Source organism: Coturnix japonica, chromosome Z, assembly GCF_001577835.2.
Source record: "Coturnix japonica isolate 7356 chromosome Z, Coturnix japonica 2.1, whole genome shotgun sequence".
Classification (NCBI taxonomy): Eukaryota; Metazoa; Chordata; class Aves; order Galliformes; family Phasianidae; genus Coturnix; species Coturnix japonica.
The window spans coordinates 50,738,914-50,858,089 of record NC_029547.1 but is presented as its reverse complement, the minus strand read 5'-3'; the positions used below and the strand labels follow the sequence as shown (position 1 = coordinate 50,858,089).

The 119,176-nt window shown below is 40.9% G+C and overlaps 2 protein-coding genes across 12 annotated transcripts; one reads left to right on the top strand and one right to left on the bottom strand.

Moving 5' to 3' along the window:
• The first annotated feature begins 42,215 nt into the window (after positions 1–42,215).
• On the top strand, positions 42,216–102,367 carry CAST (calpastatin). 11 transcript variants are annotated; one of them, XM_015849667.2, is made up of 30 exons: positions 42,216–42,440; positions 48,991–49,053; positions 57,946–58,014; positions 70,339–70,398; positions 74,905–74,955; positions 76,202–76,258; positions 76,353–76,463; positions 77,362–77,439; positions 77,902–78,003; positions 78,737–78,817; positions 78,914–78,967; positions 79,549–79,638; positions 79,802–79,897; positions 80,423–80,518; positions 81,964–82,047; positions 82,788–82,835; positions 85,277–85,381; positions 85,688–85,789; positions 92,213–92,314; positions 93,186–93,269; positions 94,032–94,079; positions 94,210–94,299; positions 94,839–94,937; positions 95,994–96,095; positions 96,500–96,592; positions 97,411–97,464; positions 97,881–97,970; positions 99,846–99,920; positions 100,317–100,383; positions 101,081–102,367. In XM_015849667.2, the coding sequence occupies exons 1-29, from the start codon at positions 42,231–42,233 to the stop codon at positions 100,365–100,367; spliced, it is 2,445 nt and encodes an 814-aa protein (XP_015705153.1). In that variant the 5' UTR covers positions 42,216–42,230; the 3' UTR covers positions 100,368–100,383; positions 101,081–102,367. The 11 variants fall into 11 exon arrangements, with proteins under 11 accessions (XP_015705153.1, XP_015705152.1, XP_015705154.1 ...); XM_015849666.2 differs by having other exon boundaries at positions 99,841–99,920; XM_015849670.2 differs by having other exon boundaries at positions 42,306–42,435; positions 99,841–99,920.
• Positions 102,368–103,245: 878 nt separating this feature from the next.
• Positions 103,246–116,005, bottom strand: ERAP1 (endoplasmic reticulum aminopeptidase 1). Its single transcript, XM_015849665.2, has 19 exons — positions 115,917–116,005; positions 115,313–115,830; positions 114,493–114,631; positions 113,521–113,655; positions 113,015–113,135; positions 112,509–112,663; positions 111,899–112,012; positions 110,954–111,085; positions 110,310–110,441; positions 110,070–110,153; positions 109,564–109,724; positions 108,992–109,071; positions 108,538–108,721; positions 107,441–107,597; positions 107,167–107,351; positions 106,276–106,437; positions 105,855–105,995; positions 105,654–105,735; positions 103,246–104,655 (listed from the first exon to the last, which is right to left on the bottom strand). The coding sequence occupies exons 2-19, from the start codon at positions 115,801–115,803 to the stop codon at positions 104,509–104,511; spliced, it is 2,802 nt and encodes a 933-aa protein (XP_015705151.1). The 5' UTR covers positions 115,804–115,830; positions 115,917–116,005; the 3' UTR covers positions 103,246–104,508.
• Between the last annotated feature and the right edge of the window lie 3,171 nt (positions 116,006–119,176).

Below are 119,176 nucleotides of genomic sequence, written 5' to 3'. Positions count from 1 at the left end.
GAGTCAGTGGAGTTGGGAATATATGGGAGTGTATTTCTCCATTGTAATACTGAATGCTCACTGGCTCTCAGATTTTTAACATATTTCTCTTCATCTATAAAGCACGAATGTGCTTTCCCCCAATTTACAGACATACAGAAGTAACCTGGGCAGACTCAAGCCCTCTCAGCTGATCCATAAGTGCAACATGCATGCCCGCCTCAGTCACACTCACAAATGGCACTCTGCACTGCATTCTACATTGTAGGACTGTCTGAAATGACCTGTCAAACTTCACAGTAGAACTGGCAGCTGCATGATGCAACAAGGCCAACAGACAGCCAGAATAGTCAACTGCATCCCATTCAAGTCGATGCCACATGGTGCACCAGTTGCCCTCATCAGCAATAAGCAGACTTCATGGACTTGTGCTCCTATTTGGTGTACACATCCAGACTCTGAACTGTAGGACATTCATGCTGCTATGCCCGTGTACCTCAGTGTTATATGAAGCTCTGGAAATGCAAAAAAACAGAAGCAATCTCACTCTCCCACTCTATGGGACAGCACTTCTGCTAAATCTTCCCTGCACTGCAGTCTGCCAATCTGAAACAAACTCAACAGCTTTAATTATTAAAGCTGGAAATTCCTCTTGACAGAAAAAGAAAATACAAAAATATTCCATTTTATTCAGCACCCTGAATACCCAGGATAGAAATAACTATCTGGTGATTGAACAGATATAGCACAGCTGTTGCTGGATTAAAAGGATGATTAATTCATACACTTTATACTTAAAAGTTATTTTGGAGAACATGTGAACAATATATGCCTGGAAATTCCCAATTAGATTCAAGAGCATGTTGGAGTGAGTAAGCACACACCCACTGAAGCAGATGTTTGTTTGCACTATCGCAGTGCATGTATCACCTACTCAGCTGACTTCAGAGACATGAGGGGGTGGTTTGAAGATGCTGCTGAATTCAAAGTGTCCCCGTCATTCATTTTATCATTACACTTCTCAGAATTCAGAGTTTTTGGAGAAAATTTAATAACAAAAGTCAAGTAAGAGAGAGTAGACAGCCCTGAAACTATTTCCCTTAGCAGGGATCCCTTCCCTTCCCTTCCCTTCCCTTCCCTTCCCTTCCCTTCCCTTCCCTTCCCTTCCCTTCGCCCTTCCACTTCCCTTCCTCCCTTCCCTTCCTTCCCTTCCCTTCCTTCCCTTCCCATTCCCTTCCCTTCCCTTCCCTTCCCTTCCATCTATTCTTCTATTTCTTCCCTTTTTAAAAGATTTTGGAGCAGAATCTTGATATTTTATCAAATTGATTCCATCAGTAATAATTCGTCCTTTTCTCTGAGCAATAAATATTCACTGACATTATCTTATTTATATGTGTGATGCTTCTCAGACACTTACATGTCAGTGCCATGTTTGGTATCAAGCCCCATTCTCTGTCTGTCTGCCTTTCTGAACATTATCATGACTGCAATTCCAGGGCAAGTGATTTTCTGTGGGAAGTCAGCAATGAGCGAGATTATCAATCTTTTTCTGACAGGAGACTTGCACCTCGCCTTCTGACTTGGGCAAACAGTGAAACAGCGCTATAAACAGTACAAGAGAAAGCAGACCTAGGGATATGGGAATAAGAAGTCTTTCAGTGCTATGTCAGTTAAAAGAGAAAAAAAAGCAAAGAAAAAAAGCCCCAAACCTATTCAGAGCTGCAGTTCTAATGTAATTTCTGAAACCAGTTTGACAGCCTCAACATTTCAAGTGAAAAAAAAAGCCAAAAATCATGGATGAAAATAATCTTATGAAAATACAAATTCTGATTTTTCAAATGCAAAGAAAATCATGAGAATAAATTCCAATTATTTCACGTGTTGCTATACTCTCACATAATTTCCTTAGAGAGAAGTTAAAAGATCTATCATTAATACAGCATGATTCATCAGTTTGCTCTTTGCAATGGAAATCAGAATCATTATTCTTTCTTATGAAGAAGGAAACTGGAGGGATAGGGAAGTATGATGACATGCCAAAGATCATGCAGCAGGATGTATAAAATGTGGACATCCCAAAATTCAGGCCTCTGTTCTATCCAGATAGTGAGTTAATGTAAAAATTAAGTGGTCTGCATTTCTCTTATTCATTGTAAGCCTGCTTTCAAGCTTATTTGCTTAATGTTTTGTCTTAGAGCAAGTTATCTTTGCCCTGCGCAAGTTATCTTTGCCCTGCGATGGAAGGACAAGATGGGCAAGACAACAGGTAAAAGCCAGTCACTCTTGTTTAGACCTTTTAAATCCCATTCTCTGCAGTGCAATTTGCCAGTACTGAACTGAAGTGAACATATGTCTGTGAAACAGCAGCAGTAAATTCCATTTGGGGTGAAAAAACAAAACAAAACAAAACAAACAAAAAACAAACAAAAACAGAAAAACAAACAACAAAAAAGCCAGCACTAGTACCTATTGCATGTGTCAAGGGATAATTTGGTTTGCAGAAAGGCACAGAATTCAGTCCGTTGCACAGCAAAAACATGTACAATGTTGTCGTGGGCTTTGCATGCCTTTGGCATTACTTCCACCAGTGCATGGCATTTATCCTGATGTTCTCTTGTGCTGCGGCTTTAGGCATTGTGGCACTGCTCCCATCTGCCCCAGCCTCCCCAGAGGCGATCATAGAGCTGGTGCTAAGGAAGGTGTATTCTTGCCTCCAGTAAGTGTGTCTGAACTAAACACTGGATTCTGTATTGATGTAAACAAAGAGAACTTGTAAGTTTCTCCTACTGATTAAGCAGTCAATGTCACCAAGAAGAGCCATGATAACATGTTGTACAGCTATTAATATATCTTACTGCTGCAGCTCCCTGCAAAGGGAGGGCAAGTCAAAGATGAGTCAGCTCCAGCTCCTGAGACAGCCATGATAAGCCAGATCACTGAAGAGCCTTCCTTACTGTGTGACATTACAGAGATGTACTCCTGAACACAAAGACTAGATGGCTCTTCACATACATGGGCTATTAATACGAAGATTGTTTTGCCAAACACAAATTCCATTTTGATCCTTCGTTAAGAACCCACCCATCCTAGTTTCTACAATTCCTTAAAAAATATTTGTGAAGCTTTAATAAAGGAAAGAGATAAAATATTTTACATACATTGAGTCTCATCTCTGCCTTTGATCATTTCAGCATAATTTAATGGAAAAGTCGAAAATGGCTTCATTTTGCTCCTCCAAGACTTTATGTGCATGAAACACAGGAAAACAGTAATCTACAAACAGGGAAGATCACAAATGTGTCACTTTGATACCACTCATGCTCTTTTTTCTCTCAGGAAGCTTCAAAACCCTTCCATGTGGCTTCTCCTCCCCAGAGGAGAGGACAGAGCCTTCAGAACCAGGGATGCGGACGACTCCAGGCTGTAGAAGGAGGTTGGCAGTTTTTGGGAGTGCATGTGACCCATCACCTCACTGTTGTTTGCTGATTTCTCCACTGTGGGCTGTGTCTCAGGGCTGCCATGTAATTATTCAATGCGGACCAGTGTTAGTGTTGTGGAGCCAGGACTGTCCTGGGTTTCCTCCTGTCTTTTCTAGAGGCAGCCATGTAGTTGCCAGACTATTTTCTATTTGTTGCAGTTCTATAACAAAAAGAGGTTCTTGATCCCTGTGTTTTGTTTTGTTTTGTTTTTTGGTGTTGGTTTTTTTTTTAAACACTTCAATATGCTCTCTATGCAGTTCTTCCATTTTTTCTTTTTCTTTTGATCAAAAAAGGATGAGAATCAAGCTTGCACTCTGGTTCTGTGAGAGGACTCAGCACTGTTATATTCGTGAGAGCTTGAAAACAATGAAGAAGTAGGAAAGAAGAAAGAAAACGCGCAGGAAGAAGCAGAACCCCTCAAGGCAAGTGCTTCATGTCAAAACACTTGTTGGTGGCTTGCTTTGAGGCTTTCAATTTAAACAAGAGATGAAATGCAGTGGCCTGAATCCTTCTAGCTGAAACTCTGGGGGGATTAAAGAAAGATGCTGCACTATGCTCGACTTCAAATTTATTTTTAGAGTTGGAAACCTCTGCTTTTCTGTGGCACTTGATATTGTTACTTCAAGAAGAGTGTCAGAAAGAATTTAGCTTATGTGCTTTCCCTCACAACCTTTTTTTTTTCTTTTTTCTTTTTGTTTTCTGACCTTTACAGCTCTGAGATTTGTTTGGCATTTCCAGCAAAACCTTCTTCCCCAGATTGCCTTCATTTTTGTAAAGCATTGACTCCACGCATAAAATCTCAGAGAAATATGATAATTAGTTCTGCTTGTAAGTAACTTTTAGGGAAATGTCAGCAGCTCTGCACTCAACATATGCTGAAGCAGTATTCTTCAGATGCTTAAAAATTCATCTCCCATTTCCTGGAGATGAACAGGTCACTTCCAAGCTGTATTATGAATGAACAGCATTAGAAAATTATAGGTATGAGCAACCTCCTGTGTTAACTATGGAAAAACTTAATCACCTTCCTTATTCCCTTCAGTGGTAAAGTGAGGTTTTTGATAAAAATTTTGTGATGATGAAGGATACCTCCTATCAGCGCCCTGAGGAAGATGACAGAGCTGGAGCAATTCACCCATGAAGAAAGGCTGAAAAAATTGATCTTTTTCAGCCTGGAGAAGAGAAGGCTATGAGGAGACCTCACTGTGGCATTCCAGTACTTGAGGAGAGCTTATTAGCAGGAGGCTGACCAACTTTTAACACAGTCTGATAATGACAGAACAAAGGGAAATGGTTTCAAAATGAAAGAAGGAAGATTTAGGTTAGATATCAGGAGAAAATATTTTACTCAGAGGGTGGTGAGGTGCTCAACATCAGGTTGGATGGGGCCCTGGGTAGCCTGAGCTGGTGGATGGCAACTAGCAGTTCCTAAAGGTCCCTTTCAACCCAAGCCATTCTATGATTCTGTAACTATATGAATCAATAGTGTCTGAAGAATTTATTTTCCATAAGTTTTGGTAACAGAAGCCCTCATTTCATTATCATTCATCATGACAGAATACAATCTAGAAATCTATGAATCATAGAATCATACAATCAGGTCAGGTTGGAAAAGACCTCCAAGATCATCTAATCTACCTGTTGCCAATTATTGCCCACTAAACCATGACACTAAGAACTACACTTACCCTTTCCTTAAACATCTCCAGGGACAGTGACTCTACTAACTCCTTGGGCAACTTGTTCCAGTGCCTCACCAATATTTCTAAGAAATTATTCCTAATATCCAATCCGAACCTCCCCTGCTGCAACCTGAGCCCATTCCTTCTCATCTTATTGCAGTTATTGGCAGCAGAGGCTGACCCTCACCTCACCACAACATTCTTTCAGGTTGTTGTAGAGAGCAATGAGGTTCCGCCTGAGTCTTCTGTTCTCCAGACTGAACAACCCCAGTTCCCTCAGCCACTCCCCATAAGACTTGTGACCCAGACCCCTCACAGCTCCATTGTCCTTATCTGAACACACTCCAGGGCTTCAATATTATTCTTGTAGTAAGGGGCCCAAAACTGAAAGCAGCACTTGAGGTACAGCCTGTGCTCACAGCTGAGCACAGGGGGACAATCACCTCCCTGCTCTTGTAGGCTGCACTATTTCTGATGCAAGCTGGGATGCTATTTGCCTTCTTGGCCATCCAGGCAAATACTTAACACTTGTCCTCCTCCCCATTCCTTGATGTGAACACATATGTGAATGACCTGTGTCTTTTCAGTTCCCAGTGAGGGCGCTGCACTTAGAAGAGAAAGGTGCAGATGAAAACTAGCAAGCATGCTAGTAACATAAACCTTGTGTCATATGGAGTAACGAGTTTCTCTTTAGCCCTATGAATGGTCCACTTGGGCTTGCTGACCTGGGAGAAGAGTTGGTTGAAAGACCACTGAATTTTCACTGCGTGGATTTTTAAATATTATCTTCTCTTTCTCAAATATCACAGCATACTGCGTTCCTCCAGGAAATCTCAGAGATGATAAGAGCAGTCATATATGCTGTTTGCAACACAAAGGTAAGAGAAAAACAACAATATATTGCTATCCAAGATGCCATAATAACAGTATTCCTTTATTTTTTTCAATGAAACCCTGATTCTTTTGAAATCAGTTAAAAGCTGGGAGGAGATGATTTGTTCTCTGTATGCTGAGTTTTCTGTCCAATTTACATTGCTAGTCTCTTTCAAGCAGGCTACCTTCCCCCTGTCTCCCCACCCCACATATTCCCTTTGAGAGAAGCTTGCTCTTATGAAGAAGTATTTCTCTTGATCTCTGTAGTGCCTCTCATCCTAATTGCAGCTATCTCGTTTCAAACGTCTCATTGTCTTCCTAATTAGAAACCAGCCCCAGGGTTTGATTCCTATCCTCCTTGTTCCCTGTCAGGAGCTGGGAGGTTTGCAATCATGGCTGGAATTTTTACTTGCCTTCTCCAGAGCCCGCAGGCTGCTTCAGAGGGCCTGATTAGCACTGTAGATATTCTTTGTGCGAGGCTCCTATCAGCAAACCGAAGGCACAACCCTCAGACACCAGCCTGCCAGCACTACAGCTGACAGGCTGTGGCACAATAGCTTCTCGCTGTTACAGCTCTCTCCGGCTCTCCAATTAAAACTAAAAAAAAAAAAAAAAAAAAAAAAAAGAGGAAGGGAAGGGAAGAAGGGAAGCTTTCTGCATACTAAACACTCTCTCAACGTGGGTACAAAGATATTACTCTCTGTTTCCCAAGAATGGTGAGGTAGAATTGCAGCTGGACAGCAGGAACCGAGGCTCTGAAGACAGTGGGTGAGCCTTTGGTTTGCCCCTGTGTGCCGCCAACAGTGAACAAGGGGCTACCCTGAGATGGACCCGTGGGTGAGGCTGAGGCAAGGGCAACAAAACAAGTCCAAGAGGATTGATCCCAGAACAAAGCTAGAAAGGGAGTAAAGTAAAAGAAAGGGGGAGGCTCTGCTAAAAAAATAAAAATAAAAAATAAAAATGAAATAAAAATTGTAATATTACTTTCACTCTTTTTTCCTATTGTTCTTTGGCTTGGCTTGTGATTTACAGCAGTGCAGGATAAAGGAGCCGTGAGCGCTCTTCATGTCATGCAGAGTGCCAGCTGACAGGGGCTTAGAGAGCGCAGTGCCAGTGGTGGTGGTTTGGCACCGTCCTCCAGGTGATTAAAGCCTCCTGGGCTGGTCAGACAGGACATATGAAGCACGCTTCTCTAGGCTTTCTGGGAGGCACTTGCACCACCATTTCCATCCAGTGCTGCTTTTTCTCCCCGTCCTGCATTTCGCCTTGTGTTTGAGTCTCCAGGCCAGATGTCTCGCTGCAAGTCTTGCTCTTTTCTTAAAATAAATAAATATATTTTTAAAAAGCCATTTATTTGGAATGTACACGCAAGTGCAAGATTTGCATATAACCCGAACTGCCAAGAAAAAAAAAAGACACATTCAATATCAGTCAATTCCACTGATGAGAGCGTGATGCTTAGCATTCCTGAATACGCTGAATAAATTATATGTGCCATACTATTCGTGCTTTGCCTGACTATAAGATTTACTCATGCAAACAGACATAGAAACAACGTAATAAGAAATCTTTTTCAGAAGGCAGATATCTTGGCTGAGAAGCAAGCCTGACAACAGGGTTTGTAACCCAGGAGAGCGAGAACCCACTGCTTGTTTGGATGCCCTATTGGACCCCAAGACAGCTATTGAACATCACAGACACCCCAGAGCTCACTGTATTTCAAAAATACTCTTTTTTCCCACACTTTGTTACCTGCCTTAATGTGGGGATAACTTCAGACCATCTATTTGGTGCCCATGCAAGCACCCCATTGTTGCTCTTCAGCCTCACAGTCACACAACTAAAAGCGATCCACACAGTTGTTACTAAACAGGTATGGAAGCATTTTCAAGAAGCTTTAACCAAAAATAGTCACTGAAACCACACCTGGAGTATTTGGTTGTATTTAAAGTTGGAATTGTTAGCTGTTTTGCAAGCTCATAGGCTTGCTAAAGAGCTATGCTGTGCCCAAGGATTTGATGTCTATGGTAAATGTCATAGGATAGAATCATAGAATCATTTGAGTTGGAAGGAATCTCTAGAAGTCATGTAGGCTGAGGGTCCCTTTTGATTATTTCCCATACAAGTGACACAAAACTGAGAGGTAGGTTTGCTTTGAAGTGGCAAGACACTTTAAACCAAAATCCAACTAAACGAGGGGGCTGAAACTCCTTCCACTCTGGTTTATCATGATGATGAACTGGACCAGCATCTATGCACACACTGCCAAGCCAAAGGTGAAGAAAGAAAGACATGGATCTACCAGAGGTTCAAAAAGGATGGTTTTTGGTGGTTTTGGTTTTTTTTTGTTTTTTTGGTTTTTTGGTTTTTTTTTTTAGTACTATTTCAACCCCGTGTGGCTTTGGAGAAGGCTCAGACTCAAAATGACCCAAATTGAGGCAGACTGGCCAGCCGGGTCTTTGGATGCTTCTGCTGCTTGGGCACATTGCCTTCTTCTGCCCTTGTGAGGAAGAAGAAACACCCAGGCAAAGACAGCTGATCAGAGTCATAGGGGCAAGAAGGATCACGTCTTCGTTGTAAAATGGATAGCATGGGAGGGAATTCAAAATGGAAGGACTAGATTGGGAGCCTGTTTTGTGATGGGGAAGATGGATGGTAAGGTGGTGAAGACAGCATGGAAGTGGGGATAAACAATGGAAAAAAAGAAAAAATAATATTTCTCTCTCTATATATATTCTACATATACTGTCTATTACACTTTTTGCATCTATTGAAGCATGATTTTAGTGACTTTGCTACCCTGCAGGGAAGTAAATACTAAAAGCTCAGATCATTAATCCTTAATACTGAATAGATGCAGCTTGTTAGTTTGTACTTCAGCATGTAATTACAGCTAATGTGAAATGTTCTTAGAAACACTGGGCTGCTATTCTGCATATCCAAGTTGGATGTCAGCAAGAAGATGTCCTGGTGTGGACAGTCACATCCAGATGGGTGAAGGTTTCATCAGTTCTGATGACTGACAGCAGATTTTGGCAATTAATTCAAATTTAAAGCTGACATTTTTGAATAGTTGGCAAGTAACTTAAGATTCTATACCCAATCTTCCCCAGTGAAACCCCAGTTAATCCCTTTGGGATTCCCAACCACAATGCCCTTTTGCTGATGCTGAGACTTCTGTATCTGAATTTGACTCATCATCTTTTCCTGCAAAATCATTTACTCCTGGATTCTTCATGTCCACCCTGGAAACACTCACTGAGCATGTGACAGTTAATATGAGATGCAGCTCCCCTTTCCCTTCCCCTTCACTTCATTTTCTTAATTGCTGTAGTTAAAGCAATAATTTAGGTTAAAGTTAACCAATTGCTTTGTGCGATATTTATAAATATCTGGATTTCAAAAGGCAGTGACTTTCTCATCCAAGATAACAAAATCCACTACTGCAAGAGACACATCCTAGGCAACTTGTGCTGTCTGCTCATGAAAGCATTAAGATGTGTTTACGGTCATTTGAAAGTCACAGTCACCTGGCTGAGCAGATTACACAGTCCTGGTGCCATTAATTTGTCATCAGAAAAGCTTAGCTTTAACAGCAACTGTATCTTCTTCAGAAAATCAAAGTGATCTGCAGGAGATCAGCAGAGGCTTTCGGAAAAATTAGTTATTCCTCTATTCATAGCCAGAAATCACAGAGCAGAGACTTGTGCTGACGTACACAGCACAGGCAAATGGACTAAAGGATGTTTGCTGCAATTATCATTGGTGGACATAAGAGTTACAAAGTGGCTGAACAGAATTCTCCCGTTTAACAAAGGAAGAAATGATTTCATTATGAGAAAATACATATGACAGAACTGCAGAGGATTTCAGAGGGAAGGAAGTAAGGGCTGATGTGACCATTAATTCATTCTCTGGACTGGTCAGATCATGAATAACCTAACCCCACCTTGTGGCTGTTCTGGACTCATTTGTTTGCTTTGCTGATTAGGCTGCAAACTGTTGCTGAAAAACGGGCAACTATTGATAAGGGCTCCCTGACAAAAGGAAAGGCAGAAAGAACAAAGCTGAGGAGTTTCATTCAGACAAAAGAAAGCACTGAAGGAGTCCACATGGCTGGAAAAAGAAAGATAATGTCAAGTTTCAAGCAACCTGAAAGCTGGGTTTACTGAGTCGAGTGGTGAGAACACTCTCATTTTAAGTCAACCATTGCAAAATTGTTATAGCAACAGCCCAGTCACACCTGGGGAAAAATTAATGTCACATTATTTATTCAGAGCATTCCCATTTTTTCAAAAGTTATATTATTAGAAACACATGTTCCAAAAATGCAGGCTTTCTGGTAACTGTGATTTACAGTTATCACCATGCATGTTTCCAGTTAACAGTAGATTCTCTTGCTAAAAAGCACACATACAGCACTGCACATATTTAATAAGAAATGGAATAAAAAATGGATGAAAATGTTCTCTTTTTAAGGCACATGTCTTTTTTTCCCCTGCTTTTATGAAATCAAAGCATCAAAGAAAGAAATCTTCTTTTCAGTGACTCACTGGCAACCTATTAGCATATTTGCCTATCCCTGCCAGCCACTCTTACATCAGCACTTTCACAAAAGCCACCTACTGCAGACTGATGTCTGCTCTGGATAGCTTGCTGGTCACCATCGTGATATAATCTCCTTCCAAAGCAATTTAATTAGCACAGGGAAAGAACTGACCTTTCTCAAGATTTTATTTTTTTCCACTAGGCTAAATATATCTCAGTGAATATGTCAATAGTATCCTTGATGTACACAGCACTCCAATATCCGGTTGTAAGGAAAAAAGAATTTCAAAGCACTGATTTTATAGACAATGAGGAAAATAAGCTTTTTAATGTCCTCTGAAATAGGCAGAGCTATTTGGAATGCAGAATTGTTGAGAAAATCCTTAGGTGAATGGATTATAAATAATAACACACCATGCTTCTTGTACTTAATAGTAATAGATATTGCAAATAATGGCTATTACAAGGCATTTTACAAAAGCACTCTGTTTTATTTTCCATCATTCAGAGATCAGGAGCTACAGAAAACTGAACAAAATCCAAATACTTCTGCTGAAGTCCATCTCACAAGCTGCCCATTTTGCAGATCTTGCCTTCAAGGACATACCTGAAATTTCTTTCTTTATAATGTATTAATTCCACCCTTGCCTGGACTGCAAAAGCATCAGCTGATGTTGTACAGTGTGCTGAGCATCTCTGCAAAGGAGCTATAAAGACACAGCTATTCCCAATGCAGTACTTGCCCAGTTCTTTGCCAGAATGCAACCAGCGCTGCACATTTTTCCTGCTCACCTGCTCCCATAGAAAAATAAAAACCAAGGGTCTTCAGACCCTTCTGCTGCCACTGACATGGACTAAGAAATATCCACCCCATCAAGTGCAAATAACAATCCTACCTATGTCTGTGTTTACAGTCTCTGTCTAACAATAGAAAGAGCACAGAGGTTCAGGCTAATAAGAAGACAGAAATTGATTGGTAAGTAAAGGGGAAGTATTTCTTACAATGAGAATGCTTCTTCCTCAGATGTTTAAAAAGGAAAGCAAGCAATTACTTTAAAGCAATAGAGAGTCCAGACATGTGCTACGTAAATGTGATCTCTTGCAATCATATGCTGCCTCATAATCAGCAGTACTTTCTTGTTGGATTGCTTAGTCTGCAAGGCTGACAAGGAAAATGACATATAATGTGTGCACTAAAACATAGTTATCCTCTTCAGCTGCCTTATATTTAATATCTTATTGTGAAATAAAGCAGTAGCTACTTGCTCTGTCTAGTCAGGATTAGTTTTAGCTTTCTAAGCAGGTAGTAAGAAGATAAATCTGAACTCAGAAAGGTTGAATCTTTGTGTTTTTTCTCTATCACCAGTGGGTGAAGAAAGGACAAAACCTGGTGTGTGCTCAGACGCAGTCCTGCACAGTTTGCTTGCTCTTTTCATCCTTCCCATTATGCTTTCAGCTGGCTTTGCTCTGTCATTGTAAAATTATTCAAGATATCAGCCATCTGGATAGGAAATTCAGCTTAACTAGAAGGACATTATTTCATCTAAAAGCTGGCAGTCTGTGTTTGTTCCCAGCTGCCTACCTCTGAGCCATCTCCTTATCCACTGGTTGGCTGCGTAAGAAGTTCAAAAGCTACACAAGGAGCCCACCCCTCTCAGGCATGGGTACTTGGCCTTATTAGTGTGTTAATGAGAATCTGGAGTCCTACCTATAAAGGATGGATACTAGACTTAGCTAACAACAGAATGAGTGTTTCTTCTCACCTCTTCCTTTTCTAGGAAACACTATATAGGTCAGGTCTCTGCAGTCGCTTGGCCAAGAGGAGGTGAGCAGAATGTCCTCTCACTGTGATTGTGGTGGATAATGCTTCTGTTTGACTTCTCCTAAATAGTGCACGCACTATTACACACTTGGAGTGCTTATATTCTCTGACAGCTCTAAAAGGAGTCCGAATTGTAGCTCCCCATGCAGCCTATCAGTCTTTTTGTGTGAAGACTTGTTTGCTGAATGTTGCCCACCAAACACATGCAGGTGATTGCACTGTATACCATCTTATAATGTGTGTGTGTAACTCTACGTGCAAGCACATGCCCTGATATGCATATACATACACAGAAACAAAGCAAAAATAATCTAGGAATTATCTTTTCTCATAGGAGCTTGCATTAATTATTTTTCCTTATTTGTGTTTCAGTTTGTTTGACCTGGTCATTACAACACATTTAGGCAGTGTTATTTTTAAGACACAGCATCCTGCTTAGAAAAGTTAGCCAGCAATAAGGACCGGGTGGGATCCACTTTGTGGATCACTGTCAATGTCAGTGTCAATGTGGCTTTTCTCCTCCATCCTTTTCAGATCTCTTAAATATCATTTCTTTTCAAACAGGATTAGAAAGTAAGATGAGCTGAAACAGAGGCCTGCTGCTAGAACTACAACACAGTATACATCTCCTCCAGCTCCTTGTTGTGCCATAGTGTGTGTGACTGCGACCTAATGCAAAGGCTCCCTGAGTCTCTAATTGCCAAGCATAATACAAGGTACAGATTGAATAAAATCTATAAATCTTGGGAGCACTCAGCTACTGCAGCACTAAGGGCCAGGAAGGTACACAGATGGAATATGTACACTGTGAAAATGGCAAAATGCCAAACATAAAGGGGCTAAATGGCAGGAAAAGAAAGTGGATCCAAGCTTTCAAGGGATAATTATAACTTTTGGTAAGAGAAGAAGGAAATATTAAACGTCAGAAGTCTGTGTCATGCCCATGTAAGTTATAGGAGTGACTCATACTAACTTCACCTCAGCATCGTAAAACTAGCACTGAGCACAACCGCCTTCTGTTCTGCCTGCAGTTATTTTATAATGTCCTTTTCTTTTTACTTTTTAGTGAGACGTGGGGAATAAAACAGCACTGTTAAGGTTGGAAAAGGCTTCTAAGAACATCTAGTCCAGCTGTCCACCTAGCTTGACTTAATATTGCAATTCTTCACTTTGGCTCTTGAACAGCTTTGAAAACCTAAGCACAGATGAGGCAGAGAAGCCTGGAGACAATAATAGCCACTTCAGTGCCTTGGACAGAGGCAAGGCCTGAGAGGACAAGGAAAGTGACATCCTGCCTTCTTCATGGGAAAAGCCTCTGCAGAATTCAGAACACCCGGAAGCAGTCACTGGTTCAAGCCCCATCTCCTGCTGGGTCCTGCAGCATCCTTAGCATCACCAGCAGGCACTTACAGGTGGGATTCAGAGCTCCTGCCCACCTGGTCCTGCTGTCAGCAAGTGTCTCTTGTGGCAGCATTGCCCTCAGCACAGGTTATATGGTAATCTGCCTCCTAAAGCTGCCACAGTTTGGGCTGGTAAAATAGGTCTATTTTACAAGAGCAAATGCTAGATTCTGCGCTAGAGAAAGGGCAGTTCTGGCTGTACATACAGACTGGGGGGGATGAGGTGCTGGAGAGCAGCTCTGCAAAAAGGAAGAGAAGAAAAAGGGAAGGGAAGGAAGGGAAAGTATAAAAGAAAGGAAGCAAAGGTAAGTATAAAGGAAGGGAAAGGAAGGGAAGGAAGGGAGAGGAAGGAAGGGAAGGGAAGGGAAGGGAAGGAAAGGGAAGGAAGGAAGGGGGAAGGGAAGGGGAAAGGGGAAGGGGAAAGGGGGAAGGGGAAGGGGAAGGGAAGGGAGAGGGGAGGGGAGGGGAGGGGGGAGAAAGGGGAGGGGGGGAAAGGGGAGGGAGTCGGAGGGAGGGGCAGGGAGGGAGGGGAGGGGAGGGGAGGGGAGGGGAGGGGAGGGGAGGGGAGGGGAGGGGAGAAAGAAGAGAGAGAAGGAGAAGAGAAGAGAAGAGAAGAGAAGAGAAGAGAAGAGAAGAGAAGAGAAGAGAAGAGAAGAGAAGAGAAGAGAAGAGAAGAGAAGAGAAGAGAAGAATTAATTCATCTTGAAGGATTCATGGTTCTCTTTATTTACCATGTTTCCATAGCCTGAAGACATGCTAGCCATGAGCATTAATGGCAGGGTCATCATGTATTTGTTTCACACATAAGCCATAGCATCACATTTTTAGACATGTTTAGTTGTCCAGTAGGGCTCCAAAAAACCCACAAAACAAATGAACAAAAAAGGCTGACTGGTGAGTTTACCTCAACAGTAACACTGTAAGCCAAAAATAAGAAGCTTCCTCTTGAAAACTCTGGAGGACTTCCAAGTAGAAGGCACTGTGGAAGTGCTGGACTACAGCACTACATAAAGTGCCCAGTGAAGCTGCTGTGGCCAACAGAGAGCAATCAGCCCCCTGTGTCTTGCTCCCTCCTTCATGCTGGTTGCTGTTGATGCAGCAAGGCCATCTGATTTTACCAGAGGCAGTCATGCAGGGATGACAGAACTGGTTTGTCTCAGAGCAGCCTCTTGTTGAAAGCCAGCACACAGGGAGACCTGTGGTGGCTAGAAGCCATGGAGGCAGAAATACCTGCTCTATCTGTGCATGTGCCTTGCTGAACATTTGCATTGTGCCTAGTGGCATGCAACAGATCTTGCAGGGGACATATCAATTACTTAACAATGAGTGTGGCTGTTTCTTGATTCAGATGTGGGATGAATGATGGTAGGAATTAATAAAAGATAAGCAGAAACAGAAGGGTTTTTAATATGAAATTGTGGAGGCTTGTTTTGCGCGTGGTTTAGCGTGGTGAAGATACATTTAATTTAAAATTTTAATGGAAAGATATTTTGAATTTGAACTTCAGCACTTTCCCTGATGATTGATTGGATCCTGCAGTCCCCAAAGACCTGAGAAAGCAATTCATAACAATAACAGTCACTGAGCAGCCACAATACCCAGAATAGTGTTGCACTGCAGAATGTAGTTTATCCCAAAATAGAAGTATGTGGTTGATTTAGTATGGTACTATGATCATAGCAGCATTTATATCCAGGGCTGCTGCTTGAACTTTTTCTTGAAGACAAAGCATGAGAAAAGATAGAACACAGAGAAAATCTATATATCCAGAAACGTGTCACGTGGCAACGATAAGTGCAGCAGAAACATTCATGAACTATGAAAATTATGATGGCCATCAGCCTCTTAAAGCTTTCTTTTAATGAAAGATTCAGGAAACAAGGCCTGAACAGGAATGGCTGGCAATCCCTGCAGCAATGGCTGATGTCCTGCAGCACTTCTGACCATCCACAATTTGCAGACCCAGACTGTAAGACACAAAACAAATTGGACTTCACACATAAAAAGGAATTAATGCGGCCAGTGCTGGTGGAGGAGCTGATACATTCTCAGTACAAGTTAATGCCAGCTGCAGCTCACGTAACACTTTGTTCCCAGTAGGACACAAACCAAACTCATGTTGAACCAAAGGAAGAACAAGATAAAATCGGCTATTTACACTCATGTTCGCAGCTGGTCTGTATGAGCTGGTTTCTCCTGGGGAGGGGAGTAGTGAAGACTCCAATTGCAAAGGAGCAGTAGCTGAAAATGTCATCTTATCAAATCAGAAAATTTTTTTCTTGCAAGATCTCCATAGTTTCATAGTTTCGTGCGGGTTGGAAGGGACCTTAGAGATCATCGAGTCCAGCCCCCAGGATTCGAGCCTCTGTGTAGCAGAGCGGCACTTCTACCACTTGCGCCACAGGGGGGACTCGAACACCGGGCCCCAGTGATGCAAGGCGGCGTCTTTAACCACTGCGCCACCGGGGCACACAATTGTTGGTGTATTCACTCTTATTTAACTAGGTAAGGTCAAAAGGTAAGCCAAATGCTTCATATTATTTTAAAACCTTCCTGCAATTAGCCACATACGGTAAGTTTACTGTAGGCCACCGAATCAGTGAAAACAAATTACAGAAAAATGTGAGCATAAACAGAGTTCAATTAGATAGCACTAAAATAATACAGGAACAGCGGTACCTCAAACAGTGTTTAATGACGAATAAATTATTTTAATGTGCCATCACTTTTTCTTTCTTGCTTCCATCTGTAATATTGTGGTAAAAGTTCTTCAAAGCTGAAATAAATTAAGCCTGCTGATTTTTTTTCCATTATTTTACTGCTACAGGTTTCTAGTAGTCTGAAGCGTACAGTTTTCTTTACAGCAGTTGTCCTTGTTTTCCAAAAGATTCCATCTGATTGCATAAGAAATTCTTAATTCTTAATTCTTTTTTTTTTCTGAAATAAATGTGCTTCAGTTTCCTGCATGGGTGTGAGCTCTCTGTCCAGTATGAATGAGGAGTCTAATTTAAATCAATGGATTGCACTTGGTTTCCCAGTTTAGTTTGTCTGATGCTTGAGCTTCTAATACAAAGTGTTTAGCAGAGTCATAAGTTAATTATAAATGCATGTTAAATCTATGCTGGTATAAACTATGTGCATTTATCTAACAGAAATAAAACACACAAAGAAGTAGCCACATGTCTTCCTGCTGTTCTTTTGTGTCAGCACTGAGGGGTTTTGCTGTGGAGAAAAAAATATATATCTATAAATCAGAAAGCACTGTGTGCAAAGGCTGTTCTGCATTTTGCCTCAGAACTGCAGCAGAGGGGCAGCAGGATGTCAGTGCATGTTTCCTCAGGATGGGGTGCCACCTGCTCAATGGCTTGGGCCACAAGCACACATGGATGTCATTCTCAGATGATTTCATCGACACCAATAACCCTCTCCCACTGCAACATCAGAGCTGCCTAGTCACTGATATCTGATTAAGAAACTGTGAGTCACTTTCTGACTCTTCTCTGATGCTTTTGTCTGCAGAATAATTTTGGTTAAATATTTATGAAGAGCTCTGCATAGTCACAAAGTTAGAAAGATCAAACATATTAGAAAAAATGTACAACTCAGGACACTTTGGAGTTGTGGTTATGTAATGTCAGAAAAAAGACTTTTCTGAAGAACAAATTTATATCAATCCCTGTTCCAAGAAGGTGACCAGACATTCATTTAGATGGCCATATAATTCCTTGTCTACCCAAAAATTCAAAGATTCAACACATCTGTTTTCACATGTGGTGTGCAATAAAAGCGGTGATTTCTCTTGTAAGCCAAAATTGCTTTCAGTCTAACTCCCTAGACACCCCACCTGTGAATTCTGCTTTCACAGAAGTGTTGCTGATGTAGAACTCATATCTGGAACTGCACATGCTCTTAGCCTGGGGACAGGTTGCCAAAAGAGTCTGCTAAGAAATGCTTGCAAACTTCTAAGTTCAACAGTGGATTTTGGCATTGTTTTCTTTGTGACCCTTTTCTCCTATGGAATGATATGCTTTATTTGCCCAGATATTTCCAAGTGCAAAGGTTTTTTGCATTTGTTAAAGGCTATTCATTTCACTTTACTGCTGGTCTTTCAGATGATCTGTTATGTTGTGTGTTTCCAGGATCCTTGGGGAATGTTCCATCTTTCTAATGTGCAACATCAGCTTTCTCTGGCACCATGGCTACCAGATACACTACTCTTCATTTCCATTTAGAGTTATAGGAGATGATGACTTTTTTTTTCCTAGTAACTTCTTTGCGTTATTTTAATATGGACTACTGAGACTTCTGCTACTCATGAGGTTTAAATGAGAATATTCATGACTTTCTGAGAACAGTTACGATTTTTTCTTCCAACTATTTGAACCATTTTTTGACAATAAGAAATAAAAAACAGAAAAGCCCTGAGGTCAAGCTGTTTCTTCTACTGTGCACTCTGGGGAGAAAAAGGAGAAGAGTAAAAGGCAATCCGTGCTTTAACAAGGAGTGCTTTTGCTATAATTGCATTTGAAATTAATACTAGGTTTTACAGTAGTACTCATTCTTTTCTGCAGTTTCATTTCACCTTGATACGATGTTTTGTTAGAGCAAATCTAAATCTTTTCTTTTTCCCAGTGGAGACAAATTCAGTAATACTCAACAAGTGCAAAGTTCCCGGCTAAGCAGAAAATCAAATGAGTGAATTGATCTCATTATGTACACCCAATAAATGATGCAGAATCTACTGTTGTGCAGTATCATTTTTAACAAAGTATACAACAGAAATAGGCATTTTCCCAGAGCTGAATGCTGTGAACTCAAACCACATATTTGCAAGACATAGGAGCTGAATGTAGAGAATTAACATTGCTTTAACTGCCCTCACGTTACGAATCTATGGCCACACAAAAGCAATCAGAATAATGAAAAGCCACAATCCACATTAGAATCCTATTTTCTTCTTTCTTTTTATTTCTTCAGGAGCCTTACTCGACCACAGTGAAGGCTTGCTGCCCTCACTGTTAAGATCAGTACTGGATTTGGAGACATGGCATCTACACCGTAACAATTTTTACATGAAGTTTTTATTATATTGAAGGCTGGGTTTGCCCTTCATAAGGCCAGATTTGTTTCTCTTCTCCCAGGACCTGAAGATAAGTCAGAAATAGGATGGAAGATGTAGAGCTGTGGCTCCTCATCCAGCTACTGAGTTTTATTTCTAGTGATGTGTTTTTATAACTGACTCAAAGGCAAATGCTATTCTTCAGTACAAGGCCTTTATTGACCAGATTATTCATGGTAGTCTTGATTATTCTTCAGTGAGATGAATTGCCTTGCCTCGGGCTTGGAGGGTCATCAGAGCCTTGTCTTACTGTTAGTCCTGAGTACTGAGCTGGTATGTGTGAAATGAAGGCATGAGGAAGTGGGAGCAAAGAAGTCTGGCTGGCAGTTCTGATAGAAAAAGATGTAACAAAAACCTTTTAAATCCCTGAATTAACTTATGTTTTCATTTCCATTAATATTAATATAAGTGGAGGTAGGAACACAGTTACCTGCACTAATACTAACAGCAATGGAGAAATAGGTGGTTATCCTAGCTCTCCTTTAAATAATAATTAGAACAGCTTTTTTATTTCCCTGACAACCTCAGGTAAAATGCAGGCAAGAAGACACTAACACTGCTCTCAAACAGACATAAAGGACAGTAACAGTTCAGCTTGCTAAGCACGTCCATTGTTTTCTCAGTAATACATCAATAAAATTCCCATTTGCCTCATGTAAAACATTCATTTCCTCATGGGTTGTTACCAGTTATCAGAAAGAACTGATCAATAAAGTAAAATTATGGGATTCATGAATGTTAAAAAGTCATGCATAATTTACAGAGCATGTTTAATTCCAACATGCTGGAAATGAGCCTGGTATAAAACAGCATAGCTACCATGCACTGCAGATGTCAAGAAAAGCACGTCAAATTACTGCATTTGGTTAAGATATAGAAAGCATTGTCCTAATATTTTTGAAGCAATCAGGAGACATGGACATGGACAAAGATTTATGACTGTGATTATCTTTCTGCTTGCTGACGTAAATTAGCCTTCTGGGAAACCTAAGTTATTTCTCAATATGCTTTTAATGGTCTGAGTCAGAACTGCAGATGATCTCTCTCCTACAAGGGATTTATAGTAAAAATAAAGGTGAGCTCTTCCAAAGGACAATAGAAGTGGGAACAAAATATTAAATGGGTGTGAGCTCATCCTTCTATGTGTCACAGGTGCTACTGCTAAGCAAACATGACTGTAACATGAAAATAAAATGTTTACATTTCTAGATGGATCAGGCAGATGATTATTCCAATCATTGACATTATCTCTGCAAACAAGGAATTATGCCTCAAACTGGCAGTGCACTGTTTAAAAGGTAATGGAAGTTTCCTTTGTCTGAGATCATCCATATGTTATGCTTAAGTCAACTGTGTTGGACAACTGATGTATTTCTGCATCTCTTTTTTTTTTTCTTGTTAATATTATTATCCTTTCAACTTTGCCTCTGAGTATCAGACCAGAGTTCCACCTTATGCAATGCGGCATTGCAGAAGATGCTTCTTAGTACAAGGCAATCCGTTTTGGCAGTCATTATAGTGATAGGAAGAGAAGGGAACCACCAAGCCTAAGTAGCCTTTGTTCTGGAAAAACCATTTCTTCTGTCCAGATGGCAGACCAAGAGGTTTCCCCACTTTTTCTCTTCCTTCCTGCCGTAAGTGTTCTCTGTATAAGCATGGTAAGTATGGCTGCAGCTGTGACTTCATGAATGGGTTTATAAGGCTACCCCTAAATACACAAATAAAGAAAAATGCATTTAGATACAGTTATCTTTTGACCAGTGGACATCTGCACTTATAACAAACTTCCTGGATAATTTGCATAGTGTATAGCCTTGACACAAACAATGGCAAATGTCATAATCAGATGCTAAAGGAGGATGATAAAAAGGCGTGGGTCAGCTGTGAGTAATTGATATCTGATTCTAAACATCACTTGTATTTACTTGCTTAGGGGCAACATTATTTTAAGAAATGACGCCAGGATACTTTTGCAAATTGAATCTGTTTCACTGAAATATCACAGATGAGCTAGAAAATTATCATGTTTTGGCTTAAAGCCAAGCAATTGGAGAGCCTATACTCCCACTAATTTCTGCGAGTGGATTGTCTTGGGCTTTGATGTAGTCCATTCCAGCACTTTTTCTTTTCCTCATAACTGGCTCCCACTAATCCTCATGATGTTGCATGCCAACTTACTCAGTAACTTGGGCACAGCTGCTGCATAAATAGCTTTTATACTGAACGTGTTGTACACACCCTAGAAAAGGTGCTCTTGGTATTGGTTATCAAGGCGTACCAAGTATTCATTTGTGCGACATAAAGAAGCGCCCTTTGACAGTCAGACTTCTGCCCTGTGTTCCCCCCTTTGTGCCCTGCCTTGCAGAGATTCCATATGCTAAGACAAGGAAGTAGCCTTCACCACCTGGGAGACATGGGGGCTCCCATCTTGCTTACAGAGGCTGAAACTGCAGTGATACCCAGTCATTCTCAGAGTGATTTAACTAGTTCTCATCTGTTCACTAAGTTAAAGAAGGCAGCATGTCAATCAGCGTGCTCACTGATGTTTTCATGTGAAGAAACTCCTGCCTCGTTTTTCTCTTATAAATTATGCCTCCTCCTAATCCCTATAAAGCATGTGACAAAGCATTCACAGGCTTTGATGGACATTGAAATGGAGCAATTTTAAGCTTAGGACCACTAATTAACCCATTATTCAAGTGAGGCAGAAGTCCTTGCACAGCAGTCAGGTGCAGAGTGATTTCTGGGTGCTGCTGGGGAGCAGGATTTAGTGCCTCCTTCCCAAAAGCTGAGACAGAATGTTCTGGGGCAGTGGTGAGCAGAGTCCCTTCTGTGAAAGAGCTGGGGGAAGAAAGATGATTCTGAACATAGAAAAACGGGTGGTTGTAAAAGAATTCAGTGACTTTTACCTAGGTTTTCCAAAACACTGCAGCTCTATATTCACAAGTGGAGTGTGCAGAAAATAAATCATCTCATATGGAAGAGGAATTTTATGAAACCAGTTTTCAAGAGACATTAATACAGAACACTAAAAATTATCTTTCAGTATGACACCTTAAATGTCTTTTTAAAAAACTCACTAGAAAAGCAGCAGTGATTGCTGTGGTGTCCTCCTGGGCCTTCTAAATGCTATGGGATATACATTAGGAGGAGTTTCACCTACAGTTTGCAGTAAGCATTGCGTATCCTTTTCATGGCACAAGTGCAATTTTACTGTACTCTGTAAGACCACATAGCCCTGACTGAACTCTGCCTGGAAAGGGTAGAAAAGGACACAGATGTTTTTTAGATGTTTTCAGCTTGACAGAGCAAAGAATAAGGTTGGATAAGCAGGCAGACATCTGACTGCTGCTTTGCAGAAAACTGTGGGAGATTCAAGACAGTAAGAATCAAACAAGCATGGAAGGAATTAGGAAACAGGATTATTGAGCAGAAATATTTTCTGCACAAAGATAAATAATGACAAAATGAAACTGGGGCAGAAGGTGTATTAACAGAATGGAAGCAGAAGTGATCATGCTGGAAGGAACATTTTGGTGACCTGAAAGACCATTTTAATCTTTTGCTAACTTTGGTCATGTCAGGACTTCCTTTTCGAACTACTTATCTTGAAGCAAACCAGGCCTGCTATGTCATCTTCAGCATGGAGAAACAAAATTTCAGCACATTTTAAAAAGGCTGGTTGCAACTGTAACCAGCAGGACTGCCTGATATTTGTATGCACTCACTAACAAAAGATGGCTGGATCAAAAACTCTGTTAATAGAACACTGGTCTGCTCCAGCACAGTGCCTGCTGATACCTGGGTGAGCCTGGCCCTTAGCGTTTGGCCATAACTGGGGCTGTATGGATGGTATAAACCACTGTGCTGTGTGCTGACATTCCTCTGATCTGCCTGGTTATTTTCAAATGTTTGATAATGGGAAGGAACCAAATAAAACTGTCCATTTTTAACAAGACAAGCTGTTTGCACACCATCCTGTCTGAATTCAAGTCTGTCACAATGACTGTGAAACAACCATGTTCTTTCTCATGCAGAAATCGGGGATGTTTACCACATACCCTCCAGGACAGCTGGCCAATCTAATTAGAAACTCTCCTATGGTGTTTTACAGGAAAGGGCTAGGAAAGAAACTGCTGTGTCAGGTTGACAGCTTGCAGAGAGACAGCCAGTGTTCTGCTAACAAGCCATGAATGTACCCTCTGATTAAAAAAAGACTGTTGAGCAGAACAGATTATTCTTGCTCCTACTTAGCAAAATGATCGTCTTTCCAAAGATATGACAGCAGGGAGGTAATAGCTCCAATCTTCCAAGATAACATCTTTTATTTAAAAAACAAAAAACAACCATAAACAGTTAAAGATGTATTCCCACCAATAATTTCCACCAGCAAAAGTGTGTGTCTGGATGGTTTGCAGAGACCAAAGGCAAGATTAAAAATAGTAATAACTTGGCATCCAGCACTCAAAATAGCAATACATAATGGGAAATTTTAAAATTGGAGGAGAAACTGGAAATGAAATGTAGTGTAAGTTCAGCTAGGATTGTTCAGTAAAATATTTAGTGCTGAAAAATATACAGGAACCATTAACAGTTTGTCCTGGATTACTGTCCCAGTAGCTGGAAAGTGCAGATCACTTGCAGATGTAGTGGTGAAATTCCTTCATTCTTTAGTTGTGTTGCTTCTATATTATGCAAATGATGAGCACATTTGCATTGCAATGAACTCACAATCAGCAAAGTTCAATTATCGTGGGTTTGTAATGAACCAGAGCAAGATGACATCCAAATCAAAAACCCCTGTATTTCTCCTAGATATGACAGCATGTCACCCTTGATCCATATTACTTTTCTTAGTAGCATTTTTATGAATCTAGAAAGGTGTGTAAAGCAGCTGCGCAGCAGAATAGTTTTCATTTTGGAATTTGAACTTCCTTATCAGTGACTACCTTGCTTTTGTTTGTTGCTTCTCTCCAGGAGAACATGCAAACACTGAAATAGTGCTCAAAAGTCCTTGTATATGTATACCAAAACTTCCTTGTCCTCAAAGCATACAGATAGCTGCAATAAAAGTCTGAAGCATGTATCAAAGATTACATAGTGTTATAGATTGTAAGAAAGGTACATACACTGAAAATGTCAGCATATAAACGTGACTCAGTATGGCTGACCTCCATCTACTAGGTTCCAGGCATTTACATACAGTGATACTTCAGCTTCTAGTGTAGTCACAAAATAACCAGAATGAAAGAAACAGATTCTTCATTACACGCAAATCCTTCCATGCAAATTGGATGCAGCATTAGTTTCAATGCATTTACAAATGGAATGAGCTGCCACAAAAGCCAGAGTTACAGTTATTCTGTGGAAACAACCTATTTGGTAATACCATGTGCTAGTTTCATCTAGTACTGACAATATATGTGTTTGTCCCTGAACACAGCTGTTTTCTTAAATGCCTGCACAATCCTATTTGAATAATGTTGGACTACTCACAAAACTGTCATCTTGTGTTTTACTTTAGGAGATGTCAGTTTGTACATAAGGAGCAAGGTTGATCAGCATTGTGTTTGCAGCTACTGAGTCCAAACTCCTTTTGGGGGAAATAATAGTTTTCTTTTGAGTTTTGAAAATTGATGTTTGAAACTGAATCAGTAAATCTGCACTGGGTTTGTAGTGATGGTTTCCTCTCATTTGCTATTGCACAGCAGTGAGGAAATAATACGTCTGTTAATGGTCACTAAGTGCCACAGAAAGTCTAGTAAAGAAGATTGTCAATATAATATGACAAAGGCTGAGCTCATTAATGGATCTAAGGACCAAGTTGTTCTGCAGTACGTTAAGGCTAGACTTTACTTCCTGGTCTGATATCATTACAAAATATTTTTACTGTGTGGCTCTGATGACAACAGTCCTGCATTTCATTTGTCCATCTTCGTGAGGGACAGAGACATTCCAGAAGGCATGATCTTTTGCTTTGCATGATAGCACTAGCAATCTGCCCACAGACCTCTCTTTGGAATAATATGAAGTTATCCTATACATCATTCTCTGTTTTACAAGTGCCATCTCCTGTTCAGACAGTCCAGCCTCCTTTTCCCATCTCTAATGCAGTGACAGATGTGTAAATCTTGAGACTTGCCCTTTTTCAGGGTTATCACTGAAAGGGAGTGCATTTATTCACATAGGGTGGGCATTTATGCACATAGAAATATCAGTATTATGGATTATGAGCAAGGCAGATCCAAGATAGTTCTGCAGCCTTTTTGTCAGCTTTTGAAAACTGCTCTGCAGATGCAGCATGGCTTCTTTCAACAAAGCCAAAATATATCCTTGGGGAGCCATGCAGATACTTCTGGAGCCACAGGTCCTAAACAGAGAGGTATCAAGTATAAAAAGAAGGTGCACACTTGAGATGGAGCTAGCCATGCCATCTCCCATTAATGGGAGATTTATTAATACATAACACATACTTACTAGCTGTGTGTGACAGCAGCAAAACCAAGTATTGATAATGGGGCTTGTGAGGAAAATAGCACTTTTTCTGTGCTCAGAGGGAAGTGGGCATCTCCTCCAGCCACTCTGCCCACCCCACAACCCATGTGCCACATCAGGAAGCAGCCTGTGACACTGCAGTACACAGCAGATGGCAGCTGTGGGGCAGCAACAGCAACAGGGCCTGCCTGCGCCTGGCAGTAAGTTGCCATGGCTACAAGGTGAGCTGTTTTGGGGAGAAAATGGGAAGATGAACTCTGGCAGGGCTGCCAGTCAGCAGTCAGCCCTTGCTGCAACTCAAAGCCACAGCGTGACCTCATGCAGGCCACCCTGGCCCCTGCAGAAGCTGCTGAATGCCCTAGGGCATCCAGCTTCAGCCTGGCTGATTTCAATTTCTGCGTGCAGATGAACTTCAGGGAAAAATGATTATGTACCTCATTAGTTGATTTTCTCTTTCTTTCACATGCACCCCTTAGCCTTTGCAACTTCATTAAAATAGAGGAAGAAAGGTTACAGTGGCAGGGAGAGCCCATGAAGTCTTTCTCACTGTAAACAGAGAACTCATGCTACAAATAGGGAAAAACAGACCCTGAGTGTCTCTCAGTGGGCAGAAAAAAAAAAGACATCGAGTTTCTGAGCCCTGTTTGCTGCTGAATCTTCAGCAATGGGTATGTTATGAATGATTATGTGAAAAACACCATTTTTCCTATTTGTAGTGGAGAATATTCACTCTGGGTAAAAGGAGTAAAATCAGACTGGGTTATCTGGATTGAAAATCATATAGTATCTTACTATTGGACCCATCTTCTTCCTACCTTGTTTCCTGGCCCATATGCTCCTGTTTCTAACATCAAGTCCTTTTCAGCTATGAGGCTAAAATGGGAGAGTCCCAAGCCCACATGAAGCCACACATACTGACACAGTGCTCCTGGCAGGAATTTCAACCCCTGACTAAGTTCAGCAACAGCAGAGCACTGCCACTGTGCTGCAGGCAAGTGGTAGAAACTGGAAAAGTATAGTGGCCTCATGATTACACATATTTTATGCCAGTGTGTCAATGGCAGTAGCAGGGATTCAAAAGAGAAGGATTTCAAAATTAACATTTGTCCATCAGCAATAAAAAGAAGGGAAACATTCAAAAAAATCATTTCATTTGAAAATGGAAAATTCAGTGTGAAAAAATCTATGATCCCATAGCAACTTTTTTGATCTATTTTCCCCTTTTCTTTCTTTCTTTCCTTTTCTTTTCTTTCCTTTTCTTTCCTTTTCTTTTCTTTTCTTTTCTTTTCTTTTCTTTTCTTTTCTTTTCTTTTCTTTTCTTTTCTTTTCTTTTCTTTTCTTTACCTGTACTTTCCTTCCTTTCCTTGTCCTTTCCTTCCTCTTTCCTTTCCCTGGTTCTTTCCTTTCCTTTCCTTCCTTTCCTTTCCCTTCCTTTTCTTTTTCCTTTCCCCTTTTCTTTTCCTTTTCCTTTTCTTTTTTTTTTTTTTTTTCCTTTTCTTTTTTCCTTTTTTTTTCCTTTTCCTTTTCATTCCTCTCCTTTTCTTCCTTTCCCTTCTCTTCCCTTTCCTTTCCCTTCCCTTCCCTTCCCTTCCCTTCCCTTCCCTTTCTTTCTAACCAGAGGTTAATTTGACCCTGGTTCTCCTAGAACATCCACCTCCATTTAGACTGTCAGCAAAGATACCTTTTAAGTGCACAACTGCTTATTTTTTTTTTTTATTTTTTTTTTGGATATATTTCTGGTCTTTTATGAGTGAAGGAACAGGATGCCCTAGGCTCGCCAGCAGATATGACACCTTTACATTTTATTCTTGTAAACCTGAAGACTCCTCCCTGAAAAATCCTCCTGATATCTTTCTTTGCTGGAGCCAGTGTCTCCCAGTGTATTTCACAGGGACTGCGATGGATTACTTAACATCAACCAGCAATAAACCTCAGCTTTATCACTGTCTTATTCATACTTGATAGCATGAATTGATAATATGCTTAAATTTGCATACTAGATTAATCAGATGCTGTCTTCCTTGTCTTGCCTGAAAAACTTTACAGTGTGTCAAATTAAAGTCTACATAAATTTGTTTAATGCTCAGAATTTATAATAATGTGTGTAGAATTTTTATTCTAATGTAAATTAATTAACAGCTAATACAGACAGGGCAAGTGATGGACACACTGACATATTTGAAAGAAGAATGGAAAGCAGTGCAAAACTCACATTTTTCATTCAAACACAGTTTCTGCAGGCTGAAAGGCACACACTGGCTGGTTCAATGCCAGTCTGTAAGTGAAATCTGTGGGAAGGTTGTATGGTTAAAATTACAGAGATCCCCAGCAATACATAGCACTGCCTGGGTTGGCTGCCACTGCTGGAGGTGTTGGACCTGATGAACTTCTGTCCCTTGAATTGTGCTTTCCTTCACTTCACCCAGATGCTGACTCCAACACTTGTATGGTAGTGCAGTCATTGACCCAGGGTAGATGTTTCCCAGCATACTAACAAATAGAAAGAGCCCTAAAAATGCAGAAGTCGTGGTAACCATGGGGGTTTTACAGTATGCTAAGGCAAGAAGACTCCCTTCCTCCTCCCTCCCACCCTTCCTGCCCTGAATCAAATAGGCATTTTTCTACATTATTCCTTTTTCTTTTCTTTTCTTTTTTTTTTTTTTTTTTTTTTTTTTTTTTTTTTTTTTTTTTTTTTCTGGAACCCTACAGAAAATTAGGACCTTCACCACATACACAGTCCCTGCTACATCTCCCATAACAGTCATTACGGACTTACCAGGTTCAGCCCACAGCAGTCGGTCACTATTGACAAAGTTTCTCAGCAAAATGCTAAGTCTCTGTGCGTCATCCTATTTCAGGATTGCAGTAGCTGACTGTCAATGTAGCCATATGCCGTCGTGTTCTGAAAAATCTCTGTCTGTGCCTTCACTACAGAACAGCTTATGGCTACTGAGTATCCTGGAACATCTTTCCTGTAAAGGAAGATCCTGGCCATTTTTTCCTCAGCCTATTGTGATAGAGAACCACAATGAATCTGTGATTATTGCATTGCAAAGAGCTCTGGGGAACATGACCTCCAGAGTCGTTAGGGCACAGAGACAGGAAGGACAACATGTTCAGAAGATGATTTCCAGAGCTGCTAGTCACTTTGGGTAAATGCTTAAAATGGGCTACAAATTACATCTGAAAGAACAGTGCAGAAAAATTCTTTATTGTTATACTGACAAGGAATTCACGCTTCCGAACAACTGTAATCTTCATATGCTTTTACATGGATTGAAAGTAAGCTTTCTTTTTTTTTTTTAAAGGCCAGCGTAAAACAGTTAACTTAGTTCTTTCAGAAAAAGAATTGGTCTGACTTTACATGGGGCTTTTTTTTTTTTTTTTTTTTTTTTTTTTTTCTCAGGCTTTTAATAATCTTTTTACTTTTACGTATAATGCAGCCACCATCTCTAGAAAATACCACTGCTGCAATGCTCAGCCTGGCACAGAATGCCAAATAATACTCACATATAATCTATGGCTTCTCTTCACTGTTTGCATAGAGCAGATGATAGCAGACCTCGGTGACCAACCACAGCTTAAAGTGGTGATTAGTTGAGAAAGAGATCAAGAAAGAATCAAAAGCATACACCATATCTTTAAAATGATAAGTGAGGATAAGTTGGTATGAAAAATTATATCCACTGATTCCTGATCTCAGTTTATATGAATCATGAGTCCTGGACTTCCTACTCCCACAACAGAGAACCTTTTGAGATCACAAATTCATAGAACAGCCTGGGTTGGAAGGGTACCTCAAAGATCATCAGGTTCAATGGGAGAAGGGGGCCTGAATGAAATTATCTGTCAACCTTCCTGATCATATCTCAGAAATCTCCAGTGATGGCTATTTACACCTCCAGTCATGATTTTCCAGTGATTGATTGTAAAAAATCTTTCACGGGAAGATAACACCTATCCTGGGGCAACTTGTATCTGCTGCCACTTGTCTTCACTATGTGGTTCCTTGAGAAGAGACAGCTTCTGTCCTCTTTGCAGCAGCCCTCTAAGTACTAAAATATAGTTTACAAGGTCCCACGCTTCTCCAAGGTGAAAAGACCTAACTCCTTCAGTCATTCATTATTGTGCAGGTTCTTCCTTTGATCATCACCATGGCCCTCCTTTAGACCCCCTCCTGTCTGTCCAGTTTTTTGTTTTTTGTTTTTGAAATTGTGTGGACCAAAACTAGAACAGTACTCCAGGAGCAGCCTGGCAAGCACCAAATACAGTGGAATGATTGCATCTCTATCTCTGTTAGTAGTAACCTGGCAGGTGCAGTCCGGGGTCTGATTCGCCCTTGCTGCTGCAGTGGTGCACTGCTGACTCACATTCAGCTTGTCTATCCAGATGTCCAGGTATGTTTCAGCAAGGCTGCTTCCCAACCTCACAGACCCTACCTTGTAATGGACTCTTTGGTTTATTGTTCTTAATGCAGGATCTTACACTTGTCTGTTAAACTTCACGTTTTTGCTTCTCCACTCTTCCAACCTGTCCAGTGCTCTCTGCAATAAACCGGTCCTCTGTTTTGATGTGTCCACCTCATCACTCACTTTGGAGTCATCAGAAAATGATGCATTGTCTGAGAAACCACCATAAAGGAAAAACAGGCTTTAATGGAAGCCCTCCTGGTATAATATATAAAGGGAGGTAGGAAAAAAAAAAATTGTACTGTCTTCAGAGGGCTGTTATCTCACAGTCACTAAAATATTCCGTTACCTACACATTAGCTGGCCATGAAAAAGAGGAGCCTGTCTTCACCAATTTGATAAATATTCTGAGCACCACAAAAGCAGAAGCACAGCAAGGGTTTCCTTTAGCCCACTCAGATATGCTAAAGCTGTGCCTCACTCCCCAAAATCTCTTGGTGGGCTCAGTTATTTCCTTTACTCCAAAGTGCACCTCTGCCTAAATGTTTTTCTTTACTACTGTTCAGGAAGGATGAGAGAGAGATCACAGAATCACAGCATGTTTGAGGTTGGAGGCACCTCTGGTGGTCATCTGGTCCAACCCCATGCTCCAGCAGGGGCACTTTCATGTATACTGAAAGAACTGTTCTTTACTGTATTAGATGTTTTGTTTTGTTTTTCTGCAGATAAATATGCATGCACATATATCCTCACCAAGCAGTTTTCAATCTTGAGAACTGTTCCTCTTCTTGTGTTCATCTTCAGTTTGTTCACCTTCAAGGCATCCTGCAAACGTGGCCAGCTTATTTGAATGTTTCCTAGGGAAGCAAGGTAGGCTGTGCCCTGTTTTCCAGCTGAAAAGTTCTAATTCTAGAAGGCAGTTTTAATTCCTACAAATGCACAAGAAACTAACTTGAAATAGTTCTTTCTAAAAGCACACACACTGAAGAACAATGTGGAAGTTCACATTTCAGTTTCCCTTCTGATAACATCTCTGGTGAGAACCATCGCTGCTATATTGCTATGTTTTTTATCTATTAAAAGTGAACTGAAGTCTGTAAAAATTGAGGATGCACCTGAGCCAACAGCAATTTGTTGTTTCTTGGTTCCAAGGACTGCAGACCTGCTGTGTAAGTAAGGAATGAAAACACATCTCTCTCCAAACAACATGGGACTGGCCCAAACACTGACTTTTTATTCTGCCTTCAGTCTCTGTACCCTTTCACAGTATTGCTTGGCTGTGCCTTGGGCCTAAAATGAGAGCGGTCCTCTGGTTCTCAGCTTCAGCATCCATGAGTTAATCTGTGCTTCACGCAAGAGAAACATGCGTCTCCCCGCCGGACCCAGCAGGTGGCAGCGCTGTCCTGGAGACTCGTTGCCTACACGTGCCTACCAGCACCGCTCATTAGTACCAGCGCTCCAGGAGTCTGAAACTTAAGAATACTTTTTGAGCTACTACCGCTCCTGCCTCTTTGCGGGTACGCACGGCATAAATATTAAATGGCGCCGCAGGAATATAAGAGTTTTTGTTGTTATTTTTTGTTTTTCCCGTTGAACCAACCCTACGCACCAGCCCATTTAAAACGCTTCCCTTAAAGGAGGGATGTGTGCTGGGGAAAAAAGGAAAAAAAAAAGAAAAAAGAAAGATTTTCAACAGTGCGATAATGTCACGCTTGTCTTTTAAACGTGCTTTGCTGCTGCAGAGCAGAACAGCAAAACCAAATATTCAGGGCAGCAGAAGAAAGGAGGAGACAAGCAGCACAAGGAAATGAGTCACAGCCCCAGAGGAAGGCAAAGGGAGTTCCCCGGAGAAGAGGCCACAAAAATCAGAGCCTGCCCACAAGCTGGGGCAGCCTGAGACTGACAGGAGCAGAGACCAGCTGTACCACGGGACAAGGAGAACCCAGTGTCATCATGCAGTTGAGGTGTGCAGCCATTTTAAGCAGTGGAAAAGGATGTGTATTTCTTCCAGCTTTAATTCCCCAAGTGTCATCTTTCTGCTACATCACTGTCAGTACATGCGGTGCTTGAGACACCCAGATATTATTGTGATATAAAAAATCAAAAAACAAAATACCCCCAGAACATAGTGTATTGTTATTTAACCAAGATGTTCATGAGGCATGGCTCACTCCGTTATGATTCCCATTGTTTCAGCAGGGAGTGGCTGATGTGTCATTTCCAGAGCATTTAGGGGATGAGGAAAAGCAAGCCCTTACAAGGCAAGCATCAGCAAACGTATATATTACCCTGGAACAACACTATACTTATTGTAGGATGTTTTGCAGCACTCCACAGTCCAAAAACAAACAAACAAATAACAACAACAACAGTAAATCCACAGAGAAATTTATTTGGAAAAATCTACAAGTGCCATAGCAGAATGCTGCAAATATAACAGCTGAGGATGATGGAAGCTGAGGGTGATACAAGCAGGTGCCTTGGTTGTGGATTTGCTGTGTGAGGCTTGGTGTAGCTAGTGACTTTTCGGATGTCTTGGTGCCTGAGGTGGAGAGAGGAGTGGAAGCCAGAATAGCCCCAAACTCTCCCCATGCAGGCTGTGATGCTGTGTTTGCCAATTCAGAGCTGTCCATCAGTGTCTGTGTTCAGCCTTTCCAAGCAAAACATATAGGAAGACAAGAAGTATGAGGGGTGCCATCCTGTCCTGCTCCAGGCTTTGCAGCCCTGGATTTGATTTCCAAATCTTCCAGTGCTTTGGAATATTTCCACGCTGACCTGCTGTTTCAGGCTTCCCCACCAGTTCCCCAGTCAGGGTGGACTGCCCCTCTCTTATGTGCAAAGTGTGTCCCCTGCCCTTCACAGAATCACAGAATCACAGAATTGTAGGGGTTGGAAGAGACCTCCAGAGATCATGGAGTCCAACCCCCCTGCAAAGCAGGTTCCCTATACCAGGTTGTACAGGTAGGCGTCCAGGCGGGTCTTGAATATCTCCAGAGAAGGCGACTCCACAACCCCCTGAGCAGACTGTTCCATTGCTCCATTACCCTCACTGTAAAGAAGTTCTTGTGCACATTCATGCAGATCTTCCTATGCTCCAGTTTCTGTCTGTTTCCCCTTGTTCTGTCTCCACACACTGCTGAAAAGAGCCTGGCCTCACCACTTTGCACCCCACACCTCAGATATTTATAGTCCTGGATCAGGTCCCCTCTCGGTCTTCTTTTCTCAAGGCTAAACATACCCAGTTCACTCAGCCTTTCTTCATCGGGGAGATGCTCCAAGTTCTTCACCATCTCAGTGGCCCTTCGCTGGACTCTTTCCAAGAGATCTCTGTCTTTTTTGTACTGGGGAGCCCAGAACTGGACACAGTATTTCAGATGAGGCCTCACCAGGGCAGAGTAGAGGGGGAGGATCACCTCCTTCGATCTGCTGGACACGCTCTTTTTAATACACCCCAGTATGCCATTGGCTTTTTTGGCTACTAAGGCACACTGCTGGCTCATGGTCAATCTGTCGTCCACCAGGACACCCAGGTCTCGCTCTCTAGAGCTCCTCTCCAGCAAGTCATCCCCCAACCTGTACTGGTGCATGCAATTATTCCTCCCTAGGTGCAGGACTCTACACTCATTCTTGTTAAACCTCATCTGGTTTCTTACTGCACAGCTCTCCAGCCTGTCCAGGTCTCACTGAATGGCAGCACAGCCTTCAGGTGTGCCAGCCAATCCTCCCAACTTCATAACATCAGCAAATGTGCTGAGGGTGGCATTAATGGCCTTCATGCCTTCCATCTACTTTGGCTGCAGAGGCAAAGGATATAGAGGAGTTATCTACTCTGGCACCATACTGTGGCACAGATATGGGCGTACTGGAACTTTACTCTCTGTTCACTACAAGTATCAGCACACCTGTCAGTAACCTGCTGACAGCCACTTTGGATGTAAATACTGTATTGAGAAGGATTTGGCATCAATAAGCAGTAAGCACAGCTGGGAGAACTTTCTGCAGTTTCTGCAGTCCAGGGGAATGGACCTTGGTATCCAGATTTAGGATAATAGAACCATCAAAGGTTGGAAAAGGCCACTAAGATAATCTAGTCCAACCCTAATCCTTCCCCACCATACCCAGTAAACAAGTCCTGCAGTAGCACATCCACACATTTATTGAACACCTTCAGGGGTGGTGACTCCATCGCCTCCCTAGGCAGCCTGTGCTGCTGCATCACCTCTCTTTCTGAGAAGAAATTTTTCCCAATATCTAACCTTCCTCCCCCCCCTTCCCCACCTCCCCTCAGCACAACTTGAAGCCATTCTCACTCATCATATTGCAGTTACATGGGAGAAGAGGCCTTCCCCACCTCTCACCACAGCCTCTTTTCAAGGCAATTGGAGAAAGCAGGAATGTCTCCACTGAGTCTTCTCATTTGAACTAAGCACACCTTCCTTCTGATTTTTTTGCCTCCAAGAGAGAGAAGGGACTTTTGCTGATATCTGGAACTGGATCATGCAAAAGACTGTTGCTGCAAAAATAGTGCTATTTTTTTTTTTTTTTTTACTTAATCTAAAACTCAGCAGGGGCAATGAGAAATCATTATTTCCAACAAGATTCGAGGTGGGTCACTGGCCAGCAAAAATGACCACATTCCATCTGGTTATGCCAAACTAAGTGCCGGGGGGAAAATTTTCATGTCTCCCAGAGCCTGGAGTTGGAGTTGTGCATTTCTATTCATACACTACTTGTTTTTATTTAAGTGAAAAACTTTAATTATCTTCAAGATCTTATGGAAGGGACCATCTATTTTCTCATTTGAGGCTGTTGTTTCCGCCACATCTAATAATCTCGGGTTTGTTCATTGGTTGTTACTCCACCTCTGAACTGCTCTGCCGTTTGCCTGCAGCCTGAGAACAGAGCAGAGCACGTTTGTCATCTGGTGCCTTCAGATGCTGAATCACACCGAAGGCATAGAGCCAACAGCAGGCATCTTCCCCTGCCATTGTGCAGACAGAGGGCTGAAGGACAATTTACTTTTTAACACAATCATGTAATGCTGCCCAGCTGGATCCTGCAAAGAGATTTATCTGCTGCTTGTTCTGGAAATTGGAATGTAACCTGTGCTGACTGGGCTGTAGGAAAGGTGCAGGCATGGTCTGCTTGTGAGGGAGATAGCTGGGTCAGCCAAGTGGCATTCAGAAGAACAAGCCTAGGCACAGTGCAGCTGTCCTAGGTGTTATCTCATGTGGAACCACACCAAACAAATGCATTTCCTCAAGCTGAGTACTTTGGCTCAGATTTTGCTGTGTTCTTACCCTGCAGCTACTTGAAGTGGCTGTGTTTTGCAATATTTGGGGATACCTGTGTTAGCAATGATATAAGTTCCTTTATAACTCACATCAGAAATCCAGCGCATGTGCTACTCACCACATCTGCTGCATTCACTGTGTACATGCAAGCAAAACTTATAATGCACACGGCTAGGGGTCAAGGGCATCTGCACCCACAGTGCCCACCCAGACAACTGCACACATCTTTCTGAATGTGGACATTGCCTGAAGGGAGCAGCAGGATTGCCTTGGTTGCCAGGGCTGCCAGGGCTTGGAGGTGTGGTGCATTCTTCTGGGTAGAAAATGTGGGTTTGGGATTTTCTGAGGTGCTCAAGACTCTGTTACTTTTGCAATGGTTTGCACATCACCTGGAGTGAACTTGCACTGGATCACACTACTGTGTAGTTTCACGACAAACAAAGTCCTCTGCCTTCATGTACTGATGCCTAGTCCTGAGCATGCACAGAAACTGGTCTCACTGCAACACAGCCACTCCACAGCCCATGGATGGGCAAACATTAAACTAGCACACAGCTTAGACAGGATAACTGCTTCCAAGCAGAAGCAGTGCAGGCTGAGGAAATTATTCCTGCACCAGTACCACTAGTGCTGTATTTGTCTTCAGAAAAGCATTAGCTGGGAGGGAGCTGCTACGGGAAGCTTACCTCACAACAGTGTGTACAGTGCTTTATGTCTTGACACTGATCCTTGGACACTTGAATGAATCAATGGTTGATATTATTGGGCTATTTCACAGCAAGAAAATAGCTACAAGCAGTTACCCAGGCGGGAGTGATGTGTTTAGTGAGTGAAGCACAGCAGAACGAGCATTAGGGTTGCAACAAAAGGTGAGGGCTTATTTTCCATGCTCTGAGCTCAGTGACAAGCCAAGCTGCACAGAGTGCTATGGTCCTGTTTCCAGCTATTCACTCTTAGCCATTAGTTCAGTTTACTGTCTGCTTTTAAAAAAATTGATTTTTTCTTCTTTTATAGTTCTGACAAAACAGTATATAATTGTGAAATATTTTTCATGTTACGCATATTCCCCTTCTGACTAAGCTCAGTTATTTTTTTTCCATATTTCTGAAACAGGAAGCAATGTCCTGCAAAACAGTGTTGCAGCTCTCCACAAAATTTGTCCTTAATAGCCTGTACTTACTTTGACTTCCTGTCTGTTGTTTTCACTGGAAGCTGTCTTTTGTCATGGAGTCACAGAATGTCTTGGGTTGGAAGAAACCTTAAAGATATAAAGTATAGTAATAACCCAAAATAAAAATATAACCTAAAGTCACTGATCGGAGGGATTCAGTCCTGCTCGGGGTATGCAGTCTCTGATGATGAAGAGAGCAAACATCAGAGCACGGCAGTAATGGGAAAGTGGCAGATGGATATAATAGGTTCAGGAATGTCATGCTGCAAGGAAACCTCAGTTTGGAGACACGGCTATTAATGTTAATGTGGTCTGTAATGAGTTAATCTCACTTCCAGTGGCGGCTGTAGTTAACTAGTTGAGTTTGCCCAAGACAAGCCAGACAGCAACAAGACTGCTAAATGCGTGACAGCATCCAGCAGCCCCTGTCCAGCCTGTAGGAGATGACTCAGCAGCGTGGTGCTACATTCTGGGCAGTTCTGTCTGCTTACATTCCTGTTTTCAGGCACACAGAGAGGCTGTGATCAGCAGTGTAGTTGACAATGCTATTTTTCTTGCTCTAAAGCGTGACAGATATTTATGTGCGTGTGTATATATATATGGATGTGTGAATGTGTGGCTGCATGCAAATAAAGTTTATACAGATAATTACGCTATTATGAAAGAGTGTGCATTTAAATGAAAAACACCTTTAGACTTCACATAGTTGGCATACTAAAGAGGATAATGTATGTAATCTTTCTTCATCACTGATATAGCCCTGTTTTTAAGCTTGGTAATCAGAACATAAATGTGGTCTGATGGAAAGTGCTGTGCATAAACAAAACTCAGGGTCAACATCTTTGTCCTCTACCAGCACACTAGGTGACCTCTCTCAACACTCCTCCATGTCCAGTTAGCAACACTAAAGGCAGAAGCATCCTCCTTTCCCAACAATGCAACAGATGAAAGCTGTTGGGATGCACACCCAGCCACCCAGGTGCAGCATAGCATCCATGTAGGAAGGGCAGGTGTGCTGCATCTCATGAGAATAAGCAGGGCACCGTACTGTAATTTCCTTGTTTTTATATAAGCTGCCACAAGTGCAGAGGAAAATACCACAGAAATACTTGTATAATTTCTGACATCTCATTTCACAGGCAGCTGTGGAAAATAAATGTGAAGGAGCATCGTCTCCCAGCCAACACAGCAAAGAGTTTACAAAACACTTGTAGGAAGCAGAACAAAGAAACATGAAAAGATATTTAGCAGGGTTGGCACTTTTGTAATTTAAAACCAGCATCATACTGCTCCTGCAAGGCCCTTGGGGTCAGTCACAAAAATGACCACTTTTTGTGGTGCTGTGGTCCTCTTCCCAGCCCACTTTGTGCTGCTGAAGGCTCATACTGTGGATGTCCCTTATGAAGGCAGAGCAGAGGCACATGGAGGAGCTATTCTCCCTTTTCTGATTGCCACCTGGCTCTAGAGATTCTCCAAGATTTCTATTGAAATTCTGTCTCTGGGTTAATATTTTACTGCATATGTTCGGCTTAATTAACTATATATTTCAGTGTTGTTTTGCTGTAAGTGAATATTGTTTAATGTTTAGTCATTAGTCTTTTATTTTACCTGGGAATCACAAGAATATTGATTAATGATATAGTGCATTGTATCATGGAACTGTACAAAAACACTGAGAGGTAGATACATGGATATATACATATATGGTATATATAATATTTTATATATATATATATATAATATTATATATATATCTAGGTATACATGCAGGTACATATACATATTATGTATAAATACACTATGAACACAATATATAATACTTTCTAGTGTAGGTTTTTGTTTGTTTTTCTTTCAGTTTAGTCATAACCTGTACTTTTATCTGTATTGGTCTTCTTGAGCTCTGATTTTGTATGGATCTGTGCACAAGTAGATGAGAAAAAGAAAACATAAAACAAAATAGGAAAAAAGAATCACGGTACATTGTGATGTGGTGGCACTTAAAACCTCATCTTCATTAACTGTGGATGGCCCATGGGAAATCACTCACATGTATGATTTACTGCACCTTTTCAAACCAATGCAAACAACATTAGAGCTTGTTTTACAGGATGTGCAGAAACCTGCAGCTATTTTTCATAACCCATTCTCTCTTAAGTCTCTGCAAATGTTAATAATCTCAGGACAAATTTCATTTGGAGGTATTTTTTATTACAAAACTGGCAGTAATCTGCCCCCAGTAGAATAAAACGTCTGCCCTTTCCCCCAAAAACTGGAAGTATTGAAACCAAACTGATGAAAGCTTAACTAAGGGGCCCATTGCCTAACCTCAGTTTTTGGAGGCTGGTGTGGAGTGATGCTGGGGAGAATTCCTGTACTCTCAAGGGAAAAACATTGTTTCAGTGTCAAATGGAAATTGATCATCATTGAGCAGATAGCCAGGAAGTATATGGAAGTTTACATCTCCCACATGGGTTTTACATTTGCAGCATAAGGATTTGATAGAACAGAAAAAGGTTTTTTAATTCTATCTGCTGAAAATGTACACTGTGCTTAAATGGTGTGTATTTTACTCTACTAGCATGGTTTTATACTGATTTTGAGACCACCTAGTGGATAAAGACTTTAAAATTTCTGAATGCACAGATTTTCTTCATCCCAGCTCACGCAGTGCTATCTAAAGTCTTATTTAGCTCGTTAGAAACCAATCAGTCTATGATTTGAGAATCTGAGATAAAGGCTATTGTCATTTCCTTATGTACCAATATTGCACATAGCAGAGTTCCTCCAGGTTTATAGAAAATCAGAAATGTCAAAGACATAAACTTTGCTCTAATTTTGTTTTATACTTTATATACTGACAGACACTTTATATTTGAGAGAATATACTTCATCCCAGGAAGCTCTTTTTAGATAAAACCAGCAGACAGAAACAAGCTGCAGGTTAGCCGCTCCTACATAGTTGCAATGTTTGACATTCATTAGGGTAACGCCCATCTCAACACATTTTACTTCCTTTTGGATCTCACCTCGTGGATATCAAACAACCTTGTACCGTTCTTATCTATCTCCAATCCAGAGAAATGCTAAAAGCTGTATTTATACTGAAACAAATAAATGACTTGAAGCACACATTCCTAAACTGTTCTCCATCCGACAGTCACAACTATTTTGGGAATACTGCAATCTTATCTCAGCTGCCTTAAATCTCTGCCAGGTCCCAAAACTGACAGCACTGTTGGGCCTCTCCAGTGGAAACTGGCTGTGGAGAAAAGAAACCTTCACTAAATCTGTATTCATCTGTATATATAGATTAAATTCAGCTTCAAGAATTATTTGATTTCAGATTTAATCTTTTGAATTAATTTCCAGATCAATATTTTGTGATTTATAAAATTATAGAAATCAAGGACAACTATAGAATCAATGCCTGTTTTCTCTTGGTTGGTGTCTTCTGTCTGTGCAGAGCAAATTTCCATTTAGTAGTGGCATGCAGTCCAGCAGGAAGTCTTCAATCCACACTAAGCAAAGAGAGGATATATAGTTTATGTGATGAAAGAGAGCACATTTACAATGCTTAGAATAATACAGGTATCAATGTATACAGAAATAAATGTTTCTTTTTTTAATAATAAATGTTTGAAACCCAGCTTTGTACTGCAAGAATACCAACAAATAGGATTTCTGTAACTGAAAAACTTCCTAATTTCCATTTACCAAATGCTTTGTGAACAGAAGCAGAAGATGAAATATATGTTGTGTGCCTTCATTAATGCTGTGTTTTAAAGCAGGGTGGGACTGTAGGCGCCCAATGAAAAAATGTAAATCCCACAATGTCCGTAAGAAGGCAATGTCTGGAGTTCAGAGGGAGAGAACAGAAAGAAAACTGACATGAGTCTCTTGGTAAACCAGAGGAAGAGGGAGGAGGCAAAGCAAACAACTTGTTTGTCTTGTTTTATACTTCTGTACTTTTTTTTTTTTTTTTAAACTGTTTCAGCTGAAAGTCCAGTTATACATGAAATTTTAAATTTCATTAATTTACTGAATGACCCATGAAGTACTACTCTTATGGGAGTTATGTTAATAATAAATACATATGTGGTAAAAATAAATAAATAAATAAATAAATAAATAAATTAGTTGGATCTCAGTAGAACTTTCAGCGCCTTTTTATCCATAGGCATATCACAGTAACTGGAGATCTCTGGAGTTTGAGTGTGGTAGAGAAACACGAACCTGTGACTCTGCATTCCAATCTGTCTGCCAGTACCTTGGGATGAAGTATAAATATACCCATGGAGTGTGTATCTAAATGACTGTTCAAAACATAAAGACAACTATTTTAAATACTCGCTTCCATTGCATATTATCAACAATAAAAAGCCTGTGCTCCTGCAGCTGCCACTGTTGCTCCAGCAGATACACACTGAACATGCGATTTTTGGACTGCCCATCATCATCTGTGTCTGTTCATGATCAGCCCTTGGCAGGCCTCCCAGAGCAGTGTAAAATCTCAGCATGTATCTGTGGGTTTGCTCACTTGCAAGAGAAATGCAGATGCTTTGAAGGAACTGTGAGAAAATGCAACAGAAAACAAACAAACAAACAACATGACTTAGAAACCTGATCAGTCTCCAGAACACCGCAGGTGCATGCGGATGCTTCAAGATCTGGATTAAGGCTCTGTGCTCCTCCCTGCAGCTATCCCATGCTGGAGGGCATCCACCACGCCTTCTAGGCCAGGCAGGGCTACCATGTTATGCACGGAGTGATGCAGGATGAGTTCTTCTGGAATATGTCCTTCTGTGTAGGTACACATGGTACACCTGAACAGGATTTCTGAGGGTCATTTCAAACCTCGTGCCTCATGCCTAACTTCCCACCAGAGAACTTAAAATTGACCTTGTGGTGGATCAGCAGAACCCTCAGCACTCTGCAGGATGCTGATCAGCATGAAGCTTTTCCTGTATTACTGCCTCATTTCTGTGTAACTCCAGGATTTCAGTCACTGACGGCTTCAGTTGCTGTCACAAGGCATGTGGCAATAGAAGGGGTGAAGCACACAAAGTTGCCTACGTGGAGTGCTGCGTCAGACAGGCCTTCTGCCTGCAGCTGAACGACTCTGTGCTGTTCTTCCCACCACAGTGAACTCGTGCTTAAAATTTTAGGCAGAGTGGAAAGCAAAACCCGTACGTGCTATTGAATCACTTCAAAGGCCAGTGATGAGTGCACCAAGTGCAGGAAGAGCAGGGAATGCCTCAGGCAGGGGATGTGCCTGACCTACCCAGCTTCTCTCCTGGAGGCTGAAGCCATTCTGAGGCCTCGCATACACCCACCCATCCAACAGCATCAACTGGGGCTGCTTCCCAGCGGCTGGCTTTGATCTGTGGCTGGGAAGGACTTTGTCCTCCTGCCTCAGGGAGTGTGGCTGGTAAGGGAAGGAGCATTCCCTGAAAACTTCTTGTTCCTCCTGTTGGTGTATGTGACCTCAGTACACACGTACGTGTCCAGAAACCAGTGCTGCTCTTATTAGCCTTATTACAGAGAATATCTGTTTTGATCGTGGTTACTCAGTCATGATTCAACTTCCAGCAGCTCTGTGTGACCACGACAACCTCTGCAGTATTTTGGAAGAGCTGTCATTACTGTTGTCAGTCAGGAGCTCAGTTCTGTGAGGACTCCACAGGTCGGGATATTTGGAAAGCTTTCTGACCACATATCCAGTGAGTGCTACTGACGGGAGCCTTAGCGCTGCGGGTCACGTATCAGTCCCGGGCTGAGGCCACGGGACGAGCAGTTTTGCGCTCAGGTCTGTCGGAATCCACAAGCCTTGCCAAAAGGCTGCGGAAAATAGGCCTTCCACGGGGGGAGACAGCAGTGAAACTGTCAGTAACTCCACTCGAAAGTTGGAAAGTGTCGACACTTCCCCCTCCCGCCCCCAAACCTTGACAACAGCCACACAATGCAAGCCGCTCCTGCATTGGAAGAACGAGCTGGGACGCCCTGCCCCGGTCCCCTCGGCCCCCCCCGGCCCGGCAGGAAGAGGAGGGACTGGCTGCGCGGCTCGGCAGCGTTCCTCGCTCCTCACCGCCGCCGGTCGCCCCCCGCCCGCAGCCGCTCCGTGCGCCATGTCCCAGCCGGGCTCGGGCCCCCCTGGCCCCGCCGCGGTAAGGTGGGCAGGGAGCGACGCGAACGCGGTGTGAGGCGGGCGGGGGGCACGGCAGCTGCACTGATGGACCCCGACCCTCCAGCTGCAATGCAGAGGAGCTGCCGAGCGGCAGCGTGAGCCCCCCCCCCCCCACCCCCTCGGCCAACCCCGACCTCCTGCCCGGACCGCAGCCCCGCCCGATGCGGGTCTCGGGGGCGGCTGGGGCGCGGTTCTGGCCGCTCCCTTGGCGGGTGCCGCCCCCGAAGGGAGGTGGCTGCTGGGGCGCGGCCCGTGCGTCTGTGTGCCCTGTATTGCCGTGCCGTGCAGTGCGGAGCAGCGAGCAGCACCATGGCTTTTGCACGCTGGTGGTATGCCACGGTAAATGTGAAATGCGGGGCTGCGGCTACGGATTGCGGAGGGCTCCGCACAGCGGCTGCGGGCGGGGTCGCCCGGCTGTGACACGAATGAGCGGGGAGGTGGGAGTGATGGGCGGCGGATGGGCGCTCTTCACGTGCTCGTGTTGTTGTGCGTCAGGTCCTGTGAAAGCCTGGCGTTTTCTGGATGTAGCTCCGAAATTCTGCTGTGTTCTTTGTTTAAGCGATGCTGGGACGTGGGCTCGTTTTGTGCTGACGGCTGTTTTCGTGATGCTCTGAATAATGCAAGCTCTAGAAGTGACTAAACTGTGCCATTCGATCAGAACTCAGCAATTGGTGATACGCAGTGTAAGGCAGAGCTTGCGGGGGTTTGTTTCTGCTTTGGGTGAAAATCCTGCGTTGTGCCTGTTTTTGGAAACGTGTGTTTAACTGCAGGTGGGTCGTGGAGCTGCCAGGAATAGTTTTGTCTCGCTGAACAGTCTCTGAGTAAACCTCAGCTCTCATGGCTCTCTGTGGTTCAGCTCAGCTTGGTTAATGCTCATTAGTCTGACAGGACCTGTAATTGCTTAGAAGTCGTCTGAATTATTAGTCATAGCAGGAAGCTGAAAAGTCTTTCAGAGGAGTGGCGAGAGGGAGCCTGCCCTCTGTTAAAGTTTTAGAGAAACTTTGTAAGAGGAGAGGCGTCTTTCAGAGAAATGACTGATTTAACATATTTCCTGAATAATTGCTGAGGTATATGGGATTCCCTCGATTTCTAATTGCACTTTCCATTGCTCAGAATAGCTCAGATGATGGATTAGTGGTGTTTTTGGAAGTAATTTGTTGTATTAAGCCAGTGATACGGCATGGTGACGATAATGCAGAGTCAGAAATAAGAAAGTTTGAGAACTGTTGCACTAAGTGATGATGGCCCTGTAGTCCTGGGCCATTGAATCCAGGGTTGGGAAAGATACTAAGACCACCTCGTTGCCCGCATTCACAGAGGGAAACCACTCCTCTTGAACTCTGTTGGAAAGCAATCTCTGCAGTTACTGGCACCAGCACATCTCTACTGGCCTTTGTGCAAGACCAGTGTCCTCGCCATCCATGTGAACATCTATCATTTACTGGGGCAGTTTCTTCCTGGAGGGCATCACGGTCTAATAGATGAGGGAGTGCAGCAGGAGAGAAGGAAGAAAGGAACAGGCATGAGAGATTCGGTGTTTTTTGTGTTAGGTGATGGTTTTTGTTGTTGCTGTTTCCCTAGGATATGTGCGCAAAGCATAATGCAAGGGCTGTAAGAAGAATCTGGCTTTCACCTATGCTCTCTCTGCACTTCCTTGACGCGTCTTTTATCTGTCAGTTCTTTGAGCAGCATCAAAAATCTCTGTCTTTTTCTCAATTTCGACTGAAATATGATGGTCAGATTCCTGTCAGTATAAAATGTTTGTCTTCATCATCATCAGCAGCAATGCAGTTAGTTGACTTAAGATGAGGCTGTTGCAGGCAGACTTCCCTTCTTACCCAGTTACTGAATGTTGTTGCTGACTGCTGAAATGCAGCATATTTGAACTGAGGGCCTGCTGCTGCTAGTGGAACTCCTGAGATTTAGAAAGAATGTCAAGGAGCAGGAGTTTCAGATGAAGTCTGATTTTTACAAGTGTAAGCTGAGGATGCAGTCGTACATTCTGTTATTAGTATTTTGAATCTGAAGGTAAATGTGCTGAAGCAATAGCGTCGAGATGTTTTTGTGCGTACGGAACAAATTGAAGATGATAAACTTTCTTGTTAATGATACTTTTACTGGGTGTTTTTTTTTTTCCCCCAGATGTTGTGATTGTGAGTGGTTTTGTTTGTTTTGTCTTTAGTGAAAAATATTTGCGGCCAATTTGATTTAAACAGGAAAGAGTTGAAAATAAGTTACGTTTTAAGTTTAACTAACTGAAAGTGTGTGCTGGCTCTTTTTGTGACATAGCTGGAGCTGCTTCAGCCATTGGTATGGGTATGTTGTTACCGTGTGCATACATTTCTTTGTCACTGTAAGAAAAGTGAGCAAGAAAAAGAGTAGAATGCCCAAAACAAAAGCAACCTCTCTCACCCACATGGGGACATAGAAGAGTGAGGCATGCATACCATCCCAGGAAAGCTCAGTTGAGTTTCTTGTTAAGCAAATTGATTAATTTATTTAAATCTGAAGACTCGGCACTTGGAAATGCAAAGCAAAAGGGAGCTGATGAAGGTTGATTTTAAAATAGGGTCCCTTCTCATGTCTTAAACATAAGCTTTTAATGGAACCAGTGTGATCTTCATGGAAGGTGGATAAGCAAGTTGTGCTTTCCCAGTTTACTTCCTCAAGGTGGCAGACTTTCAAGTGAGATTATGCCTTTGTAGACTTTTATTATCCGAGGCCAGAGAGCATCAGTGCTTAATGTTTACACAGACTCTAAGTGACTGAATAAAAATCACTTTGGTGTAGACTTACATGTTTGTTCCAAGTGTTTAAACCTTATTTAAATTTTGAATTGGAGCCTCATTATTGTAGATGCTGTTTGACACAGCTTAGGCTTCAAGTGCCTAACCCTTGCCTGACTTGAGTTTAGGCATGGCAGAGCTGGAGTACTTGGCCTCCCTAGGGTGCTTCAGGGTTGTGCAGTTGATGCTGGGGAATAGTTGAGGGAATACTGCCAACCCCTTTGTCCTGCCTTTAACTCTACCCCCCTCCCCCAAGCTCTGTCTGGGAGCCTGGGATTACTGTACATAACAGCCTAGTCTAGAGGTGGGAGAAGAGCCTTGACACTTAGGTTCAGATGCTCTTCACTTCAGCCAACTGCTGGGACACAGTGTAGTTCTGGGACTGGGAGCTCTCTTGATCCTGTCTGGTGTGGGTTTCCTTGGCAAGTAAAAAGATGTGGACATGGGAAGGAAAGGTGCACACAGTAGAATCTATGTAGGGTTCCTTCTTTCTGTGACTTGCAAAGGAAAAAGAATCATTCTGGACTTTAGTTGGTGTTACTGTTTTAAAGCTGCGCCCAAACCTGAGAGAACAAACCAGTAGGACTGACAACATGCATGCAATATATAGGAAAACGTGCTTGCTTTGTTAACCAACTTCCATTATGGTAGTTAATGTCCACTTGGGAAGCCAGTAAAGCCTTTTACTCTATGCAGTATGCATTTGCAGTTGTCCACAAGCTGTCTGTGTTGATAACAGTAAGAGATGCAGCTAGGTTCAGGGCAGCTCAGCTTTTAAAGTGTTGTGCTGCAACAAAGATGGCAAGAAGGGTGAGGAGCGGCTGAGAGCCCTGAATGTGCTCAGCACCGAGCAGAGGAGCTGAGGGGAGCCCTCATGGCAGCTGCAGCTCCTCACAGGGAGTGGAGGGCAGCGCTGAGCTCTGCTCTGTGTGACAGTGACAGGGCCCAAGGGAACTGCATGGAGCTGTGCCAGGGGAGGGGCAGCTGGTGATGGGGTCTGCACCAAAGGATGGTGGGCATGGAACGGGATGCACAAGTCTGTGGGCACGGCCCCAGTGCCAGAGTTCAAGGAGTGTTTGGACAGTGCTCCCAGGTGCAGGGTTTGGGTTTGGGTGGTCTTGTGTGAAGCCATTAATTGGATTTGATGATTCTATTGGGTCTATTCCACTTTGAGATATTGTATGACTACGAGTCTGTGATCCTATAATGAGGGTGTGCATGTAGGATCAGAGCCTGGTCTACATAAAATGATTTTGCTGAACAGCAGTCGTAGGTCCTGAACTTTATAGCTGTGCTGGCACTGGAATCAGATTTTTGTCAGTGAAAGCAGATCTATTGATGTTGCTTTTACTGGTATGTGTGTGGTGTGTGTTGGCTGTAGTAATAAAAGCTACAGATAACTGGGTTAATTGTGTCTTTACTGGAAGTGCTTTTATGGGGCATTGAATTAATCTACCTAAATCTTACCTGGAAAGACAGCCTATATGGTAAGGTTTTCCACTGAAAAGTCAAAATGGGAATATGAGAATAGTATTTCCAATTCTAAAACTTTTCAAGTGCCTCAGTGATGCCTGTACTAATTTTAAAATCTTTAATTATTAGAAGTTGTTTAAAACAACATGTGATTTTTTTTTTGTCGTGTACTACCTTAATGGAATTGGATAAGAGATGTGACTTATTTATTTTGTACTATTTGTTCATTCAGCTATTGCGTCCCCAGCCTGTCTGTTGCTGTGCTAGAGCACATTCCAGCTAAAGATAGTCTAGTGATACATGGCTCATTGCTTTCTAGTTGTAGTCATGCAAAGAGAATGCCGGAGGAACTCATTACTTAAGTGCTTTAGCAAACTTCTGCTGCTCAGTCTTCAAAACAGAAAGGAATAGATGGCTCTAAACTCATCCCTTCTCTTTACTCAGCACCACCAAACAGTTTTGAATCCTCATTCTCTGATGTCTGAGTTGCCCTGGGAAGTTATACTAGCTGAGATATTAGATAATGGCTTTATTATTATTATTATTATTTTATTAATGGGCAAAATTACTTGCTTTTAGCATTTTTTTTTTCTAAGATTAAACAGTATGCAGTTGAAAAATTTGTGGTTTTTTGTTTTGTTTTGTTTTTTGTGGGACCATACTCTCTGTTATCAGAGATGCAAAATAAAGCCTGTGCTGAATACAGTGTACTTGCTGAATATTCAGTATGTTGCCACACATGAAGAATAAATAGGACTAATGGCACGCTGGGTTAGGTGGAAGGAACTTTAATGTCTTGGATGGGATGACACAGGAAGCTTGAAGAGGAATGTATTTTTTGATGTGCACCTGTGCTTGAACCATGACAGAGTTTATGTCTTGTACTAACAGCAAAATTCTAGAAGTCATAATAGCAGATCTCTTCCATGTAAGAGGGATTGGACATCATGAGCATCTGTATGGTTATGAAGAAAGTTTAGATGTTGGTTGGACATGTAGTGTTTATCTGGTAAAGCTGTTCAGTTTCTACAGGAGTCTGTGGGACTGACAGCATTACTGAAGCATCAGAGAGCGACGTGCTAATCAAGGCTGAGTGATAATATGAATATCCTACAGAACTTCTCACAACAATAGTGTTAAATGTAGTGCTATTGAAATCTTCTTTCTGACTGAAATCTGTCGAAGTCATCCAGCAGGTCAATGGAGGCTGGGCACGAACAGTGTCCGTTATGGGTCAATGTTGGCACTGGTGATTTTCAGCATCTTTTTCAGCACTTTAGTGGGACTGACTATGCCCTCAGCAAGTTTGCTGATGTCACTAAGCCAAGTGGTGCACTTGATAGAAGGAGGGGATGACATCCAGAGGGACTTGGACAGTCTTGAAAAGTAGTTCTGTATGAACCTGGTGAGGTTCAACAAGGCCAAGTGTGAAGTGTTGCACATGGCCTGGGGCAATCTCATACAGACTGGGAGAGGAACTCCTTGAGAGCAGCCCTGCTGAGGACTTGGGTATTCTGATAGAAAGAGAACTGGATATGAGCCAGCATTGTGCATTTGCACCCTGGAAGGCCAGCAGTATAGCGGGCTGCATTAAAAGAGGAGTGGGCAGCAGGGCAGAGGAGGTGATTGTGTCCCTCTGCTCTGCTTTCATGAGGCCACATTTGCAGTGATACATCCAGACTTTTGGGCCTCTGCAGAAAATTTTTGACCTGTTAGAACAGGTTCAGAGAAGAGCATGAAGTTCATCAGAGGGCTGGAGTACAGAAGGCTCTGGGGAGATGTCACTGTGGCATCCTGGTGCTTAAAGGGAGCTTATAAGCAGCAAAAAGACAGACTTTTTCATGTTGTGATAGTGACAGGATAAGGGGAAAAGATTTTGGAGTAGAAGGGAAGATTTATATTAGCTACTAGGAGAAAATCCTTTATGCAGAGAGTGGTGGAGCATTGGCCCCAGGCTGTGCAGAGAAGCTGTGGATGCCCCATCTCTACAGGCATTCAAAACCATGTTGGATGGGGGCCTGGGCATCCTGATCTAGCGGGTGGAAACTCTGCCCACAGCAGAAGTGTTGGAACTGTTTGATCTTTAAGATCCTTTCCAACCCAAGTCATTCTGTGATTTAAAAATCTGTCCATTAGTGAGAAGGGAAATGTATTGTTCTTTTGTATTGTGGAGAGTGAGAGTTGCATCATATATGCATTAAGATATTTGAGACTTGCTCAGCATGGAAGGTATTTCAAGATCTTCATATTTACGTTTCTCTTTTCTTTACTTACAGCAGAGTGACAAGAAGGCAAACGGAACTTCTTCCAAATCAGGAGAGAAAAAAGAAGCAACAGAGGTAAACTCAATAATGCAAAGATATTAACAAGAAAAACTGAGCAATGAATTACATCTGATATAAATTTCTGCCTTTTGATAGCAAAGTAATAATTTTCAGATAAAAGTGATTACTGTAGTCACACAATTTGTTGCAGGTAGGTGCAGTTTTGTCTTAAGCTGCAGAGCCACCTGTTGTTTTCTTTCTTGTCTCCTGCTTTCACAAATTCTTCAGTTTAGCATCAGTTGAAATGATCTCAGTGGATTTGTGTATTCTGCAGTGCAGGTACACTTTATACATATCTGATGGTTCTGACTTTTTGATGGTTGGGAAGCAGGAATAAAGTGGAATGTTCTGTCACATTTCCTATCTTGTTTGTACCTTGGATTTTCTTCCAAATGGGAATATTCATGCATAGTTTTTTCACATCTGGGCCACATCTTGGCACATTTGCATATGTGTTGTCAGTGCTGTATTTTCAATAAATACTACTTTTTGAAGATACGGGTTTTTCAGGAATGAAGCTTTCCCAGTCAGGAGTTCATGCTGGGCTACAATGTTGAATTTACAGCAGGCAGTTTTATAGTCTGATCACAGAGGCTGTTGATGACGATCAGAAACCATATGGGTTGCAGTCAGTGTTCAGAACAGTACTTTGTACTTCTCCCAGGAGGCCTAAACCCTGTTAGTCACCCAGAGATATGTTGTGTGCTATGGTGAGTCACTCTTGTGCAGTAGAAGAAAGTGCTGTCTGAGCCAGGATGCAAGTGCCAGTAGTGATCATTAATTCCTCTCAGCTGATTCAAAAATGGGAGCAGTACTTTTCCAAGGAATGTTAGCAGCAGGTTTAAAAAGAGAAGAGTTAATGGAAGCATCTACTACTTTTCTACTTGCTGACTTCAAATATCAGTTATTTGTGTAAGGGAAGCTGGAAGTAGGTACATTTGCTATTTTAGTCTTAGCAGAATCTATCTGAAAAAAGAACTTTGGCTAAGCTATAGTGCTTTTAACTGCTGTGTCTATCAAGAACAGTAGTCACTCTTGTTACTGTCTTCAGAGGTAGATGAGAAGAGCAGATACCAGTCTTTTCTGACCAAATACCAAAAAATGGGTGTCTACGCTGGGTACACAATCCTCTTATCTCCAGACAGTGTATTTTCTTCAGCAGTGCTGTTCATTTATACGTTCCTAGTTAGATATCAGATTTTTTTGATTGCGTCTTGTTACTTTTAATGTAGAAATGCTTACCATTTTGTGGGACTGGTGGGAGCTGAAGTCTGTAATTTGGATAGTGGAGTTACTGTTCAGATGCTTTTGCTTTTACAACAGTATTAATGTTCTAATTTATGTATCTCCTTCTTCTACAATGCTAACTTTAGTCTCTTTGGTCTGAAAACAAAACTAAGATGTGGCATTAATATGTTATGCCCATTATTTTTTATTTTATTTTTTTAAACCCTGGTTCTTTATAGCAGCCAATGATAGTTACTTGGAAGCACTTAGGGTGCACAGATTCTCAGTGCTGTTTCATCTAGTACAACAGAGAAATATTTTGTGATAGTTTAATAGGGATATGTCTGTGAGATCTGTCCCTACAGGGCCCACATTCCTCTTGGAAGGGTTGATCTCCTTTGCTTCATTACTATTTGTATGGTATTAAGGAAGAGACACCCTCACACTGTGATCCTTTTTGCCTTATTTCAGCGGTGCTACTCAGGCTTCAGGACAGACTGAGTGATCTCCTTGCCCCAGGAATGGTCAGCTTTAGATTGAAAAATGTATCATCTGCCAGTCTAATTATGACCAATGGAGTATGTAGCCATGCAGTATCTTCTACAAATAAGTGCTTTGCTATAAGGGAGACAGCTGGAAAATTCATATGTGTTAGAATATGTAAGTGAAAGGAGATACAGGCAACTCTTTATCCACATGATCCAAAGATAACATGTGCATGTGTTATGTTTGTACTGAGTAGTGCTCATAGACACAGATTCAACTTACTGGACATGTACCTTATCTCTTTGTGTCTTGCATTTCAGAACCTTAAAATTGCTAAATTCACATTTTAAATAAGGTCAGGCACTGCGAATCTTAAGTTGACCTTAAAATGTTTTCATTGCTTGTGGATGTGTGTGTGGTAGACATTAGCATAAAATAAATGATCAGTGTTGGAATTGATGGTTGCCCATGCATTTGAATGTATTTTATACATTTGCAGCTGAGGTGTACCTGCCATGCTACAGAACATGCTGCCATTTAACCATATCCATGCCTCTAGGTCCTCACTCTGTGAAGACTTGAGATGTTATGGTCTTGAGTCCACATGTTTGCAAGACAGCATTGCGAAATGTGAGAAATAGCAAATTTCTTCTCCTTTCCTCCCAGTGAACTAAGACTTTTGACCGCTTTTATGTGAAGTTTTAGTATGTGAGAGACAACTCACATAGTTTTTTTTAACCTTTCATCTTAACATCATCTTCAAGCATATGTGTTCCCTTTCAGCAGTTTCCAGTCACTTTGGAATTTATATACCACAAAGGAATTACAGCTACAGAATATTTTGGATGGTACAGAAATAATTTTAAGGGGGGAGAGTAAAATTACTACATGGAAACCCAGGATAGTACATAAAATATCTTGAAATTAAAGATGCTGGGCCATAGATTTTTTTTTAATTTATGAGTTTGTGAGAAAGAGTATCAGCATACATTTGAGCTATTTTTACATAGCTGTTTTTGCTTTCTATTGTATCTACTGTTTGCTACTGTTGGAGAGAGGGTAATGGTTGCCTGAATCTTTGTCTGGTCTCAGAAAAGTAGATACAGTGTTATAGTGAATTGCCTTGTCACACATCTGTATTCTTCTTTGCTTGGTATTGTCCCTTCAGAGGGATGCTACTGGGGACGAAGGGTTAGCAAAAGAATGCAACTCCTCATTTGGGAATCTCAGCTAAACTGATTCAAGCACAAATCTTAATCCTGCCCTAATCTCCTGTGAAGTATTCCAAAGTGTTGGGCAGTCCAATAACATCTGTTGGGTTCAGATGATCTTTGAGGTCTTCTCCAACTTAAGCAATTCTAGGATTCTATAAAAGGAAGACAGTGTAAAATGTTTAGGAATTTGAAGCCCCGAATTGAAGCAAGGGTGTATTTTAACAAAGATGGTATGAAATAAGATCCAAGTGAATGCTTACTGCAATTTCAGGTCGTGCTTTCAAGCAGGGTAGACAAAATATGTGCCACTTCCTTAACTTATTATTATTTACTAAACAGGAAATATGATCCTTATTTTGAAAGCATGATAACAGTAACTGACTTTGAAACACTATTGTTCTTTTAAAATTGATTCTTTCCTCTAACTATGGGATTTCTCTGTCATTTTTAAATCCTGATGCAGATTTCTTATCCAAAACAAACATTAGAGTTAGTTGGAGTGCAGGAGCATTATTCTGAGTAACAACACTATGACTGGTAAGAAATGTGGTAGGGTGAATGTTATTGATTCAAATTTTGGAGGATCAGGAGTAAATGATGAGAGTGTTTGTGAGATTTCTTTCTGCTTTGATAACAAGTTACTTATTTTAAACTGTATTTTTGTTCTTTTTTTCTTCTTCTTTTTTTTTTTTCTTTTTTTTTCTTTTTTATTTTTTTAAGCCTTCTTGGGATGTCAAATGCAGTGCTTTCAAGTTTGATCTTTGTAGATCATTAAGCCCAACTCCCTTGCAAAAGAAGGTTTCCTACAGTAGACTGCCCAGGAAAACATTCAGGCAGGTTTTGAACCTCTCCAGAGAAGAATCCACAGTCAGTCTTGTTCCAGTGCTGTGTCACCTTCAAAGTAAAAAAAAAAAAAGCCTTTCCTCATGTTTTCATGGAACTGCCAGTGTTCTGTTTGTGCCCACCAACCTTTGTCCTTTCACTGAGCACCACTGGAAAGAGACTGGCGCCATCCACTTTGTGCCTGCCCATTAGATAATTATAAGCATTGATAAGATATCCTGCAGTCTTCTCCAGGCTGAATAGTCCCATGCCTCTCAGCCATTTTCACACAGAAGATACTCCAGGCCACTAACCATCTTTGTGGCCCTCTGCTGGACTCTGTGTAGAAGTTCCCCATCTTGAACTGGAGAGCCGAGAACTGAGCCCAGTACTCCAGATGTGGCCTCACCAGGGCGGAGCTGAGGAGGAGGGCCACCTCCCTTGACCATGCTGTTTTTAGTGCTCTCCAGGATACCACTGGCCTTACTTGCTGTGAGGGCATACTGCATGTCTCATGACCAACTTGCTTCCCACCAGGAGATTGAGATCCTTCTCTGCAGAGCTCTTTTCCTGCATGACAGTTCATAACGCAACCTTTTGGCTCTATGTAAAATGTCCTCTGACATACCAGACAGTGATGAGGCATGGCAAGGGGCCATACATGAGATGTGCAGTTCTGTGGTTATTCCTCTGGCTGGAAATGAGGGCAGTGTGTCCTGCTCCAGAGTACATTCTTATGTGGAGAAGGGCATGGAGAGGATGTGGGAATCTACATACAGACTGTAAAACTGTAAAAAACAGAAAAGCAGACAATTATTGCTTTTCTTTTCATAAAAGAAAAGTTGTTTATTTTGTGTTCTTGTTTTTATATTATTGTTATTTTGCATTGTTATTAAAAATTATTGATTTCCCTGTATTGGGGAAAAAAAAAAAAAGTCCAAATGATGCATCTGGACTGGATCTTCCTGCTGAAGTTCAGCACTTTTTGTCCAAGCTGAAGTCTGCTTCTCTGCAGTACCTCTGTCACTTGTTTGATCCCTCCTCCTCCCCTGGAGAGGAATAAGGGAAGGAGACAGGAAGAAAGGACTCACAGGACCCTTGTCTGTCAAAAGAAAAATTGCTAGGACATGGAGGCTCCATGTGAGCCTGCAAGATGGTCTCAAGTTGGGGCTTACCTGGGTGATGATAAACTTACATGATTCTCTCATCCCTGCAGTGTTTGAGGTTTCTGGGGGTTAGGTCCCTCTGCTGGACTCTTACTGCTGCCCAGGGGCAGCAGCTCAGAGGCTGGCAGTCCCTGCCTTTCCCTTTTGCTCAGGACTTGGTAAAGAAGAGATGAGAGGTCATGGGTAGGGAGGAGGGAATGAGATGGTAACAACGGGCTTGTAGGAGCCTTGGCTGTCAAAAGAATTACCAGGAAATGGAGGCTTCATGTGAGCCTGCAGGATGGCCCTGAACTGGGGCTCTCCCAGCTAACGGTAAACTTAGAGGATGGGAGGATCAGCACCAGCATCGAGGCAGCCATTTGGATGGAGGTGCAGGGATCCTAGTGCCCCTGCAGTGGTGTTTGGGGCATGATCTCTTTCTGGTCAGCCTGACAGTGATGGTGTGGTGACCAGTGTGCTCTGATGGAGGTAGATCCACTTCCATCAGGTTGTCCTCCAGAGGTGGATCCACCTCCATGGGTTTGCTGTCAATGACTCTTTCCATCAGCTGCCTCTTCTTGAAAGGTGGCTGATCCATCCTCAGTCCTCCAAGGGAAAGCTTCTTGTATATTTCCTGCAGAGTCCAGGTGCCACAGGCTGCTCTGGCTCAGCAACTGGGGTTCTGGACATGGGGTTCCTGTGTTTATAGGGGTGGCCATGGCAATAGGATTCTGAGTGTCCCATGGTGACCAAAACATGGCAGTTGGGAGCTGGGACCTATGGCTCTTGCTGTGAGGTGGCTGAAAGGATGTACCACGTGGGCCAGGCAAGGGGGTTCTCATCCACCCTGCAGCTGCGTAGTGTGTAGCTGTCCTGGTGCCAGCAAGTAGCAGAGAGGGGCAAAGCATACTGACACCCTACAGAGAGCCAAAGGAGATGCAATCATTAAAAACTGTTGAGTTTCAAGGGTTGCATCAGCTGTCCTTTCCCATCCCTCACCCCCACCCCTGGAGCATGAGAAGGTGGCATCTCTTCTGCCCTGATCCCAAAGGAGAGAGGTGGGGAGGAGAGTGCTCGCTACTTGACACCTGTGAGAAAAGTCAGGTTTCATTTTCCATGCTCCCAGTAGGCAGCTGGAGTCTACCTTTCCTGAGCCTTCTTAAAGCTTACTAACAAGAGGCAGATCCCTCATGCTGCCCAGGGGGTGCCACATGACTTGGGCCCATGGGATGGGTCTGTAGGCTGATATATGAAATATAAAAATGATGAACCCTGCTGCTCACTTCAGCTTTGCCTGTCCAGGTCAGGAACAAGCCTCAGAAATGATCTAACATTTTAGGTTTTTTATTTAAGCTGGACGGTCCCATGTCTCTCATCCTTTCTCCGTAAAGGAGATGCTCCAGGACCCTAAGCATTTTCGTGGCCCTCCACTGATTTCTCTAGAAGTTCCTTGTCTTTCTTGAGATGGGAAGTCCAGAACTGGACAGAATACTCCAATGTGGCCTTACTAGGATAGGACAGAGTGGCAGGATCACCTTCCTCATCCTGCTGGCCATGCTGTTTTTAATGCATCCCAGGATACCATTGGTTTTGGCCTCAAGGGCACACTGCTGGCTCATTGTGCTGCTGTCCACCAGGACACCCAGGGCCTTCTCTGCAGAGATCCCTTCCAGCAGATCAGCCCTCAGCCTGTACTGATGCATGCAGTTATTCCTCTGCAGGTATTCCTCCATCACATTTCTCTCTGCCTAACTCTCCAGGCTCCCCAGGTCTTGCTGAATGGCAGCGGAGCCTTTTTGTTATCAGTCACTCCTTCCAGCTTTATATCATCAGCAAACTTGCTGGTACGCTCTATCCCATCATCCAGGTCGTTGATGAAGAAACAGTACTGACCCCTGGTAAATGCTTCTAGGTGGGACCCAGTACTGACCTCTGGGAAACACTTCTTACTGCAGGCCTCCAAAGGAGTCTGCCAGTGACTACAAGCCTCTCATCTCTGCTAATAAGTCAGTTCTCAGTCCAACTCACTGGCCACTTGTCTATCCCACACATTGTTAGTTTGCTTATTGGTATTATTGGAGATGGTGTCAAAGGTCTTGTTGAGATCTTCTACTTCTTTATAGAAATAAGTTATGCTTTCATATTTCATTAACTCTGCTGTTGTCAGATAGGGAAATGAGATCTGAGTACAGCTAAAAGGTAGTTCTTTAGCTGTTTGGGTCTGAGACTGTCACAGGAGAAAAATATTTTTCTTTTTCAAGGAGGAGTGGAAGACAGAACAGCACTGATGCTCATGAAGGGTGTTAGAGCTGGTATGCTTGGGGGGGAGTGTTGTACTTCCCAGAATCATTACTTTAATAAGTGCAGGAGAATGATGAACTCGGTAGTTTGACATTGCCAGTTTTCCTCCTTTTACAAATGTATTATGGGATAGATAGCAGAGAGGTGATGTTAGTCTTTGGTTAATAGCCCTAAAAGTCCTCTCCCTCAGGCTCTGACTGGATGTTGATGGTTGAGTGTGCAGCACTGCTTATGGAGATGGTTTTCTGGTTTTGGAGCTGACCTGCAGTGAGAGAGTGACATGGAAATGACCTTAATACAGAAGACTGTGATTGCTATTCTGTTAAAGTAGCTATTATACAATCCTTTGAGAACTGAGTTTGAATGCAGGTTTCTTGTTACGATATCTGAGCCATCATCATTCTACTGACTTCTCTACTGCAGAGAGTAATTGAAGTGTAAACACTTCATCTTGTAGATCTTGAGCTTCCATTTGTCAGAGAAAGTGGTTTGGTCTTCTCCATCTGCTGCCTTCAAAGAATTGATACATTTTGCTGTGGTTATTATTAATGTATTCACTAGAAATCATTTCAGCAGTTGCTGAACAGCGCAGGTTCAGAGGGGATATCCTGTTCTGTTTCAGTTGCAAGTTTACTTAGTCACTACAAAAACTATCATTTTGCTCTTAGTTTTGTATCTGTACTTCCCTGCCTGAGATACATCGTTACTTCCTATTTTGTTATAAGTTATTTCTGTAGTGCAATGACCTACCTGTCTTACTTTACACAATTAATACTTTAAAGTCTTACTCATAAATTGTTCATGTTGCATATAGTCTGCACAGCGAGGCTGTGGATGCCTCGTCCCCAGAGGTGTTCAAAGCCAGGTTGGATGGGGCCCTGGGCAGCCTGCTCTAGTATTAGATACTGAGTTTGGCAGCCTCTGGCAGGGGGGGTTGAAGCCTAATGATCCTGGAGGTCCCTTCCAACCCAAGCTATTCTATGATTCTATGACATGGCTACTGTTTATTTAGCCCTTTATTAAAATAAGTCACTCTTCCACAGGAAATAGCATAGATCTGTCAGAATCACAGAATTGCAGAGGTTGAGGGACCTCAAGAGATCATCGAATTCAACCCTCCTGATAAAGTAGGTTAGGTTGCACAGGTAGGTGTCCAGAATATCTCCATAGGGGATTCCAAAGCCTTTTTGGGCAACCTGTTCCAGTGCTCCATCAGCCTTATCATGAAGAATTTCTTCCACATATTTATACAGAATTTCCTGTGTTCAAGTGACTTGCGGAATCTTGCTCACTCTTCACAAGTTTTAGGCCATTACTCCTTGTCTTACACTACACAGTGTTGAGCCTGGCCTCAACCATTTGCCTCCCATCTCTCTTTAAATACTTGTAATCATTTATCAGATCCCCTTTCAGTCTCAGGATACTCAGCCTTTTCTCATATGGGAAATGCTCCAGGCCTTTTTGTTTGTTCTGTGAAACAGTGCTAGAGAACTTATGGTTATGGAACTTATGGAAATGCTGGGCAAAGTCATCTGAAATAAAGCAGTGTGAATTAAAGTTACATAGGAAAACATGATTTTTGATTACTTTTAAAAATGTTCTTATGGGGATTTTTTAATATGGAATTTTTAAAATACTTTTTTTTAATATACAATTTTACTACTTCTTCATCAACATTTCTGTTTATTATGTTTCTTTCATTTATTTTGCAGAAGTCAGCAAGTGCTAATGTCAGTCAGCCTCCCAAAATGCAGACAAGTGGAGCATCATCTGCTGCTAAGGTACTGTGTAATTGAAGACCTGGTCTCTTTGAGTAGTGAAGATAGTATGTTATTATTCTATTACCTAGAGTGAGATAGAAAACAACTTATGTTTGCTGGCATTTCTCTAAAAATACCTATATTAAAATCAATCTTTTAAATATATATGTATTTTACAGAGAAGGAAGTATTCCTTTAGAAGGTAAAGGCAGCCTTTTATCTCTTCTGCTGCAAAAACTACATCAAAGCTTTTAATGTAATCAGAAGTGTTCCAGCAAGTTTTGATAACTGCTGTTTCTTCCTTTCTTTTTTCCCCTTCTTGTAGCTTAAATGTGTTCAGAGTGTGAAATCTCCTGGAATTCCTTAATCAGTTTGTTGGTCATTAATCCTTTTCATTAATATACTTTATCCAAAATGAATTCAGCAGAGAGGTGGGGAAGAAGGGATGAGAGTGAATGAGAGCTGCTGCAGCTGTTCAGTCATTTAATTTACTGTGATTCTCTGGTGGAATTACTTTTTGTAAACTGAATAGCTGGAGTGCTTTTTTGGTCTCTGTATTATGGCCTGATTCTTCATTTGGTAGTAAGCAGTAGTAACGGCTGGTTTGTATTCAGCAAGGGTTGTCTGTGTTTCTGAGCTTAAAGACACAGGAGCTCGTGTGTGATGTCAATTTCTCATTGTTTAATGCCTGTCTAATACGTGGGTAGTTTAATTTTCCTCTGACTCTTCCCTGTAATGTGAACACTCCTAGGAATCACCATTAGTCTGGCTTCACATGCCTTTTACAGAGCCATGTCAGGTAAATGGAGGAAAAAACGAAACTCAGGAAGAGTTATGATCAGTTGTTTGCTGTTGAGCAGCCTTTTTCCTGTATTTCTTAGCTGCTAAGATGTGCAAACCAGGAGGTTGTGCCAACATTACTAACGGGCAGCAAAGAAGTGTTAAAACTGAACTAACCTCCCTCCTGATCTGGAGGTGATGTGCCAGCACTGGTGTATTTTTTTTTTTTTTTATGGTCTTTTACATTGTTTTGCTGTTGTTTTACCATTTCCTTAGCCAAAAGTAGTACCAATTCATTGTGTAGTGTTCAATCATAACTATCAATAGAAGACACTAATATTTGATTATACCTGGATCCTGCTAGTTCTATTGGATCTTTGAGTTTTTATGTGGTGATGTCAAATGGGTTTTAATTTTCTTTTTTTTTTTTTATGTAAAAGATATTTGGCTCATTTGGTTAATGAACTCCTTGAATTATTATTATTACTTTTTATTTTATTGCTAGGTTCTGCAGTTCAGTGAAGTGAGCTTTATTGTCTGTGTTACTTTCATGGACAGTATATTGAAGCAGTGCTGCGTGAATTCAACACCATTGGAAATTCAGCAAGAATTACTTTTATTTCAGACTTGACTGATACTGAATGTTTTCAGAGGAAGCTTCTTGCACATAAAGATACAAGAAATTCATGTTTACTTATTTCTGACTGTTGCCCAAATTAACGCTGTTCTAAAAGGGCATCAGTCTTTTGCCAGCAAAGTGAGTAGCGGTTTTGTCTGCCATTTGGGGCATTTAAATGAAAACTTTTATTTCGTGTTCTCATTAGTGCACAGATCCTCCTTAGGTGCTCTGTAACAAGGTTGTGGGGTGTTTCCTGCGAGATGCTCTTTGAATTACTGCCATTGGATTACTCTGTGTTTTAGAAGGATAAGACCTGTCAGTGTGGAGGACAGTGCTGGTTTTCTTGGTAGCAGAGATGTGCTAAGAATGGACCACAGCACTAAAATTGTGAACTGTAGGAATATGGAAACTGTGTGGAAGGCCTGACTTCATGTAATGCTACAGGAGGAGGCTCTGGTCACAGGAAACTATTTGAAAAGCAGGGCTGTAGAAGTAAACTGCTCTCAAGAGTACTGCAAAAGGATATAAAATGTAGTGTTCTGCGAGGGTATAAATCAACATACTGTGATCATTTAAGAATCCTGTAGTTCACTCAGAAAAGTATTTATCACTCTGTGTTCTATCCTTGGGTACTCTTTTCTGCTTTCTTTGTTGGGACGACTTTTTGTTTGTTGTTCCCTTGAGGTAAAGGGCAGAGAGATTATTATGAAAAATGATTGAAGTGTTCATTAGTCTCGTTGGACCTTTCTCTTTATAAACAAGCAAGTAATCAAACGGAAATACTCCCAGATTACACATGTTCAGAATCTGATCCTGTACAAGAAAAAAGAAGAGAAATAGTTGAAGTGTGAATCACGTTTGCTGAAAGCCCGCTTGTGGGGCTTTCATCTGCAGCCGAAGGTAGGCAGGGGCACATCCTGTATCATCGCAGTGTGGAGTGCTCTGGTTCTGCAGTGACGTGGTGTAGGCCCGCCTTGGCGTGCCTGGGCTCCGCTCCCTGCGTGCAGATAGAAACGGGTGCTGGCAAGAGGTGGGTGGTGCCGGCAGTTGCAGGATAGCACGGGGGCTGGTGCTGTGGAAACTGAAACCACAACCTGCAGGGTGCTGGTGAGAGTAACAGCCTCTCCAGGGTGTTATTGCTGGGAGCAGGAGGCCTGCCTGTAGTATGTAAGATATCTGTTCTTGTTGGGTTTTCTTTCTTATTATCTCTGCTTTGTGGTCAGTCACATTTTTTGTTGTACTTCTTTTTCTTTTGCCTTTCTTTTCTGGGATTTCTGTGGGCTGAACCGAAACTAGCTGCTGGCTTTTGGGGTTTCTCATCTGCAGCCTTTAAGAGCTGTGTGTAGTGAATTGCCTTTAAAATTCTTTTAACCTGTTGCCAGTGATTGTTTCAGTATCCAACTCAGTAAGAATGCATGTTATGTGTGTTACACAATAAATTGTTTACATGACATAGCAGAATCCTAAATGTGAGAGGCATGAGGAAGAGCTGACTGCTTAAGAAGTGTTTGTGTTGTTCTGTATTACTATACTGATGTTTTTGGTTTTTTTTCCTTTTATTCTCCCTCCTTCCCTTCCTCCCTCCCCACCTATTTTCAGCCTATGCTGTCCTTGCATCAAAAACTCATATAATTGCAGAGCTTAATATACCCATGGCACATACAGAGCATTGCGTAGTTAGGGTGGAGTGACCTGCAAGAACTACTTCTTGGTTTAGATCCATTTAGGTGTTGGTACTACTTTGACAATAAGTGTTTGTTGTACTTGATACCTAAATGATACTAAACTTTTAGATACATATAACCATACGGGGAAAAAATGCTTTTTATAAAACTGTGTGTTATTGCTGTTTCTGTAGTAGTAGAAATTAGGTAGGCTTTACTTATTATATGCCAGTTTTTAGCTGCTGTAAAATGAAACCACTGATCCATAACCATTGGTGTCCTCTGTATCTAACCTCTTAGGAGAAGTAGGGTCATCCCTCCTCACTTTTATCTTTGGAGGAATTGAAGACAGTATGTTAAATAATGCATGGTTCTTGAACATTGAAGAGACCTGTGTTGACTAATTCATCTCCAAGGCTATAAGCTCAATCATTTTGATTATAATAGCCAAACAAGATAGTATTTGTAATGGCCAGCTAGTGGTGAATGGGTAAGAAAAACTTTTTAAAAGTAGTTGCTTCAATATAAAACCTGCTGGTTGTTTTCTCTTTTAAAATTAAGTAGTTCTTACTGTCAGCTTGTAATATAATAAGGTGCTTTATTTTTCTGTTTTTAAGGGAGTGGTTAAGTATGCCAGGCATGCAGAACTAGCAGAAAAATCTGTTCCTGATCTTGGCCTTCCAGAATGGCTTGTTCCATGGATGAGTCCCAGTGTTGTCACGGATCAGCCAGTGTTGTCTTGCAATGCTGCTGCTATAATTTTAATCCTTAGGTGGACACTCCCAGTTTCAAATGTAGGCAAAGCTGTGTTGCGTTAAAGGTGGTGGATCTTGGAGGGTGGGAAATGGGTGTGGAGTGGAGTCACTGAGAAACCTCCATCTCCAGAAGGCAATGGAACTTCCTCTGTGAGTGAGTTTGCCCTCAGTGTGTCATTGTCTTCATTTCTGTCTTGTTTTCCTGAGCTAGAACGTGGACTCACAAACACTTGGGACTACGTTTGGATTCTCTTCTGCAAAACAAAGAACTCGACAGGAAGGCAGGGAGGTTTGTGGCCTTGTGAACTCACTCCTTAGGAGCTCAGAAGCCATAATGAAGTAATCTATCTGCCTGCCTTTATGTCTTGCTACAATAGAAATGCTGAAAGTTGTAATCCTTAGAACAGAACTTGTGTGAGGCGTGACAGGACCACACAGTGAAGGATATCTTATATTTTTCAATCGGAGGTTAATGTGTTTGTTCACTTGAGAGCATGCAAGGGGCCCTTCTGAAGCAAGTTTGGCTGTTCATAAGTTAAGAAGCTATTCTGAAATAGGAAATTTATTAATCTGGCTTTTTAAAGTTGGAATTGTGAATTAATGTTGAGCTCCCTTCCTTCGTTCCTTCCTTACTTCTTTCCTAGTTACGGAGTGTTACTGTGAGTTGATATTTTAAAAGCAAAAATTTACTAGAATTCCTTGTGTTATTTTCCCATCATTTGTTATCAAACACCTTTGTCAGATTCAACAATGCATGTATCAATTCATAGTGCTTTGTTAATAATACCTTTATTCTGAGCCCAGTCTCTAATGCACAATATACCTCACTAGTTCTTGTGACCACTGGCTGGCCATTATGTGTATTGCTTGGTAATACCTTGGAGAGCTTTAGTTTTAAGATGAGGTCTTCTTTTATGCTATATGGTTTAACTTTTTAAACCCCGCTACTTTAAAGACTGCTGGCTTGATCTGTAACTTGCAGTTTCTGTTCCAACCTTCCTGAGGCAGGACTTTGTGTGCCATCCCTTGGTTGTACTGCAGACCAAGTGACAACAACCCTAGCTGAGCTCAGTGGCTGCATGCACACCCTGTTTTCTGGTGTTTTCCAATCAGCTTGCAGTATGCTACTGCAGGTAGCTTCAGAACATTCTGTTGTTTGAAACCATACACAGAAATGGCAATAGTTATAATAATTACAGCTATTGGCTCTCCACTGAATACCTCTATATGGAACAATTTAGAGGCAGGAAGAGTGTTTTTAATTACCTATTTTTTATTTTTTTTTTTAAGAAAAGAGGGTTGTGTTACTGTGACAAGTACATATGCTACTGTAGTGCAGTAATCTGTTGTGCTCAGTGGGAACCTGAGTAGAGTGGTGACAGTGTTGTTACACTGCTTCTAATACTTGAATATGACTGAATGGAAATAAAATTCCAGTGTGTGCCAAATTGTAGAACATACTGTAAGTGAAACAGGAGTTTTCCAAAAGCAGATGACTGAAGAACTCATTTTAAGAAGAAATACGAATGGAGAGTTTAAAACAACATCATGATGTCAAGACTTTTTCATGACACTTCTCTATACCCAATAAATAGTTTTACCCAATGCTGAAAAGTGTTTCTGCTCTAAGAAGTTTTGGCATGCCTAGCCATGGGAACTTTCTGACAGTGAAAAGTTAAGTGTGAAATTAGAATGCTTTTTACTATAAAACTTTTCCAGTGTAATAAAACCTGAATTGTACAATTGAGATCTATAATCTGGACTCTGTAGTCTGTGCTTTTAACTCCATTTTTAAAACATTTGAGACAGAGAGTGTGTACCCTGTTATATTTAAGATGTGGTCTATTTGCATACGTACCGAGCCTGAAGGCAGCAGGTGAACTTTCCTTTCCTATGGTAGGTATGCCCTGGCTTTTTTTTTCCAGGTCAGAATTCATCTGTCCACAGATGAAAGTGTACATTTAGATATTTTGCATCTTCTGTGACTGACTAACAGAATGTTTTATTTTACTTCCTAAATAAATAAACAAAAAAAAACCCTGTGAAAATGTCAGTCATAGCAGGAGATACTAACAAATAAAGGGGTATTACATCCCTCTAAATTTTTCTGCATGCCCCTAACTTCCCACATGTGAGTAACCAGAAACTGAGATGTTGGAGGTTTTTGGAAGAGTCAGGTGGTACAAAAATTTCCTAAAGTTGTTTGACATTCATCACTCTGGGTATTTTTTTGTGTGTTTGTTTTTGTTGCTTTGTTTGTTTGTTTGTTTCTGTCTTTTTTTTGTTGATGTATCAGCTGTTCAGGAATCCTAATTGTAACATTAAAATAATACTAAGAAAGTAAATTGCATCAGTGTGAAGCTTTGGGTTTGACATAGATTGATTTTAAAACACACTTCTACACTAAAGGTGGTTTGTCTGATCAATTTCTAGGCAGTGCAAAGCTTGTTCTTCACTTTGATAAACTTATTACTGATTTTATTCACAGGTTATGCTTGACAACAGTTTAATTTCATGTGACCAAAGTTGATTACTACTGTTTAAATGAAAGCTCTTGCTTTAAGTTTGAGTACTGATGTCCATAAGCTTTAGCCAGTACATTAAAATACAGGGATTAAGTATCACCACGTTTATTTCCTGTGTTAAAATGGCATAAATGTTGCTCTAAGTAATCAAAACTGAAAAAAAAAACGAAGTGTGAGTCTGTATTATGAAACTTCACTGCTCAGTGTACTGAGTGGTCTTCAGTATATTTTGCAGCACTTGAAGCTGTAAAACAGCTTTGTGAGCTATTCAGCTCTTAGATTCTTGGTTCAGACATTTTTTGGATAGATTATTTTATTTGTGCTACTGTAGGATCTCTAGGTGATGGTTGATCTTGCTTCTGGTTGTGGATTAGTATTTGTAGCAAAACTTTGTTCTGTGAGATGTAAAAATTTCAGAATGAAATTTTAGGATTAAACTTTTTCTTCAATAATAACAAGGCTTGAATAAACCCAGTATATGTTATTGGACTTATTATTGCTTAGGAGGGCAGTTACATGTAACTTGAAGGTCATCAGATGGAAACTCAACTTCTGGGGTGCTCCTAATACTGTAGTTGGGAATGTCCTTATGAATCTTTTCTGATGGTTGGGTTTGGTGCATAGCTCTCCATCCACTAATCTCCTTGCATGCTGGGCCTTCTCCAGATCGTGAGTGCTTTTGCTCCCTTAGACTGTAGCCAGTCTCAGTGACATTTCAGATCGATGCCTAGCAAACACACCTGCTGAGTGTTGTTCCTCCTTCTGCAGATGAACATATTTTGGTTGTATTCTGTGTTTGCTCTTAACTGTGAGTAGACATTCAGGAAGAACAAGTCTCTCTGTGTCTTTTAGCTGTGTGGGCTTTTTTTGTTGTTAATTGTTTTAGTGGGAATTTGCATATCTCTAAGGTGAACTTTCTTGTTATCTTTGTTGAGTCGTAGAAGTGGAAATATTAATTGATAATAGCTTTCATAAACTTTTAGATTATATTCACACCAGCTGAATTTAAGGATGTTAAAAGCACAGAAAGCAAGGAGGCATTCCTAGCAGTGATTATTGGTTTGTGAGAATTTAACACAATGTGTGTTGCATTGTGGTTGATTTCTTCAAACTGGCTGCACAAGTGAATCTCAGTGCTTGCATACTTGAATCCTGTTTTGTTTGTTTTGCTTTGTCGAATCAAGAGCAAAGTTGGGAAGCTTTGCTGAGTCAGGGCTTTAATGAGTTTAGTGGTGTCAGAATAACAACATCAGTAAATAATTTCACTTTAAATTAAGATTTGGCTACAGGAAAAACAACAACAACAATAACAAAACTAGCTGTCCTTTAGGGATTGTGATCCTCTTGTCTCATTAAATGTCATGGGCAGGCCTTTGTCACTAACATGGTATGTTATAAATTTCAATAATGAAAAAGTTATGCTCTTAGTTATACACAACAAAGTCAGTCCAGTGCTGGTTGTTTGGAAAGGAAATCATGGTGACCACTTCTAAAAAGAAACTAATCACATCAAGTCAACAGGATGGCTTCTACAGTTGGGGTGTTTTGTGTAAATATATCAGAGCCTGACTGGTAGACAGGTTCTAAGTGGAAATCTATATTCTGCTATATTATATTACTATGTTTCTAATATTAAGTCTCCACAGTGTTAACAAGAGCTGCAGTTCTTATTTTCTCTTTATTCACTTAAAAATGAGTTTTTCTTAACAACTTAATAATGAAACTTTTTTTGTATAAGAGGGGTAGTTAAAGAATAATAGGTTACTCTCCAAATTATTTAGGGTAGAAATGCCATAGAAGCATTTGAATTTGTAATTTTTAATTCAGCTATTATATAAATTACATTTCTACAGTTGCAGTGCTATATTTTTCCCAGTTTTAAGTCTGTATAGCCTTGCCTGCACTGTTAGGAAATGTGTTGTTAAATGCACTAATGGCCTGTAAATGCTATTCTTCACCTGCCTTCTGCCTGCTAAAGGACTTATGCTACATGTCAGCCAGGCAGGCATTTCACAGCCATTGCAATATGCTTCTAATTCAGGTGAACCGGAAGCAAATCAAATGGCATTTTACACTGCAGTTAAATAACCATTATTTTACAGTAGTTCTCCAAGCTGGATTTGTTGCCTCTTGCACACACACTGATAGAAACAGAAATGTTCATTTAAAGAAGCAACTATATTTGATCATTCAAACCAAAAGTTCCTGTGCTAGAAGCGCCTGGCCTGGGAGTGCTGCTTGCAGAGCCTGTTCTCCTGTGAAGAAAAATCTCTGAGCTTTGATCTGAGAGATTCTTTGTTACAAAATTAAGCCAGATTGTTTTTCTTTGCCCTTTTGTTCCTGTCTCTTTAAGCAGGGGACAGAAGCTGCCATCTTCCTTTTTTCTGTAATGTGCACAGTCCTCATGCTCAGCTTTTCATTTCTCTCTCACAATTTTGTCTTAAGATCTGTTTCTTTTCTGTTTCTGATGTTGTGTGATGGCCAGAACTATTCTAACACTTGTTCTAGAATGGCTTAAGCTAGAAAGATGGAAATTGATCCCTGTGCTCTATATTATCAGGTAGAGAATTTATCACGGTTCCCCTCTGTTTGTTTCTGGTGGCAGTATCTCAGCTTGCGGTACTGCAAAATTCTGTTTCTCTTATTATTGCTGTCTAACAGTGCTGCCTGCACTGTTGTTCTTCTGTTCTCTTGCTTTTGTTTTCTCTTGGTGTTTCATCTAAACTTGGACCTGAGTGTAACCTCATAGATGCTTTTGGAGACTGCTTTGAAGCTCTTCCTTTGTGCTGGAGGAATGCAGGTTTGCAGATGTGGCAGAGTAACCTCCCTGTTTGCTCCAGAAAATATCACTCAAAGTGATGATATTTGTTCTCTTGGTATCACCTATTGTTTGTGTATAATTCTGCAAATATTTTCAGCATCTCCTTTACAGTGAGCCGGCCATTACCTTGCACCTTACAGTTGTTTTTCAGGGCTAAGCAAGGACTGTTGTCTGACCAATACCATAAGTCATAGTTTAAGCTGACGATGGCCTTCGCTTCATTGTGCGCAGTGTAGTTTCAGTGATTCACAGCTTTTAATAACTTAAGAGCTGGCACGGGGTTCTTTTGCTGTTTTGTTTTTCCGAAAGGCATTTACCCTCGCTTCCTTAAATAGTTAAAACTATTCTCTTTTGATGCTTCCTGCTTTAACTTTCTTTGATCCCCTCTATTGTTGCTACTTCCATTTTATTTCCATGTCTCTGGAGTACGCACAGTGAGACTAGATAACAAGTCTTTTAGTAGGCTTTTTTTCTTTTTTTTTTCCCCTCACATTTTGGACTGTTTTTTGTTGTTGGTGGTGGTGGTGGTGGTGGCTGAGTTCTGTTGGCCTATTCCCATGGGAGAATATTCCATCAGCCTGGACTCTGCGTGCTTTCCTAAGGGCTGTTTAGCAGCCTCCTATAGGTGGAAACCCTTTCTAGGAGCCCCGAGGGGCTGCATGGCACTGCCAGCACCACTTGTGTGTCTAGGGGCCAGAGCTGTGTGTGCAGCCACAGAAAAAACGTCAGTGCTGATGATGCTCACTTTCCATTTGCTGTAAGCTCTGCCCTTTGTAACTGAAACAATGCAAGAAATACTGTGTTTTTGTGCCACCCTGTGCCTGGTTTTCTGTCTTTTGCCTCCAGAAGCTGAGCTCTCTGTGTTCTTCCTTTCCTTTTGGGCAGTTTAAGCTCTTCTGTTTTTCTGGACAGGTTTCTTTGGCCCAGGCTGTGGCAGGGGTTTGCCATCCTTTTTCATGAGCAGGGTTTGCTTTGCTGTGCTGAAGCCTCTCTGGCAGCTGTGTGTCAGGCAGTTGTTATCCCTGTTGCTAGGCAGCATTTTAATGTTTACCTCTGAGCCTGACATGCATTTTTATGCTGCTTGCAGGATAAAACTTCATGTATTCTGCAGTCCGATTGATGGGCTGCAGCAGATACGGCTTTTTCATAGTTTCCCTAGTACCAGGTAAGGCACATGTCCCTTGGAATAGGAAAACTAGAACAACCCACAATAAGAAGTTGTCACCCAAAATGGACTTGCAGGAGTCAGACTGTTTTTATAGGCTGCATGGTAGTTATGAAACAAATATTTAGACCATGGCAGCATTCTGTGTCATCATGCTGTGAGGCTCAGTGTGATTACAGACTGTGAGCACAGAAGACCTTCGAAGAAGAGACTTGAAAATTAGAGGCCTTCAGTATTGGGAACTGGGGCAAAAGGTGCTGTATGGGTGGAACAAGGCACTCTGTGCTCTGGGAGAGCCAGACGACAGTGGCATTGTGGTGTTGCCCTTGTATGCAGAGGTGGTCTGGGAACACAGGAGTACAACTTTGCTTCTCAGTAGCAGCTGATGATCAGCCATTTATTAACTGCTTTCTATCCCCTAGCTGTCATTGTCGGTTGCTGCAATGGTGGTGAATATCTGCAGGTTGATGTGGTGCTGCTGTGCTGGACTTTAAGTTTTTTGGTTTGTTGCAGGAAAAAGGCTTGGTGTGGGAGTTTTTGCAGGGGAGGAAGGGATAAGGTTCCCGTACATCATAAATAAATCATGCAGTGCAGAAAACAGAGACGTATCTTTGTGAAATGAATAGGGACTAGGATGACTAATGCGAAGGTGAAGAACAGATACGTGCTTATTAGTCACGTAGAAGGAATTCAGATTAATTTCATGGAGAAGTAAGGAAAGGAAAATACGTTACAGAGCAAAATAAGAAAAGCATGATGTTGCCTGCAGATTACTTGGTTATGGTAATATATAAAAAAATCATCTAGAAACATTTGTTCCTTGTCCTGATGTAGGAGGCTTTAAAAAATTCTTACATACATCTCCACCCATACAAAAGCTCTCACCTATTATATAATCAATCTTTCAGTATATACATGAGTGGAAGTGGAAATTATTTGTTTACAGTTCTGTAGTGTGGCAATTGAAGATTCTCTCTAGTGTATACTTAGAGTTGTTAAGCCTGTTACCAAGGTAAGGAAGGTATCAGATTTGTTACAAGGAAGAGCATGCTATAGTCATCATGACATACCTTTTAAATTTTGTACAGCTTTTTTCTAATTCCTGAGAAAGTTATCCTGTGAAAAGGAAATATTACAAATTTCTGTGTGGAAATAAGAGGTCACTCCAAGAATGGAATAGTTATGCAGCATGCGAGTTCCTTCAGACTATACATGTTTTAATGCAGTAAGATGCATGATAAGCATCTGAAGAAAATGAAATCTATCTATCTGTGTATTTTTTAATTTGTGATGTTCATTTAAATGCATGCTATGAACTCATTGCTGCAATTGAGTCTGCGTGTACAGCTTCAAGCAGAGAAAGAGTAAACAGGACAGAGAGTTAGTATTGCATTTGTATAAAGTATTGATGAGAGAATTAAAGTATTAATTTCTGGGCTATAGAATTTGATACAGTTACTGGAGAAGTAAAACATGTGCTGTTCTTGGGATAACATCACTTAATCTAGGAGAGTGGACTTTGTTCATAGCTCTTTTGAATGGGTTGCATGACATGTACGAACACTTTTTGGTGTGTGTTACGTGGAAAATAACCACTCCTTCTCATTTCAAAAGGTTTGAGCTTCCAATTTAGTGGAATTTTGTGTGACTAAATAGTAAATCCAAAAGCATAATTACTTTATAAAGGAATTCAAAATGTGGGATAACCCCATGTAGAAGGTTTGAGTTCATTACAAGGGCAGAATTTGAGTTTGTTTTGATACTTGATTTGAAATTTACCTTTAGTGCATGTTAGGAAATAAAAGTGTTGTTACAAAATCTATTGTCAAAGTCCTACTTAAACATATAGGAGAAATACAGGCAAAACAGAGGATGTAAAATGATAAATCTAATTTTCAGTAACACTGTTTTTTTGTTTTTTTTTTTACTCTTGGCCGCTTATGGAATGGATTCTCATTGCCTGTACTTGCTGTATGGAAGTATGTAGAAGTTATTGTTTGCTTTTTTTTCTTTCAGAAGCAGTCTCCCTCTGCGGATGCGTCAAAAACACCCATCATGAAACCATCTGAAGCAAAGGTACAGATTTTCTGCGGCATTCAGTCTTGTAACACAAAGCAGTGCAGTTTCTTTCTTCATACTTTGATACTGACTAACTTTGCTTTGCATATTTCTTCTCTACAGCTTAGTTTCTTCCTTAATATATATATATATATATGAACAATGCTGTACAAAGGACTGAAGGGATTTTATGAAAACAGTGCTAAATTTTAGTGCAGTCATGCTTCATGACATGTATATAGCTCCCCCCAGTGTTACTGCAGTTTTCACCTCCTGATAATTTCACAAAATGCAATTTCTTGTAAATCACTTTTTGTTGGCTGTCTAACAAAAGCGTCCTTGCTTTTGTTCTTTGTACTTGTTTTCTGACTTGTCTTGTGACTACAACTTTTTCAGTATAGAAGCTGTATAATTAGTCCTTGTGTTTTACTAGTTGGAAGGTAGTCATCTTTGTCATAGAAGGTGACCATGCTTTCCTTGTTAAAGACAGCCAGCCCAACTTACACCTGTGCTACCTAATGCAGTTCATGAATGTTTCAGGAAATGTTTAATGATATTCTCCTGCCATTTTCCATAATTGTACCAGTGAATCCAACAAAATTTCAGAATACTAACCTAGGCCAGCAACAGACTGTGTGGTGGTAAAACTTAAAACTGCCTGCATCTTGTGTTAAATACAAGAAAACAATACTTAGAGTAGCAAGGTCAGAGCAGGTATCTGGGTGTAATCTTATCTAGCTCCGCAGTCAGGGTGGAGCCACCTAGGGAGCTGTCAGACTGCTCTAGACCTTGCTAAATTCTAAATATCTCTAAGTGTATGGACTGTGCATCATCTGTTGATAGCCAATTCTGATGTTTCATCACCTTCAATATGATTGTAATTTTTACCTCTTACTGAATTGGAAATTCTTGCTGTCTTTTTAGCATGAATTTCTGAGGATAGCCTAGGTGTATGCTAGCCTAGGTGTAAGCTAGCCTTTAGATTACCCCTGATCTTTTAAACCCTTTCTCTACTTATGATTTCAAGTAGCTCTCAGCATATCGTGGTAAATTTTTATACAGATCATTAAGGTGTTTGCAAGGTGAAACAGCAGCAGAGACATACACTTGAGCACTGGCAAAAAAAAAAAAAAAAAAAAAAAAAAGCGTTCCAAATACAAACCACTTCAAAATGCAGCCCTGTATTTGCATGTGTCAGATAACAGATGTTGTGCCTGTTGTGTTATTAATACTGTTTCACCTGCTGGATTAGGCAAGATACAAGTTACCTGCATTTTGACAGCAGACACCTTTGAAGAGAAATAGTGTTACTAAGTCTTAGTTTTCATTTCTAGTTTTGAATTTCTGGCAAACTAACTCCTTTCTAATGGGCCTGTAGCAAACAAGTTCCATTTCTCTTTCTTGGAATCCCAGTATTGTACCACTATCCCTAAAGATTCTCTGAACATCTCTTTAGCTTCCAGTTCTGCACATGTATCCTTTGTCTTGAATTAGGCCTCAGTTTTCTGCTGCTCTGAGAAAGCTGTGAATTACTGCAGCTTGAGGTCTTTTTTTTCCTTTTCAACCCATTTTTTAGCCTCCTGATTCAGTTTAGTACTGACACAGTGCAGGTAGAAACAGGCAGTAGAAGGGGAAGTAGAACATCTTTTCCATAAAAGATCTTGGTCTGTCCTGTGAACTAGTGCAATAGCTTCAATTCACAGTGCATAAGTAATTGTGACTGCTCACAATTGACTGAATATCTGCCTTTGATTGTGTAGTCTCATACTAAAATAGAGAAAACACTGCCTTGACCTGCCTGGTACTAATTATTTATTGTTGGATTTGAAATTTGCTACTGCTTTAAGTGTATCTAAATAAGTATCTCTTTGTGTGAGCATTTTTTTATTATTCGTGATCACGTGTTTAATGAACTCTCCTCAAATATTGACAGAATTGCAAGCACTCTATATTATTATTATTATTATTCTGCAAAAAAAGGTGTTAGATGTTCTGAAAAGCGTATAAGGAAAACAAATTTGTGCTCTGCTTCAGGTCTCAAGCATCCAACAGGCAACAGTCCCACAGCAGGAAAAGTCAAACTGTGCTTCTTGTACCTCCGCTCTCATTTCTGTAGCATTTCTTACAAAAAGACAATGTGCTGCTGAGGATCATCTCATGTCAGTTTGACTTTATGCTTTAGATGTTACATAAATGTATCCAGCCTGTTTGAGCAAAAAAACTGAAAATTTATGATTGCTTTTTCAGTATAGAATTGTAAACGACTGGATGCCTCTGTCTTTGAGTTAGCCATACGGTGGTCAAATAACAATAATGCACAAGTGGGAGTACATATTGTTTGATCAAACCTGATAAGTGTTGAGTTTTAATCAGGGTAGGCATCAAGATAAAAATCAAAGGAGGGAAATCTGAGATTAGGTGATTACTACTATTGTTTCTAATTCTTATCTTTTCACTACTTTGTAGTGCAGAAATTCATTGATCCTGTCTCCATCTGGGTTTTGTTTGTCTTGTACAGTATTGAATGTAATACGGTGATATGCTCTGTTTTGTAGCTTCAGAATCTCTGCCCAGCTTGTGCTCAAGCATCTACACCACAACACGTCTTTGGGTTTTCACAACCAAGTCCATATGGTCCAGTGTATGGGTGTAAATACTGCCATAACAAATGATAAACCTGTTTTGGCAGTTTCCTAATCTAGTCACCTATCAAATATAAGTTAATGTTAGTCTGAATGTTAAATAATGGTTGGCAGCTGAAATGCAGAATGATTACAAGGCAACAAACAAATCTCAATTACAGGTTAGTAGAATGTTATTTGGTTGCTCACTGACTTTTAATAGGCTGATGGAAAAAAAAAAACTAGGTATTGTTTGTCTCTTAGCAACTTTAAATGTGCTTATATAATTTAGTAGGATAGATGGAATAAGGAGGGTTTCCATCTGAGGCTGTATTTCCTTAGTTCAAAAGCTGTCTTAGTGCACGTGGATACAGTGCAATGACCCATACTCCAAGTCTGCCTGGTCAGCTGTGGAGAAAGTAGTGTTATGAGCAGCAGTAAAGGGCACGGTCTGCAGCCAGGGTACAGCTGCTATGAGCTGTTCTGCTCCCACCACTCTCTGGAGCTGTGACCCACAACTGCAATTTTCCTTTCTGGGTGACAGTGCAAGAGTCTGGGCTCCGTTGCACATATATGGCTATGTAGTTCTCCATGAGTACTTTTAGATTTTTTGCTCCTAGTGCTGTTTCTAGCAGTGACAGATTAAATCATGCTTCCCTGAACAAACCATCTCTCCTATTGATCCTGTAGTGAGTACTTCTGAGGTTCAAGCTCATGGCAGTGTCCTCTTTGGTGTCCTCTGATGGCTTTCCAGGAGACATGCTGACTCTATTTGTTAATCATAGCACAGTTAAAGTAGCAACAGCAAAAGCAAAGTAGTAAGAAAGCTGTGATGAATCACCTGGCGCTTGGAATCGTAGAGTCACAGAGTGGCTTGGGTTGGAAGGAACTTCAAAGCCCATCCATTCCCATCCTGTGCCATGGGCAGGGCTGCCCCCACCAGCTCAGGCTGCCCAAGGCCCCATCCAACCTGGCCTTGAGCACCACAGCTTCTCTCAGCAGCCATGCCAGATCATCACCACCCTCTGAGTAAAGAATTTCCTCCTAACATCTAACCTAAGTCTCCCTGCTATTTGTTTAAAACCGTTCCTCTTTGTGATTGGCCTGCCCTTGTAAGAAGTTGCTCTGCAGCTTACCTGTAGGCTCCATAAAGGCACTAAATGGCCACAATGAGGTGTCCTTGGAGTCTTCTACAGGCTGAGCAAGCGCAACTCCACCAGCTTCTCTTTGCATGAGAAATGCTCCAGCTTCTGACCATCTTTGTGGTACTCCTCTGGACCTGCTCTAACAGTTCCATGTATTTATTGTGCTGGAGGTGTCAGTCCTGGATGCAGATGTGGGCATTTCTCAGATTTCTCAACACTCCCCAGGTCCTTCTGTATGGCATTTCTTCCCTCCAGCATGTTGACTGCACCATTCAACTTGGTGTTGTCTGCAAACTTGTGGAGACTGCATGCGATCCTGCTGTCCGTGTCGCTGACAAAGACATGACACTTAATTTTTCTTTCTTCTCATCATGTAGGGCTATCCTTCGGCTTTTCGGTGCTTGTTCTTACTTGTTTCTGTTAGTATTAACTTAGAGCTTACTATACTTGAGGTGGATCATAGGAATCAATTCTGTGGCATGGCTGCAGAAAGTTTTCATATGTAAATTAAACAATTTATTTTGTTTGTTTAATGGCTTTGTAACCTTCTTGGCTATGAGGAGTGTTTGTGTGTGCTTGTATACATTGACAGTTCTTAGATCACTGGAGTGAAAGTCACAGCCAGATCTTTGTTAACTTGCAGCATACTAGTTGTTTAGAACAAGTGCAAAGCAGTCTAGTATTTCTCTTTAAATTAGCTCACAACTTAGAAATACACAAATATATCTCTGTCTGAATAAAAATTTCTTATGTTTCAGTCCACACCAACAATTCAGACAGAACCTGAGAAAACTGCTCAGTCAACGAAGGTAAATACTTAGCTTTCATTCTCAGTGAGCTGTTGTACTTCATTTTCTGACTGACTTTGGACTGATAGGATAAATTCTTAGCCACTACTGTGCTGTGCAAAATTGCTGAATGAGTAGTAACATTCCTGTGTGCCAGTGAGCTAGGTAGTGCTTTGGGGAAGCAGTCAGTATGCATTATTATTTTACAGCATCTTAGAAAACCTGTCTTGTGCTCATTTAGGTGAAAGGTGGGCAAAAAAATGTGGAGAAAGCTGGTGTTCTCATTTTTCCAGTTAGCAACTTTGGGATATAGTTTCAGATTTGCTCAGATATCAGACCTGAAGTCTAGACTTCTTGTCTGTCACTTGTTAGGCAAATTTATCTGAAGAGAAACAAGCTGTAGGCCAAATTGACTTTCTCACTGTAGGGAGGATTAAAGTTAATTCCTTTTTTTCTGCAAACTCTCCTACTTTACCCTTCACACCTTCCAGAGCAAGGTAATAAATCTGTCTTAAAAAGAACAAAACCAAAACATCTCAAGTATGAAATAGAAACAACCAATTCCCTTCCCCCAGAACCATCTAACTCAAAGGGCCAAAATTGCCTCAGCCTTAGTTTGCAAAAAAGGGGAGGCTGTAATTGGCCAGAGAGGTATAGTTTTAGCAAGAGCATGTAACAAAAGTTAATTCACTTTTCAGTTTGCACTAGTTGAAAATATAATTTAGAATAACACTTTTTTAAAAGGATAAACAAGTACTGGAGAGTGGAGTAAGTGTGCTTTTTCTACTTACACAGTACCCAGGAATGGCTGTCCCTGTGACAGCTTCTCTATTTAAATACCTTATTGTGAATACAGGTTGAAAGGTGAATTGTCTCTGCCTCCCCTAAACTGCAAATGTGTGTCAGCAGAAGCATATAGGGTGCATAGCTAGCTAAAAATAAGTACCTGCTTAAAGACTGCCATTTTCAAGGTGTGCCTGTAGTTACAGAGTCTTGCATTTTTGTTTTTGTTTTTTCCCCTAAAACAAACTGTTCTAACGAAAGCATTTAAAGTATTGTCTGCTTCAGAGAGTGTATTGGGCAGTAAGTGCATCCTATTCCCAGCCCAAATTTCTGAGTTTTGATAGATAACAGGAATAAATTTTCTTCTCATGTCCTTTCAGTTAGTAAGAATGTTTATTTATAGATTTATTTACTTACATAGTGTAGATCATGTTCCCTGGCATTGAATTGTGGTAAATGATGTTAAGTTTCTCTTTTGTGGCAGCCATCAGTCTCTCAGAGTAATCAGCCAACTGCAGAGAAGCAAAAGGAATCCAGTGATGTAAGTAATAATCCTCTCTCTCTGATACTTCTTTCTTTTCTGTATTTATATATATATATTCCCAACCTGTTGATAATGGTTTATTTCCATACAGGCAAAAATTGCACCTTCTTTGGTAACAGCTTCTAAACCAAATAATACAGGAAAGGAAACTACAGGTCAAGCTGAGCGGCCTTCACAGGCAACCTCTGCAGACACAGCACAGGTATAGTAAAAGTAGCAATCCAATTTTTATTTCTTATGATAAAAGTTAGAATTCTGCATCTAGGTGGATTCGTACACTGAACATTATGAAGCAAGATAACCTTCAAAAGTAAAAACGTAGGAAGAACTCAGAAACTATATTAACTTTAAAGGTGCATATCACAGACCTCTTTTTGTGCTGCTCGCAATCTGAGACACTACAAATTTCAAATTCTACACACTGGTTACATTTACCCCCTGACTATACCAATTCCAGCTAAATCATGAGAGCATTAATGGATAAGGATTGGCTGCAGAGCAGAAACATCTTTTGGGGGCAGAAAGTATTGGCAGTTTGTACTTGCTTGGTCATCCTGGTGTGCAATCACTTTGCTATCTTCTCTGTACATCTCTTTACATTGCCACTGTGACTTTTACTCGAGCAAGCAATACAAAGTTCACTACAGCTGTCGCCCTTCTTAACTGTTTTCTTGTATGTTACACGCTTGGGACTCCTCAGTCCACATGGAAGCTTTTTACAAGTTTCTTGCAGCTACATGGCTGTGATTCACTTCCAGGATATCACAGGTAAATGGCAAGATCATTCTGCCAGAGCATTTGGATGCTGTACAGGTGTATAAACCAGTTGCTGGGTCCCAAATAAGTAGATGTTGCCACTGAATTGAACATTGTTGGCTGGTCATTATTGTTGTGCAAACTGGAGATATCCAGCTTCCAAACCCTTCAGACAGTATGTGGAACTGTTTGTTGGTTTTTTTTTTAATCAAAGTGCAGATAAGGAGGAACTATAGCTACATGTGCCTGAGGAGAATATCTGTTTCACTTTGTATTCTCTGTAGAATTTTTAATACAGGGTCACACAGTGAAATGATCTCTTAATTCTTCTCTTATTTCTCTAGCCTAAGACCGAAAAGACATCCACAGCAGGTGTTGCTGTTGCGAGTGTGGTTGCTGCAGCTGATAAACCAAATACTGAGGTTGGTCAACCTGTCCTAGAGAAATGCTTCTGTTGTAAATTGACTTCAGGGAATGTTTCTTTATCTGAAACATTCCTGTTTCAGAAAAAAAGAAATATGTCTGTTTCAGAAAAAATAAAGTTGTTATTGCTGAAGTATTGCTTTCTAGTAGTTAGGATTGTGGTGAAGGAGTACCTGAAGGAGCAGGTAAACAAATAATGGCGTTTGCGTTCTGATTATTTACGGTTATTTTTACCACGCTCATATTCATACATGTATTTCAGCTAGTATATAAATACGAAGATCTTGTTACCAGCACTGGGCTTAAGTTTAAGAAGAGCTTTTGTTGAAAATATTTGCAAATACTAGACCTACACGAAGAAATTTTCTGGTCTAGTTTCTCAAGTTTTTCTGTGGATCTACCAGATGATATTTTCCTTTCCATAGAATAGCATGTTTTATAGTGCTCCGTTTATTTTTTAGCCTGCAATGGATGAATCAGCACTGGACAGCTTAATAGATACACTAGGTGGATCTGAAGAAGATGTGGCTACTAGACCTGTTTACACTGGTCGGGAAATTACGGTATTTAACACTTTTCAGTTTTTGGAAAATTAATCTGTAAGGTATGTCTACAGTTGCTCACCTGTACAGCGATGCAGTAATTGTTACTTCAGTCTGCTAAGAGGCAAAATAGAGTTTTAATTGCTGCATTTTAGGGGTTTTCAGTAATAGAGAAATGGTGTAGTTATGCATTTATTGCAGCAGGATGTGGTTAAGTAAGAGACAATAAAGTTGCTTTTTGAACTGAATTCCAGTACGTTTGCAAAATGCACTAATGGGTGTGTTAGAGAACAATAGTCTAGGAGCGTTTACATCTTCTTACTAGTGAGTAAAATATTGAGAATTTGAGGAAGAACACATATTTTCAGAGTTATAATACTAGAGTCATGTAAGGACAGTTAAGATTACAAGTGTAATTCAGTACACATCCATAACAAACAAATTGGGATGGATAAATATCTAAAATTCAGTACACGTACATTAATATATTCTATGGTACTTTAAATTACTCTCTTCTAGAAATGATCTAGCAGTGTTCTGCTAGATGAAGTACACAGCTGAAAACATTTGATATGCATATGCATGACTATAGATTCAGAAATATATTATATAGCTGCTTTTTAGTATTGGTCCTGTGATCTAGCCAATGCTTTTATTTTCTTTCCAAAAATGTCGCTGTAAATAAATGAGAAAATTTGGAAATTAAAAATTTATTTCAGTAATAAAAATATTGATGCATATGTTCTTTTCAAAGGAAAATATTACTTCTGAATACTTGGAAGAACTGGGTAAACGAGAAGGCAGCCTCCCTCCAGATTACCTTGCATTATTGAAGGTTTGTGAGTTAATAAAACACACAGTTCTTTGTCTGTTTTCTTTCTTTGTGTATGTTTTTGTCTCCCATTTACTACAAAATCAATTTTCCTTTTAGAGCAAAGTGGATGGCAAAGATGGAGGCCTACCAAAAGCAGATGAACCTTCTGAAGTAAGATTTTCTTTATGTGTGTATTGCAAGGTGAAAATAACCCAATTATCACAGGATTCCTTAGAAAATTAAAATCTCATGTGTCTTTCAAAGATACCAGGAAGTAGGAGGGGCCTGTGTGCTGTCGGATAACAGAGATACTGATAAAACTAAGAAGTTGGCACAGGGATTTTTTGTTTGTTTATTTGCTTTTTAATAAAGAGGTGGGAATTGACAGAAACTGAATCAGGTGAAATAAATGCCTTTAAAGGTATTGGATTTAATAATAATAAAGGGACAAAATAGTTGTCGTAATAATAACACAGAGAAGGTGTATTGAGTGTGCACACAATAGTCTCTTTATAATCTCTTTAGCAATGATTACTTGAATCTTTATACTTACAAGATAATTCTGTCAGCTGATTTAATTTAGCTACTTGTAAGTTCAGTATGTAAAATTAAGTACTTGTCTTAAAAATCTATTGAAAAAATGAGAAATATCATTTGAGTAAGCTTGAAATATATTCAGATTTTAAACTGAGTTTGACAGCGTTGAAATTTGAACTTCAGTAACCATATCGTACTTTGCTAAATTCGTTCAGAAACCAATGACAGATGATGAGCTTGCGGATGCCCTGTCATCCGACTTTACCTGTAGTACTGCTGCTACTGAAGAGAAGAAGACAACAGAGGTATTGATTTTTCTTCGCCATGCAATCTTTTACTGCAGTGAAATACTGCTACTATCATAATGCTTCACTCTAAAATAATGCTGACAGTTTTCCTTTCACGTGTGAAAAATATTTTTGCCAATTTGCCTGTAATTAAATCTCTCATTTTGTGCTCATGTTGAAGAAACAAAATAAGGAAGGAGAAATCATACAAGCACAAGTGGCAAGTTCAATGAAGACTTCAGTTCCTCCTAAAGAGAAGAAAACAAAATCTAAGGAGGTATAAAGGTTTATCTTTTCACAAGTTAACTTCTAATTAAAATTTCAGCATGCTTTGTCTTACAAAAATACTTGTCATCCTCATTTCAGTTGAAAATCGTGCTCAGCCAAGAAAGTAAGTGAATGTTAGGAATTCTGGTTTTGTAGACAATCCAGCATTTGAAAGATCTGGTCTTGATGATTACATTTCCATCCTCTGTACAGTGACCCTTATTTTGACTGGAGGAGTAAAGTAACTTCTTAGCTGTATGAGTTGTGTTTAAAATCTGGATGTGATTTTATTTTCTAGCATCTTTCAAATTATTATTATTGTTTTTACTATTATTATTATTTTAAGAGAGAATGAGTGTGGCCTTTTCTTCTCAAAAATTTGCCATATGCTTCAGTGTGGTGTTACAAAAGTCAAATGTAGCTATGTTGAAATGACCACGGGTTTGCTGGCTGTTTGCTTCTTATACAGCAAAATGTTTGAGTTTTTGTCCATTTAAAGAAATAACAGAAAAAATGCGTGTTTTTGTAAATACAGGAAATCAAAGAGGATGCAATGGAAGCTCTTATGGCTACTATTGGTGGACCTGAACCTGAACCCGAACCAAAAGGCCCTATTGTGGAGGTGTCAGAGGTATAATCTTCCTCCACTAAGAAATATATCTCTTGTGGAATCTTAGATCCATTTTGTTAGATACTGTACAAACATGTAAAATAACAGCAGAGCAACTTTCATGCCAGAATCCTAAGGAAAGTCTAAATCCAGTTTGGTTTGGAAAATTTGAAAATTGAAAATCCCAAGTGGAATGAAGAAGAATATCATATGATATTCAGAAAATTAAATATATATATATTTTTTACTATGTAGATATGAATACATATACCTTTCTCTGTGTTAGTTATAGTTCCTCTGTTTTGTTCCCAGTGCACTAGGGTACAATTAATACTAGATCTTAGCTTTGCATATATTCCTTCTTCGATTACTTTTAAATAAATCCTTTTGATGTTTTGTGAGATGTTCTCCTTCATCCACAAAGTTCCATTTTCATTGAAATCTCAGCCTTTTCTTTAGCTTTGTGTTCTCATTTTTTTTTTTTCTCCTTCAACAGTAAGATTTTTGCCATAGCCATATTCTGTGTGTTGTCCTTTGATTTTTTTTTTTTTTTTTAATTCAGTTTGGCAACTCTGCTTATAACATCACTAATATTACCTTTTTCCTCCCATCTTCACTTACAGCACAAAGCAGGCAAATGGCAGGGAAACAGCAGAAAGATAATTATTGCTGACAGGATATATTGGAGTAAAATTTTGACAAACAAGGGCATGTTATATTGCAGATTGAGTCTGGATCTTCATATATCTTGTCCAGAGAGTGAAAAGCTGTGTTTAAGTAGCTGATGAAAAATTGCATTTTGTATTGTCAGTGTGATGCAATCCAAGGGAACTTCAGGACTTTGTACTTCCTAAAAGGTTTGAAAGTACTGGCTATGAAGCTTGTGAACAGTGGCTGAAGCCTTATGCATTAAAAAAAGAAAAACAAAATATTGTCCTTTTTTGTGGTATTAATTCTTAAGCCATAATTATTTTTTCCACAGAAATTGGATGAGTGAATTGAGGAATTCACAGTATCTATGACCTTTCAGTATCTAAAGGGGTCCTTAGGAAAAAAGGGGACAAATTGTTCATCAGGGTCTATTGTGACTGGACAAGGGGGAAATGATTTAAACTAAAATATTTAGACTAAATATAAGAAGAAAGTTTTTTATAGTAATCATAGTGCAGCACTGGCACAGGTTGCACAGGGAGGTAGTGGATGCCTTGTCCCTGGAGTAACTCAAGGTCAGACTGGATGGGGATTTGAGCAGCCTGATTGAGCTGTAGGTGTCACTGTTCATTTCAGAGAGCTGTACAAAGATTTAATGTGTTTTACAAGTCAGGTGATTCTGTGATTCTATAAATTTGAGTATGTTGATATACAGAATAATTTTATCTGCTGCTAGTGTTTCTTGATAGCAGTGTTGAATGTAAGATATGTTTTTGTTTCTCTAAGTAACTATTTTTTGTACTTTCTTTTTTTAGGCAAAAGCTAAAGAGAAGAAAGAAAAAAAGGCTGGAGAACATGATGATACAATACCTCCAGATTACAGGCTAAAACCAGAGCTGGTAAGATTTTAAAAATCTCCACTGCTGTGTAAATAGGACAATTACCTATAACACGGTGCCCATTTTCCATGCAGCCTTGAAATACTAACGTAAAACAGTATGGAAACTGCTTCTTCAAATGACAAATTCAAATGATGGAGATTTGCTCTAAGAAAACCAGCAGTAGAACTAAGAAGTGTCCTCCATGTAGTTCAGTTTCAATTACAGACCTTTTTTTTTTTTTTTAATGTTTGTTAAAGTAGTTGACAGTAACAAATTGGTATATAACTGTCACTTGTGGAGCTGTATGTTAGTGTTCTGTTTTGAACTGAGCACTTTAACCCCTTTGTTAGAGATTTCAAGGCTGTCTAGCCAGGAATGTGGATTTTCTTGTTAGCACAAGTTTGTCTTTTACACTCAGAACTTAATTCTCCACTAGGTTAATTTCTACTGTTTTGCTATGGAATTAATTCATATTGAGTATTGGTACTGATAGGAATGAGTGCTTATTTTCAGTTTCTTAGCCCATTTTTATTGTGTTGACAGCCCAATTTTATTTTATTTTATTTTATTTTAATTTTTTAAAAATCTGCTAACCTGGTCATGTAAGAGCTGCCTCTGATTAGGGGGATACCTGTGACTGTGTCACTGATTTAATCTGGTCTGTCTCATGTTGTCATGTTGAGGTGACTGTGGAATATGGAATTGTGTCTTGCAATAAAGGAACATGTTTGTTTGTTTGTTTGTTTTTTTACTTTCAGGATAAAGATGGAAAACCAGTAATCCCAAAGCTGGAAGAAAAACCTAAGGTTAGAAAACTGACAGTAATGTAGGAGTGTGAATAGATTCCATATTTTTTTCCCCTTCTGTCGTCACTTCTCTCTGTGCCATTATGTAAGTCTCTATTTGTTTGCATCTATACTTCCTTGCACAAAAAGCACTAATCTGACGAGTCAAGTGGAAGCTGTTTTTACTGACATTTACTGGCTGTGAAAGAGGAGATCAAAGTAAGAGAAGTATATAGAGGTTACTTACGTATTGAAGAGTTACAGAAATAACTGCTAACACAAAGAAAAGGTTTTGTAAAGAAGCAGTGTAAGGTACCCTATAGAAGTCTGCTTGAGCAATTGAAATACAGAGAGGTAAGGTAGGAAAGTCAGTGTTATCTTGACAGTTAGTCATCAAATATGAGGTAGTATAACTGGAAAGTGGCAAAAAGGTCCTGCTGACATTTTTCTAAATAAAGAGATTGACTTAGACTTCTCAAGAAGCATCTCTATTATGGCTTAGAAAGTGCAAGATAGATTGAATGGACTAAAGAAAAAGTTCAATGGTTATTTGAAAAAGTACAAAAGGAAAAGAAAAAATAAACAAACAAAAAAAAGAAATAGAAAAAGAAAAGGAACAGAAGAGAAAGGAAATGAAATACGGTGACTTAAAGAGTGATGTCAAAATATCTGGGCTAGAACTGGAAAAGTACAGTTAACCTTTGTTCTTCTGAGACGTCAGGACCAATCTCAGTGAAAATGGAACAGTGCTTTTGTAACAAAAATGTGAATCCGTTTTCAGTATTGAAGCTTGAAGTATGGAGGAAGACAAAGACAGTGATGAAAAGACTTTACCTCTCTATAAATTTGTGTATGTCAAATCTTAGACATCCAGCCATCTGAATGGGTGGTGTGTTAGAAGCTGCCAAACATGTCACAAGAAAAAAGAGAAGCCTTTGAGGGAACCAGAACTGATGTTAGGAGACAAGTCCTCTTGTTTCACGAGGAGCACGAGGAAAAATGTGCCTAGAAAAAAAATACTCCAAAACAGGAGCAGAGTGTGAATTAGAAGAGGCTGATCCATAGTGTGAATGAGGTCCAGTACCAAAGCAAAACAAGACGTCTTATACCAAAAGAATGAAGTTGTTAGCAGAAGGATAAGTATTCCTGTGCTCTTATACCCCAATCAATCTGAGACATGAGTATAATTGAATATTTGACATGTCAGGTGTATAAATGTTTCATGTGTTGGCTTTTTTTTTCTTTATTCTATTTTTTTTTCCCTCTGTACTATGTCTCACTTTGTAATTTGAAGAAGGCAGTTTTCAGCAAGTCATATTAGCCAGTATTCCCGTGCTGTCGTCAGTAATTTAGATCTGTGAAATTGAAAGCAACAAAGTTAAAAACATTCTGTCACTAGCTGACTAATCTTCAAATCACTTATCATCTCATACTCAGTTCCTGGGAAGTGCAGAGTCAGTTATTTTCATGATTTCAACTGAACTTCTTTGTTTTGTGTGCCCTTAACTACACGTGGCATGATTACTTTTCTGAAAAAAGCTGATTTTCCTAAATGCTTCTACGAGGTAGCAGTTTAAAGAGCAACTCAGTAGTTATGAAAAGTGGGACTTTTTGTGATTAAATAGCTTAGAAATACTTAGGGAAACTGACCAACAAAAGGAACAGTGTGAGAGGGATAAAGATAAGAGCATCCTTTAGGAATATCATAATATGTATTGTGAACTTAGTCAAATTATTTTGAATAAATATTCATTTACTAAATGAATTCCACATAGCAATTGAATGGTTATCACTGATATTAAATCAGCTGATATATTGGTGTTATCCTAAAAGCTGGACAGATCACGGGAGCATTTGCAATAAGTCACAGAACTAACTAGATCACAGAGTACTAAATCACATAGCATCAACAAATTCCAATAGTTCTCACAGCAGGGAAGTAAGGTTGCAATTTATTCACTTTTCCCTGGCGTATTTGCAGGGGAACACTTGGAGTGTCAGCAGTCACTGCATGAGCTGAGAACTGCTAAGTAACACTTCCTCTGAAGGAACTGTACTTCTGCTGGGAGAAAATTAAAATGTGCAAATCATATTGTGATTTTTTTGTTGTTATTTTTGTTTGTTTGTTTTTGTAGTGAGAAAGTTGTTTGTTCATTTTCAGTAGCCCAGTAAACTGCATTGAACATAATGTTCCCTAAGTTTTGCACATAACATTCTCTACAGTTATGTTGGCTTTTAATATCAAGGAAACTGACTCATTCTGATTTTTGTTGTTGCTGGGTTTGTCTTTTTAGTTCCTTGCACTGTAAAATTCATGTTTTTTGGATGTAAATGTCAGAGGTTATTTTGGTGTAGGCTACAGAAGTTTGTCTGCTTTCTGAAAACCTGAAGTATAATTCATGAAAAATAAATGAGAAATAGACAGTGAGTCACCCATACCACATATGTCCTTTTCGTTGCAGCCTTTGAGTGAATCTGACCTTGTTGATGAATTTTCAAAAGACTTTGCCAGCCCTGCACAGCCTGCAGTAGAATCCAAACCTTCAAAGCCCAGCAGCACATCCAAAGTAAGTCTAGTTCACTGAAAATGAGAACAGTAAGTGCTTTGTTAAGACTGGATACTGATGGTGTTCATTCATTCAAGAAGAAATATTTTCATTTTATTTTTTATTTTTGTGTTGTTTCAGTGGATCCTGCATTATGTCAACTCTGTCATTTAGTCTTTAATTGAAGGGCATCTAGCTTTAAATTTGGACTCTTTTTTCCCCCTTATTTTGTACTGTATTTTTATAAAGCAAAACAAAACACTTCACAGATATCTGTGGGGTTTCTAAGTATATTCAGTAAAATGCAATGCATCTTTTCTGTTTCAGAAGCCTTCTGCTCCTGCATCTGGAAAAACTGCAAAGGATGAAGTAGTCCCTCGTGCCACAGCTTGCTCTGTGCAGTCTTCAGCTCCAACATCTGCATCTTCTGTGAGTAGTTGGAGCTAATGGCAACCTCACCATCCTCGTGACAAATAGTTTCTTTCCAGTATTTAATTCAAATATTGTCTTTTAGTATAAAGCCATTACATCCAGCCAGTTCCTTATCCTCCAAATGGCCCATCTGTAAAATCCGCGTCTCATCAGTAGAGACACAAGAATAATGTGTGGAACAGTGTTAGATGCTTTGCTCAAGTCAGATAAATGACACCAGTTGCTCTTCTTTTATCCACCAGTACTCCTGCCCCATCATGAAAGATCATGAACTCCGACAGACATGATTTCCCTCTACTTGAGCAATGCTGGCTGTTCACAGTAACCTCTTTGTTTTGCACACGTAATTTCCAGTAAGATCTGCTCCATGATCTTGTTGGGCACAGAGATGAGGCTGACTGACCTTCAGTTTGCTAGGTTTTTCTTTTTTCCCTTTTCAGGAATTGGTAATATCCATTTCACCAATCTCAGTGGAGGTTTAGTTCACTGAACTGCCATAATTTCTCAAATACGGCTTAACAGCTTTATCCACAAGTTCCCTCAGGATCTTCAGATGCACCTCATCAGATTTTGTGACCTTGTACATCTTCTGGTTCATTAGATGGTTTTGAACCTGATCTTGTGCAATGGGCAGTTCTCCCAGTCCCTACCTTTGGATTCTGAGGCTTACACAGTATGGTTAGAACACTTGCCAGGGAAAATGAGGCAAATAAGTCATTGAGTCCCTCAGCCTCCAGTGTATCTCAAGAAACCAAGTCTTTCTGTTTTGTCCATTCAAGAGAAAGCTCACATTTTTCCTTGTCTTCCTTTTATCCCTGGTTTGCTTGTAGCAAGGCTTTCTTGTTGCCCTTGATGTCCCTTGCCAAATTTGCTTTCAGGGCTTCAGCTTTCCCAGCCTGGTCCCTGGATGTTTGGACAGTGTGTCTGTATTTCTCTCAGGTTAGCCATCCTTGCTTTCATTTTCTTCAGACTTCTTTAAGTTTTAATTTGACCAGATTTTCTTGTTCATCCTTTAATCTTTACCCATAAGCTCTCAGTCAATTTCTGTCTACCCCCAGGCAGAGTTCCGTGCACCCCAGATGGTCTTTGACATTGAAGGAAACACCCCCTCCTCATCTCCCCTGTTTACTCATCCCAGGAGCCTTCATCTTTCCATTACAGTATTCAAGTCATGAGATCCATGCCACCACTTATCCATGATGCCAGTAAGAGCATAGCCCCACGAATGTGACATGTATTTGCATAGAGTAATTTAAGTTTGGCCCCTGGTGAAGTTGACTTACTGGCTTCTAGAGAGGATTCTAGTGTATGTCAGACTTAAAAGGAAAGGTCAACAGGGAAGTTAACAGAGGAATTTGAACTGGCGGTTCTTGGTATCTGCTCTAGCCCTCAGTGCTACGAAAGGCGACTTTCTGATCGCCGAAGTCGCCTGATTCGGAGCCGTCCCGGACCGATCAGCAGCGGCTGACCACGTGGTCAAGGGGGATCTCGGGCGGTTCCTTCAAGCAGGGAACCCCCGGGTAGAGGAGAAGCCGGCAGCTCTCAGGGAGCAGCTGACGCAGCCGCTGACGCAGCGTGTGGGCGTTCCCTGCCTACGGAGGGAGATTTAAACGGGCACATTGCTCGGCAGAATCCTTTCTGATCGCGAAGTCGCCTGACTCGGAGCCGTCGGACCGATCAGCAGCGGCTGACCGCTGTGTCAAGGGGGATCTCGGCGGTTCCTCAAGCAGGGAACCCGCGTAGAGGAGAAGCCGGCAGCTCTCAGGGAGCAGCTGAAGCAGCGCTGACGCAGCGTGTGGGCGTTGCCTGGCAACGGCGGGAGGTTTAAACGGGCACAAGGAGGGCAACGACTAGTCGCTGCCCACCAGAAACGGTCAGGAGGAGGCGGGGCTCGTGCACTCTTGAACCTCCTGTTTCAGCTCTGTAAGTATTCTGCTCCGACATGGGTGCTCCCCGGCGAAAGGCTGCTGCCAGAAATACTGAGGAGGCCAAGACAAGGGTCCGATCTCACAGAACGGGAGGCAGCAACAAAAGACTGCAGAGACCACGACTGAGATCTGCACACGTCATAGAAGGCTGCTGCAAATGTCTGAGGAAACTCAGACTGAGCCCCAACCCAAGATGCTGGTGGTGCAGGTTCTGGCTACGTACTGAGTGCCTGAGCCTGGCCCTTGCAGTGCTCGGGTGAGGGAAGCAGTGATTGTGGTTTCACTGTGACCAGGGTGAAGCTACTTGCTCAGCCTCGTTGTTGACCTGGAAGAGGAAGTGAGAGAGCTGAGGGACTATAAAAGAGTTGTGAGTAGGGAGATTGAATGTGTAGTCGAGTCCCTCTCATGCTCAAGTTCTCAGCACACAGTCGAGGCTCCTAATGGAGCAGTGTCAGCCCTGCCACCTCACAAACAGGTGGTAAAGGGGAACCAGCCAGCTGCAACACTGCAGCGCGGCCCCCTGTCCTCTGTTCCCCCCAGGCAGTAACTTGAGAAGGAGGAGGAGTGGAAACGGGTAACTGCTCGACGGAAGGGGCATCCTCATCACGACCATCCCCGGCTCCCCAGGTGCCTTGCGAAACCGGTTTGAGGCCCTGCACTTGAGGGGGGACTAGTTGAGGAATATGGAAACAGGTGCACCATGAGGTTGCACAGGTGAAGCGGGTCACGCCGAGCCCAAGACTGGCTTCTACACGTAAGGACAGAAGGGTGATTGTTGTAGGGTGACTCCCTTCTGCAAGGACAAGGCCCTATATGCCGGCCTGACCCACGCGCTAGAGAAGTGTGCTGCCTCCCTGGGGCACGGGTCGGACATTTTCAAAGAAAATTCTAGAATTGTTCATCTTTCAGACTACTATCCACCTTTTAAATAATTTCAGGCTGGCAGATGAGAAGTTGGCAAGCAAAGCCTGCGTCATCAAGAAAGACTTCAGGGGAATGGGGGGAATACTTGAAGGAGCTGGGGTGCATGTGATCTTTTCTTCTATGCCTGTGGTGTCAGGAAAAGGTACAGGGAGGATCAAAAAACCATCTCTTAAACAGATTGGCTTAAGAGTGAGTGCCAGACACAAGAATTTCGGCTATTTTGACCATGGGCGCATATCTACACTGCACTGGAATGATGGCTGCTGATGCAAAGCAGCCTGTCCCTGAGGGGTAGAGGGTATTAGCTGAAGAATTTGCGGGACTCATTGCTAGGTCTTTAAACTAGGAATAGCAGGGAAGGGGGCAAAATAAGGGCTACTGGGGTTGAACGGTGCATTCAAGGGATTGTACCAAACTCCGTGGGCAATGATTGCAGAGTGCAAAAGGAGGGAGTAGGGCAGGGGGATGCTGGGGATGCTGCTGTTCTAGCGGATCCTGGATCGCTTATGAAGGTGGTGAGACGGACAGCCCGGCTGAAGTGCCTTTATACTAATGCACGGAGCTGAGTAACAAGCAGGAGGAACTGGAAAACTGTGATGCACTCTGAAAATTATGACATTGTTGCTATCACAGAAACATGGTGGGATGACTCCCACAATTGGGATACTACCATCGATGGCTATAGGCTCTTTAGGAGAGATAGGCGAGGTAGGAAGGGTGGGGGAGTTGCTCTTTATGTCAGAGATTGGATAAACTGTGAGGCTCCCATGAGAAACAGTCAAGAACAGGTTGAGAGCTGTGGGTTAGGATTAGGGATGGGACTAATAAAGGACAGCTGGTATTTAGGGGTATACTACAGGCCACCTGATCAAGGGGAGGCTGCTGATGAGGCTTTCTTGCTCCAGATGCGTGAGGCATCTAGCTCACAGGCTCTTGTCCTGGTGGGGGACTTTCAACCATCCCGGACATCTGTTTGGGAAAACCACACGGCGAGCTGCAAAGCGCTCAGAAGGCTCTTGGAATCCATTGATTGATAGCTTTCTGGTTCAGGTGTTGGACAGACGACCAGAGGTCAAGCGTTGCTGGACCTGCTGCTCACCAACGCGAGGAGATCATCAAAGGCGTCAAGGTTTGGAGGATGCCTGGGCTCCAGCGACATGCCCGATTGAGTTTGTGATCTCAAGCGTCTGGCCTGGCAAAGAAGCAGGACCAGGATGCTGAACTTTAGAAGAGTGACTTCAAGCTTTCAATGGAATGCCTGGCCAAGATCCCTGGCGCGCTGCCCTCAAAGATAAGGACGTTGAGGAGAGCTGGCTACTGTTCAAGGATGCCCTCCTGGCAGAAGAGGTCTCCATTCCCCTGATTAAGAAAGTGGGCAGGAGAGGTGAGAAACCGGCATGGCTCAGCAAGGACCTGCTAAGGAGAACTGAGGGTGAAGAAAGGGGTGTACAAGCTCTGGAAACAAGGCTGTGTCACCCGGGAAGAATACAGGGATGCCGTCCGAACTTTGCAGACGTGGGATCAGGAAAGCCAAGGCGCAGGCAGAACTGAACTTGGCGAGGGACGTGAAAACATAAGAAAAACTTCTACAGGGTACATTGGCCAGAAGAGACAGGCCAAAAATGGGCGTACCTACTCTGGTAAATTTAAAAAGGAGAAATGGCTTCAAACAGATGAAGAGAAAGCTGAGGATGCTGAATGAGTTCTTCACCTCGGTCTTCACTGGTGGCCAGGATTCTAGTCTTTTTCACGTCCCTAAGTCTTGCACCCCATAACTCTATGTGGGGACCAAGGAGGTAATCCCCCCCACTGTAAGGGTAGAGCAAGTCCGAGAGTGCCTCCTTAGACTGAATGAGTATAAGTCTAGGGGGCGCAGATGGCGTGCATCCCAGGGTCCTGAAGGAGCTGGCTGAGGTGGTTGCCTGAGCCGCTCTCCATCATATTTGAGAAGTCGTGGCTGTCAGGTGAGTCCGCGGATGATGGAGGAAGGGTCACTCACACCCATTTACAAGAAGGGGAGCAGGGAGGACCCAGGTAACTACAGAGCCGGTGGAGTCTCACCTGTGCCTGGGAAGATATGGAACAGATCCTCCTGGGACAACATGCTTGATCACATAAAGAACGAGCATGTGATCGAGACAGCCAGCACGGCTTCACAGGGAAGGTCATGCTTAACTAATTCTTGTGGCCTTTCTATGATGGAGTGACGGCAGTTGGGGATGGGAAGGCGACCATGTTCATTTACCTGGACCTGAGCAAGGCCTTTGACATGGTCCCCATCACATCCTCATCTCATTGGAGGGAGGTGGATTTGATGGGTGGACAACTAGATGGATAAGCATTTGGTTGAAAGGCCGCAGACAGAGGGTGGTGGTCATGGCTCTATGTCCAGGTGAGGGCCGGTAATGGCGGCGTCCCTCAAGGTCTGTCTTGGGACCGGTGCTCTTTAACATCTTTATTAATGACATCGATGAGGGAATGGAGTGCACCTCAGCAAGTTGCACATCACACCAAGCTGAGTGGTGCAGTCGATACAGTGGAAGGAAGGGATGCCATTCAGAGGACCTTGCAAGCTGGAAAGCTGGGCTCGGGTGAACCTAATGAGGTTCAACACGGCAAAGTGCAAGGTTTTGCACTTGGGCGGAAGAACCCAGGCACCTGTACACGCTGGGAGGAGTTGTCCTTGAGAGCAGCTCGGCAGAAAAAGACTTACGGGTCCTGACTATGATGAAAACTTAACATAAGCCAGCAGGGCGCACTTGCAACCCAGAAAGCCAATGGTATCCTGGGTTCCATCAGAAGAGGGGTGGCCAGCAGGGAAAGGGAGGTGATTGTCCCTCTCTACTCTGCCTTTGTGAGGCCCCATCTGGAGTATGTGTCCAGGTGTGGAGCCCCTCAGTACAAAAAAGATATGGAGATTTTGGAAAGGGTCCGGGAGGGCCACAAAGATGATCAGGGGGCTGGAGCACCTCCCTATGAGGACAGGCTGAGGGAGTTGGGTTTGTTCAGCCTGGAAAAGAAAGGTTGCGGGGTGACCTCATTGCAGCCTTTCAGTACCTGAAGGGAACTTACTCCCAGGAAGGGAGTAAACTCTTCGAAAGGCGTGATAATAGCAGGACTAGGGGAAATGGTTTAAGTTGAAGGAGGGAAGATTTAGGTTGGATGTTAGGGGAAAGTTCTTTACTAGAAGAGTGGTTAGGTCCTGGAACAGGCTGCCCAGTGAGGTTGTGGATGCCCCGTCCTTGGAGTGTGTCAGAGCCAGGTTGGACGGGGCCTGGGCAACCTGATCTAGTAAAGGTGTATGTTTGGTGGCCCTGCTAGGCAGGGGGGTTGGAACTACATGATCCTTGAGGTCCCTTCCAACCCGGGTAATTCTGTGATTCTGTGTGATTCTGTGAAAGGGATGCTGTTAGTGAATTTAATAAATACTTAGTGGAGAAGAGATTCTACATCAGTTTTCCACCTTCATTAATGTGTGTCTAGGAGGTGTAGTCTATGAGGAGTTTTCTTCAGCTGCAATGGAGTTCCAAACACATGATTATGTTCTACTGTATCAATACTCTTGCAGGTTGGTCATGAAGCTGATGAAGCACTAGAAGCCTTGTCCAGCAGTCTAGGAAAGAAGGAACCTGATCCAGCAGAAAAGAAACCTGCTGTGGACAAAGTTAAGGTAAAAAAAATAATCAGACCTCAAAAAATGCTCTGTTGGTATACATACCTTCATTGTTTCTGTATTTCCACAGGCTAAACAAGTCAGAGATAGCACTCACACTTTTAAAAAAAGAATATTTAGGTGTGAAACAAATTGTATTCTGCTTAGGAAATTCTAGTAGGATTTGAATACAGTGAGTACTTTGTGCCTGTTGGTAGTATTTCATCTTCTGTCAGCTTCTGAAAGCTGCTTTTGCTAGTGTATTACTGCAGAAGCAAAGCAGAGCTAACAAGTGTGTTGGAGTTGACATATAGTTTAGTCGTTTTCAGAAAGGAGCATTTATGATGATTTGTTTAAATCAGGAATGTCACTGTGGGCCGAGTGGTAATGAATGTAGCCAAAAAGAGAGAACAGCTCTTCTGGTGTGCTTGGAATGTGTCAAACAGAATTTTTTAAAGTTACTTTTACTGTGATGTCTTCCTTCTCATCTTCCAGTATAATTTGTATTGAGAGTAGTCCTTTATGGATTTGGCTGCTGCATTCTCTGCAGTGAAGTTAGTTGCTGAGTGCATTTCAAACCAAGTCAGGAGTTTTGATCAGAGGTACGCTGCTGTTATGTTGTCGATTCACACTTGCCCATTTACTTAATGCTGCTGATCTTCACTGAGATATGTGGAGCTACTCTTGCTATTAGAAAGAGATATGAAGATAGGTAAAGCCTTTTTGAAGAGTGCTCTTTGAATTTGCATGAGATTTTTTCATCTGGCTTTTGTATTGAATTAGAAAGACTGATTTGAATTGGTGAACTGAAGACATTGAAAACTTGTGTATTTGAATTTCTGTTGAGATGTGACTGTTTGTTTTTATTAATTTCATTTTGCCTTCAAAGGAGAAAAACAAGCAGAAAGAACACAAAAAACTGGGTGAGGATGAAGAAACGATTCCTCCAGATTACAGATTAACAGATGCAAAGGTAAGAAATTTAATGTTCTGGTTTGGTTTTTTTTTTTCATTCCTCAATTCACATGATGAAACTGAAACCATATTACATTTTGATGTGTTTACTTAAGGCAGTTTTACACTATGTAAAAGTCATGGTTTGTACTTCCTGAATTATCTGACATCCTTCATTAGATGCCTACATAGGATCTGAAATGGTTTATGTGCAATTGCCTGCATATGAGTAATTTTCTTCAGATTAGTATGTTGGAGTCTTTCATCATATTGTAAAATTTAATAAATCATGACTAGTTAAAACTGTTGTTAAAAAAGTCCACAAAACAACAAACTTCAAGTGGATATTTTTACAGACAACACCACACAACTCATTTGATGCAGATGGTTTGCTTACATATAGCCAGGTGCTGCCCATCACTTGCCACAGGTACCAGTGTGACACTGCCTTTCTGGACTCTTCATTCAGCAGTATTGATACAAAGCTGGATCTTTTTTGATTCTGCTACTTATTTCCCTTGGAAACAGAAAATTAAGGGAGTCTGGAATCCACACACTGGAAAACTTTTAAATAGACATTATGCTTTTATGTTGGAGGACCTTGATTTTTTTTTTTTTTTTTATGAGTCCTTGGGTAATGGAAGTAAATGCTAGGAATTGCTAATTAGATCTCTTTCTTTTGTACTACTATCTGTCAGTAAGTAAATTCCATCAGACTTGTTGTATTGCATGGTCATTTAAGGACTGCTTGATATAATGTAAGGGAATTTTTCTTTTGTAGGATAAAGATGGAAGACCACTGTTAAAGAAACCTGAAGAAGAGTCCCAGGTAAAGTGAACAATTACATATTTAGAGGACTGCTTCATTCATTAATTACTTACTCAAACATTTGTAAGATTTGCTAGTGTTAAGTTTTAGAATAGACCTTGCTGATATTTTTTGTCCTTTTCAATGATAGCCTATGAGTGAAAACGATCTGTTAGAAGGTTTGACCAAAGGATTTTCTCCAGCCCAATCTGCCCCAGTACCTACACAAACTGTAAAAAAGGTGAGTATATTTATCTCCTAAAAATGCGTTTTCATATAATATCAGTAACCTCGTGTTTTATTTTTTCCCTTAGTTTTTATGCAAATATTCCTGAGTAATTATATTTTAATCCTGTGCCAGGAAATTAGTGGAAGAGGGAGCAGAACTTAAGTAGTAAGACAAAAGCTGGACAAGTTAGCTTTTGCATCTTCTTACCAGTTGTGTGCATATATAGCACCTGAAGTAGAGACTGCTGAAAATGTTACCTGGTGATATAAGTGGGCTTTCTGAAATCTTACCTACTTATAGGTTGTGTGAAATGTGCCTTTGACTTAACTATGCCAGGTTTTAACCCAGTAGCTGAGATGGAATATTGAACGTGAGCAAGCTGAGATGCAGAATGCCTTCACTCTGCACTCAGGAAGACATTTCAATCTAAAATAAGTCAAGCTACAAAGGAAAAAAAAGTCCTTAAAAGACGATGTGGGCACTGCATTTAAAATATGTGGCATTTGATGAATATTTTTCTCTATTAGTAGTGAGGCTGTGTCTTGTTTCAGAAATCCAAGACGGGTAAAAAAACTGCAGATTCTTCGGATGTTATCTCTGCTTCTACAGTTTCCTCAGTGCACTCAGCAGCTCCTCTGGCTTCTACATCGGTAAGCAACATTTTCTTTAGATTCTTTTTTCAGACAAGACATTGATGAGTAGAGTTTGGAGTGTCATAAGACCAGTTTTACCAGTATAGGCCATTGTAAAGTTAAGTCATTAATTGTTAGTAACGGTTATTAAGATTAGAAGGTTTTTGTTTTTTTTTTTACTCTTGAAAATAGAGTTTGGGATGGTCTGGACATTTTGTGTTTGACTGACTTTGAAGACTGTTCTTTTTGTTATTTTGGTTTTTCTTTTTTCTGAATATTGGCATGTTTCAGTTTGTTCTTGAAAAGTCCCTGGCTGCCCTTTGAAAATGAGAACACAGTCTCATGGCTGATCCCTCCAGAACTACAGAGGACATCAGCAGGATTTGGCTTTTCTGTTCTGTAGATGAAGGATAGTTAGCTGTGTGCAAATAGCTTCATTTTTAGGTTTTGCTCTTTTAACAGAACCACACTATTCTTTTTGTAGTTTAGTTAATGTCAGTATCACATAAATAATAGCATAGTCATCATCGTAGTGGCATAGTCATTTTGTAAGCCTAAATGCGGACGAATTCATTGTCAGTGAAAGCCCGAGTAGTTCCACGACCTCTTTCTAATACCAGGACTTTTTTTGCATTGAGTTGTAATGTGTGTTGGGTTTATTTCCGTTTTGATATATGCAGTGAGAGCTCCCTCTAGCGTTGGCAACCTAATTTGAAAGGGGAGCGTAAAACAAACTAGTCTGCAGTGATAATAATTGCAAAGTGAATGACTCCTAACAAAAAAACAAACAGCAACACAATCTTTTTATAGTACTATTTTCATTAGTTCAGTTGTGTAACAAAACAGAACCATTAAAATCAATTCCATAACCCCTACTTGAAATTGTTTTCTGTCTGTCTTCAATATATAGATATTTTTTCCCCAGCTGTTATGACTACACTACAATTACAAACAGAGAACTATCTGTGCATTCTTCTCTGAATTGGACAAGACATGAATTAGTGCATTAGCTTAAAAAAACCCACAATATTTTCACAGCAGATTTGGTTTCTCACATATATTTCATTTTACTAGGGAGGAAAAGAGATGGATGATGCCTTGGATCTCTTGTCTGATTCCCTGGGACAGAGAGAACCTGATCCTGATGAGAACAAACCGGTTGTGGATAAAGTAAAGGTAACAAAAGGCAATATGAAACTTTTGCTATCTCAGGAAAGTGGAGATTTTAATTTATTATTACTATTATTTTATTTCTAAGCAGAAAGTCTTCAGTCAGTTGAATTCTTTTTGAATTTTGTCAAAGATGTTGAGTCACTTAATGTGTTTTATTATCTGGAGATAATTGTTTCAAAAGTGGCAGCTGTCACATTTTTATTTATTTTTTTTTTAAGGAATACTCACAGTTTTCTTACATTTATAATGTTTGTCAAATTTGACTGATTTTGTATTTGTCAAACCATTTCATGATTCACAAGAAAGAACAACCTCCTAAGTAGTAAACAGGTATCCAGTTCTAAAATGTAATAGGGACAGGGAAACAATACAAGTACTGAAATTCTTAAAAAAATAAATGCTTTCAGGAAAAAGCTAAATCTGAACACAGAGACAAACTTGGAGAAAGAGATGATACTATTCCACCTGACTATAAAAAACTTCTGGAGTCGTCTGATAAGGTAAGGAGAAACTGTGTTGGTTTTTACTTAACTGTTTTACTGTAATGCTAGAAATTTGTGCACATATGCCAGTCTTTCCTCTGTGGAATTACAGTGAGAACAGTGATGCTGGACAGGGAAGTAAGTGTGTGTGATATATTAATGTGTTAACATTCAGTTTGTAAATCTTATATACTTGAGAGAAGCTGTGTGCATCCTTTCATACACTTGATTTCTAGAAGAAACAATAATCAAAGTTGTGTTTTATAAGCAGTCTGAAAAAAAAATTAATCAATTATAACAAGCCAGTAGCAATGATCATGAATATTCAGCAGTTTTCAGTTATACTGGAGCAGTTTCTTAGTTGTTCCAGAAAACCAGTAAAACGAATACCATATCAACCTTTAAAAAGATGTTGTTTATAGTCATAGTACACATGAGCTGTTTACAAACCTTATATAATAATGCTTATTCTTTCTAGGTAGCTTCTAGTCTGAGAGCTAAGTAAATATGCAAGTGTAACCTTTGTAATATACCTGAGGCACTGTGGGACGGCCATTCACTGTGACAAGTGACTACTCTGACAGTGATTTGATCTGTTCTAGATCAAGAAACTGCCCTTCCAGTAGACTAAAAAGATAAAATTACAAGCATAGTCAGAAGAATAGAGAATGAAAATACATTCTGAACCAATTTTGAATATATATCACAGGTAGTACAGAAGTCAGGTCAGAATGGTTCAACTTTCAAAACTCCCTGTTTAATATGTAAGCATATATTGAAACATAAAAAGAATCTGACCAGCACAACTTGAAGATGTAATCTTTATTCCTTCAAAGGGTAAACCTGTCAAACCAGCACCAAAGGATGCTTCGAAAAACAAAGAACAAAAGGTAATATTTCTTACATTTTTGGCCTGTGATTGTTTGCTATGAACTCAGATTTATTAATTAATTTATTTATTAAATCTGTGTCATTTGGAGGCTTGTAGTTAACTTTAATGCAAAATGTCATAAGTACAGCTGAGTGCAGGAGGTAACAGGAAGAACAGGCAGCAAAACTTTTCTTAAGAATAACTATTCATTATAAATGCGCAACTGTGCTAGTAATGCTGGTATCTGGTATCCAAAGATACTGTGCAGTTTGGAAAACTCAAATAAATGTGTCTGTTCTGTAAAGGTCATGTATATAGGATGTGTATAAGGTTTGCATATTTATATAAAAGTTGATTAAGCCGTTAAATGCCTTATACAATAATTTGGGCTTTAGGAGTTAGCACGTATTAACTTCATAATTAAAATTATTGCAGAAGCCTACGGATGACTCTGCTGCTATTGATGCGTTGTCAGATGACTTTGATAGTAGTCCAAAGACTTCTGCCACACCACAGCACTCAAAGGTAGGACATTTTCTACTAATAACATACAAAAAAACCACCAACAACAACAACCAAAGAAACAGTTTTTCACTGTTCTGTGAAAGTTTTTTTCTTTGCCGTAACTCTCATAATATAATGATTCTTAATACTATAAGGAAAGTTTGATGTGTCCTCCCCGTACTTTGTGTTTGGAAGAAGTCATGTTTGTGGTGTCTGGGATCTTGTAGAGTGATTAGGTAGGCTTGGAGGTGATTTAAGCAGAGAATTCTGATAATGGGTTTTGTACAGAAAAAGCAAAAGTGGGCAGATAAATCTTTGGCTTGTGATGTGTGCACTACCTCGCAGTATCATGGAATAGCCTGGGACCACAATGATCATTGAGTTCTAACCCCCCTGCTATGTGCAGGGTCACCAACCACCAGAGAGGCTGCCCAGAGCCACATCCAGCCTGGCCTTGAATGCCTCCTGGGATGAGGCATCCACAGCCTCCTTGGGCAACCTGTTCCAGTGTGTCACCAACCTCTGTGTGAAAAATCTCCTCCTAATCTCTAACCTAAACCTCCCTGTCTCTTAATGGCTTAAAGCCATTCCCCCTTATCCTATCACTATCCACCCTCATAAACAGCCATTCCCCCTCCTGTTTGTATGCGCCCTTCAAGTACTGGAAGTTGTAGGCTGGAAGTCACAGAATCATAAACCATAGAAAGACTTAGGTTGGAAAGGACCTTAAGAATCATCTAGTTCAAGAGTGTTTTCAAAGAAATGCTAGAACTGGAGAAGAGTTTTAAGTATGTTAGAGAAAATTTCATTGCCAACAAAAAAGGTCGAGGAGGAATGCACTAGAGAAGTTATTATACTGAGAAAAGTAGTATTTGTCATAGAATTATCTGTAGCACAGCTGACAAACACCTGTCAGACATTTCCTGGAGGAGTTCTGTTTGTGTGTATGAAGTGAAGTAATAGTGTCGTTACAGTTAAATTTGTGAGAAAGGATGGCTGTGCTAGAGAAGAGTATTAAGAACGGGATGGGTTTGATCCACGTTTGAGGGGAAGCAGCACTGAGACTTGGTTTTTGATTGCTCTAACACATCCTTAACCTGGAATTTGCTATCTTGAGCTTAGACAGGGGATGATGTCCTGTATGGCTTTGAAACATCCACTGTGCCTTTTGTCACTGCCATGGTGAAAGGCATAGAAAATGACTGGGAGATGCTAAGGAAAAAGGGGTTGTTAGTCTGGAGGAGGAGACTGGGGGGAGACCTCATCACTTTTCCCAGTTGTCAGCAAGGAGGTTGCACTGAGAAGTGAGTTGGTTTCTTTTCTAGAGTGACAAGTAATAGAATGCAAGGCGACAGCCTCAAGCTGTGCCATGATAGGTTTTGATTGGCTGTGAGAAAGAATTTTTTCACAGAGGCTGGTCAAGCATTGGAATGGTCTGCCCAGTGCAGGGGTAGAGTCTTCACCACTGGAGGTACTTCAGAGACACGTGGATGCCGCACTAGGGGACATTATTTAGTGATGGCACTCAGTAGCCCAGGTTGGTGGTTGTCTTGGTGAACTCTGAAGTCTTTTCCAAGTTACGTGATTCTGTGATTTTAAGAGTTGTTTTATTTGGTGATGATCTTTTCAGCTAAATCTTTATTACTCTGTACTAAATACAGAATGTGCCCAAATACACCAGCCATTTTTTGTCTGTGTACTTTCTTGCACTTTATTTGCCCCAGTGTTAAGCTGGAATCCCAACTTTGAGCTAGTTTTGAATTAAGGAAAGTGGTTGTGTACGTGCAGCCTGCATCTGTGTATTTAAAATAATGTGTAAGGGCAGCTGTTTGAGTAAGAGACGTCAGTTTTGTAACGTGTTTGTAACTGTAATTATGTTTTTTCTTTGGAGTGTAGGAGAAAAGTGGAAAGGAAACAGTCACCACTAAGGCAACCTCGAAGGATGAAAGAAAGCCCAAGGATCATAAAAAGGTGGAAATATATTAGAATATGGACAGTCAAGGTTAATATGCACTGTAATTGTGACAGATGAGCAGCTGCAATTTGGATTTGTATTACGTGCGCCTACCTTGGAGAGAATTTTGCAGCAGCATGCTAACATCTGCTCTGAAAATGTTCTTTACATTTTAAGTGAAAGGATTTTTGTTTACTGTGAAATTGCTGCACATTCCTTTTGTATAGCAGCAGGACTGTCTTACAGTTTTCAGTATGAAAGTGGAAGGTCTTTAAATCCAGAAAGATGGGGTTTTTTTAAGGTTCTGAGTAGTGACTGAATCACTGTGATTTCTGATGAGTGTCTGTCAGTGTGTAAGTTTGGATTTAGCTTAGTTTGGTTTCACACTCTTTCTTGCTTTTTTTTCTCTCTAGGCAAGGGGACAGTCCTCCAGCAGCAAATCTGAGAAGCAGAAAACAAGCTAAACGTTAACCTTTCTAGGTGAGCTGTTTTCTTATCTTGGAGCTACCATAAAGACAATTCACGCTAGTGTTGTTAAAGCTAAGTTTTTAAACAGTTTTAATTAAAAGCAAATGGTGATTAGAGACAGAGAAACACATAGAATTACTCTGTACTTCAGTAGGGAATCCTATGCAGAAAAGGCCTTACCGTTCTTTTCATCTATCCCTGCAGCTAGTACAGAATTATTTCCCACATCTAAATTTCTTTAAACCCTTGTAATGTTAAGCATTACAAAGTGTACCATACCGATTCCTTAGTAACGCCTTCTACATGGAATTTACAAAGACCAGGCAGCATATGTTGACTGGTTTTTATATCTGGGACAGTTAACTTATGTCGTGATTTCTGTATCTCTCAGAAAAACAAAGCAAAGCAAGGAAGCAAAACGAAAAGGAACCCAAAAAACAACCCAGCAGAAGGTTCAGCTTGTTTTATCAGTAGATGAGCGAACCTAAGTCCTGTGTGAAGCCTTAGCAGTGGACATAATATGGGGGGGTACAAAGATGTGTAATTGCTCTGCATCTGCAGCAAGCTGATACACTTACTGCAGTGTCCCTTTAAAAAATGCCTCCTTTCTCTTGATATTTGGACTTCCTGGGTTTCCTTCTGTCACTAGATATTTTATAACTGTTGTATTTCCATGTTAATATTCTTTTTTTTTTTTTTTTTCCCTCAGGATGTTGGCACTTGATGTGAAAAGTCGTCTTTTTATTGGGGATAATAATTGCTGCAAAAGCTGGTGCAAAAAGCATGTAGCTATTCTAGGTGTTTTTTGTACTGTGGTATTTTCTGGACTTCCTTCGTATTTTCTTTTTTTTCCCCAGTAGATCAGTGTTTTTGTTTTTTTTTTCCTAACCTTTCATTTTATTGTACTGATATGCTTTAAATTTTTTTGTAATTTTCTTGAGTTTTCAGAGGAAAAGGATGCTTTATATTTGTAAGAAGTATATTTCAGAAATTAATAGCAATGCCAAAAAGAAATTGCAAACTTTTGCACATAATCTCCACATAGTGCCTGTAAATCTCAGAAGAATTTGCATGTGCTAGCAGTTTTAACATTGCGGTGAGTGTAATAAATATTCTGGAATATAATGAGCTTTAGTTATCACCAGCAGATCTCAGCCTGGCTGTACACAGTCTTTCCTGATGTTTTTCACTGTAAGAAACCACAGATAAGCTGTGGATGCGTAAGGAATGAGAAACTGGTGATCAGCTGCTTCATCAGGAATAATAAAACACGTATTTGCCTTAACTGCAGCTAAAACCATAGCAAAACCACTCCAGATAATATGGACTTTTTTTTTTTTTTTTTTTTAAATTGCAATTGCATCTGTGCTCTTTCATAATTTCAGGAGTCTCCTGGACTGAACAAATAAAGATCACAGTGTAACACCACCACCATTATAATCACACACAAAACAAAAAAGGACGTTCATAAGCCTTAGCAGAGATCAAAGAGAAATTAAAGTAGACAGGTGGGCTTTTTGTTTGTTCGTTTGTTTGTTTGTTTTTCCTTTTTTGCTGTTTCTGGTCCTTGCTTCTGTTCCTCACACTCAGGAGAGAATGCAGTAGAACAGAACTGAATGCAGCAAGGAACAATGTCATTTTCACCAAGTCTTCATGATAACGGGCAAGAGCAGGCACCCTCAATTACGTCTGCTACAGATAGAGCTTTTGGGACCTAGGCATACCAAGTTCTTCCATTTGTTTACCTCTGTCTTTATTACTTGCAAAACATCTTTTTGCACATCCTTACACATGTATTGCTTTGCTGTTAGCTTACCGAAGGTCATACTAGGGTCAGTATTTGCAATGATTCCATTACCTGATTCTAGTATGAAGTGTGGCAGACGGAGGTGGCCTTGAGGTGGAAGTTGGATGATAATCAGAATTTTGACTGTACTTTGCAGTCTGTACTGAGAACCTGTGTCACACTAATAAAGTTTTTAAGGATGCACTGCCATGTTTCTAGCTTTTTTATTCACCGAAGCTGTTATGTGAATAGTTGTTGGAAGGTGAAAGCAAGAATTTATATTATGTGCAATTATAAAAATACACTGGCCTATTAAAACTGAATGCGTGTCTAAAAAAAACCAAAATGGTTGTCAGAGGTGCTTCATGAAGCCCTCCATAGTCTGACTGTGAGCCAGCTACAGGTCCTTCCTCCTTGCCCTTGGTTTTCCATGCTGTATATTAGCTAAGTAGGGCCAAAATGGGCCTCAGGCCCAGCGCAGAGTTTTACACACAGGAGTTTTCAGAAAAAAAATGATTATTTTGCTGAATAAGTCCAGTTAGAATCTGGGACATATGATGATGAACGGTCATTCTCAAGAGACTGAAAGAAACCCTTATTTTAACAAAGTTTGTGAACCCCGCTCTGTATGCCTTTAACTGTTGCAATTCATGGCTGGATCTTGACATAAGAATTTCAGTAGAGTGTTTCTAGCACAGTGAGCAAGTTTTATTCATGACACACACAGCTGTGTGTCTAAAATGTTCATTAGCGTGTCACCTCATACAACTCTGTGAATAAAAACTATCAGTGTACTTGTTGGTGATTCTCCCTTTTCTCCCATTGAAGGAGCTGCAATGTGTCTGGATATAAGCTTGCAAACAGGTCAAATTGATTAAGTTAATTAAAAAAGAAGAGGAGCAGGTGGGTGTCATAGGGAGGGCAAGCAGTGCTACTTAATAGCTTTCCCCAGAGCTGAGATACTGAAGAAAGTCATTGGAGCTGAAAATTAAGCAGATAGATAAAGCAGAAAACAGAAACGTTAATTCCTTCTTACAGTAACAAAAACAACAAAACACATATGTAGAAATGAAGTACGTCAACCAGAATCGTGTAAAAAAAATTTATTACTATTAATCACCTTTTCAGTTTGCTCTGAAACTTTTTAAAGGAAACAGATGTCAACAATACCTGAAATACTGAGTCTCAACTTCTCACAGTTGTTATAAATTGCTGCAAGTTATCCAGGCATTTCACCCCAAAGTAAGCTGCACTTTGGCAGAGCTCTGTACCTGTCTGCTACATCTTAGCAGTATACCTGTACAGTACTGCAGTAGCACAGTGAAGTTCCACCAGCATTAGAAACTAATAACTGAACCTCAGTTGTTCATCAAAAAGTAAAACTTCTAAATCCATTTCAAGTATTGAGCTGATATAATCCCCAACTTTAGTACACATGGTGCACATCCTTTTCTGAATTGTTTCCCTCACTGAGTGATGAGGTACAAGATTCCTTGTATATGAATGGATAGAGCAAGCAAAAGGAAACAGTATTTCAGACAGGACTGAGACCAAACTTTGGCCTTTCTGAAGACCTGCTGAACGCTAATGGTAGGTTTCCACTTTTTAAGCAGATTTTATTCCTAGTAGAGTGAAAAGTGAACAAAGCAGCACTGAAAGCTTATGATTAGTTCCAGCCTGTGCACTTACCCCTATGTTTCAGTCTTTGTTAAGAGTTTTCTGGCCATGTCAGCCAATATTGAAACACAGACAAGTCAGAACAACAGATAAAATAAAAAGCTGCAAAATTACAGGCATGCTTGGCAGGAGTGAGAAATCTAGTGATTTTAGGCACCTATGGGAATTTGTTGATTTTTTAAAATTAGTATTTGAAGAGTTTTTGTAGGTAAGCAGAGAAGGTCATTCACTACTGCGTATTATAAAAATAAAAACATCTCCAGGATTTCAACTCATGCCTCTTAACTATGTCTCCATCATAATATTCATGAATGATCTGAGTAATTATCTTACAATCCTTTTCATCATCGTAGAGCTAATAAATAAAGGTTGTTACAAATGATATCTGCCCTTTAAACCATCAGTGATTATTTATAGTAGTAGCTGCACTTCAGTTGTACAAGGGATCATTAAAAGAAAATTTCCAGATAAAGCAAACAGTTTAATCATCTTAAATTCAGATTCACACACACGACATCCATGCTCCTTTCCTTGATGTGACTTAAAAAATACTTCAGTCAGCATATTTTCAGTCAGCAGCAGAAGGCTGACAGCTCCCTCCTGAAGAACTAATGCCTCAGGCATTTTCAGTGCCTTCCAGTTTTTTCAAACAAATACAAACAAGCTTTCCTAACTTAGGAGTGGTTCTTTTGCAGCCACGTTTTGATTTCCTCAAAATATCTATCCATCCATTGTATGTTGTCCTCAATGGTTTCAATGGCTTGCTGGATACAACGAAGCTGTGCACTTTTTTCCTCCAGAGAACTGAAGAATTCTTTTACCTGTTGGTTAAAAAGTGAAAGAGTAGTGGATGAATGAAGAGGCAGCATCATCTCCTACTTTCACAGCAAGAAGTTTGTAGTATTTGACCTGACAACCACCTGACACAAAAAGTTATCTTAGAAGGTTTCAAAACTGCTCTATCCCATAAGCTGATGAAGATTACATATTAATTATATATAAAAAGAAATCCAGTTGCAAGAAATGTGATGTTGTGTGGGAGGAATCTGTCCTTTGCTCATTCAACAAGCCCTTGTGGTCTCTGAAACTGTGGCACCTGCACTATGGACAGCTGTGTGTCAGCACAGACTTTACCACAGAGAATATTAAGTGACAATGGTAGAAGATTTTGCTACACGGAGAGATCCGTGCCTCCTTCCAGTTTTCTACCAGAAAAAAAAAAAGATCCACATCCACAGAGTTCATTTGGATCTAACAAGAGAGCTGAGAACCAAGTACAAAACAGTGTACTGCTCCTTGTGTTCTTTCATTTTGGATTTATGTGGGTTATATTATTTCTGTCTGTATTTTGCTCTAAATCAGGAAATCTTAAACTGGCAACAGCAGAGACAGCTTCTGAAAAGAAAGTGCCAAGGGTTCAATTTTGAGGTCCTGGTAGGACTATGAATGGACATTGACCAGTCCTGATTATTTTTTTGATGCTGACAGAGATGATGGAAGAAGTGGACAAAATGAGTACCATCTATGATATATTTGCCCATCACTCTGCTCAGTAGAAAACCTCCTTTTTTTTTCCTCAGTATTTTTCAGAGGGAAGGCATAAGCTCTCGAGCTTACACATTCATACTCTGCATCCAAGTCCTCTGCCTAAACAAAACCTTTCTCCTTGCCACTTGCTTAATGCTCTGCCTTCAGCAATCCAGCTCCATTGCTGTAATCTCCAAGGAAAATATTGGATATTACTTTGACAATTCATAACTAGTTATGCTTTTAAAATGTTAAAATTTAATCCAAACTCTTGTGCCAGTGAATGGCTTACCTGTGCAAGCTGTGGCCTTGTTGAGTACTGATTTGTCACTCCAGTGACCATGCCTGCTATGGATGGCGAACCAAGTTCAAATCTAGCAAAAAGAATAACCTACACTCAGAAAGCTTTATATTATTTTGTAGGAAATTAATTAAATAGTGTTTTAATGTATGACTGGGTACAGACAGAAGTGAAACAACTTCTGTTCCTTACTTTTTGACGAGTTTTTCCCAGTTTTCCCTTAAGAAGGTCCAAGCAAGATGGTGGCCAGATGGATTTCTGGCAACAGACACAAGAATGTATGGAAAATCCTGAGTTTTTATGATGTCACCACGCAGACCTTCATCCATTAGCCTAAGAATTAGTAACAGAAATTGAAGTTGTTTAGACCAGTAGATAATAATGACAAATGATTACTCCCTTTACTTTTTAGCCCAGTTTCAACTGATGACTGACTACTGGCACTAAGATTCTGAAAGGAAGTGCTGCAGCCTCTTATTGTATTAAATATATAAAGCACTTCAGAAATCCTGAAATTAACAGCTGTGAAACAAGATGGAGCAACTCCAGTTCCTGTTTCAGAACTGGTGTATCTTCCCTCAAATGCACTTTTCTTGTGTAACACACCACTCACCACTGAAGTTTGTCCTTATTCCTGGTGAGGCTGAGAGCTGATGCAATTTTATCTTTGTCTACACTGAAGGAGTGGTGCTGGTATTTACTAAGGAGGAAATCCCAACCTTCAGATGTTTGTGCTCCAACGACATACACTGCTGTCTTCACATCTGCTGGCAGCCTACAGCAAATTGAAGATAAAGTTAGTCTCCGTGTCACATCTAGGAATGTATGTAGAAACACAACCATGTCATGCTTCGCTGGTATAACAGACTGCTTGTTAAGAACACTGGTCCTTCATGGGTATTAGAAAGCAATGCCTGCTGCTGAGAAACAGTTAAGTATATCACAGGGTGTATCATGGTGCTGTCCCCACCCTGGAAATGATTTCCTGAAATGCTGGACTCATTCCTTTTCTTTTGTTTTCCTTCCTTATTTTGAATATTCTTTTCATATCTGTCTTGTATTTAGTCAGATACCAATGTGGTCATCTTTGGCCTGCCCAGAACAATCTCTCAAAGACGTTCTGGAGGATGTTTTAAAGAGTTCTTATGTCATGTCATGATGGAAAACATAAATTAGGCCAAGTTCATGAACAGGAGCTACCTATTCTTATATAAGCAAAAGAGGGAACACATTCATGCATAATGTTCACTACTCTGAACATTTCTAACAAAAAAAAGATGTGGAATACCACATGAAGTCCATGATGGTTTGGGTATATAATATTCAACAAAATGCCACAGAAGTGGGAACTAAAACTTGAAAAATGAAACTAAATAGACTCAGCTTCAGATTGCAGAAAAGACTGCAGTTTAACTCATAAATTAACACTGCTTAATTAAGTGTAATTAAACACAACATCAGAAAAGACAGCCTTAGAAAAGGCGGTACTAATTACACAACAGACCTTAAGGTTCCATTGGATTTCTGCCATTTTGAAAAATACTCTTCCGCTTTGTCCACGCAGGGCTGGTACCTGCGCACACATGCAAATGTCAGCAGGGACTGCCGAAGCATTCTCTCAGACACTGAGCCTTCATCACTCCAAAGCTGCTTGTCAATTAGGTCCTTAAATAGACTGACTATATAGTCCTAAAATAAGGCAATAATAAATGTTTATACAAAAGGCCTTTTGCAGGGTACAATCAGATTTATGAAGTTGCAGAAGCTTAAAATTTTACCTTTAACTGTTTTTCTGTGTCATCCATATCTCTCCGCTCCATGAGCTTGTATATAGGAACCAGCTCATTCATACCTTGGAGTATGGGCATGATCTGTGTTTCTCGTTTCATGTATAAAGTTAAATCAAAAGCTTTGGAAATTGGCAGTTTTTTTATTCTAAGGAGTAGAAGGAACAGGATAAAACAATTTACAATTAAGCTTACACGACAAACTTAAAAGCAAAATCACTCTCCTAGTCCATCGTTTTACATTGGCATACTTGTACTACCACAACTGCATTGAAAATAACATGTTTTTGAACCCCTTTAAAATCTATTCCTTTTCTCCTTTGTGAAACTTAATGCTGAGAATTTAACTTCTGTTTCTCTTCTGGTCTAAAAAACTTCATTCAAATCAAAGAATAAGAGATCTATGCCAGACTTAATTGCCTTCTTGCTCATCAGCTGGACCAGGGAAATTGTAATTTAACTTCTGTGCTATCCTTTCTTGAGAGAGAAGGGATGGCTACCTGTGGTGCAGGAGATACAAAGATTTCATACGAAGATACAAAGTGAACATCAGGATTTCCAATAGATGCACTCCCAGCACCTGCTCACTTGCAAAAGCTTGACGGAGAGATTTAATAGGTGAAGATGTGCTGACAGCACCTGGTGTCCTCGAGGAACACTTTAATACAGATTTTGAATATTCAAACCTCAGAAGCTAAAATTATAGCAGGGATTGGTAGGACTGAGAACAAAACATTCAAAGAAAATAGAGGTTTCATAAAAACATAGATATATTTCATTTTGATTGCAGACTGTAGCACGTTAGCAATGAACAAAATGCCTTCTACTGCTGCAGTCTGCCAGCTCCATGACCAAATACACTGTTGGGAACATGAGAATTACTATGTCCTCTGGCCTGTATTCAATATGCTTAGATAGAACTACTGCAAATCCTGGGCTCACATAGCTGTAAGCAAGTAGGGAACATGATCTCAAACTATTTAAAAAATATAAGGAATAATATATATATATTATCAACATTACTTCTTTAATGACATTCCTACAAATGTAGAGTTTGTCCATTTTTTGCCTTTGACAGAACATGTTACCTCACAAGCTGGAATATATTGTTAATGAGACTTGCTCTGTCATTGCTGCTAATCATTGTATGGTTCTCTCTCAAAAGGTTGATCAGACGATCCCATCCATCATCTTCATAGTGCACAATGTAATAACCATTCATGTCCACATTGAATTTAACCCATTCAGCTTCTTCTGGAAGGATAATGACATCTGCAAACATAAATATAACTCCTTTTTGTTAACAAGTCAAACACAGCCTAGGGCTAGGCCCACAGATTGTTTCATTTCAGAGATTTGAATAGAATTCCAACAAGTTTGAATACAGTAAGAGATTGTTCTAGTGATGCTATTGAGATGACAAAAAAAAAAAAAAAAAAGTTTATCTTGCTGTCAATTCTAAAAACAACAACAACAAAAACTTAAGAGCAAAAAAAGCTTTTGAACTTTGAGTAAGTTAATCAAATTAGTCAAGGAAATTACCTGTTTTGGTTCTCATCAAAAATCTTTCAACAGTATGAGATCTGCTGGTAATGTAAGTTAGTGGAATGTGCCACAAGTACCTATTGCAAAACAGAAGTGCTTTGTTTAATGAATAAGCTTTGAAAAACCATCTCCAACTTAGCTCAGCCTAACAGCTGAGCAGTATCTAGTACCTGCCAGATGACAGCCATGAGATGCACTCACACCTGCTCATTTCAGTACAGACCCACATGCATCTATCTAGTTTTAATTCAGTTTGCTTGGGAGATTATTAACAGTGAAGCTGAAACAGTAAACTTTCAAGCCTAGTTCCACTAGCATGACTGCAGCAGAGGTTTACTCCACTAACCAAGGTGCCCAGCCCCTGCAGCTCTGCAGCAGCTGGTACCCCAACTCTGCACTCAGAGTCTGACCAACTGTACCTACTGCAGCAGCAGTGCTGGTCTTGATCTGCACAAAGATGCTCATCTAGTTAGCTCAGTCAGCATTCCTTAAGAAACAATAGTAAAAGCTCTTACTGTGTAGCTGTGTTTGCCACAAGTGAGTACTATAGTCTGTGCCCTGAGATTTACCCATTTTCTGTGGGTGAAAGAGAATCCACTCCTTTCTTGTAGTGCTCCTGCTGCAAGTGGACGTTCCTTCCTCTCACGGTGACAGTTACCAGGGGGAAACCTTTTTGTAGTGTCCAAGTGTCCATCATTGCCTTCACATCTAGGGACTCTTTGGTCCAGTGCTGTTAGTGAGGGAGAAAGAAGACATGTAGGAAGAGGAGGAAGACAGATGGAGTACACTGACAATGAAGTAGACCTGAGTAGGTAAGCACTTCACAAAACCTTCTGCATATTTGTAAGTTCTGCATAGGAAAGTTTAGGATGGAATGTGGGCTATCATGACATCTCTGGCTTATCTTCCTACAAACACTTTTAAATAGTTAATGATATCTCTTCAAGTAGTGCAGTTTTCCAGTCTGTGCCCAGTCTGTACAAGTACCAATCCTACAGCAAAGGATAGTAACATGAGAGGACTCTGATAGATGCCAGACTTCCAAATACTAATGAGTAAAATAATAGATGCTTACTGTATTTGAAGATGACTGCTGGTTTCTTCTGCAAAAGCCGTCACCCTGTAGTTCACTGTTTTCAGTACCTACTGTGGGACAAATCTGTAAAAGAGTTTTAACCATCCACTGATGTTACAGCTTTAAGTAGTGTTTGCTGTTTTCTTTAATGTATAATAAAAACAAATTACTATTGAAAAGCCATGAGATTTTTTTTAAAAAAAAAGAAAGAAAAAGAGAAAGAATAACAGAAATACTTGCATTTGTTAAACTGTCCCACAAATCTTCATTCTTAGTATTCTGATAGCTGTATTTCTGTAGATACTGCACCAGTCCAGCCTTAAACACATCCGCAGTCAGGAAGTCCCTCAGCATGTTTAATATACATGATCCCTAAAAAACAGAGTGACAGAGTGTTTACAGAACCACTCCTTGGACAGCAAAATGCTTGTTTTAGAAATTTTTCAGCATGCTACCATCTAAATAGCAGTATGGCTTTATTTGTCTCTGATAAAAAAACAACTAGTCTTTATGTATATTTAAGTAGTAATTTGATTTTCATAATCACCTTTCTTAAAAATATATTGGGTTGGGCAAACTGTTATTATTTTTTTATTTACTATATAGTCTGGGCATCATATAATGCTAACAGTAAAATACACTGCTTGACTTAGGCATTTGCAGTAATGGTTTAATGGTTTAAACTGATACAGAACAGAGAATAGGGAGTAAAGCCTCCTCTTTTTACACAATTTGAACTACATACAGGTGTTTTGGACATGGAGTTAAGCAAGTCATAAAAATGTGTACTCACACTGTGGCTCAGGGATGCCTGGTACAGTATGTACTGTACAACAGTACAATCAGTACAACTGAAATCAGAAGCAGTTAGTTACTTATTTTACCTTCTCATATGAAACTTCATCAAACATTTCTAAAATCTGAGCTGGATCCTCCACAGGAGTAGACACAGGATGGGATGAATTTAAGGCATCCACTTCCATGGCATCAAAACATCTTCTTAAGAAATAATCTTCCTAATGGGAGGCAGAAATGATTATTGCTACCTCATTTTGCTCAGCGACTACTGAGTTAGTTCACGTTACAGTTTGTTCCACATCATCTTCTCATCACACAAAGAAAGCAATGTATGTCTTTCTTTTTATTGCAGAGCATTAGGAAAAAAACCCACATTTACATAAGAGATGCAAATTTCTTCTAGCATTATAAACAAACTTAGTGCAGCTAGTGAGAGCTGAATATAACTCCACAAAAGCACGTGCACATTCCAACAGTTTGATGAAAAAAAAGAATTGTCTGTCACCATAAAACAAAAAACCCAACACAAAAACAAGAAAACAAACAAAAAAAAAATCCAGAGGTGAATTCTTTCATTATCATTCCACTGTAATTTTACAGCAAAATCCTGCATAGATCTTCCCAGTGCTCCTCACTTTAGGGGAGCTATGCAAAATTGCAGAGTTACTTATATTGGACCTGTGGATCCTATTGGAAGGATCTCAGGGTCTTCATGAGGATTTAAGTCTGACTGCATGTGATTAAGAGAAAGATAAAATCATTTCTTTACATTTTTGAAAATCTAAATAATGTTAAAAAAAAAAAAAGTACTTTTGTTGTACTCATTAACTTCCATCATCAACTTCTGAAAATAATTACACACAATTCAATCAACATTCCCACCCTTCAGAGTAAAGATCAGATGATTCCTTCAAAAAGAAATTAAGAAGCGGTTCACAGTACAAAACAGCTCAGTCTTTACCCATGCAAATTAGCATACTTACTTACTTAGAAGGCAGATCTAAAATAAAAATGCAGGAAATGCTACTTACAACTCCCAGTTCTGGATGGGTAACGTTTACTGACAGGAGTTCCATAAACTTTGCAAACCCTTCATTTAACCACAGATCATTCCACCACTCCATGGTAACGAGGTTGCCAAACCACTGAAACAACAAAAACACCAAACTCCTGCAATTAAGTACCTGGCTTATCACAAAAGCTGCTGCCAACCTGCATGAAACTGAAATTACAGTATTTCACTGATTTTTAAGGAACACCTTTTCAGTGATATAGCTAGCTCTGTGCTTCTTCATTTGTTATTTTTATGGTAAAACCCTAAAGCACTGGTTTCCACTTCCACTCCCCAAAACCTTGTAAATTAAATAGGTTTGGTAGGAAAGACACATATAAATATTTTCCAAACTTTTATGTATCTATATTCAGGCCCCACAACCAATTATAATGGTTAACAATGGTGCAAAGGCCCCAGTGTACTGCAGCTACCAAACCAAACACATTTTCAGCCTTCCATGTCTGTGCAGCCTGACTAGACTCCATTACTGGAAATAGTCCTCGCTGTTCATAGCAGAACACCCTCAAACTGGAGCAGCCCACTCTGTGGGCCCATTCTGATCCTTCACTGTTACTCCTAAATCTCACCTGGTGAGCCAGCTCATGGGCTATTATCATAGTAATCCAAAGCCTAGAGGATGCTGAAGACTTTTCAGGATCATATAGCAATGCAGATTCCCGGTATGTGGTCAACCCCCAGTTTTCCATAGCACCAGACTGAAAATCAGGAATAGCTGCTAAATCTAGAAAAGAAAACATAACAAAACATTAAAATACTGCTAGGATTATTTTACCCAGCTACCTGTTCATCCCACTCATCACAGCACACACACACAGGCACTCATATCACATACAGTATAAGGGGTTCCTGAGATGTAATAGCAAAAACATACCACAAAAGAAGTTCTACACAGAATACAAGGAATTTTAGTTCTCAGTGCAGCCTTTCAAACTATTCTTAAGCAAGGTGAGGAAAAAATCTTAGAAGCTTGTGAGCCAAAGTCAACCCAGTCTTACATAAATTACTAATTCTATATGTCTCACTGTTCTTAAGAATATTATTATGATTATCAAATAGATTATTTAAAGCTTACCTTGTTTAGGTAAGGGGTAGGGAATGCTGAAGTAGTCCTCGTAAAAGTCTAGAAGTTTTACTGCTGCATCCAGTGCATAATGAGCCTGGTCGATCTTTTCTGGTACTGTGTATATGGAAATCTACAGCACACAAGCAAGCAGGATTTTAATACCACCATCAAAAATGTCATGTGTATTATGTCATTTGTTCCTTAACACTGCTAACTGAGTAGCCATAAAAAGTGTCTCTAGAGCATATATATAACCATTCTCTTCTTACATGAGACAACGTTACACACGGTGCATGTATATAAAAAGCATGCATATTACCGAAAGCTATTGGCACTATTAGGAATCACAATGTAAATTAATTGTCCAATCATCTAATAACAGACCCTATCTCATTTTGTCTTTTAATTCATGTAAAACTTCAGGACATTTAAATGCAATGATTTAAATGAAAAATAAACTGTTTGTTTCCATACAGATCTTCTTACAAAGCTCTTAGAAAATGACAAAGACCTACCTTAACTCCGTGACTGGTTACTTTGCTGATGGACTTAAAATCTGAAACAATAAAGGCCACGAGGTAAGTACTCATCTTGACGCTGGTATCAAAATGGTCCTCAACAAGCCCTGAAGCTATATTCATGGACTTCACCTAAAAAAAAAAACAAAACAAAAACAAACAAGCACAGCACATCATTCATTGTTAGTATGCATAAATTGCTGTGGGTTTTTTTCAGTTTCATTGAGAACATTTTAAAGTCATGCTGGAAAGAAGTAATTCCCTTGGCTATCCTCCCCACACAAAGAAGTCACACATATACAAGTAGTTTCACTCATAAGAAATGAAACTCACAAGTTATTTGTACAGTGGTAAAACTATATATATAAAAACACTGGTTGCTGGTTCAGTTTTTTTCAGTGTGTGGCAGTACATCAACCAAATTAGATTGTCTAAGTCTAAACATCAATTATTATACATGAGAGAAATAAACTCCTTCAGACAATGATTGATTCAGATGTTTCAGGTATCTACTTGAAAACAAGACGGGTCACCTGTTGGAGTTATCCATTTTTCCTCTTAGTTACATACAATTTTAGCTAAATAACTCAGACTCACCCAATAATGAAAAGAAAAATCATTATTCTATCCATTTCTCTATGTAAGAATTGCTTTTTTAAACCAGTTTTCTAAATGTTTCCTTTTTAGAGAGGTACTCTGTGTGTATGGAGAGTTAATATTCCTTCATTTTTAAGGGCTAGCTTCCTCACAAACCCAGAATATTCTCAAACTACTGCTAAGAAGCAGGAACCCACTGGATGCATAATTTTCTCGCATTCTTTTTTAATCTTGCATCAAAACTACCAGCAATTGCAAACTGCCTTAAAAGGACAGACGTAATGTTTAAGCCAAGCATTCCCATGCTTGGATATTCTTCTCTTGTTTCAGTGGCTACCAAGCAATCACACAACGTTAGATGTATCCACCTACCAGAGGCATATTGGACAATGCAAGGTGATTTGGTTCCCTTCTAATTTTAATTGAAAACCTGGCTTTGAAGGCTGGTTCGTCAAAACATGGGAAGGCCATTCTTGCAGATGTAGGCTCAAAATGAGTTGATGCAAGCACTCTAAGTGAATAAAAGAAAGAAAGGAGGAGCTGTAGTCCACACATCTCCACACGCACAGGGCTTACCACCTTGATGTGTAAAAGCTGAGAAACTTCATACTACAGAAATAACTATACCATAATAATTACAACTGTACCATTATAATATTTTGCACATTAATTCAAGAATTACTGCTTCTGGAACTGTAGTGGGGAACTGAGGTGAGCAGATGAAGTTGCTTAAAAACAACCTTGGAAAAGGTTGCAGAATACAAGAAAATTTGCTATAAGCCCAACAAGTTGCCTGCTTTTTCCTCTCACCATACGTAAGAGGCATCAGTGGATATGTTGGTGGATCAAGGCCTGCTAAAGACACAGTCCAAACCTCAGAGATTAGGAGTAAATTCTTTTCTCAGAAGGAAGTGAGGACCTGGCACAGCTGCCCAGAGATAATGCCCCATCCTTAGTGGTGCTCAAGGCCAGGTTGGACTGGGCCCTGGGCAACCTGAGCTGGTGAGGGGCAGCCCTGCCAATGGCATGGGGTTGGGGCTGGGTGGGCTTGGACGTCTCTTCCAACCCAAACCTTCCTGTTGTTCTATAACTCTGTGAACCATATCACTATCTGAGAAAAAGGCAGTTTCTGTAGTACCCCACTGCACAATCTTGTAATCCTAAACAAAGAAACAAAAACCCCACCAAATACCTGAGTTCTCCTTCCTGGGTTCTGTAAGTGCTTTTATAGAAGCCGGAAAAGGAGTCGGAGAGGTTCGCCGAGTACTGGATGCTGACGGTGTAGTTGTGCCCGGCGCACAGCGGCTCGGCGGCCAGCAGTGCCAGCTGCTCGAGGGCAGGGTGCTGCAGCACCCTCACGTCCCGCACCGTGCAGGTACTCCTTGCCCCCGCCTCGATGGCAGCCCTGGTGATGCGCAGGCGTTTGCTATGTAGGACGACCGCTTTCGTTGGCTGCGTGACCGCGATGTCGATGGCCACGGTGCCGGTGAAGGTGAACGTGGTGAGGTTGGGATGGATGAGGAGGTGGTAGTGCAGCGGGACAACGTGCCTGGGGAGCCTCACCTTGTCCCAGGGAAACGGCGTGCTGCCGCCGCCGCCCTGGGTACGGCTGACACACCACCCCATGCTCGCCAGCACCAGCACCAACACCAGCACCACCACCTCCCAGCGCGGCGCTGTCATTATGGACCAGCCGCTGGCGGCTACCACCTGCAGAAGGAAAGCAAGCTCCAAATCAACGCCGTTCGGACGACCCCCGGCCCGGGCCTTCCCCCTCCGTAGGCAGCCCCCCGTACCTGCGGCCTGCGGGCCCCGAGCAGCGATGGGAAGCGAAAGCGAAAGCGATGGCAGCGCCGCGCCCCGGGGGCGGGGAGGGAGGGAGCGCAGCCCGGCAGTATCAGCTCCTTGCTGCTGTCACCCGGCAGCACGGCTGGGAGGGCTCCGGCAGCTGGAACCTGATATGCGTTTCTCTGCTGGTCGGTAGCTTGGTGATTAAAACAAGGCGTTTGGTGCCAAAGAGTACTAGTGTAAGTTGAGCAAGTGCTGTCATGTGTTTTCAGCTGCTGCCTCGGAGAGAATTGCTCCAAGAATCACAGAAAGGCTGAGGTTGGCAGGATTGCTGGGTCAAGCTGTTCCAAGCTCTGCTCCAGCAGGGACACCTGAACGGCTACGAGGAAATATCTGAGGCAGTCATAGAGCAATGGTTTGGGTCGGAAGGGCCCTCAAAGCCCACCCAGCCCCACCCTGTGCCATGGGCAGGGCTGCCCCCCACCAGCTCAGCTACCCAGGGCCCCATCCAGCCTGGCCTTGACCACCTGCAGGGATGGGGCACCACAGCTTCTCTGGGCAGCTATGCCAGTGCCTCACTGCCCTCCAAGGAATGAATTTCCACTTAACACTTAACCTAAATCTCCCTTATTTTAGTGTAAAACTATTCTGCCCTGTACTGTCCCTGTTAGACATGTAAAAAGTGGATTCCCCTCTTTGTTAGCTTCCCTTGAGATCTGGAAGACCATAATGAGGTCTACCTGGAGCCTTTTCTAAGCTAAATAAGTCCTGCTCCCTCAGCCTTTCTTCACAGTAAAGGCAGTCCAGCCCTCTGAGTGTCTTTGTGACCTTCTCTGGACCTGCTCCATCAGCTCCATGTCCTTGTGCTTGGGGCCCCAGACCTGGATGCAGTACTGCAGATGGGGTTTCATGTGGGCAGAGTAGAGGGGAAAATCCCCTCCTCCCTGTTGTTGCAGCCCAGAATATTACTACCACACATGCTCAGCCTGATGGTCACATATAAGGCATCTGTGACAATTGCTTATGTAAACGTGAATGCTGCATTTCCAGTTTTCAGCAGCAGATGTCGAACAGGCACGCTGGCTTAGCCTATACCTTTCAAAAAATGTTTTCAGTGTGTAGTTGCAAGGTATTTGTAAGACCTGCATGTAAAGATTCCTTCATCACATGTAGTTAAAATTAGTTATTATTTAATAATAACAACTAAAAATAGAATAGAACTATCTCTTTAATTTGGGATTCAAGAGTCTTGGATATGGCAGAATCTTCCCCAGGGCTTCCCAACGGCAGACCATAGCCCAGCTCAGGCTTGAGCACTGGAGGAAAGAGGAGGACACTGAGGCCTGCTCTTCCCCTCATCTTCTGCCTTCCATCTCCAAGAGGGCACAGAGCCTCATCCCATCCAGCCCCACATCTCTCTACCCTGATCCCCTCCCTCCATGCCCCAGCATGGGGCCACGTGTACTCATCATGCCATTTGGACCTTTGCCCTGCCTTTCCCTAGGGAAGGGCTGGAGGGGGTCCCTCAGTGCAATTTACCTACTGAGAAGTGCTACTTCTCATCTCAATAGGACACACTTTGGGAGGCCTTATCTACCTTCTCCCATTGCTCTCTAGAAACTATATCCAAGTGTTACAGATACCCTGCAATTAAATAGCGAAAAGATTTCTTGAAAGGTATTGGCTAAACCAGTGTCACTCTTCAGCATGTGCTGCTGAAAACTTTAGGTGTGACATCTGCATTTATGCATGGTCCACAGAACAATGGAAAGGTTCACTGAAAAGGAGATCTGGATGTTACTGCATCTTATTTCTCCACACAGGCCCAGCTTCAAATATGGGAAAGGTTAGCTGGGAGAGAAGAATCATACACGGTGTAAATGAAGAGCAGGTTTGAGATACTTGCTGAGACTGTACGTGTCTCTGGAGCTGGACAATATGCATCTCAGGGTCCTGAAAGAACTGCTTGATGTAGTTGCCAAGTCACTCGCTGTCGTATTTGAAAGGTCATGGCTATGAGGCAAAGTCCCTGGTGAGTCCCATTTTTAAGAAAGGGAGAAAGGAAGATCTGGGTTATGGCCAAGAGCTCCATGTCCAGGTAGAGGTTGATAACCAGTTGTGTTCCTCAATGATATGTCTTGCAGCTGACACACTTTTTTACACTGACACAGGCAGAGGGATTGTGTGCAGTCTCTGCAGGTTTACTGACAACACTCAGCTGAGTGGTGCTGTTGGTACGGTAGAAGGAAATGGTGTCATGAGAAGATACCTGGACAGTCTTGGGAAGTGGTATCACATGTATAATACGATTTTTAACAAGGCCAAGTGCAAGGAGCTTGCACAAGAGTTGGGGCCATCTCAAGTACATGTACAGACTGAGAGAGCTTCTGAGCAGCCCTATGGAGAAGGACTTGGGGATTCTAGTGGGTGAAAAGCTGAATGTGAGCTAGCAGTGTGCACTTGCAGCCTGGAAGGCCAACTTACCCTGGACTGCATTGATAGAGGGGTGGCAGCAGGGAGGGCATTGTCCCCCACTGTTCCATCCTTGCAAAGCCCCATTTGGAAAACTGCATTCAGGTCTGGGGCCCCCAGCACAAAAAGGATGTGAAGCTGCTGGATTAGGTCTGGAGAAGACGATGAGTATAATCAGAGGGTGGAGTACCTCTACTGTGAAGAAAGGCTGAAGGAGCTGGGCTTGTTCAGTCTGGAGAAGAGAAGGCTTAATGGAGACCTAATTGTGGCCTTCCCGTATTTTAAAGGAGCTCATAAACAGGAGGGGGAATGACTTTTTGCAGAGAATGATAGTGATAAGAGCGAATAGTTCTACCTTAAAAAAGGGGAAGTTGAGGTTAGACATTAAGAAGAAATTCATTCCTCAGAGAGCAGTGAGGCCCTGGCACAGCTGTCCAGAGAAGCTGTGGTTCCCCAACCCTGGAGGTGCTCAAGGCCAGGTTGGATGGGGCCCCGGGCAACCTGAGCTGGTGGAGGGCAGCCCCAACTGCCACAACTGCACAGTCTTTAAGTTCTTTTCCAATCTTAGCCATTTTACAATTCTATGATTCTTAAAGCTGAAGAACCTGGAAAGTGCCATGTCCTTAAAGAATATGACATTCGGTTAAATTGCATTACACATATTTCAGGAATGGCCATGGGAAACACTCCCTCTTTTTTTCCCCCCATCTCCCCCACCAGCTAGTGTTGGAATATTTTGTGGATTATTTTAGACAGCCGCCTGGATTCTACATATATGTTCCATAATTTAACGTCT

Coding starts and splice junctions, on each gene's coding strand:
- CAST (XM_015849666.2), top strand. CDS start 42,231: ATGCAAGCCGCTCCTGCATTGGAAGAACGAGCTGGGACGCCCTGCCCC. Junction 80,519..81,963: donor CTATTGTGGAGGTGTCAGAG/GTATAATCTTCC, acceptor TTCTTTTTTTAG/GCAAAAGCTAAAGAGAAGAA. Junction 97,465..97,880: donor CGAAAAACAAAGAACAAAAG/GTAATATTTCTT, acceptor AAATTATTGCAG/AAGCCTACGGATGACTCTGC.
- ERAP1 (XM_015849665.2), bottom strand. CDS start 115,803: ATGACAGCGCCGCGCTGGGAGGTGGTGGTGCTGGTGTTGGTGCTGGTG. Junction 110,154..110,309: donor TGTGGGACAGTTTAACAAAT/GCAAGTATTTCT, acceptor ACTCTTTTACAG/ATTTGTCCCACAGTAGGTAC. Junction 107,352..107,440: donor ACACAGAAAAACAGTTAAAG/GTAAAATTTTAA, acceptor GCCTTATTTTAG/GACTATATAGTCAGTCTATT.